The following is a 142,376-nucleotide window of genomic DNA, read 5'->3' on the forward strand; positions in this document are numbered from 1 at the left end:
CATCCTGGCCTGGACCCCCACCACGTCTCGAGTTCGACTTCACTGTAACACGATATTGTCCGCTTTGGGCCCCAACCATGCCCTCACGGTTTTGTTCTGGAAACTCACACAAGAACTTCTCAGTAGGTCACCCATCATGGAAGTGCTCTCACGCGCTACTCGCTTAACTTTGGAGTTTCAATGAACTCTGAAACCAGTGAGCTCCCAAAAGGACTCGTGCTAGGTAGAGATAAGAATATACATATAAGGCTTACAAGATTCACACCCATGGGCGATGTGGGATCTTACAATCCACCCCCCTTAGGGGCCCGACGTCCTCGTCGGCACACATCCAACTAGGGATTAACTTTATAATACCAAATTGTCACATCCTAGCCTAGGCTCCCATCACATCCCAGGCTCGACTCTACTATAGCACGATATTGTCCGCTTTGGGCCTCAACCACGCCATCACGATTTTGTTTTTGAGAACTCACACGAGAACTTCCCAGTGGGTCACCCATCATGGGAGTGCTCTCGTGCGCTACTCACTTAACTTCGGAGTTCCGATGAACTCCGAAGCCAGTGAGTTCCCAAAAGGCCTCGTGCTAGGTAGAAATGAGAATATACATATAAGGCTTACATGATCCACACCCCAAAACGATATGGGATATTACAATATCAAAACAATTGTCCTTTCTTCAGGATCTTACATGAGCTGGCTAACCAAACCTAAAACCCCAAAATTAATTGGAGCCCAATTTTTTTGTTGTCCTTTTAAATAATATCTTCACCCTCTTACAAATTTCATCTTCAGAATCCAACCATGATATGGTGTGATATTAGGAAACATAACCATCTTCTTAATAAAAACAAAGGATTTGCATCCACATCTCTAAATAGTGGGCATCTTCACACCCTAATTTGTCTCCAATTCCATCCTATAGATATACTTGTATATTTGATATAGATTGATGGTAGTATATATAGATAAAGACATTGTATATTTATGTTAGGGAATATAATCTTGCGTCGAAAACTTCACTAGATAAATGATATTTATATTGAATGATTTCATTTCTAATTTTACGGAGATCATTTGTGATAAAAACTTAACATTTCCCAAACTATATAGGTGGTCAAGTATAACAATATTAATATAATTAGTAGTGAGTCACGGGTTTGACTCTGAAATTTTGTAATACACGCACACGCATGGTAGGGTTTTATAAATTGGAAAAGCAAACAAAACCATTCTTTTTGTCCTTAATTTGTATAGCAGTCACCATTTGTGAGCTTAAATCCAATAAGCCAGTTGGACCATTCCATATCAGAACGTACATCTTTGGTTTAGGTGTAACTTTCCCTTCCCTTCCGTTCTCATTCAAGAAATAATGCAGCTCTATCTTTCAATTCCCCTTCCATTATTTTGTTTTCCGCTAGCTTAATTATTATTTTACTGCTAAGCAAGTCACTTTATTCCATGAAAAGTTTATCAATATTCTCGTTAAATTGTTATGTGAATAACCACGTGATCACTTTTTTAAGGATATTTTTGTTTAATCAATCCCTTCACTTAACGATGATATTGACAGATTTTTTATGGAATGATTAAAATAATTTATGATGAACAAACTCATACACCAATTCTATCGATTTTCATTATCTTATATCAATCTTATATATTATCTTAACTAAAAAAATCATATTTTATTAGTTTGATAGATCATTACGGCGAAATTTAAAGTACAGACAAGTCATTCACCAGCACGCGAGGCCCTATACTATTAAGTATAGGGTACCCTTTCTATCATCGAACTGACCTTTAAATTACAGAACTGCATTTTGCCGTACAAGCTATGTTGGCATGGTTCCACTTTCAAAGGACAGAATAATTAAAGATTTGGTTCCACATACGGGCATATGGGTAATTCAAGTCTGGATCTTTAGAGCTATGTTTGTGGGAAAGGAATCTCTCGAATCCTTTCCCCTTAATTCTAAGGGTCCATCAATCTGGACAATTAAAATTTGATTCAACGGCTACAAACAGAAGTTTATTTTAAAAGTTATAATAACTTTATCCATTAGATTAAATTTCAATGATCCGAATTAGTGAATTCCTAGAATTAGGAGGAAAGAATATGAAGAGGATCCCCTTCCATGTTTGTAATCAATATTAGTCTAATCAAGCAATCGCATATTTATAGATATAAAAAATGTTAGAATCAATCGTGCACGTGAAAATGAGTTGATTCAACAATTCATGTTGATAGAATTTACAAAATATTAACGACCATAATCAATTAACGTGTGCCAATATAAGTTAATTTCATCATTCATATACTTATGAGACTAACAAAAACTGCCAGAAACAACCGACGAGACTATCGTGGCCCTCCTATTATGGACAAATGTTCAAGTGAGAGTTGTAGGGCAGTCAAAACAAGTTGAAGGAGACCTGTCTTTTATGAAGAGTAGTACTTGGGAAGCCATGTGCATCTGCTTTCACATAGATGGAAGGTAGGGTCCTATGATTTTAGAAGTGCTACTTCTCATGTGATGTTAGAATACACCAGTAAACAGTTGACCTTCCCCACCTCCGTTGAATGAGGATCCTCTCCAGATCCTTTTCGTGAGGATCCTCAAATTGTGTTCGTTCATCGTACATTGTACGACCATAAATTATTTTAAATTAAATATGAATAGTACCTGATAAAAACTGATCGCACGATATACAATGAACATACGCGATTTGGGGATCCCTAGTATCCTCATAAAGAGGATCCGAAGAGGATCCTCCTGGAACTTCATTTTCCCTAAAACTCGGGGCAGGGTGTCCAATCACGTCATATGTGTGACACTTCTTATAAAAGCATGAGACTATATTTTGATTTTATCCGACCCACTATAATCCGTGCAATATGAGATCTGTCCTAGTCCACACCCTACCGAAGTTTCTCTCATATATTTGATATCTATTGCCATTTTCAAATCGTCAATTCCGGATTCTGACTGAGAAACTGTAAACCAAAACTTCTTTCCATTGCACAAACTTGCAGATGACTGTTAAAAATCACATACAAATTGCTACAATTGAATGTTGCTATTTCCTGGTTCATTTAACCATCCACTAATTGTAGCCTCCGAAGATCTGTTTGTACAAACTATCCCCCGCCAACTATAACGACTGTTCTTCTCAGCAGAGCTCCAACCATTTTGTTAATTGTTTCAGAGATCCGGGCAGCGTTAGGAAGTCGGTATATCCACTGCAGCATACTGCAAGCAAGCACTTAATGGCATTACAAATTTCACATATTCCGACGGAGCAGCTTCTGCAGAAGTTTGGGTGGGGCACCGGGGAAGGCATAACCCAAAAGCACAGAAGAAAAGGCAAATACTTTCTTTCAGCAATTACGCAGACCAGTAAATCTCTAACATCTAAATGTGAATCATATGTGACATGATACTTGAAGCAATAATGCGTCCAAATAAAAATAGAACTAAAAACTATATGCGGTCTTTAACAAGGCACCTGAACCTGAAGGATTCCTCTGCATGCAATTGCACAATCACTGAAGTTGTCGCCGGCACTCCCTTGCAAGCTCATATTATTGGGGTTCTGATAAAACATATACAGAAACAGCTCAAATTTTGGCAACACCAAGCAGTTTGGGGTTCATGTGTTTCGTGGATTCTTCCCTTTTCACTGAAGCCACTGTGTGAAAAATACAACCCAGGTCACAACTTTCTCCCCAAAAACGAACTCTATATCGCAATCACAGTTACAATCTAATTATCAACCAGAAAGAAACTTAGTTTTGGAATTGAAAGATTCCAATGACTAAACAGTGGCAAGAGTGTACTAAGCTACTACGAGTTGGGATATGAGGTTGAAGTTCTGGGTTTTGCACGTAATTAACAAAACACAATATCCATCAAATTACAAAAGTTTAAGCTAGGATGTTCAAGATAATAAGAAAAAGATATTCAAAGAAGAATAACTTGTATTTACCAGTTGATTACCTCGAGGCTAGCAACTTCACCGCAAAGACCTTTTAATGGCTTCCACATTTGCTGGAGCTTTGACAATCTCATAGAGTAACTCCGGTTTGGAACATTGTTAGTTAACGAATCAAGATTTTGGATCATCAACTTCTGATTTCAAGAGACACAACCGATTTCAAGCCACAAGGAAAAAAGCACAAGAGCCAAGAAAATAGAAAATGTTTGAAGCTCAGATGGGGTTCTCAATCAATAGTGGCAAGATTGGATTCACATGACCAATATCCGAGACCAAATACGTTGGAATTAATCATTGCTGACTCATTGTATTTTCATTGATCATCACCATACAACACAAATACATAGATATCTAAATCCATGCTGCAAATACAAAGATGATGGTAACAGAATGCTCTCTCACTCCACTCCAGTCATCATACATATGATTCTCCATATTATCAAATCATTTTATCACTCCATCAGCTCCTCACTATCAGGCCTCAACATTAATTTGGTCAAGAAGCAAGAGGGAAGAATAGGGGAGATAGCCGAAATGAATGGTCTCCCAGGACCCAAGCTAAGATGGGAAGGTAACAAGAGAAAAGCTATAGGTATAAGATACTACCTTTCATCCCTTCGCTCCTATATCGCCTCCCCAACAATATCATTCTAACCGACTAAATGGAGTTCTAATGTTCTTGTTAAAGCCCTGTCCGCAAAATCGATGTTAAAATACACTAAGCTATAGATTATGTCATTGCCATTCCATCTACATTACTAAAACACTGGAATTGAATACAAGGAAAACCGAGCGTAATTTCATGCGCTCACAACATTAACTCCGAACATCGTTGTTGTATCTAAGTTACACCAGTGCAAGAATTGTTCTTTAAGCATTGAGCATTCCTAATACAAGTAAATAGCACACATTGTGCACAGATAGCCATAAAATTCAAGATCATTGCTTGCTAAAACTTCAATTGTACATAAATCTACAGCTCGAATATAAACCGCAATCATGCTACAACATCAGAAAAACACCAAAAATCGACAGTTGGGTCTTTCAAGATACACTTACACAGGCTCAAAATCCTCTCCTTTTACCACACCACTATTGCCCCCCGCCGCCGCCTTCCTCCTCCAATTTCTGCACATATGCCTTCAAAAGCATGACCAACTCCCTCGCCGGCGCCTGAATCGTCCCCACCAAGCTCGACGCGGGACTATTCAACGTCCCAAGCAACTTAGCGTAAATCTCCGCCCTCGTCGGCATTGTCTCTAGCTGCTTAAAGTCTCCAGGCCCGTAAAACTTCCCTTCGAAAACCGCCCCGGTGAAGTCGTTGCTGTCGAGCTTCTTCTCCTTCTGGAAATCCCTGTAGGGCTTAATGGCCGGCGGGATTTCCTCGCTGTGGACGAACATCCAGGCGTTCATCCCCGTCATGCACGGCTTCAGCGCCTCCCACGGCGTCCCCTCGATTGCCTTGTAGACCAGGGTGTTCTTCGCCACAATGAGCTTGGTGGTTTCCGGCAGGACTTTCCGGAGGTCTTGGAATTGCTTGACGGTGAGGCCCTTGTAGCGGATGCCGGCCATGAGGTGGCAGTTCTCGAGGTTTTCTTTGATGGTCTCGACGGTCTGTTCCTTTTTGGTGCGGGAGATGGCGGAGCGGATTGTGGGGAGGCGGTGGTGGTGGCGGGCGGGGCGGGGAGCGAGGGAGAGAAATGGGTTTGTGGCGGGTCGGGTCAGGAGGGATTTGGGTTGGGTTTGGGTTAGGGGGGTTGATGGGAGTTTGGAGGAATGGAAGCTGAAGAGAGTGGCTTCCATGGTTGTCGAAGAACAGAGAGTAGGGAGGGAGAGTGTGCTCGCCTTATCTTATCCATGTGCAATTTTTGAGAAGGGGTAGGGTGGGAAATTTGCGTGAATACTGTGGAAATTTGGGAAAGTTCCCCTTAAGTTTTAGGTAATTTTACTTGTATCCCAATTCCTAATTGGCATGAACTAAATTGAATCAGGCCAAAAAAGGGAATCGGACCGGCTCAGATCGGTTCGGATTTTGAAACACTTTAACCCCAATTCCCCATTGGTGTGGAAAACTAGTTTCAAATTCCAACAACTTCTGAGATGGAAAATACTCAGCTCCTTCTTGTGAAAAAAAATTATAATTTGACGTATATGTATAAACTTTGTTGTTGATTAATGAATTATTTTAGCATAGGCAGTACCATATAATGAGGAACGAGTGATGCTAGAGATGTCGTCTGCTTAAATCATATTTTGTAGATCACATGATGTGACAGTTGATAGTTTGATTCTTTCTTTTATTTAAATAAGAAATTTAATCTCTTAAGGTTTACAAAATTTGGTCAACAATGTTTCTCTCTAGCATTTTTCAATGAGGACTTACATTTGCACAATAGTGCTCTTTAGAGAAACTCAGTTTGTCCCAAAAAGCTTAAGAACTCGTTTGGAAGTGTTTTTGGTAAAAATATTTTTGAAACCAATGAATTCTTGAAAAGCACCTGAAGTACGTTCTATAAGAAATACTTTTTGAAACCCAAAAGTAGTTTATCTAAAAGAACTTCAGTCGTCTTAAAAGCCCTTCCATACGAGCCTCAAAGTCTATTTTTTGCTTGTTTTCATCTTTGGTGATTGCTTTGTATGATTAGGCCTTCCACAGGTCGATTTTTTTTCAAGTTTGAGTTCTATAAATTAGAATCAAACTCACACAGTGCTCCGAAAAAATTGAAGCCAACGTGAGTGTGTCCAATTGTTCAGTACAATATATGCATCTCGTGCATTTGATTCTTATTATATAAGCGGCATTCAACTATTAAACTCACACCACCGCAATACAACTGTATAAGAAGTCCTTAAGATTGTTTGGGACAATAAATCATGGACTCCAACGGTCTGTAAAAACAGAATATGCAGGTAGTTTGTGAAGGAAACTACAACGAATTTTATCACCAATTTTACAGAGAGCAACATTTAAGCTACAATAAACCAGAATCTGACATATTTTCCACAGGATGAAAACCCTCTACGAAAACAGATACAAAAAAAGGACCAATCCCATCGCGGCGAGACCATCCTGTGCTTGAAAAAGACCCTCCAAAACTGGAAAAGCTAAACACACTCTCAATTCTCAACAACGATTCAGAGGCCCGAATATAAAATGGTGAAAAATTATCTGAAACTATATTAAGATGTCAGCGGTATACCATGCATCACGAATCAAACTGTGTTCCCGCTTAGCAACTCCAAAAGCTCAGCCTTCTTCATCTTCGAATACCCTTTTACACCTCGAGACTTTGCTAGTACCCTCAATTCTGGCAGCTTCAATGTACTCAAATCCCTACTTTCAACACGTTCTCCTTTGTTCTCATCGTCTTCAATTAGAGGTTCTTCAGGACCCAAAATCTCATCTTCTGAAGTCTCGTCCTCTAACAACTGAACAATCTCAGGCTCCGGCTCAGGTTCAGGCTCAAATTCAAACTCAGTATCATGCTCGGGCATAGGGTCAAGTTCTGCCTCCAACTCAAGCTCTGGCTCAGGCTCAGGCTCAGGCTCTGGTTTAGGAACTCTCTCAACATGATTCTTCTTTATTTTCCCAGTTGAATTCACATGTGGCACCGAGTTGCCTGTGTGATCATCCTCAGAATAAATGGCCTGGTATGTTAACCGAGGAATGGGAGACTTGCGTTGGAAATTCGAAGCAGGCCTGCTGAAGGAGGCAGTAGGTTCTTCAACATCATCCTTCAAAAGGTTATTTGAATCAAAAGGAGCTTTGTTATTTGAATCAAAAGATGCTGTGTTTTTTCTTTCACCATATCGGGCATTCTTTTCTGGTTGGTCCAACGTGAAGTCCTTGTTGCTGCTGCCACTGTTGCTGTTTCTCTTTGATTGCTCAACCGAGTGCTTTCTTAACAGGTTGAGGAGGGAATCCACAGTCGCATTCTCTTTACCATGCCCTTGTGAAGCTTCAACCTTCCTTTCTTCTTTAACTGCACTTCTCTCCCGAAGTTGAGCCTGGACCTTCCGGAACAGCTCAACAATCTCTTTTTCTCTAGGTCCAGGGGATGCAGTGGCCCCAAACTTTGTGTTACTTGAAAGGGAGACCGATGGCCCATTTTTAGAAGACAGCATATCAGATTCATCAAAGTTATCAAAGCCATCTCTTTCTTCACTTTTCCTATTCCTGCTCCGGGAGTACCCATGTCTGTTTTGCCTTGGAAACTCTGGATTTCTATTACGACCACCAGAACTCGCTCTGCACGTAAAGGATACCCCCTTGTAAGCACCTTTTGGTGATCCATAACTGACCTGTGACTTGGACTTATGGTTGAAACGAGAAGAGCAGGGATATAAAGGGGCTACCCTTCCGGAAATTCCAGAACACGGAAGACATTTGGCATCTGATGGTCCATGACCTGGAATAAAACCACCATCACCAAAAATCACAACGCAATAAACCTAATCATAAAAATGAAAGCTCCGAGCAATATCCACAACCCCAATTCACCTTCTCGTGCTTGAAAATATTTTTCATAAGAGACCACTCTTATTCTATCCCTCATGTGCAAACAATACCCCCCACGCACCGAAAAAGGTACAGATTTTGCGTTCCTCATAACTGAACTCTTCCTTAGAATTCAAATGCAGCTAGCAGTAATCACTATAACTCCAAAGGAAATACAAGACTGAAATCAAGTAGCAGATTAAAATAAAAATTCGAGCGAACAACAGGAGAGCTAACTCTCTCTATAAACCATCTGTTACATGCAAGCGCTATACATACAAAATCATTTCAACAAACACCTGCTGGGAACTCTAACCAAAATGTTAAATTTTCAAAAATAAACAAACAAACAAACACGAATACTCCAATTTCTAAGAAAAATACGAACGAAACCAATCAATATTACGACAACCCATATCTTAAAAATAATAAATGGAAATGGAAATAGCTTCGAAATTCCAGCCAATTGTGGAAACCCAGCAGAGTTTTGTTTGGGTTTATGAGAAGCTCACCGATGATATGAACGCCCTGTAACATTTCTAGGGAGGTGAGGGACTGAGAAGGAGAGTTTTCAGGTCAGTCGTCAATGGCGGATTTGCATTTTCTGGCGTGCTTGCTGGTGGTGTAGCTCCCTCCAAGTGTTTGTCACTTCGGCTTTGCTAAACCCTATAGCGCCATTGATAAGGGACTCGTTCGGTATTATGGCTCTGAGGTTTTGAGGCGGTTCAGTCGTGGGTCGAATCGGGTCATTTGACCCGATTGTCTAGCTTTTCCATAGGCCCAGTGTTGCCTGGCCCAGTTTTATTTTCTGACTAATTTGATAAAAAGTCAATTACATATAAGGTTGCAAGTGGCCCTTTACTACAGTGGTGGAAAGAAGTCAAGTCATTACATGACGTCATGGGTCTAAACCCCGTTGGTGGGGCTAATCTAAAAAAATCTATCATTTGACGAAAAAAAAAATACGTATAAAATTAGGTCAGTTGACCAAGTCAGTGCGGGTCACTTTTTAACTCAAGTTTGAACCTATCTTTTCAGAGATTAAATAGGTTAGGATAAAATATTGTCTCGCTACATCCTGAACTAACGCGCTTATGTAACAGTTCAGTTATTTTTAAGTGATTTCCATTAATGCCTCCGTTAGTTTAACCGTCAAGTTAACTTCTTTTTTTCCCTTACGTTTGCGCATATACCGGGTCTATGTGAGGCAAGCTTATTAAGTGCCCAGTGAAAATAATAGCAGTTGACTTGATAATTCGACGAGGCAAAGCTCAATTTCATAACACGTTTAACAAGTTTTATGCTCGTCGCAGTGAAAATAAAGCAAAAATGGAACTTGTAGAAACACACGAAAGTATATTCCGCCGGAAGGACCAACCAACCTCATGATGCATGAAACTAAAGACATGCCAAGGATTTAAATATAGGTCCAAAAACTTGACAAAACCTTGATTTTCTTCTTTCTCTCAGGTAGTTTTTCAGAGTACAGCGCTGTTCTAAACTTCGTCAAAAGACAAATACCGTTCTAAACTCAGAGTCGTTACAGGCCGCTTCTGTATTCTTCAGCAAAAACAAAACGCGACGTCACTGAAGTAGGAGAACCTGAACAACCACCATAAACTTACAACCATCGCACGACTCAAGAACAACTAGAAATTCCATCTTTATTTTTCTTCTTGGTACTCGAAACAAGGGGAAGAACAGAGAAAGACGAAAAATGATCCAATAAGCAATTGGGAGGAAAATAGATACAAACCAAACGAGTAGTCATTGCTTTATGAGGACATACTTCAGGCTTTGTGGTTTTTTGCCATCTCATCGACATCCAATTCAACTTCCAGAACCGGTGTATCCTTTCGCATGCTAGAACGGCTGGACAAAGAATATAACAAACACAAATATTAATCCCTACAGAACTTCTTGTCGTATAAAAGAAAGATGAGTTAAGCAGATTTAGATTTAGTTTTGAGTAACTCGCCTGTTCTGCACGGGGCCATGATCCACAGCTGTTCGTAAACAATATATGACTCTGCCAACTATGTCTGTCATGGAAACTGGCCCAAACTTTCGACTGTCATTGGCTTCCTGCCAGATATAAGAATGAATATTTATCCATCTGTGCCCATTCAATTCAAGTAATGCCATATGGATAATGTCATAATTCACCCTAATTGCATGCATATGTCCAAGCTAAAACACGTCAAAATGCTGAATTGTCAATTTAGTCCAAAATCTAAACACGAGGAGGGAGGGGAGAGATAATCCTGAATATCTCCTTAAATAAAGGGATGTTGCTCGAGTTACGCTTAAATATTTGATAGATGTTACAACAAATAGATGGCAATCAACACATTCTACTAAGCGTTACATGTTGATGTAACGATGACAATATACTCAGCCCCTGTGCTATAGCTATTTCCAAATACTAAAACATAAAAGAAAACTGTGGATGGACTCATACAAGAATTGTGCAGACTGTGCAGTAACCGAGCAAATATACTTATCAAAATTCTGAATGTGGCATGTACCTTGGGCTTCAAACTTTCATTATCAGCCAACACCCAGCATTCATCCTTATCAAGGACAAAAGGCTCATCTTTTTCATCGGTGGACAGCATTTCATACCCTTCAATTGCAGCCAATCTTCTCACCAGGTAATTATCGGGTTTCTCAGGGTCCTTCAAGACAACTACATCCCCAACAAAAACACGCCTGTCAGATATACACAAGGATGTCAATTGAGCTGTAAGGGAACCATAAATTCACATACATCAATATGAAAAAGAAAATGAAATTGCTACACATAGAGGTATTAATATCTGAATTAACAGGTAATGATCAAAGCAGGACTCAGCTTGGGAACGTCTTTAGAAGAATGACAGGCAGTACACAGTGTCACAGCATGATTAAGCACCAGAAAGTTTATCATTAAAACCATGTGAGAATTTAGAGCGCAAGTTGAATAAAAGTTTACCTTACAGGCTAAGGGTCTGCTTTAACAGTATAGAGAGACTCAATACGACCGACTGAGCCAAGAGCTCATATGCAAAAACTTCAACTTGCTATCTATCCATGCACAGAGATAACACAGGCAACCAAAGTGGGTCGCAGTCAATTTATGACTAATTGAAGCCTTTCCAAAACTGCACCTAAGTCCTAAACTGAAAAAGTATAAATCTTAAAGAAAAGTGCCCTAACTGCTCATCATCACAAGAGTAAACTAGATTTAATTTACTATCCACAAGGTGCTGAAGGCATTTATGACATCACAGTTCCTCACATGAAACACAAGTCTCTCATAAGAAGTTGATCTGGGGCCAACAACATAACAACAACTGGTTTGTTCTTTTAGATGCACGATCTTAGATTATTAGATAAAATGGTTAAACTGGTCCTGAGAGCATCTTTCGGAAGAATGATATTTATATTCAAGCACAAAAAATAATAGAAAAAGGGAATCAAACTTGCAAAAAGAAGAGAGGACGAATTTAAATTGGTAATTACTTTGGATCTGCAGCTGGTATCTTCCGGACAAGAAGAGTTCCACTTTGCGCGCCTATACTAGGGGCCATCTCCTCTCCCTTATTCCAATGCAAGTACGTCAGCCTTCCCTGAAATAGATTTTTCCAAACGGCATCACCTAGCTCCTTGTCTGTGATTTGACCTCTTTGATAGCTCTGCAATACATGAAAACTTTTGTCATAAAAACGTACAAGAAAAATATAAAACAAAAGGCATTTATAAAGCTTTCAGACTTAACTATAACCATGTGCGAAATGGAAGTAAGAAAACTGTCCTTAAAATTACAGAAGACCAGAAGTAAATTAAGCGTTATTTGACCATCTAAACCATCTGACAAGACAAATACTAATAACAACTATGAAAGGATCACCCACATTACATATCTTGCTCACCCCAAGTTACATGTGAAAAACTATGAGGGAGATAACTGGCTCCACGGTTTCACAATTGATCTTGAACATTTAAGAAATGCGCATCAAAAGCTTGTTCTTTTGACAATGCGATATTCTAATAAACTACTCTAATCTACAGGGAGGGGGCAGGGACACTGCCATGGCCAACTGGCCTAACCCAAAACAACTATAAATCTAACTTCACCAAAAGTAGTGAACATTACTGAATATTTCTCCATAGTATTTGTCAATCTTTTCAAATACCTTCGGATAGGCCAAAAGTAACAGTTTTGAAGCTAAACTAAGCATCTAAATGCACCTTCAACATACACACAATATTTCTCTGTTAACACCCGAAATCATACACAATATCTATTCCAAAAAAAACATCACTGTAATTGAGAACACAAAACATTGAGAAAACCCACGAATACCCTTATTCAGAACACCATTTTCACACAAAATCACAAAACTACCAAAACAATATCGTTCTCAAAAAACCCAATACAACCCATCCACCTAAACCCAAAATCTAAAAACCCCAATATTTGCTTTAACCTTCCATGGCAACAATCTTACAACGGGCAATCTTGAAACGGTCTACAAACAAAACCCAGAAGGGTAAACATCGAAAATTGGAAGAGAGAGAGAGAGAGAGAGAGAGAGAGAGAGAGAGAGAGAGAGAGAGAGGAGAGAAGGACCTTCCAGCTGAGCGTGGCAGAGTACTCAAGCTTGTGGGCTATGTACCGGAACCAGGTGGAGAGGGAAACCATCGCAGAGAGACGACCGCCAGCAGCTTCGAGTTGTTGTTGTTGCACGAGATATATGCGTCGTCAAGCCGCTGTAGCTTTGGGCATTTCCTCCTTCGCCTTTCCCTTTTTCTTAAACCCCCAGAATTAAAAATAAAATAAAAACTTGATCTTTTTTGGTATTGGGAAATTTTGGTTTCGTGGGCTCTCGCTAATCGCAAGTTCGCAGCTCTTAACGATGATGGATTGGCATTGGCGTTCAATCCAATGATAATCAAATGAACGCTCTACTCAGATTTGTTGGAAATCAGTATATTAAACGACATGCCGTTTCAACTCATATGGCAGTATATTAAACGACATGCCGTTTCAACTCATATGGTGGTTACCTCTTCATTTAGGGTTTCTTGACTCTTTTACAAAATTAAGATTGCAACCAATGCATTGTCTTCAAAGGAGGTGTTGAGAGGGAGCGAAGGTGCAGTCGCACAGAGCCTTAAATTTGAAGGGGTCTCTAAAATTTTTGTCATTTAATATTATGTAATAATGTTTTATATTTAAAAAAATTGTTTTTGTTAGCACTTTAAAATCTCTCTGTGCACCTCTTATAAGAGTAATTGTTTTCCTTTCTATATATAAAAATTTGGAGTACAATGAGGTATTTTGTGTGCCAATAACAACACTCTAAAAACAATATTTTTTTTTTCAATTTAATAATGTTATATGTTTAAGTGAAACTTCAAAGTTAAGAGTTTTGAAGTTTTTCGTTTCATGTTTGGTTGTTTAAGAATTAACTGCTTTTGATTACTTAGTGAAGGTTATGTTTGTAACTCTTTTTACTGATGATTAATGACATTTGTAAACTTTCAATTGCTAAAATTTGTTTTGATTTAAGTGATTGTTTTCTAGCATCAATCCTCTTTTTTCTTTTTCTGTTTTCAAAAAAAAAAATACTATCTTAAGGAGGTTGCCACTTAGTACTATGGTATAATAGTATTCATCTTTAATTGTAAGTGAGAGGTCTTATATTTGATTCTCACTAAAGGCGAATTTGAACCATATTATTGCTAGCCCATGGTGAGACTAAGGCCACCTCCTTCCCGTTAATACAAATAATATCGTTTGCTAAAAAAAATCTTAAGGAGGGGCCCCTTTACAAATTTCGCACAGGGTCTCCGAAATCTCAAAGACAGCCCTGATTTGTCTTAATGATTTTATCGATTTGATGAATGTTTATTATGTGTCAAAACAGGGAATCAATTAATCAATATATGCTTGTTATATGGCGTGCTTAGTTAAATAATATTCTAGTATAATGAGAATTTAAGTTAAAATACGTAACAAAGAACAATACCACTGCATTATAACACTATTAGTTAAAGATTTTTACTTCTTACATACCTTTTTAATTTTTGATTATCAAATCAAATAAATTAAAGAAAACTGATGATAAAAAATTAATAAAAATGCGTAAGAGGTAAAAATTAGTACGTTAATAACATTTTCCCTTAGTAAAATTAGGCAAGAAAGCTAGAAAGGGACCAAAACACAAATAATCTTACCTTTGATTTACAAAATACCAAAAACCAACCAAAAAATTGGACCTACTAAAAATCCAAAACGGCAACGTCGATTAGCGTTTTAAAAAATCCAAAACGGCAACGTCGATTAGCGTTTTAAAAAATCCAAAACGGCAACGTCGTTTAGCGTTTTAATGCAGCGAAGTGGAAAATGTCAATACGCCCTTCGATCATGGTCGGGTCCCTGGTTAGTTCCACCACTTCAGCAAAACTCCCCTTCTCCCGCCAATTCCCCTCCTCCTCCGACTTTCAATTTCCCTCCATTTTCCCAGGAAAATCGCACTTCGTTTTCCCGGAAAATATCAAGCTTCTGTAAATTTTCTCCCTCTGCTACTAATCACTGAAGCCCTAGCTTCAATTTTCAGAATCGCCCTAAATCTCCACTTTTTCCCAAACCCTAGTTTTGCTTCGACCGGCCATGCCGTCCCTGGTCTCTCAGGGCAAAATCCTCCGCCTGGAGCTTGAAAACTTCAAGTCCTATAAGGGCTTCCAGACCATCGGCCCCTTCTACGACTTCACGGCGATTATTGGGCCCAATGGCGCTGGAAAGTCCAACCTCATGGACGCCATAAGCTTCGTCCTCGGCGTGCGGACGGGCCACCTCCGTGGGGCCCAGCTGAAGGACCTGATCTATGCCTTCGACGACAAGGAGAAGGACCAGAAGGGCCGCAGGGCCTTTGTCCGCTTGGTTTACCAGCTGGACAATGGGTCGGAGCTCCAGTTCACCCGAGCCATTACCGGCGGAGCGGGCAGCGAGTACCGCATCGATGGGGCGTCTGTGACGTGGGAAGAGTACAATGCGAAGCTCAGGTCTCTTGGGATTCTTGTCAAGGCGCGGAATTTCCTCGTCTTTCAGGTTAATTTAAAAGACCAAATGCTTTCGAATTTCACAGTTCCTGATATGTAATGTGAGCTTAGGGTACTTCATTTCTCTGTTCGATTTAATTTTTTTATCAATCATCTTGTCAGAGGTCTTGCTGATGTTTGGCAACTGAAAATTTGGAGTTGAACAAGGGAGAGATTTTTAGTATTGGGTATACAAGCCGGTAGTCCACATGTCATAATACAAGCAGAGAAAATGATATATTTTTACGTGTCCCTCCGCTTATTTTGTGACACGTGGAGTGCCCACTTAAATACCGGGCACTTGAAAAAATTTCTTTGAATAAGGAGGGAAAGGAAATGGAAATATATCTATTTATTTTCAAATGCATATGACTTCTCAGAAACTATTGAAATGTATGCGACTCCATGTAGACTTCAATTTTGAAATTGCAATTAGGATTTCATTTCCCTGTATAGTTTCCAACTTTCCGTCACTGTACATTTATCGTTGAGTCGTATGTAGTGGCGGAGTTAGTACCGTGGGTTTCATCTTATTTGCATTGGAGAGTATATTCATTCTAGGCCAAAGGGGGAAAATGAGTAGTCATAGTCATAAAAGGGAAAAAAATGAGTGGTCATTGGAGTGTCGAGCCATTACCTAACGGGTATCTAACTGTTATAGGAAGTTTATAAGCATGCTAAACAGTGCCTTGTTCACTAGTTTTCAAATACTGTTAAGATATATTGGAGCTCTTACGGTGGTTCTGATATGTGCATAGGAAGTTAGGGGTGACTTCTAACTACCTTTTATCTTTTTATTTTAGGGCGATGTGGAGTCCATTGCCTCGAAAAATCCCAAGGAACTCACTGCACTTCTTGAGCAGATATCTGGGTCTGATGAACTCAAGAGAGACTATGAAAAATATGAAGAAGAAAAATCCGAAGCTGAACAAAAAGCAAGTCTTGTTTATCAGAGAAAGAGAACAATAGTATTGGAGAGGAGGCAAAAGAAAGAACAAAAAGAAGAAGCTGAGAAACACCTCCGCCTGCAAGATCAACTGGTGCGCATCTCAAAGTTTCTTTGCTGGTTTCATGCATGTGCACATGTGCTGCGGCTGCTTTTGCATATACATGCATGAATACATGGGTTACATTTACATATGTCTGCATTCACGGATGTATATGCATGTTTTGCCTTAATACCTTATCTGTTTTAGCTGCAGAATTGCAGTTAGTTGTCCTTGAAAATGTTTAAGTTTTATAATTATTTGGATTCTCACAAACTGAATGCTTAATATTTCTAGCTTGCCATCCCTTAACCAAACACACACACACACACACACACACAAGGGAAGAATAGTACAAAGACAAATTGAATGCTTAATATTTCTACCTTGCCATCCCTTAAACAAACACACACACACACAAAGGGAAGAATAGTACAAAGACAAACTGAACACAGAGGTAGGCTGAAATTTCATGCCCTTAGGGGATTATGTAATTCAGGAAAGAGCATATCAAATGGGCCTTGCAAGGACTTGGTTCTTCCTTTCTCTCTCGCTCAAACACACATACACAATCACTCACTTGCCCACTCACTCACACACACAGACTATCCGTCTTGTGTCCACATGGTAGTATTGTGTGTGGGCATACACAAGACTTGAGTGTAGGCTAGGTGGGGAATTCCTTAATATGTCAAACTTTTCTCCATGCTAAATTTTGGTTTTGAAGTTTGTTATTTATACAAGTTTAATAGCTTTAAGTGTTTTCCATTGAATGTTCTGCCTCATAGTTTCTAACAGTTGTAATATGCTGATTGTATGATTATCTATTTGACGTGCAGAAATCTTTGAAGAAAGAACATTCTTTATGGCAATTGTTCAACATAGAAAATGATATTGCAAAAATGACTGAGGAGCTTGAAGCTGAAAAGAAAAGCCGTGAACAAGTTATGCAAGAAATTGATGAGTTTCAGCTAGAAGCAAACAATAAGAAGAAAGAACAAGCAAAATATCTGAAAGAGATTGCACAATGTGAAAAGAAGATTTCAGATAGAAATAATAAACTTGACAAAAGTGTGAGTTTCCTTGGCTTCAACAGGACATAGAAAATTCACTTGAGATCCATGTTAATGAAAATGAGTTTATTTTGAGCTGAAGAGGAAAAAATTATTGGTCATCTAATATTGTTTTTTCTGTTTGCAGCAACCAGACCTTCTGAAACTGAAAGAGGAAATGTCTCGTATAAATGCAAAAATCAAGAAAAGTGAGAAGGAGCTAGCTAAGAAGGAACAAGAAAGGAAAAGACATAAAGAGGATATAAAGCAGCTCCAGAAGGGCATACATGATCTGACTGCAAAACTAGAAGATTTACATGAAAAAGGCCGAGATAGTGGCGACAAACTGAAGTTAGATGATACTGAATTAAGGGAATATTTTCGAATGTAAGTGTTTGTCAATCCTGCTTTATATGGCTAGTATATCTGATTCTGATGGTAGTCTGGCTCTTTACTCTTATTCAACTAAAATATAGTTTCCTGGGGCCAAATACAATGTTTTATTTATTTATTTTTTTTTTCAAGTTTAAGCTGAGGAATGAACTTGTTGCCCTGCGTACCCTTTTCTTTTTGGACTTGTTTAGTTACATTCATTTAACCATTGTGCTTTCTCAGTTCTCTAGAGTTTCTCTTCATGATATGGTTTTCTAAATTGTCATGGAAATGCTGATGACAGCAAGGAAGATGCTGGGATGAAAACTGCAAAGCTAAGAGATGAGAAAGAGGTTCTGGATAGGCAACAACATGCTGATCTTGAAGCTCAAAAGAATTTGGAAGAAAATCTTCAACAGTTGAGAAGTCGCGAGGCTGAATTAGAGGAACAAGAGGAACAAATGCAAACAAGGCAGAAAAAAATTAAAGAAAATTCTGCGAAACATAGGGATGAAGCTAAAAATCTGGATAATGAACTGCGTGCCATGCAATCTAAAAATTCACAGGCCAGGTTATTCAGCTTGCCTGTATGCTTCTCTATTTTATGTATATATGTGTATGTAGGCTCTGGCAGGTGTATCTTGCTGCCACCCTATTCTCTTATGTGTTGATTTGGTTGTGTTTTATATTTTGTCGTTTTGTTTGGTTGTTTTACCAGAAATTAAGACAAGAAAGCGTTGAATTCATGTTTCCATTGTCTTTTTTGGTGCATACAGAACAAAATATGAAAATCTGAAGTCAAAAATTGATGAAATAGAAAAGCAACTGCGGGAATTGAAGGCTGACAGATATGAGAATGAGAGAGATTCCAGGTTGTCTCAAGCAGTCGAGACTCTCAAACGCCTGTTTCACGGTGTCCATGGTCGTATGACTGAACTCTGTAGGCCAACACAAAAAAAGTATAACCTTGCTGTTACTGTTGCCATGGGTAAATTTATGGATGCCGTTGTAGTTGAGGATGAACAAACGGGAAAGGAATGCATCAAGGTGATTTATGATCTTATAAGCTTAACCTTTCATAGTGTGTTTATCTAAATTATACTGTTGACATCAAGAATCAATACATTGCTTTTGTATTTTATCGGTTATTTTAACATTTTTTTGCTTCATATTCACTGAGAATTGTTGAACCATAAAATGTGATTGGCCCCTGAGCATGGATGAGGCATCCTGTAGCTGTTAACTAGCCTACTGTTTGCATACTGAATACTTGAGGGCATTTCATCTTCTTGCTTTGAATGCGGTCCTCTCCTTCTAGGAAAAGCAGATGCTTATTTTCCTTTTCAATTTCCATGTACGTAGTTGCTAGTTGTGTTTGTGTTGAATACAAATATCTGGGTTGTTTATTGGTTTATTGACTAGTCATCACTGGATTCATGGGTTGACAAAACTTTTGAAGTATGTAAATGCAATTCTGGTACTGATCCTTTTACATCCCTGCAGTATTTGAAAGAACAAAGGCTTCCTCCTCAGACATTCATACCTCTTCAGTCTGTTCGTGTGAAGCCCGTAATGGAGAGATTGCGCAATTTAGGTGGTACTGCAAAGCTGATCTTTGATGTAGTCCAATATCCTTTAGCAATGCAATACTTCTATAATCCTGTCTTCTGGTAATGATCTTACAGTACAGTAGCCTGGGTATTTTGTTTGCGTCAGTGTCCATGGCTGCTTGAATCAGTTTATGGGCATTTTGATTGCAAAAGTTCTCGAGTCCTGTCTTTTTCAGGTGCTCCATTCTGGTCAGCTGACAATTCTCCCTACTCGTGATTTCATGTGCATGTTTTTCTTCTTTCATCTTCAGTAATGTTTCCATCATGTGACTCCCTTACTCTTGTCGCCCAAAAGGAATTTGAGTTACTTAACTGATGATAAAACCTTTTGGCACTTCTCCACATTTTCGGCACATCTGCATGTTTTCTGGTGACTGTTGTCAACTTGTTGCTGTTGGTTATGTCATGATTATGCCATGCTATATTTTATGTGTGTTGGCCTCTATTCTTTTTGTTTTGGTTTCATTGTGAGATAAAACTGTGATTATTCATGAAAATCTGAAAAAGCTTCTATGGTTTGTGGACTTAACAAATCACACATTTGATCCTGCCTTGGAGAAGGCAATTCTTTTTGCTGTTGGCAATACTCTTGTCTGTGATGAACTTGATGAGGCTAAGCGTCTCAGCTGGACTGGCGAGAGGTTCAAAGGTAATTAGCTTCTGTTTGTAAAAAATTTCACATTGTGTATTAAATCATGTTCCTATTGAATTAGATCTTTACCTTTTTATGTTTCCTATATAAATTAGTTGTAACTGTTGATGGAATTCTGCTTGCGAAATCCGGCACAATGACTGGCGGTACCAGTGGTGGAATGGAAGCAAGGTCAAAACAGTGGGATGATAAAAAAGTTGAAGGTTGTTTTTGCATTTTCATATTGTTTTAATTTGATTTTTTTTGGGATTATTTTGGATGTGGCTTTAACGTTTTTGTTCTGTAGGATTGAAGAAGAAGAAAGAACAGTTTGAGTCAGAGTTGGAAGAGCTGGGGTCAATTAGAGAGATGCAGATAAAAGAGTCTGAGACAACTGGTAGAATTAGTGGACTTCAAAAAAAGATCCAGTATGCAGAGATTGAGAAGGTAAATCCATCGAATTCTCTTCCATTCTACAGATGAAGGCTTGTCTGAATGGTTTTAATTGTTAGTTTTTCATGCTTTGAAGCTTTAAGTATGTTGGCAATAGGTATTTACTTTTGCATCCATACCCACTTTTCATCTTGTTTTGGTCCCTCGGCTAGGTTATTGCTGCTCGGGTCCTTGAACTTTTGTTTAGCGGTTAGCATATAATTGTTTTATATAACATTCTGAAAATGGCTTGAGAATCTGGCATAACTTGGGTGGGATATAAATTCTTTTGAAATCTTGACATTTGATTTTGTTGGTATCAAGTAATGTGACCCATACTCCATATCCAGAAGGGAAGATGGACGTTGAAAAATTAGAGCTGTTGCTACGTGTTATTGTATGTGAGTTGAAAAATAAAATATGATCTTTAGATATGGAATTGTGGAAAGGTGTGGCCAGTTTCAAATATTTGAAATAAGTAGGTTTTATTTTGAATTCAGTTAGATAATTTTATATTTTGGCATAGGTCAATGGGCATTCCACTTTCTAGCATAGGTCAATTGAATCATTTATCCTCTTCAATTAAGGTCAATACAAACATTTTTTCTCTCCATCTAAGATGAGAGAAAATCGGTCAAGGTGGTTTGGACATGTGAAACAAAGACCTACAGACGCTCCGATTAGAAGATGTGATTACAAGACAAAGACTCAGGGCCAAAGGGGTAGAGGAAGACCTAGGAAGACTTGGAAAGAGACTCTAAGAAAAGACTTGGACCACTTGGATCTAACGGAAGACATGGCACAAAATTGAGCGCAGTGGCATTCTAGGATTCATTAGCCGACCCATCTTAGTGTGATGAGGCTTTGTTGTTGTATTGACCTCTCACTCAATCCTAATTTTTCTCCCCATCTAAGGTCAAATTACCCCTTTATTTTATTTGTTTTAGGTGGGTTGGGGTGGAGGTGTACTGTATGCACTGCAAAATGACATTGCTATTTCTGGATTTTATCTTATACAATGATTATTTTTGGCGGATGACAAATAAGACAATTTTTGTTGCAGAAAAGCATTAAGGACAAACTTGCAACCTTGGCACGGGAAAAGCAGAATATAAAAGAAGAGATTGATCGCAGCAGTCCTGAACTTCTCAAGGTTTTTTGTTTTGATTTTTCTAAGACAAGGCTTGTCATCTAGTTTATTGCAATATTTGAATTCAAGCCTGTAGTACCAGCAGTTTTCAATTTTTCTTGCAGTTAAAGCAAGCTGTAGATAAGCGAAGCAAGGAAATCAATAAGCTTGAGAAGAGGATAAATGAAATTGTTGACAGAATCTACAAAGATTTTAGTAGATCTGTTGGGGTGGCAAACATCCGTGAGTACGAGGAAAATCAACTCAAGGCTTCCCAATATATGGCTGAAGAGAGGCTTAGTTTGAGTAGTCAGCTGTCAAAGTTGAAGTACCAGTACGTCCTTGCCTCCCCCTCCATTTATCCCTCAATTCAATACATGCAAAAATCAACTTAGATGTCAGTTTAAACCTGTTAAGAGTTTCATTTCCTTCATTTCGTAATATCTTTTTGGAATCAACAGGTTCCTCATTTTTTATTTACTAGTTGTATGGCAGCCGTGGCACTCACTCAGATTATATGATGCAATACTTTTATTTTTCTTTCTTACAGGTTAGAGTATGAGCAAAACCGGGACATGGAATCACGAATTAACGAACTCCAAGATTCTATTAGTAAATTTAAAAAAGCTTTAGAACGGGTTCAGAAGGAAGAGGCTGCAGCCAAGTCAGCAGCAGAAAAAGCTTCTGGTGAGATCGATCGTTGGAAGGAAGAAATACAAGGTATGAAATGGGACCATATTGTTTTCCAAGAAATTAAATTTTGAAGCTTCTATTCAATCAGCCCGAGATTTAGTTCTTAATATGTCTCTTCCTATTCGTTAGAATGGAAATCCAAGTCAGAAGGGTGTGAAAAGGAAATCCAAGAATGGAACAAGAGGGGTTCTACAGCTACAACAAGTTTATCCAAACTTAATCGACAGATACACGCTAAGGTTGGAGTTCAGTTCTGTTTTTACCAGTTGTGTACCTTGTTCTAGGTAAATTTAAAAGGCTTACGTATGTTTTTCTCACCTTACAGGAGTCACAGATTGAGCAGCTGATGTCACAGAAGCAGGAAATAGTAGAGAAATGTGAATTGGAACAAATAAACCTCCCCATCATCTCAGACCCAATGGAGACTGATTCCTCCACAATGGGCCCATTTTTTGATTTTAGTCAGTTAAACAAGTCTCATGTGCGGGACAGAAGGCCATCTGAACGGGAGAAGCTTGAGGTGGATTTCAAGCAAAAAATGGATGCCGTAATTTCAGAAATTGAAAAAACAGCTCCAAATTTGAAGGCCCTGGACCAATATGAGGCTATAAAAGAAAAGGAAAGAGCTGTAACTGAAGAGTTTGAAGTGGCTAGAATAGAAGAGAAGGAAAAAGCTGATCTGTTTAACTCAGTTAAGCAGAAGAGGTACTAATTGCTTCTACGCTATTACCAGATAAAACACAACTCAGTGGATGAAAGATGATTGACAATTTGACATGCAATTCTGCTCTGTTAAATAGATGTTTTCTATAGGATAAGAACGAGAAAGAGAAATTTTTAATTTTCCACTTCTGAAAAGTAGCAGTATTTTATTGTTTTATGGTGATTTCCTGCAACACCTACCATCTGTTCTGTGGCCTTGGATTGTAATGCAACTAGCATGCTTGTTTTCTTGTTTTGGTCAATGCAGGTACGAGTTGTTTATGGATGCCTTCCAACATATTTCCAATAGTATTGATAAGATATACAAACAACTCACAAAGAGCAACACACATCCACTGGGTGGGACGGCATATTTAAATTTGGAAAATGAAGATGATCCATTTTTACATGGCATCAAGTACACTGCTATGCCCCCAACAAAGCGCTTTCGTGATATGGAACAATTATCTGGCGGTGAGAAAACTGTTGCAGCATTGGCATTACTCTTTTCCATACACAGGTGCATCTCTTAACTCTTTACGAATGGAAAAGTTTTTACCTTTTAAGTGTTTCAGACTTTTGCACATGAAAGTTTTGGGATGGAACTTACTATGTATATGGAGATCGCCACAATACTAATGTATATTAATAGTTCTCTTTCCTCTTATACACGGGTTCAGTTTTAGGCCTTCACCGTTTTTCATACTGGATGAAGTCGATGCTGCACTAGATAACTTGAATGTTGCTAAGGTTGCTGGATTCATCCGTTCAAAGTCACGTGAAGGAGCCAGGGCTAACCAAGATGATGAGGGAGGCGGTGGTTTTCAGAGCATTGTAATCTCTCTAAAAGATAGTTTCTACGACAAGGCTGATGCTTTAGTTGGGGTTTACAGGGACTGCGAAAGGAGGTGAGCTTCACATGATACTATGAACATCATTAAATTTTCACAATTCACTTTATACGGTTTAGTAATGCACTAACTGTGTTTTATTTATTGCAGCTGTTCGGAAACTCTGACATTTGACCTGACCAAGTATCGGGAGTCGTGATACAGCTACTCCAGGCTTCAGATAGATAACCATGCTTATGATGTAGATACAGATCGTTTCGTTGACATTTGATGTAATCGCTGTACATAAAGATTCTAAGATTTGTGTGACTGTTGTGATTGTTCTTTTATAATTAGGTATGGAATTCGGCAGATAGATTCTTATGTGTTAGGCATGTAAAAATGACTCCTTTTGGTTATGTTTGATTTCGAGCCGCGTAATGTTTTATTTTTCCGCAAAGCAATAATCCTTACATTATTTACTGTTCTTTTATGTTTTTCTTTTGGGGAGAGGTTCTGCAATTTTCATTTTACCTCTTGCACTCTTCTCTTAATTACGTCCCTTGATTGTCTTTTAATATGTTCCGCTGTATGTCCCGAAAGAAAGAGGAGAGTATATAAGACCAAATGAATGTCCCAACGTGTGGTCGTCTTGAGGCCCAAACCACCGTTAGGCATGCTTAGGCAAATGCTCATGCCTAATGAGATTGACTGTACTAGGGGTTGCTTGGGGATGTTTATGTAGAAATTAAGTCTCCTCATAAGGGCTTTTGTTGAAAGTTTTGTCATAATCACACAAAACATTTTGTTTGTTTGTTTTTTTTTTTTTTTTTTTTTTTTTTAAATTTTAATAAATGGTATTTACACTAAGGGGAAGAGGGTAGGCTTAGCCTTACAATGTATTAGTACTAATGTGGTTCAAATACAATGGGTCAGTAATAATGTAGTTCAAATTCGTTTTTGGTGAAAATCGAATCTAAGGTCATTTACTTATAAGTGAAGGAATACCATTAGACTGTAATATCAAGTGGCTACAAAACATTTTATTAAAATACCATTTGAAAGTGTCTTTAGGAAAATCATTGAACCGTATTTCTAAAGCACTAAAAAGTGTGTAATCCAGTCATTTTTAGATTCTGCATAACACATAAGGTCCTTTTATTCATCCGAAAGCGTTTTTAACCTCTTCTAAAAGCTTAGCACTGTGGCCACTTAGTTCTACGGTCTAGTGGTATTTCTCGAACCAAATTATATGACTAGCACATTGTGAGATTTAGTGTAGATAATATCAAATGTATTAAGAAAAAACCTGGCATTGGTACAAATAATTTTAGTAGTATTCTTCTTCAGTTGTAGGTAGGAGGTCTCAAATTTGATTGCTACAAATGGTGAGGTTTATACTTAATTATAAGAGTATTTCTATTTAAACGTCACTTCCCATCTAAATTCACTTCACCAGTTAAGTTTTTAACTTTCTTAAAATTTTAATTGTGTGATAAGACAAAAAAAGAACATTTTTTTTTTTTTTTTGTGAACAAACAATATTATCTACGCTAACAGGAAAAAAGAGGAGCAGACTAAGCCTCATAATAGACTAGAAATAATGTGGTTCAAATTCTGGTTTTGAACCTAACATAATATTTCTATCCACACACACTCACTCGAACCCTAATATTTTCTGAGAACATTGTTCATTTTCTCCACACAAACGCACGCAAATTTTTGAGGCGCATCGAAAAACAGTTTTTGAACACTTGAAATTGCTAGTCCATATACGATTTTCGTTTTTCATATTATAATTCATTAGTTCAGATTTGTTGCCCTTCTTTTCTCGTTGTCTTAATTAATGCTTGCTTGCTTGAATATGATTGGCATACCAAAAGTAGTTGAATATGATTTGAAGGTGATCTCTATGTATATAGTAATTCTGGTTCTGAAAAACAATGTTAAGAGAATCAGAAAAACAACTCCGAATTGCAACTCTAGGATTTTTGTCAAGATCCATATGAAATTAAAGAAAGCATGAGAATCGAGATTGAAGACAACCCAAAGATTCAATTTTGGATTGGTGGTGCAGAAATTTGAAGCTACAAGGTCTGTTTAACAAGGACGTCGATGTAGGAGGAGGAAAAGCATGTGTAGAGATAGGGGAGAGGGAAAGAAATTGGTGTTTGATACAATCATTATTTGATTGTCAGATATATTCATGTGAATATTTATATTTAATATGATCACTATCTGGTTGTCGAGATGATGATTGACTGAAACGGTGGTGTTCTTATGAAAAGTTAAAATATAAAATTTTAATTGAGGGTAGACTGAAATTGGGGTAAACTTAAATAGAAAGTGGTACGTAAATGGAAAAACTCGATCGTGTGTTTTAGACAAGGAAGGGCACCCTTTGTGTTCCACATTTTATGGGCCATTTAGAGATAGGGCATTGTACAGTAGGACTTTTGGTTCTGCGGAGAAAAGGCAGAATTTTTGAGGTGGAGGGTTTAGTTCATGGAAAAGGGAATTCAAAAACATAACTTCAATGATGGAGGAGTGGATTCTATGGTTCGCGTTACGGATTTGAAGAACTCGCCGGGCCGGACATGAATGAGTTTCGTTCTCGTAGCAACAAAACCCTAGTTTTTCTCCAAGAAAACTAATATATTACGATGTGATGGTCACACTGAAATATATGCGCAAGCTTTGAAATAAGATTTGTTGATTAATTTGCAGATTGTGATAAATGCTCCTCCTTGGTATTATTTGCTGCGTGTGCTCAGATCAAGGCTCCTAAGTCAAAGAACCAAAATGAAGTTTGTGTTTGCCAGGCCTTAAGACGTTACAAAAACCCTTCTCAAGTAAGTTTTACATATAACCTATATAATATCATAATTTTATTAATTAATCTTTGAATGCTTAGTTTATGTTCCTTTCTCTCACAAATTTGCTTGGAAATTTACCAAAAAGATTTGTAGAACCGGAAGAACTCCCAGCTTAGTGTGGTGGCCTCAAAAGAGAGGAAGATGGTGATTTCACACCAGATGCTGAGGTACTATTACTTTAAACATCAAATATGACTTCCTCATAAATTTAATTTCAACTTTTAAATCGAAGAAACTTTTTAAGTGTGATAGTCAAAACAGTCATTTGATGCTACTAATTCACGTATTATAATGTAATTGGACGACATGAATGACGTTTCAAACCTAGAGTATAATATTGATAAATATATAGCATGATCATGCTGGTGCCTTGTAGATAGTTCTGCTTATTTTGAAAGCTTAATTCGTGCTATTTCTTCCTTATAACTGGTCTCAAAACTAGGTCATGAAAAGTAAAAAATGGTTAACAGTTAATCAGTGGTTTGGTACGTACTTTAATTTCTGTAGAAAACATAACATAACAGTGCAGAGGAATACAAGAGACTAGTTTGCAAAAGAGCAAAGACTCTACCTGACTACCATATTTAATGGTCGCACTCACAAAACATCACCATATTTTGGAGAACAATGATCCTCAAATTTATTTAGCTCTTGAAATTTTTGAAATAAAAACATTCCACTAATCAAATAAAACGAATAACATCATCATGATGGAGTGCAATTCCATGATTATAAATGGATCAAAAAAAGAGTACAAAACTTCAACCACATAATCACATCCAACCATGTGGAAAGATAACACTCGCAAGGCCAAAACCACAAACAAAAAAACACAACCTAGCAGTTTTGAACCCTTCAAGGCACTGCAACGTGCACCATAGAAAAGACTACACCACCCTTTAATGATTTTGTACATTGTTGGCAAAAAGATTCTATTATGAGTCACCTCCAACAAACGTTGAGCTTCCTCTTCACATCATTTTCCAAAAGCTTAAACCACAAAACCACTCAAATATGAACAACTATTAATGGTCCTACTCCTAGATTCGAGATTGAGCAAGTCATAACCGCTACAAAAAGCTCTCATTGACCGAAGGGAGAGCGACTAGCTAGGAGCAAGAAGGCTTTCCCCAACCTGTTTTATTTACAAATGAGTCCGGTCTGGTTTCTTTTATTTTGAGCTGGATCGGGCCTGACCATGCCCACGCATGGTTTCCTTTGTTTTTTTTTTTTTTTTTTTGGTGAATTGGAAATTCTCATAACTAAGGCAAAAATGTCAAAAGCACATAATGAAGCCTACAACGAGACAAGCAACATAATAACAAACCAGGTAGTGCAAGGGGGTGAAAGGAAACTAGACGCTGCAAGCATAGCTAAAAACGTCATCCTTTACACCGCCAGTACAAATTTAAGGAGGGCAAGGCAACCCATCATTGTTTAGGACATGACCAAGTGAAGATGGGGCCTATCGACCCAAGTAATGTCACACATATCCAAACATCTTCGCGACGCCAAGTGGTTTGCCGCCACATTGACTGATCTTAGTATCCAAGACCAGCAACAATCTTGAAAGAATTCTCCAAACTTCTTGCTCTTTGCCAGATTATAAAAAACCTCCCAACTGCCATTTGTTATCTTACCCCTAAGGTAAGAGATTGATTCCAAGGAATCAGATTCAACAATAACAAAAAAATTCAATCCCAAGGCGATACCCATAGTTCCCCTTTTGTTGTAAGCAACGCATAGTTCCCCTTGTGCTGTAGTGTTTCAATGAAAAGCACAACCAAAGTTCCAACACTCTCATTTGAACAAAAAAAAGGGAAAGGTTCCAACACTCTCAAGTCCAAAGCTCTTCAGCACGTGCACCAAAAGACAATCACCCCTCCCATTTGAACCAAATCTCCATAAAACAGAGAGATTTTTCAGTGTGTTCGGAATACGGGATGATACATTACGTGTCATTATGCAAATGATGTAATATATATGATAAAAAGTTAATAACTTAAAAGTAAAATTTTTCATCACTTGTATAAAAACAAATGATATATTATCCGTGTTTCAGTCATAATAAAAAATTTCTCAATAAAACATAGAACCATGAGCACATCAACATGTATTGAGAACCGAACCAGTTGTATTTAAAAAACAAGTAGCAGTCTGCCAGTGTTGGTAAAGCAAGGGGGTGAAAGGAAACTAGACGCTGCAAGCATAGCTAAAAACGTCATCCTTTACACCGCCAATACAAATTTAAGGAGGGCAAAGCAACCCATCATTGTTTAGGACATGACCAAGTGAAGATGGGGCCTATCGACCCAAATAATGTCACACATATCCAAACATCTTCGCGACGCCAAGTGGTTTGCCGCCACATTGACTGATCTTAGTATCCAAGACCAGCAACAATCTTGAAAGAATTCTCCAAACTTCTTGCTCTTTGCCAGATTATAAAAAACCTCCCAACTGCCATTTGTTATCTTACCCCTAAGGTAAGAGATTGATTCCAGGGAATCAGATTCAACAATAACAAAAAAATTCAATCCCAAGGCGATACCCATAGTTCCCCTTTTGTTGTAAGCAACGCATAGTTCCCCTTGTGCTGTAGTGTTTCAATGAAAAGCACAACCAAAGTTCCAACACTCTCATTTGAACAAAAAAAAGGGAAAAGTTCCAACACTCTCTAGTCCAAAGCTCTTCAGCACGTGCACCAAAAGACAATCACCCCTCCCATTTGAACCAAATCTCCATAAAACAGAGAGATTTTTCAGTGTGTTCGGAATACGGGATGATACATTACGTATCATTATGCAAATGATGTAATATATATGATAAAAAGTTAATAACTTAAAAGTAAAATTTTTCATCACTTGTATAAAAACAACTAATATATTATCCGTGTTTCAGTCATAATAAAAAATTTCTCAATAAAACATAGAACCATGAGCACATCAACATGTATTGAGAACCGAACCAGTTGTATTTAAAAAACAAGTAGCAGTCTGCCAGTGTTGGTAAAGACAGACTAAGTTTGAAACCAAGTCAAGCTCCAGATATAAACTCAGATCCCAAACAGAAGATAGACAGAAACCCCACCACCAAAAATGAAGCAAATCTCAGTTCAACTGAGTCAACTCCTTCTTCTTCTTCTGCTACTTGTTGCCTGCTCTGTTCCCGCAACAACAGCCAGAAACCAACGGCCAGGATTTCTCTTCACAAGAACAACAGGAAGATGCACTCCTCAGTAAGCAAACCTCTCTGGATTCCTATCTCTCTTTTCTCTTTCTTCAGTTGGGATCGATGTGTTGGGGATTAGATTGCAATTACTCTCCGTAGTTAACTAGATTTTCACTGTTTTTGTAGATTTTTTTAATACATATTTGTCCTTGCAGTTTCATTTTGTTTTCGGTTTAGTCCAATCCTTCTTATTTGAAAAATAGTAAATAGGAGAATAGTAGCCTTGGTCTCTAAATTAGAAATTAATTAAAATTATTGCTGGAATTTGACAAAAACTAAGCACGTGTATGAACGATACATCTGTTTGGTTTAGATTTACTTTATCAAAAGATTTCACGTGCTTAGTTTTGAAGCAAATTTTTAAAGAGTTGGCGTGAAGGAACAATGTTTCACATTTTGTCAAATTTAGATACTAATTTTTTAGAAAAGTGTTATTAGCACTTCAATACTTTCATTCTACATTCCTCGTAAGTGTATTTTTCTTTCATAATATAGAAAGTTTGGAACGTAAAATGAAATTTTTGGAGTGTTAATAACAATTCCCAATTTTTTTAAAGTTCTCAATTTAGCGACCAAAGCTACAATTTGATTATAACTCAAGACGGATGATGCAATTTTTTTGTTTAAAAAATTCCAACTTGAAAGGAACCATGCCGAGTCCAACGGATTGGACGGACAGTAACAACTCAATGGATGAAAATGTAAGTAAAAAAACTATGAGAACAAAAGTGAAAATTCAAAAAAATTACTGGCCTATTAGTTCAATTTATCCCTCTGTTGAGTGGTGGTGAAGTTCTGAGTTATAATCTGTTGTTTGCACAGGTACTGGGGGAGCAGGAGGGAGGCGTGGCCGAAGATGGTCCCACAGACGTCGACGGTGTCCAAGGTGTTTGGATCAAGAGCGTACGAACGGTACAGATCCGATCTTACGTTGCTTGAAGCGACGGCGGTGAATGACGAGGAGAACGTGTACCCTAGGCTGCTGAAGCAGGCGAGTGCAGCACTGCTGAACTCTTATGCAAGAAAAGGGTATCCTTACACAGCTTGGGAGGTCAAGACTTTGTTGATCCAAGCTTTGGTGTCTAAGAAGGCAGCTGCCCTTCAAGCCCAGCACTTCTCTATTGCCAATGAGGCATGTCATTAGCATTAGCAAGCAACCCTTGTCATCCTCTTTGTTATTTGAGCGATGTTCTATTTTAGTCTAAATTAAGGTGATGAAAATTTGAATTCAAGTGTAGAGTTAGAGCATGCTGCTCTAACCAACTTGGTTACGTTATGTTTTTTGTTTGTATGGACCTTAGGTCCTTAATACTAGTAGAATACTTCATTCTTAATGGTGGGTTTGAAAGAATGTATTTTCTTCCATCTTACGCTGCATAACCAGACCACAACTCTCTTTTCACTCTTCCTCATTGCCCTCAAAACTTTCCCAAACGTTTGCTCTCCACCATTCCGATGTGTCAAATCAAAATGTGAGAGCTGACTAACAAGTACCCAAGTATTATTCCTTAAGTAAAACCCAAAATTTTGATTGTGACTCCTCATAAGGTTGTTTTTCTTTTTAAATATCGAAAATTTCTAGTGCACAGTTAAATCTTCGGAGTGCTACAAATCATTATTGAGAAAATTGTAGAAATAGTCCTTCAATTTTAATCCAATTGAAGCAATGGTCCCTCAACTAAAAATCTATGACCAGTGGTCTCTTAACTCATCAAAACGTGCAGCTCTGATCCTTTTCGTCAACTCTGTTAGAACTTCAGTCAAATGAGTCACGTGTCACGTACGTGAGGCTAAATCAAGAGACAAATATGGAAAACCAAAATGAGAAAAATTGTAGCAATGATCCTTCCAACACAACTATTTTTACGGAATTCTGATGGAGCTACGAAAATGACTATAATTGCACGTTTTGATGAGTTAAGGGACCAATAGTTACAGATTTTTAGTTGAGAGATCATTATTTTAATTGAATTAAAGTTGAGAGACCATTTCTACGACAAGAAAGAAAGTAGTGGGCCGCCCCAACAGTATTGGGCCTATATTTTACTATTGGGCTCATTCATCTCCCAAATCCGCCGGGAAACAGAAACCCTAGGCCGTGTTTGGTTTGGGAAGTGTAACATCCACGTTATCTCCTTCTTTGTTCGTCCCTATCTTCCTTCCCACGCAGGAGCACCGTCTCTACGAATTCAGACACCCACATTGCAAAAAAACCAAAAAAAAAAAAAATCAAAACGCCATTGGGTTTTTGTTTGTTTTTCTCTGCTCGAAAATTGTTAACTCGCCTGCAATTTAATGGCGGGCAGAAAGCTAGTGCGAGATTTGCACCTCTACAGACGACCCCTCTTTCTTCATCTGACCTCCCAACAGCAGGTTCGTTCCAAATTCTAATGGAAGAAGTTATGAATCAAAGACTGAAACTTTCGGTGCTTTTTGGGTTGATTTTGATGATTTTTTTTTGTGGGTTGGGGATTTGATAGGTTTCGAGCGCGAGAGTTGGATTGATTTCGGCAAATGGGTATTTGGGGAATCGTCGATTCAGTGTTTTCAATGAGTTTTCGAAGCAATTCAAAGGCGAAGCTACTAAGTACCTCTCTCTCTCTCTCTCTCTCTCTCTCTCTAATTTGCCCGTGTAATATCTGCTGTTTTAATTGGTTTTTCTTGTTTAGTGTTGGCTCAAATTTGTTTTACTTCCAACAAATTGTTATTCCTTTGTTTATAACCAACAAAAAATTGAACTTTGTATTTGAAGTTTGTTTCTTGAACTTAAAAACCAGTAAGAGCCAGATATTTGAAAGTGGAAGGTAATGCAGTCCTTCGGCTTAGTTTCGGCTCTTTTACTCAGAGAAGCTGTTATTCAAACCGCAATTGTTAACATTTACTTTTATCGAGTTCTCGTAAGAAATTTCTGGGACATCTGGCTCACCATCATTGCCCTGCTTGCAGGAATCCTCAATTTCAACAGTCAGTGAAGGAGCTGAAAGAGAAAGCGGAAGAGCTCAAAGGGGTTAAAGAAGATTTGAAAGTGAGGTAATTGTTTTATATAGTCACTTTATGCTCTGATTTGTATTTGTAGTTCATAGGCTGAGACATACCCTTGTATGTCAAGGGCACTTCCAAGTGGAGGCTCTGAGATGGTGAAATGGCGAATGCAGAACGAAGCAGACAAGTGAGCAGCTATACAAGCGGGTGGATGGTGCGTGGACAGAGGCGGAAGCAACGGCAAAGAAGGTATCATTTCAAATATATTAAAATCTTTAGCGCTTCAATATCTAGTGTACTCGATGGTGCTGAATTTGTGCAAGATATCTACCCCCTCCCATTATGTTGTTTGTGGTGTATATCAAGTTTTTGTTGATTATTACTTTAAGAAACTTGCATTTGTTTTGACAAACATGTTGTCAACTTTTCATTGAATTTATGTTTGCAGGTTTCTGTCAATGTAAAGGAGAAGATCTCAGCTGCCACAGAGGAGGTCTGCTTGCTGCTATAATTTTCGTCTCTTGGATCTGTACTTGTACATGCTTTGATCTGCTGAACTTTATTGTTTTTCTACTTCTCTGTTGTTCTATGTAGGTCAAAGGAACTTTTGGAATTGGGAAAGAAGAGGCCTCAGGACCTTCTGGTACTAAATCTGAGCATGTTGCTGATGATGGAACAAAGGGCTCATCTGGGGAACATAATAATCAGCAATCTGGGGAATATAAAAACCCGCAGTCAGGGTCTAGTAACACTGAACAAACATTTTTTGGAAAATTTAGGTCTAGTGTTTCTTCCTCGTATATTTCCTCTGCCTTCTCTCGAGTTAAGGAAGCAAAGATTACGGACTTGGCTAGAAAGGGATATGACATTGTAAGGGATGAGTTAAGTGGTACTACAACTAGGAGAAAGCACCTGGAGTTTGATCCATCTTCCACCCCAAAAGTTGAAACTAGTTCAAGAACGGACATTGTTGCTGTACCCCGATCTCGCTGGAGTAAAAAGTGGGAGGCTTTCAGAATGAAGGTCAACTTTTTATCCGCTCGTTAAATATTACCACAAAGTAATATCTAGTTGCCTTTCCTCTATAAATTATTTGATTTTTTGTTTTTACTCTCTTACCTAGATGCAAGGTTATCCTATATTCAAGCGTCTTGATGAAATACGTAAACCAGTTACAAACAAAACCCAGGAGGTATGTTACAATTCAATTGTTGTCTCTGTTATGTTAAAATTCTAGTTTATACTTAATGTTTATGGACGTAGAACATTTCTGCTGTCTTTTGTTTTGCTTCTTTTTTAAATGTTACAACGTTGCAAAGGATGTTGTCATTTGTATAAAAATCTACTGAGTAAATTTCTGTTGTGCTTATGTTTGACAGCCTTTTTATTTGTACTAAATCTCTTAGTGTTGCTGTATGTCTTTGTTGAAATTGGCAGATTGCTGAGGACATACGGGAACATTGGGATACAAGCGATAGCCCAATTGTTCACAAAATTCAGGAGTATGCTGCTAAACTTTCTTTACTTCTTGTTTGTTCATTATTGTTCATTATCCTTTTTTTCTTTTTTTCTTTTTTGTAACAGACTTTGCTTTGCCGTTTATCCCCACAGAATGAGAGTTTTTCCCTAAAACAGTTACTTGTAAATATATGAGTGGTGGAGTCAATTGTAAAATATTTGAGTCCTGAATTGACCCTTCTTCCTTTGCCAGTTTAAACGAAACTATTTTTCAAGAAACAGACACTGCCGCATCAATCAAGGAGATACGTCGCAGAGATCCGTATGATCATATTTTTCGTTTGCCGCTGCTTCTTGTCATACTTATTTTGTATTTGGATGACTATTAATTTCTTTTTTCTAATTGTAAACTCTGGATGGTAGATCCTTCTCTTTACCAGACTTTTTGGCAGAAGTTCAGGATGCTGTTAAACCCGTGCTTAATGCTTACATCAAGGTTAGTGCTGGAACCGTGTTACCTATTCGTCTCTTTTTCTCCCTCCTTCTCCCTCCTCGTCTCTCATCTTTGTTTTTCTTGTTCATGCTTTGCTGTCAACTTATCATCATTCCAAGATGCCTGAGTACCATTAGAGTTTCTCATCTTTTTGGAATAACAAGGGCATTTGATATGTAGGGGGATCTTGAGACATTGAAGAAGTATTGTAGTAGGGAGGTGATTGAGCGGTGTAAAGCTGAGCATGATGGTTTTAAAAGCCATGGCATCTTTTTCGATCACAAGGTAGACAGTGTGCCTCTTCCTAAAATATGTTAGTGTTACCATGCTAATATTCTATACTGAAGAAATGCTAATTAAAAACACGTGCTTCTTTTTGTCTACTACTTTTGATCATACAGTATCGATCTTTGAGTCTAAGACTACTTTGAGAATTTAGGTTAACGAACAGAGGCTTTTGTATGCTGCAGTGTAATTACCGGTATTTGGGTGACAAAGTCATTTGTAGCCTAAATTTTACTCATATACCGAGTGATGGAAACTTCTTCAGGGCTTGTGCTGTGTATGCGGCATGGATATACTAGTTGCCACGTAACTAATTCATGATTTTCTGGTGGTGCAGATTCTACATATTTCGGAGGCGGAAATAAAAGAGACCAAAATGATGGGACATTCTCCCATTATTATTGTAATGGTAGGCATTTTCGATTATGTTTTCTATGTTTGATTTGTTTAGCAGAAGTTGATAGTGACATCCATATTTGGTGAATTTAACAGTTCCAAACGCAGCAAGTGTACTGTGTACGAGATAGAAATGGTGATGTAACAGAAGGTGGCAAGGTAAAACACACACACACACACCCCTCTGCACGTTATATCAAATGTGTTATTCCCCGTTTGAACCACAATTCTCTACGAAAACATGTACGATACTTCATTATATTGCTAATCAGAGTTTTTATAAGTTTTGTCAAATCCTATTGATTCATCAGGACACAATCCACACGGTGTATTATGCATGGGCGATGCAACAGGTAGATTTAGAAGAACTGAGTGAAGGTGCTATTTATCCAATTTGGAAAGTTAGAGAGATGCAGCAGTTCGGAGTTCAAGCCCTCATTTAGTTCTCTGTATAAATCGCGAGTCTTGATGGATGTTGTAGCATTTTTATTGCTCGAAATAGAAATGGTGTTTCGTTTTTCCCGCGTCCGAACTTGCCTGGGTTTTGTTATTCACTTCCAGGGAGTTTTGTAGTAGATAAATATAGTTGCGTAATTAAGCACAATTATATATTATCTGAAGGAAGTTGTTTCCCCTTTGTTTTTTTGGTACCATCTTTTTATTCTACGCGACCTTGGAAATTCGAATGTTTTCGCAAGTTGCAGAAAAGAAAGAAAAGTAGATGCATATATTGTAATACTGCACTTGCTTTATGTGATTGCAATTACCCAAGCTGAGAACATGAAGGCATCCACATCAATCATGTAATGATATTTCATGTGAGGACATAATTATAAAACTTAGATGAGGCCTAGGTTGGTTTAAGAAATCCATCAAAGTTCACAACGCACTAGCACTAAAAAAATTAGAATAACGAGTTTGATATTTAATTGTTATGGCTGACTCAGTATGGTTTAGTGAAAAATTACCCTTTAAAGTAGAATAGGGAGTATTTTTGCTCACCATCATTTAGTATGATGTATGCTTACCATCTTATTTATCACCGTTAGATGAGTTTGAATTTCGAGATTCGTGTAATGGATAAGCACAAATGTCAAAATTCAAACTCATCTAATAGTGATAAATAGGGTGTTGAACATACACAACACTAACTGGTTATGCACTCAAGTAGAATATCTTCTTTTTTTTTCGTACAGAGGAGGGCAAAGCCCAGCAAGCAAACAAAAAAGCTTGGAAAGAACAACCCTAGGAAGGGCCCTGCCAATAATATCAGAAACTAGAAAATTAGTAGCAGTGGTAGGTGTTGAAGCAGAAAAGGAAGACCAAGGGATAAGTCATGACCCAAGTCAGTCATGTGATCAGCTGATGCATTATTTTCTCTATAAATATAAGTGACTTTGGCATCTTCAATTTCTTACGATAACTTTTTTTGCAATCTTTAATGAGATTATAGAGCGGGTGCTAAACCAAAATAGATTGTTGGATTAAAATAACAACACAAGAATCACATCTCTGCATCCCTTAACCCAAGCTATAGAAGGGCCCATGTATATACCCCAATTTCATGATGGTTCCTCTGCCTAGTTAGCAGCAAATTCCTTTATCTATTCCCCTTCGAAGTTACGAAGCAAACTCGAGCACTTATGTGGCTAAATAAATCTTTAAAGCTGAATATCATTGTATAAAAGAAAACTGAAAACAGAAAAACTCAACTTGATAGTATATTTACTTGGAATAATGAATTGATTATCCCAAAAACAATGAATCGGGAACTTAAGAAAGTTTTTATTCCGTGCGTGCTAGAGCATGCTGTGAATGTATGACCTAAATATGTCCTTAAGGAAATCTAGAATGAATGCGGAAAATTATTGTCCAAATAGTCAGTAACGCATGCAATGTCGAGTAATTGTAGTTCTCATTCCTGATAAGTAAACATACTATAAATTGAAATTGATTGCGATTCAACTCATAAAGTTCACTTATAAGTTTAGGTTAAGCTCATTCCAATCCTTGTAGATTGATCTTGGGTTTTAAGTAATTAAGCTTTTCAACGTCCAACATGGATAAGTTGAAGCGTCAAAACTGCTTTTTCCCCCAAAGACTACCCATATACTTGGATTTTTACAAGGTTCTAAAAGACGTTAGGCACTAGTCGGACGGTGGGTTGGGGCCTAGCGCCTAGGCGGTTAGGTGGGGTCTAGGCAGACGCCTAGGCGGACTTGGCGGATTTAATTAAATCTATTATATTTCGTGTAAATAAGTGTTTGTTTATACTTAAAATATATATGATTTCATCATAAACTACAAAATGGAATGACATATATATTATGACCTATTGAAACATAATGAAAACATGGAGAACAAGTATATAATGTGTGTTCCCTTAAGTATTTAACAAGTCTCTTACAATTTATTGAAAAAATAAAATACAAAATGAAAGTTATCTATTTTCTGTCTAATTGAGTCGCAATTTAGGTGAGTGTCTAGGAGGGTCTGGGCTGGCTAGGCGGGTGCCTAAGCGGTCTAGGCGGGCGCCTCAGTAGGTCTATGCGCCCTTTCTTAATTTTCAAACGTCTAGGTATTAATCGGAGCGATGGCTAACCATTTAGTGCCTAGGCAGGGCCTAGACGGCGCTAGGCGAGGATTTTTAGAGCAATGGATTTTTCTTTCATGCCAAACGCGTAGAGTAAGAAGTAAGCTACCTTTAATTAGTCCAAATCCCATAGTATAAAACTGCACAAAAACGAATCCACAATCCAAAAGCTGAAAGAATCTCTGTAGCAGCTTATAAAAAAGCCATCATCCACTCACTCTTCGCAAACCCTAGTCATCCATGTCTTGCTTGAGATTGAGGCTTCCACCAGCCAGAAGGGCCTGGAAGAGCTTCATCTCCAAACTACAGAGAAAACTCCACAAGCCTAAAGGCATCGCGAAACCCGGAAAAAATCGTGTCAAGGCCATTACTGCTGCCGCTTCATCTTCTGCTTCTGCTTTTGCTTTTTCTTCTGTTGGACTGAAACCCTACAAGTCTCTCCAGCTGCGTTTTAAACGCAAAGGGCGTCTCGCCCTAGATTTTCGCTACAAGTGCCGCCGGCTTCTTCAGAACCGTGGTAGCGTTGCGCATGTCTACGTTGACAAGCTTTTTAAAGAGCCAGCTGTGACTGCGCTGGTGAGGAGTTTTGAGCCTCCGGTAGCGAAGTGCAAGCAAGCTACCACTGCCGCCGCGGGTGCTGAAAGTGGGGCTGAGAGAGGATGTTCTGCGACGGCGGATGATATGTGGGAGTCATTGGGATTTGCTTCCCCAATGATGCATGGGATTGATGAAAGAGCTGAGGAGTTCATAGCCAAGTTTAGAAAGGAAATGGAGGTTCAGGAGAAGTTGGCACGTGATCATTTGTAGCATAAGCTTTTCTTATTTAATTAGATTAAGAAATATATACATGATGTAAATTAAGTGTCATTAATTATTCTGAAAAATAATTTGTTTCGCATGAATTTCTGTTATATTTATTGGCTTCCATGAGAAGAAAAAAAAAAAAAAAAAACACGAGTGTGTAGAAGAGGAAGAACAGGATGAAGCTTTTGCAGCTTTTCCATAAGCATGACTTGGATGGGGGAAGTTATTGGCCGTGCTGAGACAAATAAGGGATAGGTTTCCATCTTGCTTGTGGAAGAGCAGAGTTTATATATGATTGTATGCAAGAATTTAATCGTGTGATGAAAAATATAGAAAGACATATTTATTTGTATGCAACAATCTTAGTATTTGTATGAAGATGACATTTTATCGTAATGGCGGAAAATAATTATGCCTATGCGCTATATGTGCAGGTCCAATTTCCATTGATTTTCCTCCCTTTGAACAACTAGCTATTAACCCGCTAAAACTATCGTTCGTCCCCAAAAAAAATGAACTTAATATTTTAAATTTTATTATAATATTCTATAGAAGATATAGGATGGTCACCATAAATTCCCATACAACCGATTGTCTATTCTAAATTAATCTAAACTAAGGAGATAAGATTTGAATTTTGGGTACCAATGATGGAATTGGAACTTAATAATCTAGCCAACTTGATTGAACTCTAAACATTTTAAGTTTTTTTTTTTTTTTTTTTTTTTTAAATGCCTGATCATTTGAAGTTGGAAACATGTAATTTTTCCAAGTTGATACATTAATGTGGAACTAACACAATAAATCAGTGCATTTTTTCTTTGAACAATTTATTAATGGCTTGTTTGGAGTTGGCGTGCATTTTTTTATCTTTCTAATGTGCTATAAGAATAAACATTTGTAAAAAAAAAAATGTTTAGTAAACAATAATGATAAAAGTGCTTCTAGCCAAAAAAAAAAAAAAAAAAAAAAAGAGAAAAAAAAAAAAAAGAAAAAAAAAGAGGTGTTAGAAATGGGATGAGATGGTCAATATCAAAGTTTCCATCAATAGGTACTGTTCACATGCCTCCAATAAAAAAATAACATGTCTTTTTTATATTTTAGAGGAATGTGTATAACTGCTTCTGCTAAAAGAACACTTTTTTTCATTTACTAAAGACAATCAAGGCTCCAATTTTCTTAAGAAGGTGATTTTAAAACAATTTGAACCACCCCAAACCAGCCTTAATTGATGGGCATCAGAACAAGAATAACAACATAATAGGTAAATTCTACATGACACTCGAGTATAAGGTAAACAACAATTTAAATGGGTAACCGCTTATCGGCATTCCGGCCCCGTTCAACCTCATGGCTCAACCACAGGGTAGCTCATGTAATAGCTTACAGTAATCACACTCGATAGGTCAGAAATTAAAGACGGAGGGTCAAACTCAGCTGTGTTGTGCCACAACTGAACAAATTCAAGAAATAGGCTTGCAGAACTGCGGTATAACAGCCACGCCAGTGCATCGCGTTGACAGCCTCGAAAGTGTTTTGAGGAAAGGGCTCCATCAGAATTACGTGCCATGTCTCAACTTAGTTGAGAAAGTCCTTCATTGGATCATCATGGTGGACTTTCTTCATCCTATAAGCCTCCATGTCCTCTGCAGTAACATCATCATTCCATTTAACATTGTATTTACGCTTCCTCTCATCTCTCTCTTCTCTCTTTCTTCCATCCTCCTGTTGAAGTCAAAATTGTATGAGATTTAGTTAACTAGTCAAACAACAAACACAATATACGTCATTTTTCAACTCAAGAATTCAATTCGCATAAGTTGACAAACTCTCACCTTTTTAAGAGCTTCAGCAAGTAATTTCTCATCTAAAACCAAATCATCTGGTATATCAGTTCCCCAAGTAGCGGGTCTTTTCTCCTCCACTGGTGCAGGCATATCTGTTTCCAGGTTGGGAACACAACATGTCAATAAAACAACCAAATCAAAGGGCTAATGGAGAATGGTTTAAGCATGACATATTTACATAAAAGATTATATCTATCTAAAACAAAGAAGGGGGAAAAAGACGGTAGACTAACCACCATTGGCCTCTTTGCGAGCAATGTTAGCCTTCATAAGATCAGTTGCAGCCTCAGCAGCCTCACTTCCAGCAGTGCCTGTGCAATAGCTATTACGAGTAACCTGCTTACAACACCTGTAGCCCCATTGATGATCCTTCCACCACGAACCCCATACAGTGGTGTGGTTATTGACATAGACATCTTCTTCATACTTGCTTCTGGGAAGTGCTATATCCTGTATTTGTGCAAAGTATAATCATCAGCTGTCTATATAATTGAGACTTTGACATGCTGATTAAGGCCTTATGTTCCATACTGAGGCAAATAAAAAGTTTTGAGTTCTGAAATAAAAAGACGAAGAGACATGGTAGATGCAAATAGTTTACCTGGCCCTTTATGATTCTCCCAGCGCGATCATATTCAACTTCTCTTTCACTTTGTCCCAGTAGAAGCTCCCTAGGAAATTCTTCTTCATTAGCTGCATTGCCATACTTCTCCAGAACAGTGTCCTTTGTTTTTGACTTCAAATTATCCTTGATCACCTGATAATTCTTATACAGCAACTCAGCTTGGGATGGCGCCGCTTGCATGTGGATATCTTGTCCCTTCTCAAATGCTTCCCAAGCATGGATATTGAGCTCCTTGAATTCCATGGCTTGACCACTATTTCTATATCGATTATCACCCCCGTAAAACTTCTCATTCGGATCAGCATCTGGAAGAGGGTCTTCACGCATGGATCGGGTTTTGGGGTCATAATGTGCAGAGTTGACATCAAGGTTTAAGAGATATTTTGCAGTATCCTCACGAATACGCAAATTCCTGAAAACAAAAAGATCTCAGTAAGGACTCATATATAGAGACCAAATAAAAACAAATAAAAAAAAATAAAAAATCGGTATTGAGACAATAACGCCCCTTCAAGACAAGATGAAAATTTAAAAAAATCGGTTTAAAACCCTTACCTGACAGTTCCTGTGCTTCCACCACCAGTTGTACGTACACGCTTCTCAACCTTTGCAAAGTCCATTTGTTTGCTTTCATCAACCTTGGCTTCATCTACCCTCAAATCATCCTCATCCTCATCCTCATCTTCATCCACATCACTAACCTTATCCTCACCATTTGGGTTATTATTTTTCTCCTCTAACTTCTTTAGTTGCTGTTCCTTTAAGAATTTCTTTCGAGCTTCATCTCTTGATTCATATCTTTCAACAACCAAAGAATAGCTCGTTGCATCATATCCATTCCAGCGGTCCCGTTTTCCATCATAGTCAAGCTCAAAAGTCTCTATCTTTTCATCAGGAGCAATGTGCGTGTTTGTCCACTTTGCTCCCACTTTCCTGGGCCTATCCATGCATGACTTTGAGTCGTGTGTACTGGCACCACAGCTGTAAGAATAGACATTCATTAATCTCTAGGCCTTGAGATATAATAAAAGGGGAAAGAAAGCCTTACTTTTGACAGGTAAGGGAAAGACCCAACACGACTTACCACAAAGTGCAATTAATCAAGTACATATGCATTGAAAATTTAAAATTGAATGACATTTATGAATTTCTAAGCCTGTCAAGATGGACCAAAAAGGTTCGGTAAGGGCCTTAAATCCATGAAGTTGTTTACAATTCGGTTTGCAAGAAACAGAGAGAGAGAGAGAGAGAGAGAGAGATAGAGAGACTTACTTCTCACATGCACCCTTCCTATATTTATCAGCCTGGAATATCTTTGCACCTCTGTCATACCATGATGTTGTGTAATTTGGATCTGATTTCCATTTCCTTTGATGTTTCAAGCTCTGATTTGGGGAAAAAAATGTATCAATATTCAGAACTTATACCACAAGGGTGCGTTTATGAAAACTATTAACTTATTAGAAAGAAAACGAACAACTTACAGGCCTCTCGTGTTTGAGATACCAAGGCGCAGATGACATATATTGGGGAATATGAGGATTAATCTCCTTTCCATCCTCGTCCAGTTCAGCTGGTGCAAGCCCAGCTTTACGCGCTTCTTCCAATTCCATTTGCTTACGATGGTCTTCCCTAGATTTGAATGACCCTACAAGACCACCACATGAGATAAATTAATATACAGAGTAGCAAAGGAGAACCCGGAAAACTCTGAAATCTACCAGTTTTGCCAAAAACCAGACAGCACCATAGTAACTTAAACACAGGAAAAATCAACCTTCCACAAAAAAAGGTATAAAATTTAGTAGCACAGCATTCATCTACGATGTAATTCCTACTTTCGAATATATATGTTTGTTTCACCAATTCATATATTCAACCGAATCGAACGTCATGACTGGTAAAACCCAATAAATTTCAACTTTTTACAGCGTAATTCCAACCCAGGTATCTATATACGAATCTAATTTGGACCAACCGAGCTCAAAACCCTAAATCGCCGATTGAAATTACGTAATGATACGATTCGTAAATCTTAAACCGATCAATTTCAACAAAAACAGCACCAAAGAATGTCACATTCAAACAATGGATTAAATTTGAAGTAAAAAAGTGTAAAATTGACGATAGATTGGGGACAAACAATGGAGAAGATGAACGAACCTGCAGCAGTCGCCATGTTCGCTGGTCTGGAAGCTCAAACTTCAAAAAAATTGATTCGAATTTGTACCGTCGAAGATGAAGAATCAAAACCCTAGCCCCAACCGGAAAAATTGAATTGAGAGGTCAGATTTTGGGGGAGGTGTTTGCGGTTATGTTCCTTCCCGCCAAAACGGCAACGTTTCACCTTCTTAGCAAACCATAAGGCAGCAGGGCTTTAGTTTTCCTGCTGATCTCGGCCCAAATTTACCCAAACAGGGTTTACAGATTGGGCCTTTCTTTTGGGCCCAAAGTTTAGGTACGAGGTTTCCTTCTATCCTGGATTTTGCTATAGAATTCTTTTGACAAACAGTATGATCATTTACGTTAAACTCATCTAAATTATGGAGAGTGAGATCTCGAGTGCAAGAGCAAATACTCTAACCAATTGAGCTACAAGCAATTTAAAAAAAAAAAAAAATTTGATCCCCACTTCTTGTATATTAGAGTAGTTTAGAGAGCGTTCGATAAACATTTAGCTTTTAGTTTTCACTTGTTTTTGAAAATTAAAAACATGTTTAATTTCATATTACAATTTGCAGCTTCTATGTCACAAAACATCGCACTCCGGTCTCGAAATCTGATAGATGAGACCCTTCAACTCACCCAAAGTCGCTTGAATCTTGTTGCAGGACGTGACTCAAACAAATCGCTGGGACCTTCGAATCAGCCTCTTGTTGCATTCTACCAAACTATCTTAACTCCGAAAAATTGACCGAAAATGGTACAAACACTTCGTCCCATCGCCATCTTAAATTTGCAATTTTACCCCCAAGAAAACTTTCGTTTTCCAAGTCGCACATAATATAAAAAAGTGAAAACCGAGAACACACTAAAAATAAGGGCCCGTTCGGTAATATTTCGTAAAATGATTTTTGAAGAACTGTTAATTAGGGCATTTTAAATTATGAATCATGTCGTACATGTTGTAATCATCTTTTGTTATCAAATACCTAACCTGTTAACTGATCAAACCGTGAACATGATTTTCTTGATACATGTTAAACATTCAATAAATCATACCATGTAGATCTGCAGTAATGTTCCTTTTTCTTTTTCTTTTTTTAAGCAACGGCATGATTTTTCATAGACAAAAATAACCAATACAGAGTAAGCCGGCAGAGTAATGCCACCATTAGTTACATTCAGTCTGGGGGCTCCTCAAACGAGGAGCAAGTAACCAAATCCATACGAAGAGCATGGCGAGCAAGGCGATGTGCAATACTATTTCCTTGACAACGGGTGTGGGAAATAGAAACTCCAGTCATGTCGAGGAGGAGCAGCCTTGGAATCCTCCACAATATGTCAAACTACAGTAATGTTCCTCCTTTATCAGATGATACATGTACATATTTCCAACTCACACCAAAAACAAAAAAATTGATCAAATCTCCAACTCATTCCGCATATTTCATCCATCGAGTGCATCTTCACACTTATATTGATTATTGCTAGATTAGTTATTTAGTTAATTGATCCAAGACACAAATTTAAAAATTTAAAATAATGTAACAGCTATTAGCTCACCTTACTTGCATTACGTGATACAAAAATGCCGTTCGAATACTTGATGCTTAGAAAAATCTCTCCACTTTAAAAGATGAAGAAAAGTATTCCCATCAATTAACAAGGCCAAATGTACGTTTCTCATGTTATAATAATCATATTCTCTCTCTCTCTCTCTCTCTATCTCTCTCTCTCAGCATAGCTCTGCTTAAGAGCATGATTATCAAAAGAATAATGTTAAAGAGACTAAATTTGCAAATTACATGATATATCACCAATAGAAATGAGCACATTTATCAACGCTTAAGCAATAAACCAATCATCAGCTCGGCTAAAGAGCATGATTATCAAAAGAGTAATGCTAGAGAGATTAAATTTGCAAATTAAATGATGTGTCACTAATAGAAATGAGTACATTTATCAACGCTTAAACAATAAACCAATCATCAGTTCCGCTTAAGAGCATGATTATCAAAAGAGTAATGTTAGAGAGATTAAATTTGCAAATTAAATGATGTGTCATCAATAGAAATGAGCACGTTTATCAACACTTAAGCAATAAACCAATCATCAACTTTCATTTTCTTTAGTTTTCAAAATTTAGTCTACAAATTGAGTCTCCTTAACATTATCCTTACCAAAAAGTAGATTTTTACACGAAATTTGGAGTTTATCTCCAAACCAACTTGTGTGATGACGTGTAAAATCTCAATTTGAATATCTAATGCTTAGAAAAATCCGTCCACTTTAAAGTTGAGCAAAAGTATTCCCATCAATTAATCTTTTCATGTTATAAAAATCATATATGACTCTCTCCCTCTCTCTGAATATGAAGAGGTGTTTCATTGTGATTGAAACACGAGGTAATATATCACGTGTTATTATACAAATGGTAAGATATATGTGTTAAAAAGTTAATAACTTAAAACATAAAATTTTTTATCACTTATATAAAAATACGTGATATACCACTTATGTTCCGATCATAATGAAAATTTTCTCCACAATATGGGCTCCACTTAAGAACATGATTACCAAATAGTATATTTTCACATGAAATTTAGAGTTATCGCCTTACCTGTTGTATATTCCTTCCTTTGCAGGCGTGCATGAACTAAGAACATAAAATAACAAATATCCGGCGAACACGTGCGCTTTGCGTAGACGAGAAAAAACAGTTTTTTGTGCATATAATAGTCGGGTCTAACACGAGCATAGAGAAATATTTAATGGGTTGTGATATCTACACATCCTATTTCACTTCTCACACTACTTTTTAATTTTCAACCGACGGATCGGATGAACTGAAGAAGATCAATGGACAGAAATTATCAAAAGGTGTATGAGAAGTAAAATAGGGTATGTGGATATCACACTCCTATTTAATCCAGAATTTCTGGACAAAATATTAATCCTAAATAATCCCCAAAGGATTTGTATGCAAGTTTGCCACTCTCTCAAGTCATGAACTACTAATAACTTTGAACATTGCTATTCCACTTGAAAAGTACACTGACTCTGATACTAGTCATCTAAGATCATCTCCAACCGAAGAGTCCAGAGGACCGAAAATAGTTTGAAAACCATCTTCAACCGAAGGCCAGGCCAAAGGGCTCATGGGCCCCATTGAAAAAAAAAGAGCCAAAGGGCCAACCGGGCCGGGCCACTTGCTGATATCATATTTGATTTTTTTTTTTTACATTAAATAACATGGAACAACATTAAACAATATTAAACAATATTAAACAACATAAAAAAAATTTGACAATGTGAAACTTAAACAACATTTTTAAAAACATTTAACAACATGAAAATTATTGACAATCTATAACATAAAATTATTGAGGTAATTTAATTTAAGTAACCATAGTAATTCAATTAAAATAATAAATTATGTTTGGCCCTATGGCCCTTTGGCTCTCGATTGGATATGTTTTTTTGTGACAATGCTATGTTTGGCCTAACCTTCGGTTGGAGACGGTAAAAAATATGTGTCACATCCCGGCCCAGGCGGGACCACTTCCCGTGCCTAACTCCACTGTAGCACGATATTGTCCGCTTTGGGCCCCCAGCACACCCTCACAGTTTTGTTTCTGGGAACTCACACGAGAACTTCCTAGTGAGTCACCTATCATGGGAGTGCTCTCGTGCGTTACTTGCTTAACTTCGGAGTTCCAACGGAACCCAAAGCTAGTGAGCTCCCAAAAGGCCTCGTGTTAGGTAGAGATGGAAATATACATATAAGGATCACTTCCCTAGGCGATGTGGGATGTCACAATCCACCCCCCTTACACGAGAACTTCCTAGTGGGTCACCTATCATGGGAGTGCTCTCATGCGTTACTTGCTTAACTTCGGAGTTCCAACGGAACCCAAAGCTAGTGAGCTCCCAAAAGGCCTCGTGTTAGGTAGAGATGGAAATATACATATAAGGATCACTTCCCTAGGCGATGTGGGATGTCACAATCCACCCCCCTTAGGGGCTCGACGTCCTCGTCGGCACACCACGACCAAGGTTAGACTCTGATACCAAATTGTCACATTCCGGCCCGGGCAGGACCACTTCCCGAGCCCGACTCCACCGTAGCACGATATTGTCCGCTTTGGGCCCCCCAGCACACCCTCACGGTTTTGTTTCTGGGAACTCACACGAGAACTTCCCAGTGGGTCACCCATCATGAGAGTGCTTTCGTGCGTTACTCGCTTAACTTCGGAGTTCCAACGGAACCCGAAGCCAGTGTGCTCCCAAAAGACCTCGTGCTAGGTAGAGATGGAAATATACATATAAAGATCACTCCCCTGGGCGATGTGAATGTCACAATATGGCCCTGCACTGTTCATTAAAATATTAATTTCTTGGAGGACCAGATGACTAAAACGAGCCCTCTAGTCCTCATTCAGTTGGAGATGGTCTAACACAACTAAGCTTTAAAATGCTCAAGCTTGGTTAAGGGGACCGTATTAAAGGAGAACACACAATGGCCACCCAATATGTGTCCTAAGTTTTGAACATAAAATTTTAGGATGATCTCGTCCTTAGTTGTCGAATTTATAGGAGGTTTTGATCCAATAAGTCAATTTTATTTGATGATAAAATGAGGAATATGATGGATGGAAACATCAGGACCTAAAATTTGGGCAAACAAAGTCACATGCTAAAGCTTTGTTGTTGTTGGTTTTTATTTTTTATTTTTATTTTTTATGTATTTCACTTGAGGTATAATTGTATTTCGATATTAGGATTAAATATGATTAAATATATAGTTTAACATTTTAGGGCTCGTTTGGATGTGCTTTTAAAATAACTGAAAATACTTTTAGAGAAAATGTTTTTGGGTTCCAAAATCACTTAAAGTGCTTTCTGCAAGAAGCATCACTTTTGTGCTTCTTTCAAGAAGCACTTTAAGATTTTTTTTTTTTTTTCAGGATTTACTTGCATTTATATTTACTAAGGATTTGTTCTAAAAACATTTTTACTAAAAGCGCTTTCAATCATTTTAAAATTACATCCAAACGAGCTCTTATTCAAAGGGAAGAGGCAAACGAAACATTAACTTTTAGCAAGTATTATTGACCTATAAAAATAAAAAGTGCTGATAAACTCATCCCATTGTCTTATTTTCCCAACCACATTTTAATATAAATTTTAATGTCAATTTTACCCTCTTATAAAATGACATGTAAGGACCAAAACAAAAATGTGATGCAGATTGCCAATTTCCTTATGCCCACTACACATTGCCGGATTGCCCATTTCCTTATGCCCATTCACCATCTCTATAATAGAAAAAAAATTTCTTATCTCTTTCAATTTAATTATTGTGCATTTCTACAACGAAATCCCATCTCTTGTAAACAAGTATTTCTACTTCCATTTTTTCTTTCTCCAAAACCCTAATTACAGGGATCTAATCAAATACGAATCAACCGATCATATATCACCATCACTGCTTCATAACATCCATAGCTTAAAACTCTCTGTCCTTCCAGCCCCTTCTTTGGTTCTAATCCCAACCTAAACCTCAGCTCCCATCTCTCTCATTTCCCTTCTTTCTAAAACTTTAAATACATAACCCACCCATTGAATTCCATTGCAATCTGCAATACTTGAAATTCATAGGAAAAATATAATATCTAGACTATGCAAGGAACAAGAAGATGGGTGGTAAGGCGGTTTTGCTGTCATGGTGGCGTTCCGATGGTTGGGGGACCTAGGTTGGGTGTTGGGAGTTGGTGCGGCACTCCAGTGGAGTAGGGGTGTCGAGGGTTGAAATCACATTATGGTATTTTAGGAATGATGGTGGATGACAAAAGAGTGTTTTCTTCTTTTAACAGTTTTGGTGGGTGAAAAAATAAAATGGGATGGGAAAATAAGACAATGGGGTAGGCGTGATACCACTCAAAATAAAATATTCATTGACATATGACGAAATGTGAAGTTACTTAAAACCCCTAAACAAATTTCCTATTCTCTATCTAATTCACTTTTTTATTTCAAACAAATGATGTTATGTACACTAAAGAAGATGGGTGAGTTTAGCCTCATAATGGTTAACTATAATATGGTTCAAATTCGCCTTTGACGAGAACCGAACTTGAAACTTCTCATGTACAAGTAAAAAGAAATACCACTAAATTGTAGTACTAAGTGACCTCTCTTTAATTCAGTTGTATTTAACACACACACACACACATACAAAAACAAAAACAAAAAAAAAAAAAAAAAAAATTACTTAGACTAGCTGTGAGAAAATGAAAGCCCAGTTGGTAGTCCTCTTAAGTTTTAAGAAATCCTCCTTAGGAAAGTTAAGCACTAAACACCAAAGGGTGTTTTCAAAACTTACACCATCACCTGTCTTAATTCTCTATTTCATACTTTTGCGTAACAAATTAGTTTCATACAAAATTATTTGTAAGTGTAGGATCAGTCAAACCTCATGTAGTTTTGGTATTCAAAATAGAACTTCCTTACAAGTATTTTGCCTAGTAGATTTTTGCACAAAGACATGTATCCTTAACATGAATTATCCATCCAACTTTAACCAATAAAGCTTGATTTATCTCTGTGTTTCTTCAATCACACACCTCCACCGCACATAGGTCTTAATAAAAAATAAAATCATATATGCCATCACTACCTCATTGCTACACCACTACCACAACATTCTCCACTGTCTCACCATCATCACCACCACATCCAACATCTTTGACACCACCACCATTGCAACCACTGCCATATCCTCTATCGTCATCACTCTCGCCACCATGTCCACCACTAACGTCTCACCATCGCTACAACCCAAATCACTGCCGCTATGTCACCATGACCATCACCACCTGCACCTTCGCCGCCATTACTGCTACCACCACCACCACCATATTATCCACCTCATCACCCCTATCACCATGGTCATCACCACCTCCACCATCGCACCGTTGCCACTACCACCACCTCCACTATCTCCACCCATTACCCTCAGTACTACCAACACTCCAACCACCATTGCTACCAACACCATCTCTACCCACCACAACCATAACCACCACCACCATCTCCACCACCATAACTACCAAACATGAACTTATACTAATTTTTTTAACATGTTACATATTGGTACCAGACGCGCACATTTTCAATGTTTTATCATTCTCATATTAAACGACCAAACTCATTTTCAAATCATAAAAACGCAAAATCATATTTGTTTTCGTTCAAAACTTTATTATGTGCTATGATCTATTCTTGCAGAAGACTAGATACATTTAGGTAAGTAGTTTCTTTTCCTTGTTTCCACTAATTATCGATTCATGGGTATGAGATATAGCGCATCTCATATATCAGAAAATAAAAAAGTCAAATGATGATATAGAGAGCAACTCAACTTCTTATAAAAACATATTGGGTCTCTTATATTTTTTGATGTGGGTTTTATACTATTCACACGTTTTCTCACGCATGAGGTCATTTAAGTTTAATATGTAGACAACACATATTAGGATGTAGGCAGTGGCGAAGTCAAGATTTCTCGGGGGAAGGGGCGAACTTAAAAGAGTGCAAGGTTAATGAAAAATGACAACAACTAAATCTTTTTATACAGTAATGTCTTCCATAATTAATTAATTCAAACAAATTACAATTGTTGCCAGCGAGGTTTCATGTCATGAAAACATCGCATAATAGGCTCATTATCAATAAAAGCAAATACATCTCTCTCAATGTAAACAACCATGCTATCACTCAACCATTGATCTCTCATTTTGTTACGCAATGATGTTTTCACAATCTTCATAGCAGAAAAAGCTCTCTCCACCGAAGCCATTGCAACCGGTAACACCAAAGCCAATGCAAAAAGCTTATACACTAACATATAGCTTTCACACCTCCAGGTCATCACTAACTCTTTTGCAAGATCACTAATTCCTCTCAATGATGAAAACTCACTATGCATCTTCATATCATGAATGTAATTGTCAAGTTGAATTGGAAGATTCATGAGGTCCATACGATCAAAATCTTGAGAATAAAGTTGGGCTAAACGAACAATTTTTGCTTTGTCAAAAGATGCAAAATTATTCACCGGACTCAAACATGACATACAAAGAAGCAACTTGATGTTTACCTCATTGAAACGCTCATTCAATTCCTTTAGTTGCATATCAAGGACTTGAAAATAGAGGTCCACACGATATCATATAATCAAATCAATAATCAATAACCAATAACCATATTAGTGCATTACCATATGATTCTATACTAATTAAACGAAATTCGTATTAAATAATTAATTAGGGTTAGGGATTATAAATTTAGGAAATAAAAAATTTACCTTTGATTGAAGGCTGGAAGCTAGTGGCTCAGACTTCAGTGGCTGAAGAGTGGCTGGTGATGGCTACAAAAAGCCAACGGGAATCAACCTTCCTAACTTTTCCGTTCTATTGGGTGTTGGCTGCTTGGATTTAGAGGGCAAAGTTGCTCTCTCTCTCTCTCTCTGATTGGTGAATGGGAAGGTTGAAACAATAAAGGGGGCACGGGTCTGAAAGGACTGAGGGAAGGGGACACACGGTCCCCCATATAGATATATATATATATATATATATATATATATATATATATATTTTTATTCAAACACCCAAAACGGCACCGTTTTATTTTTAATTTTTAATTTTTTTACCAGGACTAAAACGACGTCGTTTTGGCTTGGATGTTTAAAAAAAAAAAATTCAAATTTGCAGCTGCTGCACGCAGTAGAAATAGAACACCGGATACAGAGGGGCTGCACTAGTCGGTTTTTCGACGAGGGGAGGGGCTGAACCCAGCTCTCCAGTGGTGTTTTCCGCCAAGGGGAGTGGCGGCCGCCATTCCTCACTCTCACATGGCTTCGCCACTGGATATAGGAGCACGTATCTCGTTGGGCTAACATGGATGAACCATGCATGCACACGTATTGGGCAACAGAAGTGAATATGACTTTGATATCAGGAAGGAATCGACATTTCACTTTATAGTATAGAATGAAGGAATTGGATCCACTTCAAACCTTAGTTTCCAGAGCCTAAGGATCAATTCATTTGAGCCGCACAAATTGAATCCAACAGTCCCCATTAACTCATTTTCCTAGCCCATTACACAAAACCAATGACTCTGATTTTTTTTACACACTAATCAGCGGCCCAGATGAATTGATCTTTAGGCTCCGGACACTAAAGTCCGGAGCGGATCCAATTCCTAGAATGAATTAACAGTATGAAGAATTAACAGTATGAAGAATAACATAACTTCTTATAATCAGACACTAAATCTCTTAGTTATTCGATGTGAGATTTAGATGGTTGACCATAAATCCTCATCCTATCTGAAATTCATTTATGCTGTAAATTAACAAATGATTGCGTTACCAATCAAATACTAATCTGAATTGTCCAAGTAAATTCATTCCGGCAAAATTGACAATTTATTCCGGCAAAATTGAACAAGAAATATATATAATTTTTGCCGCCATGAATACGATGGGGCCTCATCTCAAAAGGTCAAAGAATTGGACAGCAACAACACAAAATTCTATTTCCCAACTCATAATTTCATAAACAAAATTATAAAACAGCCTTCCTTATTGACCTTTCAAAATCCTAACAATTCTGGAATTTCCTCAGCCCCTGAGAATATATTAAACCAAAAGTCCATGTTGTTGTCATTGTACATGTCTAAACTAAAACCACCATCAGTAGGCCCCATATTCACTTGTGGGTCACCACCAAATGCCTGAAACTCATTCACCGTCTCTTCATAATACTCAGTTGACAAAACTTCCGACCAAAAACTATCATCCGGTTCTGGTAAATTTGCTTGGTAATCGTCAAATGTCACGCATACATTGTTACTAATGTTGTTGTTGTTGTCCTCGTTGGTCGTGACAAATGACGTGTTACTTGAAGTACATCGAGCCGGCGAAACAGGCACACAATCCAAGCTATCAGATTTTGCACAATGTGAAGAATCATCAATGGGCTCTAGCTCTTGCTCCGTTTTTCTAGGGTAGAAATGTGCCCTAGAATCTGATTCGGTTTGGTTCGATTTCAGCCTTTTTTTTAAATGGGTGTGCCATACATTTTTTATTTCATTGTCTGTGCGACCAGGCAATCTCGCTGCGATTTGTGACCATCTGAGAAAAAAACAATAAGGAAATCAGATTTAGGGATATCAAATCTGTTCTGTTGTGTCACATGAATCATTGTGAGCACTACGCAAGAGTGCAAAAAATGTTGCGTAGTACTTTAAATGCTTGAAAATCGTGTTTTTCATTTTTATTTCTTGGGTTTTAGGTAGTGCATGAAAAAGTAATGTAAGGAATCTTTTTTCAGTCCCCACATGTTTCACTAGTCGACTAGCTAGATTGTCATCTAGTCCCCACATGCAACAATGTTCTTCATTGGTATGATGTGATCTTCCATTTAGAAATTAAGAAGAAAAAAAAAGAGTTTGTCGATAGTATGAATTCGTATTCAATACAAACACGTTTTAATGATTTATAATTCACGAGAAAGGTGAAGTTATCGACCTAACAATTATAATTGCGTAAACATGCAATACTTAGGAAAATGAATACCTCTCAATAACTTAATATGGTCTTTTACTCTAGCGGAGAATGATGAAATTAAAGATCTAACTGTTAGTACTGCGTTAACCTGCAGTTCAAATTTGCAGAAAAATCGAAAAGGAAATGGAACTACGTACTACATACCTATTTCCTAACATTTGATGTAAGTTGAGGATGGCGTCTTCTTCTTCCCTGCTAAAATTCCCTCTTTTGATATCTGGCCTCAAATAGTTTGTCCATCTGAGTCTACAACTCTTTCCACACCGTAACAAACCTAGAAAAAAGAAACACTCAAGGTCAATCAAAAGCTCAAAACTTTCTAGTTTCTAGTATGTATGTACGTGTGTGTGTGTGTGTATATATATAAATTTCTTCTCCAAAATGTCCTTTAAGAACTTAATTTGGAAGAACCCAAGAAGCCATTTTTTGTTTGCATTAGTAGATTAGCAGTTGATAAAGCAAGGTCTAATCAGTAATTACCAGCTAGTTTTGGGAGAGCTCTCCAGTTTCCATGGCCATGCTGCTGAATGTAAGTGACGAGTATGTGATCTTCTTCTGCAGTCCAAGGCCCTTTCTTCAACCCCATCTTCTGGCAGCAAGGAGCTCTAACCATTTTTCTCTTTCGAATTTGATCAGAAAGTGATTAAAAACTCTCTGTTCGGGCCTAAATTAGTGGCACACTCACGAAACCAATCACTTGGCCTAGGTCCGAGGCTGAGGCGATATCGTAAGAGTGTTACTTTGAGCTGGTTCTTCTTCTCCTTCTCCTTCTGCTTAGGCTGCTGCTATAAACTTATAAACAATGGCAAGGTCTAAGATTGTGAAGACTCCCAAGTCTATTTATATACATGCATGTGCGTGCTGGCTAGCTTTGGCCTTGTACGAAATAGTCCAAAGTATACAGACATGCATAATTTGAAATCTCTTTTTCTCTCATGTATTTGTGGGGTGCAGTGACGTATATGACTTTTTGTTTTTTATTAGTCGAACTAAAACGTGGGGATTTATACATGCTTCTCTCATATTTGCTCTTGAATATTCAACACCATTTTTTTTTTTAACATTTGCACAGTAACTAAGCATCTAAAACATCTCACATAGGGGTGGGCATAAAAACCACAAAACCGCATCAAATCGTATGAAAATAAACAAAAAAGAACCGTGTTGACCAGAAAAGTCAACTTTGAGTTAAAAACTGAACCAGACCGTTCAAACCGGTTCCGGTTCCGATTTCGAATGAACAAGAACCGGCCGAACCAAACCGAATCGTTTATTAATAATAAATAAATAAATATTATATATACACACATGTCATGGTATATAATAGGTTGAAAAATTAGTTTCACCAAGTTGCAAAGCAATGGATCCCATCCCAATGAGAGCTCACTCACCCCACCCTCTCACCTCACTCACGGCCTCACATCCCCATTTCCCCATTTCAATTTCACATAGCCAACCCCATTTGGTTGCACTTTTTTAGTTGTCACTGCCATTTGGAAAAAAGGAAAGTCTGCATTCTATTCTACATAAACCAATATCAGTGGCTACCTCATATTGAGAATTCTCCCAAGACGAGTCTCATTGCTTTGGTTTAGTGTTCTATGAGTAGAGGAAAGGGGTGGTGCGGTGCATCTATTGCTATGCTGTCCTGTTGCTAGGATATGTGATCTCATGTCAGTTGAAGAACATTTTGTTTCATCGCTTTTCCTAGGTTTTTTACATAAACTTTATGCCAATTTCTTGACAAAAGAACAATAAAAAAAATTTATGTGGATGCTGCTTGTGGATCAGTTTGAGGGACAGTCCAAATGGAAATTAGGTAGTTATTCTTCCATTTGGCCGAATCCCTTTGTGAAAACGTACTGTACAATTCTTGAGGATTTGTGCCATAAATAATTTGAATGCATGATGATTTGGTGTTCAAATAATTTAGTATTCGGAACCGTAAATCGGCAAGAACCAAATTGGAATCAGTGTAAACCAAACCGTACGGTTCTAGTAATAAATTTAAACGAAACTGCACCGAATCGAACCATTGATATTTTCCAGTTTCGGTTCCGATTTAGAGGTGGAACCGCACCGTGCCCACCCCTCTCACTTGGAGATTCTAAGATATTAATTCACATTCTACAACAAAAAACACAAATACTGGCGAATCCAATTCATGATCCAATATATTTATTGAGACAAATTCTTATTATCTTAATTTCAATACATTTTTAGGGAAATATACATGTCAACATATGCTTTTGCAAACTTAGAACATAATAAGTCAAATCTTTGGTATTGGAATTTTTCTTAAGGAAGTCATAGTTAACATTAGTTTGGATTTAAATTTTTTTGTGTTGTAGAAAAATCGTAATAAACATCTAAAATACCGTTTTGAAGGGGAAAAAACCTTGACCTCAATTGGTATATTGCACCTAAGTCATCTCTATCGACCCTAACACTTGATTGGTGATGAGTATCTTTCTGTAATTTAATTCTGATGTGTTATACATTCATTAATATTTACATGCAGCCCGGGAGATTAGACTACTATGCCTTAGTGGGTTTACCGTTTAGTTTTGCTTCTGGCTTTTTTGTACATGACAAATATGTATGAATAGGGACAAAAAAAAAAGAGGCAAGGCCAGCCTTTTTCTGGCGTTGTTTCAAGTTACAGCATCAATGCTTTGGTGGTCAAGAAAGAGGACTAGTTTTCTTGAACTTGTACGGACAAACTTCAAAACTATATATTCTTTTAAAGTTTAAGCTCACCAGATACAATTTATTTGAGAAAATAAATTGTTATATTTAGAGCATGATAATACTTATTTTTTTTAATCAATTCTTTCACGCAATGAAGCTCAGTATGCATATTAAATCCCGTGAATTAGTAAATCACAAACAAAAAATGATAGGCATTCAGACATAAATGTAACATCTTGAAATCTATACGAGTCATGACAGTAAAACGTGCTCAATACGGCATTCACATTAGAAACAAGCCTCCGACAAAATGTTCTGTTCTCTATATTGTTGTAAGCATGCACCCAAGTTCAACCCAGACAAACGTCAAACGTGTGTGGTTTGGACTCCCGAGTTAAAACCAAGTTCTGTTCAGATCCAAGTTCACAGTTTATGAGAATATTAAGAAAATCACATCAAATACTTGTACAACCAATTAAACATAGAAAACTCTCAAACCAATTACAAGTGAAACTATAAATTAACTAGTAGGGCATGGAAATGCCACTGAGTTCACCACCTTCTTCATCAGTCGTATATCACCCTATTTTTCTATGTCGATCATTATCTGGTGTGTAAAATGTTCAAACACAAAGGATTAAAATATTTTTGCCGACTTTGAACTGGGGACCCCTAAGTTCCACCGATGATATCACTAATTGAACTGAAGAAAAGTAGGAGAGTTAGTGGCGAATCCGGTCATCATGTGGATAAAGAAGTGCTGATTAAGTCTAAAGGAACACAATTAAAAAAAAAGAACTTTCATGAAAAAAATTTGGGCTAAATTTATTTTAACAAAAAAAATCATACTATAACTTTATTTAATGAAAAAGAATTAAATTTTAATGAAAACCCATAAATTTTAATGAAAGGGACAAAAGAACTAAATTTTAGTGAAAATGACAAAATTAAAAAAATAAACTGACGTGCGGGCCCCGTGCATCTATTACGGATACTATTTATGAAACTGAACATTATTTATGAAATTGGACACACTATTTATGAAAATAAACAGGACTATACTATTTATTGGTCTAATTTCATAAATAATGTCTAGTTCTTGATCCACTTTCATAAATAATGCCTAGTCCTTGGTCATGTTTCATACATAGTGCTTAGTTATTGGTCATGTTTCATACATAGTGCCTAGTTATTGGGTCCTGTTTCATAAATAATGTATAGTAATTGGTATAGTTTCATAAATAGTATCTCTGTCTTGGTCAGGTTTCATAAATAGTGTCTAGTTATTAGTCCACTTTCATAAATAGTGTCTAGTCCTTAGTCATATTTCATAAATATTGTCTAGTTCCTAGTCTAGTTTCATAAATAATTTCCACCTATTGGTTTAGTTTTGAAAATAGTGTCTAATTCTCGGTTTCTCTTCATAAATAGTGTCTACTTATTAGTCCAGTTTCATAAATAGTGTCTACTTATTAGTTTAGTTTCATGAATAGTGCCTACTTATTGATCAAGTTTTGTAAATAGTGTTTAATTCTTGGTTTATTTTCATAAGGTTTGAAACTTATACCCTTTTTGGTCCTGTAAAAGCACCAATTGTGCCAAAAATAATGAACCCAGAAATGATCCTTTAGATCAAAACCTTGAGAAGATTATGTTCTTAATAATTATATATAAAAAGCTGTTTTTAATTACCAAATTAAAATTTTCTCACATTTTTTACATATCTACAATAGTAAATGTAGCTCTCCATCCAAATTCTTGAACTAGGGTGTCAACCCGGAGAAAATTTTCATTGTGCCCGTGACACAAATGGTACACCACGTGTTATTATGTAAGTGGTGGAAGATTTTCTTTTTTATGTTATTAATTTTTTAACAAAAGAATCTTACAACTTGTATAGAGACATATGTTTATCATACCGTGTTCTAGGCACATTAAAAAATCTCTCTTCATCTTGACTACTATTGCAAAACCACACCTCAAAAATAAAACTAAGGAACGTAATTCAATTTGAAATCTTTTTCTTATTCTAAGAAATAAAAAATAAAAAAAAATAAAAATAATTCTATTAATGTAGCTGGCAATGGGAGAAAAAACTGGAGTATGGAAAAGGGCAGGGGTGGGGGGACGACGCCCCGCGCAAGTTGAGTTTTTTATGGTTTCCCGATTAGTAATGGACCATGGATTAAGTTGTGCGCCTATTTGTAATAGACTATTACTTTTCCGATTAGTAATTGAATGATGTCAATACAGTCAAAGTTACACTAACTATTTCTTTTTTTCCTGCATGAGACAAAAACTTTAAAAATCAGTTAATGCATACGTAATTCGAAATACAAAGTAAAAAGATACTTTTCAAACTTGTTTCAACGTATCGTGTTACTGACCATAGACTGTGCATGTAGGACTATTCTTCTTAGGATTTTGAGGGTGACATTTTGCGTTCTTCTCAGATGTTTTAATATAGCTAATCTTCAATTTTACTTATTAAAAGAAAAATTCTCACAATTGACATTTTTAGGCTTAATATATTCAGAGTCAATATCATCGATATTGTTTTTAATTTAATCACTTATTGTTAGATGTGATGTTTTAGCACAAAAGCCTTGGTAATATTAAAAAGTTATACCCCACATATAATTAAGATGTATGTTATTTAGTTATATTTTTCCGATATGAAACTATTTTACATTAACCATATAACTGGACATCTGAAAATCATGCCAATTGTAATTACCATCCCTACTCCAAAAGCAAATAAAAAAGTCCATGCTTTGATATGCTTACGGTTGAAGTGCCATAAAATTGGATAAGCAAAAGATGAATATTTAATTTATTTTTATTTTTATGATAAGTTAGGTGGGAATATGATTCAATCAACTCGTGCACATATATATGATCGGTCCTACACTACACAAAAATTACTTCAACTTTACTCCCAAAGAAAAAGCGGCAAGGCAGCCAGTTTCAATCTCTCATCTTCTCGCTTTATTTATCACATTATTATATATGTGTTAAACGTTGGAAACTGTTTCATGGTTAATTGTATTGAGACCTAAGATATATGTTTGAGTTACCGAGTAATAAAATATTGAGACTTGACTTCTGATGTGTCGTAAAATTTCTTCATACATATAATACATATCCAGCTTTTGAATTGAGGAGGATGCCCTAGAAGCCCCTAAAGTAGTTTCAACCTACAGGCTCGAAAACGTAAAGTTCGTCAATCACTTTACCGATCGGCAATTGGATATAGTAATTCTATGTAACAGAGCGATCGAGTAGCTGAACATACTTTTCGGTTGAGGATCCTCTTTAGATTCTTTTTGTGAGGATTTCGGAAATCTTTCAATTACATTCATTCATCATACATTATGCGATCAATTTTCGTCAGGTACTATTTATATTTAATTTTAAATAAAAAGATTTACAATGATTTCTAGTTGCACGATATATGATGAGCTAATATAATTGAAAGATTCTCACAATGCTTACAAAGAGGATCCTCATTCATACTTTTCAATATATATGTATGCTATTTTTTTATTTTTTATTTGAGCACTCAAATGCTAATTAATTAGTAACTAAAAACCGCAAGCTGATTACATATTTGAGTTCACAGTATTTTTCTAAGATTTAAACCGTTTATATTTGTAAATCTTGTTTAAAGATCATCCTTTACAACTATTCATTCAATCAGAAGATGTTCAATATTTAATTGTTAAAGAAAAAAATTGACAAAACAAAGTCGCTAAAACCATAATGATATGTGAAGAGATTTTTAATCTACAATTGAATATATAAATGTTCATATATTCGTAGTCCAACCGTGCAAGGAAGATGGTGGAGCTGGTCCGAGTCCGGTGGAGCTAGCGATGCTCGATTGTTGATTAGAACATACAGAAAACAAATTGTACTTCTCAAACATTTAGATAGGATCATACTGTAGTGGGGATATATTGTAAATGTATATATTCCTCTGAGAGAGAGATTCCCAGAATTTCAAAGTTCAAACCTGCTCTCTGACAGAAAAGTATGTGAATTCAAATTTATTTATATATAATTCAAGGAATTTGTATATCTGATGAGGCGGGGACTGCAACTTCAAACAAGCACAAATATGAGATAATAAATTGTGACACATGCACGTGTAATTAAACATTAGGGTTAAATTTCTAATGCCGTGATTAACTGGGATATCAGGAAATGCAAAGCAAATCGCTAACGCATGCATTTGAAACAATCGATGTTGGTGTTGGTTAATAACGTGTAGACAGATGCACCAAATATGATATCGATCGGAATGTAAGAAAATTAGATTGAGATAATAATTGATGCATCGTTTCGACAAAGCTGCACTTCAACTTTTCATCTCTTCTATAAAGTGAGTAGAACCTCATCTTTTGACCTTTGTCATGTAGGTGTAGCTAACTTAATTATATGGAAAATGCTAGATAGATTAAAATTTTAAATTAAATTTACAAATCAAATTATATGTCATCAAGAGAAAATAAATACGTTAATCAATACTTAATTAATAATTCAATCATCAACAATCACATCATTTGATTTACAAAATTTGATTTAAAAATCTAGTTTATCTAACATTACCTTAATTATATACCTCCAAGTTTTATTATAAAATTAAATCATATATATATATATATATATATTATGAATCTATTTAAGTAGTTTGGCTAAGTCACATAATGGGTAGCTTAATTTTTTTTTTAGTATAATTTTTTTTTGAGTACATTGATATTTTTATACTAGAGAGAGGAGGAGTTTGGCTAAGCCACATAATGGGTAGCTTAATTTTTTTTTTTTTTTAGTGCAATTTTTTTTTGAGTACATTGATATTTTTATACTATAGAGAGGAGGAGTTTGGCTAAGCCACATAATGGGTAGCTCAATTTGATATTATATTCGCCATTCACGAGATTCGAACCTAAAACCTCTTTTTTCTAAGCGAAAAAGAATACCCACTAAACCCTAATACTGAGTGACTTTTTAAGTACAATTTAATCCTTATATAAAATATAAGAGAAGGGTGTGTAACCACACTTGTTTAGAATGTCCATAAACAGTTCTCATGATTTATCATATCATATCATACTATTATAACTGAAAAACTAATTAAGATAATGTAGTATAAACTGTATAATATGTGAAGTATGGGACCTGCAAGGAGGAGGAGTGCACGTATCATATCAGTCGACATGCATGTCCAGTCCACTGAATGAAGAATTTGAAGATGTCCAACTTCCTTATAGGCTGGTTCGCCCTCACATATAGAATGGAAATAGGAATGCAGCGAGTTTGTCTTTGTCTGTCTGTCCAACTGAAAATCGGCAGCCATCACAAAGATGGTAAGGCTGCATCAATTAAAGAGTAATGCAAAATTTATATATTAAAATTTGCAAACTAAATCATATGAATGTTGATGATTGCAGGATTATTATTTAAGTGTTGATTAACGTGCTTATTTTAATTAGTATTGTATTATTTGGTTTGTAAATTTGATTTAAAATTTTGATATTCATAACATTACCTCAATATATATACGTCAGCTTTGTCCAGTTGTGAAAGATAAAAATCGAAAACACCAAAGAAAGAAAGATGCTTTTTAATTTAATTTCTAAATAGCCACTTACGGCTAGTTAGGTATTGTGGTGCTTTTTAAAAACATTGTTTTTATTGTGCTATGAGAATAAATAGCTGTAAAATAAAGTTGTTGAGTGTTTGATAAGTTTTTTTTTCTTTTTTTTAGTGCTTATAACAAAAAAAAAAAAAAAAAAATTGTGTTTGAGTGTTTGATAAAATTTAATATAAATTGCTGTGAATATAAAAATATGTTTAATGCATAAAAATAATATGTTATTTAATGCGATACAACAATTGTAAAAAAAATGATTATAATTTTATAAAATATGTGAGGGTATGCTTTCTATTTGAAAATTTCATTAAATATACACTAATTACTATGTTTTGAAAAAAAAAAAGAATTTTTTTTAGAAGTATGGTAGGCATTGTTTTTGCTTTTCTATTGTCCTTGACAACAGTTTTAAGAAAATAAACTTTTTTTTACCAAAAAAAAACATTTGATGTTCCAAAATTTTTAATAAATTCTTTTTATTATTATTATTATTTTTTTTTTTTTAAGACACCACAATTCCAAATCAGTACCAACTCACGTGGCTAGTCTACTTCCCATGCTATCATCAATGGCGTGCTATCATCATCACCTTTTCTTTTCTACTCTTGGATTGAAAGAGTTTTATTGTCGCTAATTTCTTCCTGTGAACTATCACAAATGGTCGGTTTTACATTCAAATGTGATTCCTCATATTTATTCAACTTGTCGGTGATAAATGTCAAATTTCAAAACCAAAAGGGGTTTTATTGGTCCCTAAAATTGACTCACCGTCAAGATAATATTTGAAATTAAAAATAAATCAATGTAGTTCCTGAAAATAAGTGTCGCAAATCAATGTGGTCCTTCCATCACAATTCTGTTAAAAATTTCGTTAAGTGCTAATGTGGCACATAAATGGGCCCCACAAGATTTACGAGTTTTTATCACAAATGGTCCCTGAAATTGACCAACACCGTCAAGATGGTCCTTGAAATTGACCAACACCGTCAAGATGGTCCCTGAAATTGACCAACACCGTCAAGATGGTTCCTGAAATTGGCCCACACTATCAAGATGGTCTCTAAAATTGAAAATCGGTCAATGTAGTCCTTAAAAATAGATGTCACAAATTAATATGATCATTTCGCGACAATCTATTAAAATTTTGTCATATGCTAATGTGGGTTTAATAATGAATTAAAATAGTTGTCTAAATACCTTTTTGTACAATGAAATGTTTTTCTTATAGTAGGGCATACTCCGAAGAGAGTTCCCTCTTATAAATTCTCAAAGGCACAAAGCTTAACCAAGGCCTAAGAGGGGGTGTGGAAATAGTTTTTAACCAACAATAGACGCACCTCGGGTATAACCTCATTATCTCAAGGTAGAACTTGCTGTTATTTGCATCACCAGACCGCCAGTGAAGCGCCGAACAAGCTCTCCAAGATTAAAGTTGTGAGGAAGTTGATCGCCTAAATGTTAACGGTGATGTCCCAGAAGTCATTACCAATCGGCCAAGCCTTCACCAAAGGTGATATTGATCCATGTTCAATTCGATCAAGGGTGTCGAAGTGTGTAAAGATGGGTATATAGAGTTTTTTTTTTATATATTTTATTTTATTATTTTATTATTTTAGAGAATAGAAAGCGAATGAGGTAGAGAAATGTACACTGGGATTGGAGGTAATTGCAGGACTAGGTTTTTGGGTTGACAACTTTTTTTATTAACTATTAAATTACTAAGCCTATTTGTAATTTTTTAAATTTAATTAGACTTGTATGACCCATTTATGTGTCCCATTAAGCACATACAGAATTTTTGACAAAAGTGTGACGGAATGACTACATTGATCAATTTTCAATTTTAAGAACTATTTTGATGTCGTGGGTCAATTTCATGAACCATTTTGATGTCTCGGGTCAATTTTAGGAATTATTTGTAAGAAAAAATGACTTGTGGGGCCCATTTATGTGCCACATCAGTACTTAACAGAGTTTTCAACAAAATTGTGACGGAATGATCACATTAATTTGCGACATCTATTTTCAGGAACTACATTGATTGATTTTCAATTTTAAGGACCATTTGTGATAAAAACCCAAAAAAAAAAAAAAAAATAAAAAAATACAGAGGGAAATAGAAATGTCAAAAAATGTAAAAAGATTAGGAAAGTTAAATAAAAATGAAGAGTCTTTTTGATAACCAATTTGTTTTTCGTTTTTATTTTTGTATCTGTGATATGAGAAAAGTGTCAAGAAGGGTGACGAGAATGTGTTTAAACAAGAGATAAGAGGCCAGAAAAAAAGTTAAGGGAGCAAATCGACAGTAGCAAGGTACAGAGGGAAATAGGCAAAAAACTATTACAATGATCCTAAATACTACTGAAAGTTACGGTGCGCGAGTGCAATTCCCTAGTAACAGTATTTCCCTACTTCTATAAACGTTTTGTATCACAAAGTCCCTGCTTTGTCCAATCCTACCCGTACCAAAGAACTTCAATATCTTTGAGAAGAATTATCTGTACCTAGATTCGACCCCCACGCAAAACGGCTTCCTGTTCCATCGAGAAATCGATCGGTATGCCACCCCTTGGCCTGCAGTTCCAATACAAATGGACCAAATACGTCATTCATCTTCTCGTAAGCCTCTTCCAGTGCGCTCGGACTCGGCACATGAAAAGACTTCTCTATACCTGCAGTGTATCCAGCAACAAGCCACCCTCTCAATGCGTCTTCGCCGGTAGCATTTTGCTCCAATATCATGTCAACCCCTTTGTTTCCACGATTTAAAAGAAACTTCTCTTCAGGGAACATTTCTTTCAATTCACTAAGTTTTGAAGGCTTAATGACCTTGTGGAATGACCTTCCCACTCTTACATTTCCGGCATCCTTTATGACTCGCCCAGGGAATAGGAGGTCTTCCCGATACCTCAGGTCAGCCGGGCTTGATACTTTTCCTGTCTTCAGAAAATCAGCCACAATCATTGCAGTCCTCTGTGGGTTCAATGTGTTGATAGGAGTTGCCCGCATTTCTTCAATGACACAGTATACATGTACCATTGAAAGAAGAGGCCCAACAACCATCTGCAACAAGTTAAAGATCATTCGAATCTATTTCCTTCAAAAGGAATATTAGAAATTCACAACCACCGTACGAAATGAATTCAGAATAACAAACTATGCAATATTCACTGCAGTCATAGCACACGAGTGATGCAAACCTGTTTTTAACTCAGTTTGAAAATGGACGTTTCGTGCAATTACGAACACAATAGAAATAATAGTTGAGGCTGAATGGTAAAATTGAGAGTTAGACAGTGAATCATATCCACTACCTTTCCTTGCATAGACGAACAGACAGTAGATGCTAATTGGATCCCTGCTCCCATTCCAATGACATTGAACACAGTTGATATTGCCTCCCCTTTGGCAAACAGATCACTAAGATTGCCCTCTTTTGCAAAGGCCGAATAAATTGGTAATCTTGTTGCTCTCGCAGCAACAACTGCCATCCCCTGTTAACTTCAAAGGTAAAAATCTTAAGGAACAATCAACAAAATTATATTTTAGGATTGGAGAAGGGACTCAAAACTTTACACGGACATGGTATTAAATACAAAGAAAATAAAATAAATTTCAACGACAAGTTTACCTATTACTTTAAATAAAAAATTAAATCAGAAAAAGGAAAAAAAAAACCTAATGTTTACCAGCAATAAATAAATTATAATAAAAATGAAAAAAAACCTAATGTTTACCAGCAATAAATAAATTATAATAAAAATGAAAAAAGTGAGGACTTGAGAAGAAATTAATATGCACATGTATGCATCTCTATGGAAACTATACCTTTGCAAAATTGCCTAAACCTGCAACTTGAAGAAAAAGCTGTGGACACAAAGGAGAAAGAACTTCCAAGCCAGTGCCAAAGTCATAGAGCACATCAGCTGCAAGGCGAAAAGCTTAATCTAATTAAAAATATTCTAAAAGCATTAAAGTCACTTCCTACCAAAAACATATAGTTAGATAAGAATTAAAGCTCCCAAACAGACCCAAAATTCTCCAACATTTAGGCTCGGAATCCATTCTTGCGCCCAGATTGCTACATATAAGCTTTCCCATGTGCTGCATCCCATCCTTTAGAACCTGAATGTCAACAATATGGAATTGATAATATTTGAAATGAAAGTGATCAGAGTCGTGATTTGGTCGCAAGTGATCTTATACTCTTCAAAAATTGAGAACTTACCCAACTTACAACAGTTGCTTGTGCAGGGGTTGGCCGCAAGCCTGCAGCAAATAGGAGTGACTGTAAAGGAGTAAGAATGCAGCCAATGACCCAAATCATAGTTGTCTTGAAGATTTCTTATTTTAGGGTGGGGGTGTGGGGAAGAGAGAGAATAAGAGAATCTGTAGCTTATATGATGAATTGTCACTCAAGAATTGTAGCAAATAAATAGATAGTATATACTAAATAAGCATACGTATAAATGTGAGCACAAAAAGCAACATATAAAAGGTCCAAGGTGCAATATCGACCAGAATTCATAGGGTTAAATTTCCACGCAAGAAATATAAATGACGATTTTAAATGCATTGAAGGTATCGGAAAAAAGACCTGAGTTGAAAGCACTGACAGGGCTGCACTGGTTAAGTGCTGCAGTGCCCGGAATTGTGTGTATCTGAGATATCCTTCATTTACACTGCACAAGTAAAAGGTACATGAGTAATTGAACCAGTCTATGGGTTCTCAAAAGGAATAAACCAATACTTTACCTATATGGATATCCCGAGGGGAAAAATTTATTGACGAATGAGTCAGCGACCTTAAGGAACACTGGCCTCGAGTCATCAAGAATCTTCACCTGCAGAAAACTCAATGCAGTTAAAGTAGTTCAACAAAAGCAAGAACAAAATCAACCTGGCACGCAAAAAACACACTGGACCGCAGCCACTTCAACTAATCCTCTTTCCATTCCCCAAAACCCGAATTCCCACGGGTCCCCAGTTCCCATTTTTGCAATGGCTATGTATTTTCTTTTGCCGAAAATTCTAAGACATTGTTGAACCAAAAGCATCCTCATTTCATTTCCCACAAAAAACCTACACCTTCGAGTACAATTAACCATTTCAAATCCCCTTCTTTCATTTCCACACCATGTTTATTTCAAAACAACTCTCTCTCTCTCTCTGCCCATACATTAAAATCAAACCCAGCAACCCGACACTCAGTGACCGACTTGCATTGCCATTTGACCACAAAGTCCCCAACTTTTCACCAAATCAACAAGAACCCATAGCTCAAATCAGACCCAAATTGGGAATTTCAGTCAAGGGTGCATCAGCAGCTAAAACTACCGCTTACCCAGCAGAACCCAGAAGTGAATACGCAATTTAAACATGGGGAAGTAGATGAAGAACTTACAGAGAGTTGACCGCTGGGGTCAAACTCGCAGCGGTAGGAGACCGACTCGGAGGTTTCGATCCAGTACGCCGGCACCTCAGGAGGGGCTGGAGCTTTATCTGGCTCCTTCTTCTGCATCATTATCTTCTCCTATTGAATCACGAATGAAAACAAATGTATGATAAAATATATACATGTATATGTGTATGTACAGGTGTAGGTGTAGGGACATACCAACAATTTCATGGGAGGGGGAAGGAGGTGGAGTGAAATGGGCGACACTACAAAGGGGATAAGAATTTCGGCGGCAGAATAGGGTGGGCCAAACCGCCCGGAAATAAATTCAAGGATAATGCGGCACTAGCTTAACGGTTTTGGTATTTGGATTCCGAGTCCAAGAAACAAGTGAAACGACATCGTGCTATGCAATGACAATTTGAGTCCCACAAGCAAAAGGACGTCATTCAATTACTCAACTCTAAGTCTATCGTGTGGCACCACGTGTTTTAACTTGAAAATATATCAGCATTAATTGTGTGTTATTACATGTTTTAACTCGAAAATACAACAACATTAATCACAAGTTAACGATACCATACTTGACTTTCATTTGCATGTACGTTCGTTTGCTCAGCTGCATTTAATTATTTTGTCAAATCACTTCACTGAGATGTTAGTTCGTACTGAGAAAATGACGCATTAAGGTAAGAAGCCAAATTTTATGTGGAAACGAGAATTTACAAATGCACTTAGCCGACTCTGTGCTTAATGAATCACAATCCTCTCGTATCTTTAACCGCTTGAGCTACAAGCCTTTTATTATCGCTTTCTCGAGTCCAATATTTATTTTAACGAATTTGATAGCAACCCAATTTCACAAGTAAATACTTGATGGCACAATGCAACCTTGTGAGATGGAAAACAAATCAAACAACGCTGCAAGATTGACAACTATATTTCTCATGACAGTTGTTTCCCAATTGAAGTTTCACATTTGGTCGAGTAACAAGATCTATGCAGAAATAACCAAATCTTAAATACTATCAGGACTCGGGAGTAATACTTACAGCCTGAGATAAGATTAATTACACAAGTGAAAAAGGGGGCTTTGCACGCCTGAGGGGCATGCGGCTTTTGACAGTCGAAAGATTTCTTAAACGAAAGCTCTCGGTCCCAGCTCTTGCTTGCGCAGACCTCATATGGAAACGTAAAACCATAATTTCCCCATTTCACTATGACATCTCGGCATCATCTTCATAGTCGTAATCTTGTTCGCTTGGCCTGATTCTCTTCACGTCCCTCGGTGCAGGTCTTCCCTTCTTCGGTTTTCCTCTGTGACATAAATTACATATTTCAGACAGTGATGCCAGGAGATAGAGCCTCAAAGATAAATGGCGGCAATTGATAGAAACTGTTTTCCATCAAAGATAAATAGTGGAGTGCTTACTGCCCATTTGCATATATACCGCCTTTGGACCGACCTGGACCAAAGTCTGATCTCCCATCTACAATAAACAAAGGGGACAAAACAATGAATAAGAATTGCGCAGGCTGTTGTTGTATATTTGGCAACATAAGCTTTACCATCTCGTGCAGCCGCAAGTTCCTCAGCCTGAGAAAAGAGAAGAGAACCCATGAACATCGGTTTCATGTTTCAAACAATTATTTATCAATGTAAAACTATACATGCAAATAAAAGTGGTTTGAAATTTTAAGTCCACATTCACTTGCATGAATGTACTGATAATGCGAAAATGACATTAAATTAGAACAATAAAAGATGAGGACAACCGGTACAGCCACCATAACGGGACTTTTAATGTTTACAATACTTACTGCTGGTGATGTAACAGAAGATAATGAAAACATTCTATCTTCAGGCTGAAATTTCCTAGATCGCTTCAAGCTGCAGTCAAAAGGTATGAAGAATTCCTTTCCATTAATCCGTATACAGCAGACTCCAAAATCCAAACATGAAAGTTTTGTGCATATAATGCAGAAAATATCAGCGCTGCGTGTTTGATTTAATATAATTTGCATGTGCCATGTGGAATCTTTTGTATGGAAAAATAGATTATTCAGGGGAAATGTGCTGTAAGAACATTCAATTCAGATGCCATCAGAGCAATGAGTAACGGCCAATCATCTCCCAGCTAAAGCACGTCTCCGACATAAAAAAGGCTTGCCCGAGTAATAATTCAAGAATATAATTTATTCAAAACTGCCAAATATCATATATAGAGATAATCATTCCATGAATATAGACTCAACCTGCGAAACCAAAGGTCATTTCGTGAGTTTTTGTCTATAGTTAATGGGGATCACTAGATGAGCTAATACTACCAGTTTTAGTTAGCTGCAAAAGTGGTCAGTGAAAGAACCCTGCTAGCAAAGAAAAAGACTGCTTGGAGAAATAACACAACAGGTTAGATCAGAAAGGAAGAGAACCAGAGGGAAAATTGAATAATCAGAGCATTCAATCTAACTAGCCAGAATACTAAAGAACCAGTTCTTCATGGGAAAAAGAGTAGTTTGTTTAAGACTATCGCGCAAACACAGAAGCCTCATGGGCAAGAGTTAACTAAGGAGGATAACCCTACATAGGAGTACAAAGAAAAAAAGTGAAGCCAAAGGATATCTTAGCTAGTTCTCACAGGTTAGTGTTCTTGGATGACGATAGAAACCCTTCAAAACCTTTTAGTACATTTCCACATTGAGTTGGATCCTGTAGATAACTAGTCTCCAAATCATAGACCTGCATTATAAGAAGACATTAGTTCCAGTAAAGAGGCGTATCAAATACGCAGCTCAGCTGCAACTACAACAAGACATAAAAAAACTTTTCCATCCCATAGCTTGTGCTGCATTTCAATTCTAAACGGTGGACCAAACCAAAACAACAAAGAAAACAATTACAACCAAATATCCGTGGCAACATAACCAAGAAAAACTTACCTATCACGATTCACGGGCGTATACACTCTCTCTCTATCTCTCTCATTGAGTGCTTATATACTCATTTCATGTAAGTTTGCCTCCATTAAGACACGAAAAAAAAAAGCTTTATTCTTTAAACATACTATACAAAACCAAGTAATTTTTTCTCCACTAATTTGCATACATTTCTATTCATATCTTCTGCTGCATTTCGGTTCTAAACTGTGGACCAAACCAAAACGAGAAGGAACAAATTTCCATAGAAACATCATTAAGACGAGAAACGCTTACCTATCGCGGGCTAACTTACATGTTATGTGATAAGGGAGATGGACACAAAAAAGGGTTAACACCCATTTCATGGAAGTTTAGAACATGTAAGTTTAGAACAAAAAAGGGTTAACACCCATTTCATGTAACGTTAATAACACGACAAAGAAAAAAACTCAATTTTTTTTACATACATTTCTGATTTTCTATACATGACCAATTAAAATCATTTGTGTAACCAAAAAAAAGAAAAAAAGGTCTTCCATTTCAGCTATATCCCCAGAAATGAACTCTAACTAATAAACCCAGTAGCCAAAAAAACTCATTCTCCAACCCTAAGTGAAAGAACAACGAAAAATGTAATTAAATTATTTAAGAAATAAATAAAAATTGAACCTGTTTTTCAATGCCTCGGAGTTCATCTTGAAGCTTGGCTCTCCTACTCAGAAGAGAAGCGAGCATTACCGACGGATTATTGCTCGACGCCTTTTGCGCTGCTAAATATTTAACACAAATAAAAAATAATCAATTTTTCATTGATAATAAAATTAAGATCGATTTTTTTCAATTATTTTGTGAAAGAACACAATCCCGACGCGTACCTTCTGAATCCATTTTCATCAGGGAATCGTTTAGCAGCTGCCCAGGAGGAACCAAATTTCGAAAAACCCAAAAACCCCAAATTTTAGGGCACAAAATTTCGATCCAGGAAAGCAGTCGATGTTTCGGGTTTGGGTTGCGGATGCTCCGGCTCTTTGTTGGTGGAGAGCTCGTGACAATCACGTGACCTTTTCACTTTTTTAATTTTTATTATTTTATAACAAAAATTGTTATCTACATAGAAAGAGGGGTGAAAGAGTAGGTTAAGCCTCATAATAGATTAGCAATAATGTGGTTCAAATTCGTCTTTTATGAAAATTAAACTTAAGGCCTCACACTTACAAATGAAGAAAAATACTACTAGACCGTAATACTAAGTGGCGTAACGTTTTCACATTTGAGTGCAATAGAAACATAGTCAAAATAGGGTTTTTTTCTTTTTTTTGTTTTCTTTAACCATTTTTCATCATTAAATTGGATCAACAAGGAAATGAATAAGAATACTAGCTGAAACAAAATTTCATCTGTCAAAACATCTCTAATTGTAAGTAAGCACTCATAGTTTTTCTAGGAAACACAATCAGAAATGTATTAGTGCGTCAAAAAATGATTTTTGCCATTCAAGAAACACTTGGAAGTATTTCATACATACTCTACGTTTAAATGGTTTTTTGGATCAGATCATTGTTTGAATTACTCTTATTTTTTTTGGACAGGGTAATTATCTAAGTTGCTTGAATATGTGACCCCGATTGCAAACAGTTATATGAAATTAATTTTTATTAACGTAAGTTTGGTTTCTCCTATAAAACGAAACATTACTATAATTAATTGACCCAACTTACATCTTCTTACTTTAATCAAAAGATTGATAGTTAGTTGCATGATAACACCCAACAGGATCATCTCCAGATATTTTTGATGAAGATCCTGAAAATTCGTGAATTATGTTCGTTTATCGTATATTGTGTGGTTAGTTTTTATTAACTGTTTGTGTTTAATTTTAAATAAAAACATTTAAGATAATTTATAGCCATATAACATACGATGAACAAATAAGATTGGTTGATCTTTAGAATTCCCATAAAGATAATCCGGCAAGGATCTGCATTCTGAAAACATATTTGTCTTGGCAGTAGCAAAAGTAGAGTCTGTCTTCTGTACGTGGCGAGTGGATAAAAATTAATATATAGCGCGTCAGCGCGGACGGTGGTGGAGAGTGGTCCCTCCCCGAAACTCTGGTCCCCAAAGTCAACGTCGGCCATTACAATTTGCTTGCAAGCAAAGCGTTAGTCCCACGCAGCATCATCGCCATGTGTACGTATCTTTCATCACCAGAGAGCCTCACAGCAAAAGGGTATACCAGAAAGCATAGGCGCACTGCAGACTGCACCGCTCTCCTTTAGAATCCGAATCTTTCCACCTTTCTATTTTTCTTTCCATTTCCTTATCTTTTTCTAAGCCTTTTAGTTTGATAAGTTGATTTTCTTTTTTGTGGTTTTGATTGGTATAGTTCGATTCGTTTCAGATTTTCCATTTCTTTATCTTTCTTCTGCATGCCTCATTTGTTCAAATCTCTCTTTAGCTGCTAGCCTTCGCTGAAAAATCTGTTCTTTCTCGTTCTTGATCAAGCTTTCTCTTGGGATATTTGGGATTTTCACGGCTGCAATGTCTTTCAGAGGGCTCGGTCGGGTACTCTCTCTCTCTCTCTCTCTATATGTATATATATGTGTGTGTGTGTGTGTGTGTGTGGGTTTTTGAAGCTTCTATATGGTTTGGTTCAACTGTGGGTTTTGTTTAGTGACTTAATTTTATTTAAGTGCTCATGATTTTGTATTAAATCCCATGTTTCCGCAAAGATAATTCAGTCTGATGTAGCTTTGGAAGAACCCAATAAATTGTATTTAGTATCCACTCGGTTCTCGAGGAATTTTTTGCATACGTGAGTTGAGCTAGTTAATCTGTGCGGTGTTTCCCGCACCGTATTCGGAATCCTTCCTTATATATTAGAGTAGTTTGAAATATTGCTGTGTGTTCGTTGTATTAGACTTCCAAACTTTTCGTGGTCCTGATGGCCAGACAGAGGATAGATGTCTAGGCAAGGTAGTTACTAAGTTTTTCTTAGTATTGGGTTAAAATATATAACAGCATTGGATGTTTTTGTTGATTTTCCAGCCAAATGCTTCATGTGCCATGGGGGTTTCTGATGAGAGCAAGAACACTTTCAAGGAGCTGCAGAGGAAGAAGGTTCACCGCTATGTGATATTCAAGGTTGATGAGAAGAAGAGGGAGGTTGTAGTTGAAAAGATTGGTGGTCCGGCGGAGAGCTATGATGATTTTGTGGCAGCTTTGCCTGATAATGATTGTCGATATGCCGTATATGACTTTGATTTCGTAACTTCTGAGAACTGTCAAAAGAGCAAGATCTTCTTCATCGCATGGTTAGTTTTTCCCTTTAATCTCTTCACCATATGATTTATCACTATGGACTCACTATTAGTCCTGTTAAACTATCATTATCAAATCCAGACGCAGATTAGGCTAGTTGGCCAGATCATTACGTCTCCTCCTTGCACTCAAGTTCGGAATCCCGCTCCCCATAGATTAGTCGCATTGTCGAAAAAAAAAAACCATCACTACCAGGCTGTTTTCTTTTGGTGATCCACACATGTATGAATTGAAAGGTCTGAATGATCAACTCTACAATCAGTTGTTAGAATCAAGAGGTCTTCAAATCGTTCATTTGAACAAATTGAAACTCTTCTTTGTTAGATGATCATTATACTTATCAAAAATATAAATTCTTGATCAAAGAAGGAACAATCACAAATTTTGATCCCAATTCCGAAGTCGCAATATTTCAATCCCGTGCAGTTATTTGCAAATACAATCATTTTTTTTCACAATAAATCATCCATAAAGTTGCACTTGCACCCTTGATTTGGTATCCAGTGTTATGATCCTTTCATATAAACTCAGTGGTGCAGAATACTATTGATGCAAGTTTTGGTCTTAATAAACCAGAACATTGTGTGCGTTTGCAAATTCAAATACTTGTTCTATCTTGTGCTAATTCATGATTATTTACATAATAATGCTCAGGTCCCCTTCGACCTCTCGAATCCGTGCGAAGATGCTCTACGCCACATCTAAAGACAGGTTTAGGAGGGAGCTGGACGGTATCCACTACGAGATTCAGGCTACTGACCCGACAGAAATGGATCTTGAGGTGCTCAGAGACCGTGCCCATTGAACTCTCTGCAGTACTAAAACACATCTTCCTTGGTCAATCAAAATCTCTAGGGTTCTGTAAGTTTGTTCTGCTGGCTTCACTATGTTAGAACCCATCACCGGCACAAAACTGCATTACTGTTGCTTGAATAAACTGGCAGATCAGTTAGCTGGTACAAAAAGTATGGTTTGATGTTATCTTCTTGTTTCAGGATTTAATTACCTTTAGGTGATTAAAACCCGAAAATTGTTGCTATATACATTTGCTCACTTATGGATTTATGTTTGCGGAGCAAGAAATGCACCACGTCATTGATCTTCTGTTCTTGAGCAAATTCATAACCCGAAATATATGCTGAATGGGCAATGCAGACGGAAAGATCACCGAAGATCAACCAGGTACTTTAATACAAGGATAAACAACATAAAAATACAGAGATGAGTATCCGGTTTCTACTTTAATGTATTAAATAGTTATATAAAGACCGAAACAGAGAAAAATGAAAACACATCCTAAAATATTGCTCCACTTGATGAACAGAATGCACCCACCATTGCCTCTAACTTTCCGGCTGCAGCAGATATGCCATGGCAAGTAGACCGCAGTCTAGCTGGGAAAATTCCAGGCGGCACCAGAAATGTAGTAGGCATTAGGTCCGAAATTTGCAAAGAAGAAAGTGAGTAGAATACCACAAACCCTATCAAGTGATCCTGGTGTGTCCAATAATTGTAGAGAAATGCCAATATAAACATGAACACTGTCATGAAGAAGAATCCCATCACTTGAATCTTCCGATTTTTTCGATTAAGGCTGCAGTGAACAAGTATCCGGGTACCATACTGCATAGGGCGATAAGCGTTTGTGCCCCAGCAATCCTACAAACCTCTGAAACGGCATTCAAAATTTTCGCATTAGGAATCCATCCGATGGTGCTGACAATGTCTTTCTGAAACAGATTTTGGCTATAAAATGCAATGTCAAGCAAGAACCATGTGCTTGCGGTTCCAAGCAAGTGGAGTCCATGACGGTGTGTATAAACTCCTTAGAGAATAAACCAAAAGATTGCATGGTTTCCTTAGGCAGCCTGACGGGTTCAGCTTCGATGTCAACCTGCAAAACTTTTGCCATATCAGCATTAGCCTGGTTGACATTTTTCGCAACAAGCGCCGTGTAACAAACAGTTTCTGGCATCTTCGAGCGTCAGTAGTAAGTTAGAGCGGCCGGAAATGCTCCAACCATTAGAATGATTCTCCAAGGGTTGTCTGCTTCTGGGACAGTTGAACCAACTGGATCAACTTCATAAGCTGGAGCGTTGAACTTGGCCTCGAAAATCGCAGAGATGAGCATTGCAAACTAACCCCCTGCTAGAATTCCAAACCCCTGCATGGCAAACACCGCGGCAACAAAGGCACCACGAGTCTTTTTATTTGCGTATTCAGACATTATGGTGGCGGAAAGAGGGTAGTCATCACCAATGCCAAACCCTAGCCAGAAATGGAAGAAACAAACCCTGGTCATTGCAGCCTTCGCGTTGTGCCCAAAGGAGAGCGCAGAACCAATGGAGCATATGATCATGAGCATAAGAGTCATGCCATACACTTTTTTTCTCCCATTTTGTCACCAAGCCAGCCGAAGACCACTTGCCCTGCCAATTTGCCAACAAGCGCCACGCCATTGACAGCCGCTGTCACATTTGGAGGCAATGTGCCCGGTTTTGGTGAGCCTTCAACGTGGTAGTATGTGCTGCCAAGCAATTTGGTGATGAAGGATATGCAGAAGAGGTCGTATGCGTCGGTGAAGAATCCCATTCCGGCGATTACAATTGCGGTGAAATGGTTCCATTGTGTTTTTTGCAGTGTCAAGTGCATTGAGCACATGCAGTTGTTCTTTGGCCATGGATTTGCTTTGCTTGGTTTGATCTCTCTCTTGCAAACTCTATTTCTCTGGTTCTCAATATGCAAGAACACAAACAGTAAGATTACATTTACATAACAATGTATGAATAAAAAATGATTTAAATGTGAAGTTGATTGATATAAACACCGAAAATTAAAGCACAAGAGTTTCACATTTGAAGAAACTTATAAGAAGTCGGCAAAATTCACAGAGGATATAACTAATAGTTCCCTGAAACTATATGTGCAATACGTTGGTTCTTATTAAACAACGGATGTGCATCGATAATGTTGAAAATACATGCTAATAACACATTTGTACATTTTATTACGGACAATGATATTGACATATTATCGATGACATAACGATATTTTGTTGATTAATAAAGAACGGGCATCAGCTCCATAGCCGGAAAAATCATGTTTCATATATAATTTGAAAGATCGCATGTTGTAATATATAGGATGGGATTAAAATAATGCCTAGAATTAATTTATAAAAATTAAAAAATGGTAAATAAAATATGAAAAACATGCAGCTTCATCAAGAAGAAACAAGAACATGCATGCATAGAGCTGTAGCTTTTTTTCTAACCTGGATCTTCTCTCTCAACCTACAGAGCCTCCCACTCCGCGAGAGATCTAGAGGGAAGAGGGGGGGGGGGGGGGGGGGGGGGGCGGGGATAGGTAATGGTGTAGGGCAAGCCGGGCATGAGAATTTATAAGGGAGGGGCGTTTCGCCGAGCAACCGGAATATTACAGTGGTGCATTCTTCCCCTCCATTTTAGCTAGCTGTTGTTTCTCTGTAGACCCTTCTGTTCAACGAACTTAAGACATCCTTCAGTGGTATGTTCCAAATGTCGGGGAGTTTCTAGTAGTAAATAGAAAGTAGCCAAAACCGAAAACAGAAGCAGGTGAAGAGAGTTTCAGTGGTATATTCCCCTCCATTTATGCAGTTCAAATTTACGTCTTTAAATTGGATCGGTCCATTGGGGTAGTGAAGAGGTGAGAAATACTGAACGAGGTAGGGAGCCTTGAGGAGATGGTACCATGGTTGAAGAGGCTAGGCTTGCAGGGGTTTCAGAAGTAGCAGAAGCAGATGAAGAGAGGGAAGAAGATTGGGTGTTTGCCATTGGGTTGTGTTCGGGCGAAGATTTCTCCGGAGAGGACTCCTCGGCTCTCAGCACAGCTCCCCAAGGGATTGGCACTTTGGATGTATAGTCGGCCTCTTGCTTGCTGATGTGCTACAAGAAGATGACATAGTTAGTTCTGAAAGGTGCCTTTGTGAGGCCTTAGGTGTAGGTCTTGAGGCTCGCAATCAAACTAACTAAGTGCTAGGTGTGCCACTGCTATCTCAGTATGGCAGATATAGAACAAGATTGCGTTTAGTTGATTACTTGCACCCCACGATACTCAGACTTCTTGTTATCAAAGGATTGTCGTGGATGGGGTAAGTCCACATTAAGTTCTTTTTCTTACCTTGTGACCAAGGACTTTCAGTTCATAGTCTTGTATATAGCAGCTGTAGAACAAGATTGTGTTTAGTCGATTACTTGCACCCCAAGTTACTCGGACTTCTTGTTATCAAAGGATTGTCATGAATGGGTTAAATCCATATTAAGTTCTTTTTCTTGCCTTGTGACCAAAGGACTTTCAGCTTTTTACTTGTATTGCCACTGAAATGTGCTTTTTGGCTGATTGTGAGTTAGTTCTCATCACTTGACATTTAAATCATAGGCACATGGCCTATGCATTAAAGAAAGGCGCCAATTTGCCTCTGGGCTTGATGCTTGGGCTTTGGCTAAGTCTCCTTTTAGTTGGTATTTCTAGGCTTCCACACACTTGCAGCCCAATGTTCAAATATTAACCCAAACAGATTGAATTTAGGGCATTAGCTGTTTAAGCTCTCGATCGTCGATACCATATAAGAAAAATAGACAGAAGAAGAATATGACTGAAGGACAAGATTACTCGATGGTCTTGCCTGTTGATATTGATACGTACATGTTGTTAAACATGAAAAACGTACCCTTTGTCTGGCTTTGTAAAAGCCAGGACCTAGACTCAGGTGAATACAACAAAGTAGGAAATCGAAAAGTAGGCTTTTTCCCTCCCCAAAATTAACAACAGGCTTACATTACCACATTATTTCCTGCACACTGCTAACAGATCCAACCTACACAACTGGAACTGTCCTGTTGTTATAGCCTGAGTGCTCCAACTCCACTGCCACGCTTTCGCTTTCTTCTTCGTTCTCACCCGACATCTCCTCCAACGACCTCCCATTCGATTCGGGCACCAAGAAAGTGAACAATATCCCCAAGAAGTTGACCACACCCAACGCGATGAGCGAGTTTTTAACCCCGATGCCTGCAGGGTACCCTGCATCTGCCTTGGCCTTATCTTGGTTCTGAGCCAAGTACAAGAAACCGAATGCACCAACTATGGCGCCAAGCTTCCCGGATGCAGCTGAGATTCCATGACAAGTAGACCGGAACCTAGCTGGGAAGATCTCAGCCGGCACAACAAATGTTGTTGCATTAGGACCAAAGTTTGCAAAAAAGAAGGTCAATGAGTAGATCGCCACGAACCCAATTCGGTTGTCCTTGTGAGTCCAGTGATCATAGGGAATAGCCAGTGCAAACATGAACACTGTCATGAAGAAGAATCCCATCAACTGAATTGCAAATCTTCCAATCCTGTCAATAAGAGCTACCGTAAACCAGTAGCCGGGGACGGTACTGCACAATGCAATAAGAGTTTGCGCCCTTGCGATTCTGTAAACTTCTTCAATAGCATTCATAGTCTTTGCAGGAGGAATCCATCCGATCGCACTGAAAATATCCTTTTGGAACAGATTTTGGCTGTAGAATGCAATGTCAAGCAAGAACCAAGTGGTTGTTGTTCCAAGCAAGTGAAGTCCATGGCGGTGCATAAACTCCTTGGAGAACAAAGCAAATGTATTAGCAGTCGGCTCAGCCTTCTGCGGCTCTGCTTCAATTTCAACCTGCAGAACCTTTGACATGTCGGATGCAGCCTGTTGCGCATTCTTTGCAACCAGGGCGGTGTAACGGGCAGTTTCAGGCATCTTCATGCGCCAGTAGTAAGTCATTGCGGCTGGAATTGCTCCTACCATCACAATAATCCTCCACAGATAGTCCGCTTGTGGAACGGTTGAGGCAAGTGCATTGACCTCATATGTTGGAGCATCAAACAACGCTTTAAATGCGGTCGCAGAGATGATAGCAAATATTCCACCAGCTAAAATTCCAAACCCCTGCATGGCAAAGACAGCGGCAATGAAAGCGCCTCGAGTCTTCTTGTTAGCATACTCAGACATGATTGTGGCAGAGAGAGGGTAGTCACCGCCAATACCAAACCCTAGCCAGAACCGGAAGAAACAAAGCGTTGACATAACGGATTTTGGGGTATGCCCAAATGAGAGACCTGAAGCAACAGAACATATGACCATAAGCATAAGAGTCATTCCATAAACTTTCTTCCTTCCCATCTTGTCACCAAGCCAGCCAAAGAAGAGCTGGCCTGCCAGGGTTCCACAAAATGCCACACCATTTACGGCAGCTGACACATTCGGAGGCAATATCCCAGGCTTCGCTGCGCCTTCAACGTGGTAGTATATGCGGCCGAGCAACTTGGTCACCAAAGATATGCAGAAGAGATCATATGCATCTGTGAAGAATCCCATTCCAGCAATGATAATTGCAGTGAAATGGTACCATTGTGTTTTTGCTACATCAAGCGCATTAAGCACCTGTAATTGCTCTCTAGCCATGGTTAAGCTAGCTTTTACAAATTCTCCTTCTCTTCTCTGTCTTTCTCACCAGCTTTTTTTATCTGCACAAATTGAATAAGAGTGAGAAAATGAAAAAATAAAAATAAATCTTCTGCGGAAACGGCAAGTATAATGTAAAATATTCGAACAATAATTTGAAGAGAATAATACAACAATTTATACTGGTTTGACTTTCGCTACGTCTAGTTTGAAGACAGAAAAAAGTTTTACTAATAACAAAATTAGTATTTAGACTCTCACAAACCTCAAATCGCAAATACATCTAAATCATGATTAACACAGATTTGCTATGAGTGATAATTAATCTGTCAATCTTCAACAAAGGGGGAAAATCTAACAACTGTTCAACATCAACAAGGGAGTATGAAAAATGGACTCTCAACTCTGACAGGTCACAAGTAAGACTACAAGACCCGTTGGTTTTGGTCGTATGTTGAAAATATATTCAACCACTTCACTTTATGATTTTTGACTTTCAAATATTCTTATTGTTGCTAATTTATGTCACTAATTCATCACGTGTCAAGATGCTAGTGAAAATTAACAAAAGAATAATAAAAGATATTATAATAACTAATCACACACACTAAAGAAATTTTATTTGCCACCCAAAACAAAAAGTGGACCTTTTTATTTGAGCATGAAAAGTGAAATGATCTTCTGGAAACTAAAAAGGCAAAAACCTCTATGACTACCGGGAAAGTAGAAGAAAAGGCAAAAACAACAATGAACTCTGCCTCATTCTGTCGCTGAAGAAATATTTGTCTTTTATTCAGATTTTTCTCAAGTTAAAAAAAACTCTTGTAGGGGAAAACCCTCTCAAAACACGGGATCCGTGATATTTTGTTTCACACGATGCCATACTAATTTTTCTTTTGTTTTGTTTTTATTTTTGGGAGAACGATGCCAAACTAATTTAAAAGGAAAGCTAATAAAAAGGTCTTGAAGAATTTAAGTTTTAACGATAAAGACAAAATAAAGGGTAAAGTGAATAGTATCAAGATTAACATTTTAATGTAAAAATATGATTTTTGTTAAAGTGATCAACAGTACCGTGAACTTTTCGTTAAAACTTCCTATTTTAAATCGAAGTAAGAGTTGTCAAACACAAATCCTTGAGGAACTACCCCACACAAGCAGACAAACAGATGCCAATTTTTTATCTCTAAAAATAATTCAAAAACATAAATTATATTAAAATTTTCAACCTTTGTCTCTCTAACAATATCGAACCACAGAATTAAATTAAGTTTTTGAATCTTTGCTCTCCAAAGACACTGACTCGTTGACCTGTAACCTTAAGCACTTTACATTACCCTTCAAACAGAGTGGCCACTATTTTTCCAGGAATGTTGAACCAGATTTCTTGGGATTAAAATTATCAAAATAGTAATTTAATTGGCTTAAACTAATATTTGCAGCTATTTACAGATGTAGATTATGAATGTGATTAATTAGTTTGGACGGCTACAAATCTTTGATAGTCTAAATTCAGAAGAAGATAATGGTAAATCCAAAACTCAGATTTAATACTACTTTTAACTTATTTTTCTAACTTAGTTGCATCTGATGCACAATGGGTTTGTAAAAATTCTATCTTTCCTACATCTCTGCTAAGACCCCAAAAAAGAAAGAAAAATACAATGAAAGGGGGGGAGTTTTTAGAGTGAAACACAGAAAACTAAACTCTGATCTGGTACCTGGCAAGGCTGTAAAAAAGAGGGGATTTTGAACTTAGACACAAGGGGCGGGCAAACCGTCCTGATTAACTAACTGACCAAACTCACGTTTCTAAGGTTTTTAAATCAGAAGTGGGACAACCCATGTGGAAATTACAGAAGGGAAGAGAACCCATGAATGATATGTATGAAAAAGCTATAAATTGTATTTATTCCCAATGACAGAGAAAACCGTACTTTGCACTCTGCACTTTGCACTAAGCTTGCAATTTGCATGCGTAATACAGAATTATGCATGGAGAGATTAATGGGCTAATTACAAGAGCAACAACAATGGAAGAAAATATTAAGCATAAACGAAGAAGTTTAATCTCTAATTAGCTAAATTACTTAATTTAATTTGCACACTAACCTGTTGGGAATTTTGTTTGTCGAGAGAGAGACAGAGAGACAGAGAGACAGAGAGAGATGAAGAAATTTGGTGGTGACAAAAGGAAAAGGTAGAATGTGAATATTTATAGGCAACGGCAGCAGCCAATGCGTTCACACAAAGAGTAAAGTATGAACTTCTACAGGCATATTGGTGGTATTATTCACACAGTCATTTCTACATCTCATACACTTATATAAATTTTTAATCATCGAATTAAATAAATTAAATAAAACCAAACGACAAAAATTAACCAGAAATAAAAAAAATAAAAAAAATAGATGTTTAGATAGCTATCTTTCTTTCAAGATTCTCCCCCCGTCCAGTTTTATTTTTTAAGTCAACCGTCTCACCCTGTCTAAAGTCTCACCTTCTACGTTGTTCTTACGACTATTTGGTTTGGCACTTGTCATTTGGCTTCACACAGACCCATTGTTTTGCTTGTTCTTTTTTTTATTTTATTTTTATTTTTTATAGTAATGCTTGCGAATTGGAAAATGCTAGAATCACCCGCCAAAAGTTTAATAATATCTAGCCATTAATGCAAGTAAATTCTGTTAATAATTTTTAGCCGTTGATGCATTTTGTCTCATAAAAACGATGGGTCATATTCGGACTTTTCATTTATATTGGTTCGTGTTCGGTAATTAATTGTAGTGAGTCCTATTGTTTGATTATGTAGCATATGGACCTAAGCCAAGGGAATGTTTTGGTTGTGTTGTATCTTATGCGAAATTGTAAACTAGTCGAGTCAGAATAAATATCACTCAACTTAAGTTTGGATTGTTTAACTATTTTTAAGTTGGGGTTATGCTTGGTTTGCTTCTAATACAAATCGAGCTTGAGCCAGCTTAAAATTTTCAAGCTTGATACCGAACACAAATTGTTTCAAGCTATTTACTACAAAAAATTGATCTGTTTTTATAACAAAAATTTGCAATTTACAATTTCAAACATGATCTTCCATTGCAAGCCAATTAACTTCTTGAACATAATCTAGTTTGAATTCTCCCTAAAAAGTATGAGTTACTCAAGTTTTACGGGTAGAACATATCAATGTATAAGCTTGACCTTTTTTTTTTATCGAATCAAAGATAAATTTGACTAATCTCTTTCACGAGCAGAACACAAATCTCTATATGTGTACAAGTTCAAGTTGTTTTTAAATCGATTTACAGTCTTACATGAAGGTATCATAACATATCTCAATTGCATGCTAATTGCTCCTCAGAAAATTGTTTCTTATTATATATATCCAACAACGAGTCACATTCCGTGGATTATAATAAAGCAGTCGACGACTCAACGCGTATGGAATGAATCAGTTGTTAATTAAGACTTCTGAACACCATGTCATTTTCATGAGTCCCGCCGTAATAGGGAATAGATTGGAAAGCTCTCTTTTTAATACTTTTTCCACACTTTTACTATTATAGTATCTATTCCACCAAAAATAAAAAATATTCATAGTATTTGTTTTATTTGTCTATATAATCTGGCATAGCGTGTATTTGAGGTTGAAAGAATAGAGATAAATATTATAAAGGTCAGTGATATTTTGTTAGTGGTAGATTGTCATGATGGTTAATGTTATTATTTTTCATTTGCTATATCACAATTCATATTTTTTCCGTTTTTCAACTCACAGTTTGATAGTATTCATTGCGTGTTTGATTTGAATATCATGAATAATTGTTAGATACCAATTTATTCTCTTGTTAATTAATGAAAATATATCAGTGTACAAAAATAAAATGGTAAAACTATTTGTAATAAATAAAAATAAAAATACAAATGAATTAGTGAGAGGGGAAGTTTCTGATCACATGCTGGGAGTCAAATATTGGTTCCAATTATTGTGAAATCTTTGTATTTTCTAAAGATATTCAACTTCTAGATTAGTGTAAAAACCACTAGCATTTGTCTCTTTCCAATACTTCAGTCCAAATTTCAACTTCTCCTTGTTGGATAGAAAACGGCAAATTTCAACATCTCCAATCGTCAATCATAGTCCTCATCCTAGATATTAACAACAAGATATTTGTGTTCATGGAAACCCTCAAGTATAGTTTTCTTTAATTTGTTTTTCGTTCCGTAGATTGTTGAAAACTGATTGCAATAAACAAACCATATATAATCAATATTTTACTTAGGTGTTCTTTTATTTTTGGTACTTTGTTTTTGTACTTTGTAATAGATTGAATTCTAAGAAGTAAATCTATTATTCGGTCAAATCATTTTGGAGTTTAATAATTTAAGGATCCAATCTATTCTGTTAAATTATCAAAATCAATGAGAATTGGACTTCATTTGTCTTCTTAGATGCACTAGATTAAATTTTAAACAGAATTTTTTTTAAACAAATGATATCATCTACATTAAGAATTGAATTTCTATTTAATTTTTTAATGAATATGGTTCATTATTTTCTCTACCATAACCATAGTTGTTGAAAAGTGTGAGCTGCCTAAATTGTTGCTTGTTTATATCACATGGAAAATAGAGTGAATCATTTTTGCAAACTACAACTTCTTGGTTGCCCATTGTGTAATATGTCATGCTTTGAAAATTGCCTTTAGACTTTTGAGTCCCTTATTGTGGCTGTCCTCTATTGCCGAAAATGAGTAGCTTAATTCGCTAAAGTTTATTTTTGCGATCAATGCGATTCATTGCGTTTGATGTTGTCCATTGACTTCCCAAGTCTCCAATATCCTGCTGGTCCTTGTTAGTGTTAGCTGGCTTTACTGCATTGACTTCAACGCTTATCCGCAAACATAATGCTCTCGTGGTCGCACCATCATGCATGATGGAACAATTATTTTTTTTCTTTTCGTTTCTTATAGGGCCGCTCAAGGAACTATATAAACCCAAGGTTCTAAAAAATGTTAAGAGTTAGTCGAGCGGCGGGCTGGCACCTATGTGGATTTAGGTAAAATTTTTGTATATTTTGTAAATAAGTGTATAATGACACTTACAAAAAATTATACTTGTATGAAATCCACAGATAAGATAATAAAAAAATGATAAAATGCAAAAAGAGTATCCAACAAGTCTATAATTTAAAAACACATTAAGCATATATGCCATATAATCATGATGATGAGTATTGTAGGATGACATATGTATAACAAGTTCACAATTTTAAACCACTTAGACTTAGATAGGATTTTTTTTTTTAATTTCATTAAATAAAAAAAATGGGCCTAGCTCCGCCTAGCACCATAAAACCAATTAGCAATATAAAAAATAACCCAACTTACTTATAAGACTATGCAAAATCTCTTTTCCCACCAATGTGAGATTCAACACTTTTCCTCTTCTACTCTTACACTTCTTCTCGGAAGCGCACAACACCCTTTGTGCAAGAGTGTAGGAATGGTTACAGAGCATAAACAACTCACACTCCTAGTATTCTTTTTTCTTTTCCTATATTTTTTTGGTTTGAACCATAAATAATTCCTCACTCGATTACCTGACTCCAAAGTTATATTATATGTGTATTTTTAACCGTTGATTATTCTTTTGCTCCAAATAAATTAAAAAGAGGTTGGCCTTCTTTTGTGAGTATTTTTCTCCCTTCGATAGCGGGTGAGTGACTATTTTATCGAAATTCCGAGCACATAGCTGTGGAGGAAACACGTTTGATCCTAGGAAGTAGTTTTTGCTTTTGAAGGTTCAAAGGTCAAGGGATTTAGGGTTTTTTAGCCAGATTATTGAGATTAGCAAAACTGTTCACTTTGATCATCATTGACGATGAAAATTAATAAAAGTGATCTCTGAGTTTGTCTATCGTAAATTATTTTGATTCTTCCATGAAAAATCTGTCGGTATCCTCATTAAATTGTTTTGTGAATGGCAACGTGACCACTTTTAAAGGGTATTTTTGTCAAACCAACTCCTTCACTTAATGAGTATATTGACAGATTTGTCACGAAATGATCAAAATGATTTATAGTGAACAAACTCATGAACCATTTCTATAGATTTTCATTGTTAGAAACCAAAATAAAGAGTAATTATGTTAATTTCAGGAATCATTTTGACTAAAAAGTCAAAAATTTGACAGTAGATTGCTCTAATCAATTTAGCTAAGTTAATGTTTGCTTAAGAGTTTGCTTACTTAGAAACTTTGTGCAGGAAGAACATGGTGAATTCATAACGCTTTCTGAGTTGACGTGAGCACTAATGTGTGCGTAACTCTCATTGTGATACATGCTCGATCTACGTGATTGAAGACCTCTAGGGTTGTGATCAGTTTGGCAATTCGCATTTTACTAATTAGTGAGGTAGGTAGGTCAACCCAAAAGAAAAAAACCGAAAAACACCTGCCAACCCCAAGTGACCACTCTAATCGGAGACGAAATCTTCTGGCTCAAAGTTTTTTGTGTCCTCTGTGTTATCTATCTCATTTATTGATATTTGGCTATTTATTTAAATTTCACTTAATAATGTTAACTCTTCAATTTATATTTTCAATTAAAAAAAATAAAAACTAAAGATAAATTAAGTTAAAAAGACAAGTGTCACTCAAGTACATGGGTCACAAAAAAGCCACAACGGGTTTTAGCCTTTAGGTGCATAAGATTTGAACTCCTCTGGAGCTAGTCTTAAAAGCCAACCGGCTAGTTCATCCTTATTGGTTGTTAATGGTTAGATTTATTAATTGTTTGATGATTTGAAAAAAAAAAAAAACCATTAAACACACAAAATATGTTTCAAATAAATAATCTCATGTCATCTTTTATGTTAAATCTATGTATTTGAATCAACCCTAATCCGTGGGGCTTTGTTCGTCACTTTCAAATCTTGTATTTGTCCACTAATCCTCAAAAAAAAAAAAAAAAAAAAAAAAAAAGAAAAGTAGGAAAATAGACCCTAACAGTCACTAATCACGCAACCAAACATACATGTTTTCACATGCACTACATGATATGAGTGGAGAATACACATTAAATAAAGAGTCATAAACTTTAGAGGGCAATAATAGAGGAGGTTTTCGTCACAAAAATTAATACAAAAAGATAAGTCAGGGTTAGGCTAGTCTTTTATGTACATAACTATATATTACAGGATATGACGCTTTAATCTAAAGTCAAAGCACATATTAAATTGCTCATCTAAAGATAACACTTGATTATATATAAGGCGGTAATATAAAGTCAAAGCATATATTAAATTGCTCATCTAAAGATAACACTTAATTATCACATGGGCTCAGTGTTTATTTACGGACGAAACATGAAATCAAATAAATCTTAAAAAAAAAATAAAAAGATAATATTTCAAGAGGCATGTAAAGTTTGGAGCAAATCTGCCAACGCAAAGCGTGCATAAAACTGTTATCAACTTATCTCATAACATGAGAGAGTCAATGAACTCATTTGCCCTTTCATTAAACCTAAGAGTCTAACAATAAAATAGAATAGAATTGAAGTCTAACAATCAGCCTACAAAGTCTACACATGATAACTTTGGTTTTGAAAGTGAAAACAAATTTAAAATAATTTTTCAGTTTTGAGGTCTAATTTTTATTGTATGTTTCTTTATATATTTTTTTCGTAATCTGTTTTCCACGTATCTCTCTTTTTTCTTATAAATTTAATATCTATCTAACACAAACATGATTTTTTTTTTTTAAACAAACAAAATATATATATATATATATATATATATATATATATATATATATATATATATGCATGTATGAGCATTGGAGCCCTCAATTTTGAGACTTAATTTACAAACTAATAATTATAAGCCAATAAGAAATGTATACATCGACATAATGGACCTATTCATTACGCAAAGTGTGCAAATTGCATAGTGACAAGCAGCTTCAAAGAATGAGAATATTTCTTTTGCTCTTGCTTTCTTCTGTTCATGAACCACTAGTTTTGATTCTTTTGATGATCGAATTACAACGTCTCTTAAAATGAAAATTAAAAGATCTTTACTCTTTATGAAAAGAAGACTTTATTTTAACGATTCATTTAAGTTACTTGAACATAATCTTTATTTTTGTTCTCCTTTTGCTCATAAAAAGATAAATTTGCGATTGCAAATTGTTTGGGATGTCTAGAGACTTAAAATGGATTACGCAGTGGCAAGGTTCCATCCTGCTTCGCAATCAGTAGCATCTAAACCTAATTTTGACCTTGCTGGTAAGTTGTGATCATGATGATAAAAAAAGTTGTTGATCATGATGATCGTACTCCCAACTTTGGACACTACTTGGTACTTGATGTGGTCATATACAATAACAGATTTATAAAATTTTCCTTCGCATATTTAGTTAATAACTGACAAGTGGAAAGTTTGAATGACAATTTGACGAAATATTCTTTTAACCTATTATGTCCGAACCACTTTCAGGCATTTGTCAAACATCTTGTCTCCCCAATAACTATGCTTAAGAAGAGGATATCCAAAAAGCATTGCAAAATCTTAATTAGCAAAATGGGTAATCATAGAAAAATTAAATTTGTAAATAAAATTTTAAAAATTAAATAATATGAAAGTTGATAATTAAATTTTTACTTAAGTTTTGAGAAATGTACGTATTTTTATTAATGATACATTATTTAGTTTGTAAACTTTGTTTTCTCAGCATTAACATTTGAAAAATAATTGGAGGCGGGGCCATGGGCAGCGGCATCATATGTCTATTAGTGTCCTTCACTTAACTCCTTATGTGATGGAAAATTGATCTAATTATAAATAAAAACTCTCCATTTTTTCTATCATCTCACAATTTCTAGTCATGTAACTTTTTTCATTAGCTAATGGTTTACAATTTTAACGTTCTAAATATCAATTACTAAAAATTATGTTGTTGGACAATAAATTGATAACATTGTATATTATACTAGACGAGTTATTAATTGTATTTTTTTTTAAAACATGGGAATATCTTTTATATATAAAGCCAAATGCCAATTTTGGTGTCACTGGTTTCGACAAATTTTTTTGAACACAAATGCCCTCAAGACTAAAAACTTAGTAAGAAGTTCAAAATAATACATCACATAATTCAGACATATTTTGGTCATATAAACAGTATTTTTAAATAATTATTATTTTGTCACAGAAAAATACCAAACAAGTCACTTTCCTTCCTGCGTGCAGATCAGCAGCTGCACTGCTGTTCTTATCCTCCTCCCTCCTGCATTCTTCCACTCCAAAACTTAATTTCATCGTAACTTTTTCATACGGTAACGAAATCACGCAAGGTTGGAGCCTATAGATTCGTATCAGAACTCTCTTCCATCTGATGTGATACCCACACCTCATAATCAACTGTGTTCAAAGATTGGAGCCTAGAACAGTGACTGGCGGAGTTTTGCTGATTCCGGCCAATCCCACCGAAATTTGGACTCGGCCCAAGAGAGAAAGTTGATCCTCTCCTGACAATCTTTCTACCTATCTCTTCAATTTTCTCTCCAGTTTTCTCTGTCATTAATCAAACATTCAAACCGCGTAAAGATTTCCGAAAAATAAAAGTTATTTCCCACCAAGAATAAAAAATCCAGAAAAACTGGGAACAATCACTGATTTGATGAAATCCCAATGAAACAAATGAAGAATCCACCTCGATCTGGCCGTTAGCGGCGGCGATATGAAGAGCAGAGTGGCGGTCGTAGACGGTGGAGTGGCCGAGGAGAGTTGTGTCACTCTCTAACACAGCTTCCACAGTGTCCAGCTCCCCAAATTGTACGGCTCGGAACAGCTTCGTCACTCTCACTGCAACTCAACCCCTGACCAATCTCTCTCCCTCTCCCCTCCTCCTCTCTGTTTCTCTCTTATCAATGGAGTCAATGGGAACACTTCATTCAGCAATATCTTTGAGCCACCTTCACTTGAAGGCAGAAGGTGGCGGCCTCCATTGCTCGCCGAATGAAAGGTTTCACATTTATGTATTTCCAAGTGTAGGGAGAGAAAGAGAAAGGGGAGGAGAGAGAGAGCTTTGGAGTTTGGAGCTGCCCGGAGCGAGACTGGGTGCTGACGAGTCAGTGTTCGGGCAGTCACTGGGACCGACTACGGGCAGCAGTCAGATATTTCTGGGGAAGTTGGATTAGATTCCGAAACAGTACGATGGGCCAACCAGCCACACCCCAGTTGACTAAATCAATCGCAGCCGTTGGGATTTTAACTCGATTCTTTGGCCGTTGGATTGGTAATAATTAGGCTGCTAATTTTGAAATTATGGATGGTAATTTGATGTTAATTGTGTTTTACTAGGACAATGATTTGCCGTGTTTGAAGTTTGACTGTAGGCTTCGACAAAAATATTAGGAAAAATTGCCCCTCAATCAAAAAAATCCAAAACCAGTCAAATATAATATATCAAATAATATAAGGGTAATTTGGTAATTTAATCATCATAAAATATAATATAAATATAAGTGGGAAGAGAGAAAATGATAAAAAATAGAAGGATGAGTGAAAGTTGATGATGCCCACGTGAAGGGAAAAGAAAAATATAATAAAGAATAAGAAAAATTATGAATATTGTGTTTAAAACATCTTAAGAGGCGTGTAATGCTGTTTTTAATAAATGTCTTTCATACTTAAATAATAATGTAATTAAATAAGTTGTCAGATAATTGTTTTTTTTTTTTTTAACAAACGATATTATCTATACTAAGGGAAAATGATGGGCTTAGCCTCACAATGTGCTAACAATAATGTGATTCAATCAGTTGTTTATTAAATATTATTTTCTTTATAAAAAATGCCTTAGATATGCGAATAATAATGTGATTAAATTAATTGTCAAATGACTTTTTTTTTTTTTTTTTTTTTTTTTTTTAAATAAACGATGTTATCTACACTAAGGAAGAGGGGGATATGCTTAGTCCCACAATGAGCTAACAATAATGTGATTCAATCAATTGTTTATTAAATATTATTTTCTCTATTCTTAATGTAAATTCAATAGAAACCGATTTTATTATATAAATTTAGCTGCTTTAATTGGTTTATGAGGAGTTTCTTCTAGCGTGATCTAAAATTATTCATTTACTTCAAATATTTGACTTTTCTTTTGTCAATTTACGCATATAAATATATTTAAAACGTGCAAATCGTGCGTATTACGTTGTAATTTAAAAAAATGTTTTCTGCACGCGCATGAGCACGTGCATGAAAGCTAGTGGGATATTAAGGGAAGAGTGCATGAAGGCTAGTGAGATATTAAGGGAAGAAAAATCAAGGCTAAGACTTTAGGTGTGGAGATAAATATCTTAACCACTATACCTGAATTACAAATGGTTACTAGTACAAAAAGAAAATCAAGGGAAGGCTGCAATAAAGCAGATGAATTATGTGATAGTTGTGAGTGCCACATTCATTTCATATGATCCTCACCTTCCCCACTAACATATTTTTCATCCTTGTGCTGTAGACTTCTTAAACAAATTTGGTATCCATGCATAGAAGTCATCATTGAGGGCTATAGTTTAAAGTAGAGCCTCATTCCTAAATCTTTCTTATCATCATTCTTCACCTTGAATCAAAACCCTGCACGGTGAAAAAGTTTCCCACTTTCACCTTAAAAATTCTATTTCTCCAATTTGGAGTTGCCATTTCTTCTTTGAAAGTCTAATTTCTTTCAGTGTGTTGAGTGCCCACGCCCAGAGGATTTAGTGGGGAACATAATGAAAAGTGGTGAACCCAACACTGTCACGCCCAACACTGCCAATATTGCTATGATGCTTAGATCCATTCATCCTTATCGTTCGTTAATTTTGCCTTTTTAATCAACCCTAGCCAGTCGGCACTTGATATCGCTTGTGGTTCCTGGAAAGTGCCAGACCTGACTTATGTTTGGTAATATTAGGAATTTATATCAGTGATGCAATGAATTTTGCTCCTTGATTTATGTTTATTCCACCTGGGTTGGCTGATGCACATTCTTCTGGCTTGAGAAAGGCAAATGCACTGAATTATGATCTTAAAAGAGATGAAATTGAGGTTCCACCATAAAACCAATTGGCAATATGAGGAGTAGCCCAAGACCATATAAGCACATAGCAAACCTTGTGTGAACACGAAAGATTCCTTGAAACAAGAAACCAGAATAACGTGTACAAAATAATATTTTTGTGTTTATGATTTTGGGGTTACGATCTCTCTCTAATTTGGTCCTCTGATTCTATCTTCGTAGGGTGTAGGTTTGTGGATGAGTTGTTGATCCAAAGGGCCGTCGGGGCTTGATCTAAGGATGAACAATTGATGAACGGTTGAACACTTTCTTCAAGGGCCGTCGGGGCTTGATCTTGAATAATGGTTGTGTGGATTTCTTCAAGGGCTTTTGGGCTTGATCTTGAAGGTTGATGGATGAGCGGATCTTCAAGGGCTTTTGGGCTTAGTCTTGAAGAACGATTGGATGTGTGGATTTGTTTGTGCTGTTGATCCAAGGGGCCGTTGGGGCTTGATCTTAGGATGAACGATGAACACTTTCTTCAAGGGCCGTCGGGGCTTGATCTTGAATAATGGTTGTGTGGATTTCTTCAAGGGCTTTTGGGCTTGATCTTGAAGAACGATTGGATGTGTGGATTTGTTGAGGTTGTTGATCCAAAGGGCCGTTGGGGCTTGATCTTAGGATGAACAGTTGATGAACAATGAACACTTTCTTCAAGGGCCGTCGGGGCTTGATCTTGAGTTGGTGGAAGTTCTTCAAGGGCCGTTGGGGCTTGATCTTGAAGGAGGATTTGACGAAGAAACGAAGAGTGCTTTCTTGATCCTTCGGGATTTTCTTGAGAGCTTTAGGACTTTAAGGCTTCAAGGTTTTGGTGTGTAGAGAAATGTATTTGTGAATTGGTTTTGGTGTGTGTTGGCTTTTCTTGGGAATTTGGATGGTTGGAAGCTTTGGAGTTTCAAGGCTTCAAGGATTTGGGGAATTCTCTTCCAATTTGGGAGTAGAGAAATGTATTTGTGAATTCCTTGATGCTTGATACCTTGATGGAGAAGCCTATTTATAGGCTTTGAGAATGAATCACCACCACAAAATATTTTTTTCCTTTCCAAGCACCATTGCCTAATTTTCCCACTTAATGCAATATTGAAATTGAAGTGGTGTAACTTATGGCCTAATTTCCCACTTAATACCATTTTAAACTTGAAGTGGTCTAACTTATGGCCTAATTTCCCACTTAATGCAATATTGAAATTGAAGTGGTGTAACTTATGGCCTAATTTCCCACTTAATACCATTTTAAACTTGAAGTGGTCTAACTTATGGCCTAATTTCCCACTTAACACCATTTTAAACTTGAAATGTGTATGCTTTGTCATTGCCCAAAATGAGAAGAACTTGCTTTGATCCGTAATGGATTGAAGTGTGCTTGCCTTGTCATTGCCCAACATGAGAAGAAAAACTTGTTTTGATCCTCAATGGATTGAAATGTACTTGCCTTGTCATTGCCCAAAATGAGAAGAAAAACTTGTTTAGTCCTTCAAGGGTATTTCTTCCTATTTTGTTGAGTCACACGCCATGTGTACAATTTGTACAACACGTGGCGTATGCCATGTATGCCTTGACACGTCAAAACTTTAATGCATTGGTGAACATTTGTTTTACTGAAATTTCGATGTCTACAAATGCCCCCACTTCAAGGCGCGTCGTAGACATGTGTTTGTCACGTGTAGAAGATGCGTTTTGAAGTCCCTTAATGTAGATGTCAACCCAAGAGCCGTCGAGGCTTGATCTTGAATTGGGCTGGAAATTTCTTCAAGGGCCATTGAGGCTTGATCTTGAGTTCGACTGGAAGATTTTCTGGTTTCCTCCAATCGTTGATTTTCCACAGGCTTAGTCTTGAACTGGGCTGGAGGATTTCTTCAAGGGCCATTGAGGCTTGATCTTGAGTTCGACTGGAAGATTTTCTGGTTTCCTCCAATCGTTGATTTTCCATAGGCTTAGTCTTGAACTGGGCTGGAAATTTCTTCAAGGGCCATCGAGGCTTGATCTTGAGTTCGACTGGAAGATTTTCTGGTTTCCTCCAATCGTTGATTTTCCTTTGTGCTACTCTTGAACTGGGCAGCAGGAAATTTCTTCAAGGGCCATCGAGGCTTGATCTTGAGTTCAACTGGAAGATTTTCTGGTTTCCTCCAATCGTTGATTTTCCTTTGTGCTACTCTTGAACTGGGCAGCAGGAAATTTCTTCAAGGGCCATCGAGGCTTGATCTTGAGTTCAACTGGAAGATTTTCTGGTTTCCTCCAATCGTTGATTTTCCTTTGTGCTACTCTTGAACTGGGCAGCAGGAAATTTCTTCAAGGGCCATCGAGGCTTGATCTTGAGTTCGACTGGAAGATTTTCTGGTTTCCTCCAATAGTTGATTTTCCTTTGTGCTACTCTTGAACTGGGCAGCAAGATTCTTTTGGTCTCCCCCGAAGGTCTGAGCTTTACTCCTTTTTTCTGTTTCTTTGTTCAATCTCTCCAATTCGTATTGAAGAGGGTTAGAGGATAGCTCAGCATATGCAGTTGTTGCTTGTCTCCACATGCTTCAATGTATCATTTTCACTTGCCTTACTTGCTCCTCTTTGCATAAGTGGTCCCTTCTCTGGAAGTGTATCAACCGTTGAAGATGACTACTCGAGAGCAATGCTAGGTAAGCAACCAGGGAATAGATTCCAGGCAGTTGGTTCCAGATCGGAAGACTGACTCCAAGTGCCGGCTGATTGCTTCTTCACTTTGCCATGCGAGTAAGAACAAGGACAAAGGAAAGGACATGGAGAAGGCATGATATGAGATACCTTTGCTTTCGCCCTTGATGATATGAGATACCTTTGCTTTTGAAGAAGCGGCGAATGGATCAGCACATGTATTTGTTGTGCTTGTCTCCACATACTTCAATCTACCGTTTCCTCCTGGGTCATCTGTACTCCAGGCATCTGGTATCTTCTTTGGGGAAGAAGAAAAAATTGAGTATTTCGAAAGGCTTTGCTGGGAGTGCGCCCTCAGAGGTGAGGAAGAGTTGGGCATTTTTTTTTTCAGGTATGCCTTGCCATAAAAGATGAAGGTCGACATATATAGGGATTTCCCAATAGCAAGTGGTGGTTATGTTCTTTTACCCTTGTCGACAAACGTCTCTTCGATTTTTTAACAAGCGTCTCTTCGATTTCTGAGCGAGCGCCTCTTCGAAAAAATAGTCACGGGTGCGGCTCTGTCACCACGCTTGTTGGCAAAGGCGCGTAGTTGGGATGATAAACTTCACGTGTTTTCAACTTTGTCAGAGATCTTTTGACAAAGTTGAACGCGTTATCTGAAAAGCCGCGAAAGCGTCGCCGAACTTCACGCAGGAAAATCCAATTTTTTGAATCGGTGGTCGTGTCGCCTTGGCTTTTTATAGAGGTATCGATTACCTCCAACATGCACACTTTGAAGATCGCCCGTTTGTGAAAATCGTCTTCGGCCCTTTCTGATTTTACTCCATCCACCTTTCTCTTTTAACCTTTTGACAATGGCTAACCCGTCTAACATTTGCTTAGATTTGAGTCTCAGCAGTGATCCGAGTGCGCCGCGTCAGGTAAATGTATGGTGCCCTTCTTTCTTATCTTCTAATGGCCCTTTGACAGGTGAAGATTCTGTGATGAAGGACGCAACAACAGCTACGATAGTAGCTAGGAACTTCCTCACTCCAAAAGATAGTAGGCTGCTTTCAGAACGGTCCGATGAGTTGGCCGTTCAAGAGTCCCTAACTCTCAGTGTTCAGTGCGCAGGCTCTGTATCCAACATGGGCCAACGCCTACTTGCTCGATCCCGCCAAGTGGAATCATTGATGGCGGAGGTGGAAACTCTTAAGCAAGAGATCAAACAGCTTAAGCACGAGAATAGAAGTTTGCATGTGCTTGCAAATAACTATTCGACGGGCATGAAGATGAAGCTTGATGAGCTGCAAGAATCCAGTGGTCGAATTCAAAGTGACCGTCAAAGTGATCGTCAAAGGCTTGCTGCTTTTTTCCAGAGGCACCTTTTTCCTGGCTCATCTAGCGTTCCACCAAGTATTGAGGCCTCTTCTTTGATGCCTCCCGCTTCTGTAGTTTTCCCAAGTAGTGGGGCTTCACGTGAACAACCTTTATGAAAGCTCCATCTCTTTTTTTTTTTTTTTTTTTTTTTTTTTTCTGTACGCACTTGTAATTTCTCGGAGATCAATGAACATGCTTTACTTATTTAGTGTATTGTGCTAAATACAGATAAAACATATACATCACCAAGATGTGTTATTTCCTCTTTTTTTTTTTTTTTTTTTTTTTTTTTTTTTTTTTTTTGATGATGTGACTGTACTTGAAGTTTTGAAGTTTCAAGTTGCCTACGTACCCTTGGTTGAGGAGGGATCAAGTCATGACGTAGTTCAAAATGAGTGATGATTTTTTTTTTTTTTTTTTTTTTTTGATGATTTTGCCGTACACAGTTTATGCTCTTGCGGGCCAGGAGAGTTTGGTGCCGTTTGCAGTTTCAGCTCGTGCAGGCAATGAGCGTTTTGGTGCCGTTTGCAGTTTCAGCTCGTGCAGGCAATGAGCGTTTTGGTGCCGTTTGCAGTTTCAGCTCGTGCAGGCAAGGAGCGTTTGGTGTCACCTTTTAGGCTCGTGCGAACGAGGAGCTTGTGGTGTCGTTTGCAGTTTCAACTCGTGCAGACAAGGAGCTTTTGGTTGTCGCCTTTTAGGCTCGTGCGAACGAGGAGCATTGGTTGTCGCCTTTTATGCTCGTGCGAACGAGGAGCGTTGGTTGTCGCCTTTTATGCTCGTGCGAACGAGGAGCTTTGGTTGTCGCCTTTTATGCTCGTGCGAACGAGGAGCGTGTTTGAATTTGTCAAACGATCTTAGAGAGGCATTCCTTGCAATCTTCATAGCAAGGAGTCTTGACCGAGTGATTGAAGAAGTCTTTGGGGAAGAAATCGCGCATTGTGATGGCAACGGACGATCTTTGTGTCATAACTTCCTCATCCTCAACACTTTCATGTAGCTTTGAAGGTTGACGGTAGCTGCTTTGCCCCCTTTCCGATTGGTGAACTTGTGGAGGAGACCTATGTTTCTTGTGCATTTTCTTTGGAGTGACATAAGTCCATCCTTCAACTTCACTTGACGTGACTGACATGGTTTTGGAGCATGCCCCCAGCGGTTGAGGTGAAGATTTTGAGTTCAAAGAGCCAGAAGTGACGGTGGTATAGTTTGACTTCACCACATCATTAAGATCTAGCTCGATGATCCCTTTCTGAGCTAACTTCATGATGAGATCTTTTAGCACAAAGCACTTTTCCGTCGGATGACCAATGAAGCGGTGGAATTTACAGTACCTTGGACTGTCAGTACGGTTCATCTCTTCCGGCCGTTTGCACTCAGGTAGGTCGATCACCTTTTTGTCAAGCAAGTCTTTCAACATGGCAACCACGTCAGAGTCGGGGAATGGATAAGTCTTCTCCTCAAGCTCCTTCAAAGTGTGTCTACGTATCTCTTGATCACGAAAAGGTTCGGTTTGAATCGCCTTGCCTCGTGTATGGGTTTTGACTGGAGTTGTGTTGACCGTCATTGCTTCCTTGGTGGGTTTCCACGCAGCCTTATCCACCTTTGGCCCCAAAACTTTGTCATTCTTGTAGTCAGCGATCTGTTCTTTCTTCCCATGACGGGTGATGCTTAACTCCATATCATGGGCGCGGGTGGCTAACTCCTCAAATGTTCGTGGTTTGATGCCTTGAAGGATGTAGTGTAGTCCCCACTGCATGCCTTGAACGCACATCTCAATGGCAGAGGTTTCAGAAAGCCGATCTTTACAATCCAGACTTAAGGAGCGCCATCTATTTATGTAGTTGATGACAGGTTCATCTCTCCACTGTTTCGTACTGGTCAGCTCTAGCATGCTTACAGTACGACGAGTGCTGTAGAAACGGTTGAGGAATTCCCTTTCTAGCTGGTCCCAACTGTTGATAGACTCGGGTTCGAGGTCGGTGTACCAGTCAAAAGCGTTACTTTTCAGCGAACGTACGAACTGTTTGACAAGGTAGTCTCCCTCTGTCCCAGCATTGTTGCAAGTTTCAATGAAATGGGCGACATGTTGCTTCGGGTTGCCTTTTCCATCGAACTGCATGAATTTTGGGGGCTGATAACCCCTTGGCATCTTCAAAGCATCAATCTTCTTGGAGTAAGGCTTTGAGTACAGTACAGAGTCATGCGAGCTTCCTTCGTACTGTGTCTTGACAGTGCTTGCGATCATCTCCTGTAGCTGCTGGATAGAGAGAGATTCCATGAACGCCGTTGCTTGGTCTAGCTTCAGCTTCTCTTCGACTTTCTCCACTGGAGGCTCCTCTTCTTCGTCGACTTCTTTCTTTAATGGACCAACATTTGGGTCGACTTTCATGTCGAGCTGCGCATCTAGTTGGTTGATGAGTGCGGCGATCTGCAAATCCTTCTCTTCCACAGTCTGTGTAAGCTTTGCAATTGCTTCGCTCATTTGAGCCAGTTGTTCTTCAACAGAGGTGACGCCGATGGTCATGACTTGTGCAACCAATAGACACGACTTTCCTTCAGACATCCATAGTGCTGATGAAGAACCCCATTGGCCGTTTTCGGGTGTCATCTTGTGCGCCTCAATAGCATGTTTTGGTGCCGCCAGCATGGTTAGGTTGATGACCAACTCGCGCCTTTGGTGCTGCTCTTGCTTGCTTGGCGGTATCAACTTTGCAGCAGCATGTTGAGGAGTGGTTGTGGCACCAATGGATGCTCCATTTGTGGCGGAAGTGTTTATGCTTCTTCCCTTGGTGGTTGCAAGAACGGCTTGTCCCTTGCTTGATGCCATTGATTTTGGAGGTGTGCTTTGGTTGTTGTCAACTCCGTAACCCTGCTCCTTCAACTTCTTTTGAGTTTTGGTGAGGTCACGATCTTTGTCGTTGACGGTGTTTGAAACCTTCTTTCCAAGATTTGAAGAGGAAGCAAAGTCATGCCTAGCCTTTGACATGAGTTCGTAGGCATTTGGGTTAAAGCCTTCTTCGGTCTTCTTAGTTGGAAGAGAGCTTGGTTTCACTTTGACGCCATGCTGTGCCTCCAGACGGTTGATGAGTCCGGCGGTTTGCAAGTTTTTCTCCTCTGCAGTCTTTATCAGCCTTGCAATTGTTTCCTTCATCTGAACCAGCTGTCTTTCAATGGAGGTAGTGCCGATAGTCATGACTTGTTCTTTGTTTGAAGCCATGGACTGTGCTTGAATATCTTGAACGGAGACAGAGATGAGAGGTAGAGATGGTCCCACCGGGCGTGCCAAATTTGTGAACACGAAAGATTCCTTGAAACAAGAAACCAGAATAACGTGTACAAAATAATATTTTTGTGTTTATGATTTTGGGGTTACGATCTCTCTCTAATTTGGTCCTCTGATTCTATCTTCGTAGGGTGTAGGTTTGTGGATGAGTTGTTGATCTAAAGGGCCGTCGGGGCTTGATCTAAGGATGAACAATTGATGAACGGTTGAACACTTTCTTCAAGGGCCGTCGGGGCTTGATCTTGAATAATGGTTGTGTGGATTTCTTCAAGGGCTTTTGGGCTTGATCTTGAAGGTTGATGGATGAGCGGATCTTCAAGGGCTTTTGGGCTTAGTCTTGAAGAACGATTGGATGTGTGGATTTGTTTGTGCTGTTGATCCAAGGGGCCGTTGGGGCTTGATCTTAGGATGAACGATGAACACTTTCTTCAAGGGCCGTCGGGGCTTGATCTTGAATAATGGTTGTGTGGATTTCTTCAAGGGCTTTTGGGCTTGATCTTGAAGAACGATTGGATGTGTGGATTTGTTGAGGTTGTTGATCCAAAGGGCCGTTGGGGCTTGATCTTAGGATGAACAATTGATGAACAATGAACACTTTCTTCAAGGGCCGTCGGGGCTTGATCTTGAGTTGGTGGAAGTTCTTCAAGGGCCGTTGGGGCTTGATCTTGAAGGAGGATTTGACGAAGAAACGAAGAGTGCTTTCTTGATCCTTCGGGATTTTCTTGAGAGCTTTAGGACTTTAAGGCTTCAAGGTTTTGGTGTGTAGAGAAATGTATTTGTGAATTGGTTTTGGTGTGTGTTGGCTTTTCTTGGGAATTTGGATGGTTGGAAGCTTTGGAGTTTCAAGGCTTCAAGGATTTGGGGAATTCTCTTCCAATTTGGGAGTAGAGAAATGTATTTGTGAATTCCTTGATGCTTGATACCTTGATGGAGAAGCCTATTTATAGGCTTTGAGAATGAATCACCACCACAAAATATTTTTTTCCTTTCCAAGCACCATTGCCTAATTTTCCCACTTAATGCAATATTGAAATTGAAGTGGTGTAACTTATGGCCTAATTTCCCACTTAATACCATTTTAAACTTGAAGTGGTCTAACTTATGGCCTAATTTCCCACTTAATGCAATATTGAAATTGAAGTGGTGTAACTTATGGCCTAATTTCCCACTTAATACCATTGTAAACTTGAAGTGGTCTAACTTATGGCCTAATTTCCCACTTAACACCATTTTAAACTTGAAATGTGTATGCTTTGTCATTGCCCAAAATGAGAAGAACTTGCTTTGATCCGTAATGGATTGAAGTGTGCTTGCCTTGTCATTGCCCAACATGAGAAGAAAAACTTGTTTTGATCCTCAATGGATTGAAATGTACTTGCCTTGTCATTGCCCAAAATGAGAAGAAAAACTTGTTTAGTCCTTCAAGGGTATTTCTTCCTATTTTGTTGAGTCACACGCCATGTGTACAATTTGTACAACACGTGGCGTATGCCATGTATGCCTTGACACGTCAAAACTTTAATGCATTGGTGAACATTTGTTTTACTGAAATTTCGATGTCTACACCTTGTCCCTCGCCAATGTGGGACAATTCTCAACACACCCCTGCACGTATGACGGATTTTCAAGCTTACACGTGGACAACAACTGGGTGACACGGCGCGCGTGTGGCCGTTGGGCTTCACACGTGGACAACCTTACTCTGATACCATGATGAAATTGAGGTTCCACCATAAAACCAATTGGTAATATGAGGAGTAGCCCAAGACCATATAAGCACATAGCAAACCTTGTCCCTCACCGATGTGGGACAACACTCAACATGCCCCTGCACGTGTGGTGGATTTTCAAGCCTACACATGGACAACAATTGAGTGACGTGGTGTGCATGTGGCCGTTGGACTTCACACGTGGACAATCTTGCTTTGATACCATGATGAAATTGCGGTTCCACTATAAAACCAACTGGCAATATGGGGAGTAGCCCAAGATCATATAAGCACATAGCAAACATTGTCTCTCATCGATGTGGGACAACTTTGAACAAAAAGTAGTAAAGTGCATCCACTACTTAATATATGTTCAGCCGTCTAATGATAATTTTGTCTAAGAAATAGATTATGCCAGAGATTTGTGCAGAAAATTATATTTGGCTAGAGTAATCCTTTCATTAATACCTAAATACAATATATACAATTACATTCTTTGTACACCAAAAATTTCTTCTCCAAGTCAAGAGTGCAATTGCAATTATAATTTAATTTTAACTAATTTATCATATTTGTTTAACACTCCCTTTCAAGTTGGAGAATGGATGCAACTTGTGTAGCATAGTTGAAAACTTCTCATTTCCAAGCGACTTCATAAACAAGTCTACTAGTAGCTATGTTGTACCAACATGTCTAGTAGCCATCGTGCCACCAACCCTATCACGTATAAAATGACAATCAATCTCAATATGGTGAGTTCGCTCATGGAAATTAGGATGGCCACTAAACAATGCCGCTTGATTATCACAAAATAAAAGAGATGAATCAGTTAAAGGAATGCGCAAATCCTCCAATAGAAAATGTAACCAAATTACCTCACAACTAGCACCAACCATAACCCTATATTCTACTTCAGCATAAGAGAGAGAGAGAGAGAGAGAGAGAGAGAGAGAGGTTTTATGTCTTTTTATTCACCATGTAATCAAGGAATTCCACCCAAAACACACAGTAGCCAATAGTCGAGCGATGAGTAATAAGACAACCTGCTTAATCAGAATCACAATAAGTTGTTAACTAGATTTGATTGTTAGAACGAAATAATAAGCCTTGACCTGGAGTGGACTTTAAGTAACAAACAACATGAAGTGCAACATCCATATGAGGGATCCGTAACTCATGCATGAAACGACTTAGAACATGTAAATGGTAGGTAATATCTGGACAGATTGTTGTGAGATAAACTAACCTTCCTACTAGACGTCGATACTTTTCTAGATCTTGAGAAGTTCTCCTTTATTGCATAGTTTTGTATCTTCCATAGGAAGCAACATGTTGTGCTCCTAGAAAACCATAATCTTGACAATCTCTAATGCATATATACACTGAGAAATATGAATGCCACTTTTGAATCAAGAGACCTCAATACTAAAAAAACACTTCAAATCACCTAGATCCTTAATTTGAAAACGGTTACAGAGAAAAGATTTTAAGGAATCAATAGCAGCCATATCATTGCCTGTAATCACAATATATCCATATAAATGAGCAAGGCCTTGAAGGAAAAATGAAAATGTTACTTCTGGATGAAGGTTAATAAATAAAATCGAAACAAGATAAGATCGTAAGAATAGTCAACTTTGAATTGTTTAAATCCAACAAAAAGAATGGCATCGTAAAATCTAGCAAACCATTGCCGAGAAGCTTGCTTGAGACCATAAAGTGATTTGTTGAGGTGACACATAAGGTTCTTCCTTGTCTCCGTAGACCAGGAGGAGACATAGAGAAGGCAAGTAGGTAAGCGATTGATGCTATATGCAACGGTGGGAACACATTCACCCCAAATTTGAGAAGATGAAATTGAAAACGAAGGGCTCGAGCGGTTTTGAGAAGGTGCCTATGTTTGCGCTCAACAACGCCATTTTGTTGGGGTGTGTAAACACAAGAAGTTTGGAAAAGAACTCCATGTTAAAAAAATCTCAAAGAGAATTAAATTTTCGTTCATTATCAATGCTTTGAATTTTAGTATTAAATTGGGTAGTACTAGGTAAATTTTCTTTTAAGGATTTTTGTATCATATTTATTTCCCTCATGTAAAATTTCTCCACAATAGTTAAAAAGTAATGAGCTTCGGTAAGAGAAGGGTTAAGATTTGGACCCTAAATATCACAATGAAATAAAGAAAAGGGAAAAGTTCTTGAGGTAGAACTTAAACCAAAAGGTTGATGAGTTTGTTTCGCCAATGGACAAATATCACAAACATGACGAAAATCCAAAGAACAATTAAGAAACTTAGGAGCTAAGACTTGCAAGCAAGCAGAAGAAGGGTGTCTTAGACGGCTGTGCCAAAGAGAGGATGAAATCTTGATAATGTTGCAGAGAGATTAACAGGTTCGTATGGAAGATGCAAGGGCCACAAGGTAGTAAAGGTCACCACATCACTTTTTCACACCAATCATTGCCTTCGAAACTAAGTCCTGCAAAACATACTAAGAAGAAGAAAAAAAAAACAAAAGGTCACGAAACAGTAGAGCCCGTCTGTAAGCTTACCAACCAATCAAAGATCAACTTTAAAATTAGGAACACACAAAATCATTTTTCAAATCAATGGAGTAATTGAAATGAAAAGTACCTGTTGTTGTGATTGGAGCCTTAGCTCCACTCAGCAAAGACACAGACGGTAATTAAAGGTTGATGTATTCATCAAACAAGAAGGAGATGAGGTGGCGTGGTTCGTGGCTTTGCTGTCAATGATCTATTGACTATGAGATGAATCAATCGTTAACAGCAAAATCATCGGTGGAAATGACATGGGCTTGAGCAGAAGAGGATGAAGCAGTTGGTTCATATATGATAGCTAGAATGTGACCGTATTGAGCATCAAAAAGATTCCACATAGCGACATAAATCCTAAAGGCTGAGAGAGCCCTGCAGGTTGTGTGCATATGGAGAAGAACTAGTGTGAACACACTGGTTGATGTTAGGCCATGAGTTAGCAGAGGGGTTGTGAGCAAAACCGGTGAAGGAAGGTGAACAATGAAGATGCCTTCGCGGTTGGCCATGAAAAGGGTGACCAATGGGATAACCATGAAGCTTGTGGTAGGTCTTACGAGTGTGGAAATCATAGTAACAATAGGTGCATTGAAGAAGAGGTTGATCCAAAGAAGACCAAGAGGAACTATGAATAACCATGGTAGCATGAGGGTTAGCATGATGCATGGCGCTGATAGTACACTATTTCTCGGACTGAAAAATGAGGAACACGTTTGCTAGATAGTGGGAAAAGGATTCATTGAAGGATTTGGTCTTGAACGGCAGCAAACAACTCGTTAAGGCCCATAAGAAATTGCATGAGCTATTGGCGATCATTTTAAGTGCCAGAAGAGCAGGAACATGCATTGCTATAAAAGGTGAATTCATTCTAGAGCCCTTTGAGGCGAGTAAAGTAGGCAGAGACGGGGGAAGAGCCTTGGAAAATAGTGGCAAGGTGATAATTAAGTTGGAAAATATGGGATGCGTTGCTTTGTGAAAATCTCTCGCGAAGATTGTCCCATATGGCTTTAGCACAGGTGAAAAAAAGACGGATTCCTTAAAATCAAGCTCTATCGAATGAAGGATCCAAGAAAGGATCATGTCGTTGTAGCGCTGCCAGGTAGCTTGGGCATTGGGATCCTCGGAGGAAAACGGTTCCTTGGCATTGCCTTCGATAAATCCAAGCTTATTCTTGGCACTTAAAGAGATCTGCATACCATGTGCACATGCCATGTAGTTGTTGATAAACCTACTAATCTTACATGTCCTTCAGGTTAGTAATCCGCGTCAACTCATCAACCAACGTTCAAATTATATGGTTCTCGCTCATCTACTCCAAATCACAGTTTGGATAACACACGAAGCCTTCAACAGATTGAGAAGAACCAGAGTTCTCATTCAACATGACTTTATCATCATCGTGCACCTTAGCTTTCGGTTTATGTATTTTGTAATTTGAATCCCGTTGTAATCTTGATAATAGATACACTGTAACTACCTAATCTTGAAAACCTATATAATGAAGTACATAACTCACTCATAATTAATTGAGTTGAGCTTATGCAATCAATCTTTACAATCCTTCCTTAAGTTCTTTCATGGTATCGCAGAGCTAAAGTTAAATGACATTCCCCTACCAAATGTCTCAAATTTCCTCACAATCAAACTTGATCGTACCAACTATCTATTTTGGCAAGCCTAGATGCTTCCTCTCATTCGTAGTCGAAACCTTGTTTCATTTGTAGATGGAACTAGTCAGTGTTCTCCAGCGTTTCTGAAAGATGCGAATGGTAACATCACTGATATAGTCAACCTCGACCTTGACACCTGTATACAACAGGATGCTACTGAGATGTCCTGGATCAACTTTTTAGTTCATCCCACCGTCCTTGCTGCTTTAATTGGGAAAACTAGCCCTCATTTTGCCTGGACAACACTATGTGACCGATATGCTTCTCAATTAACCGGTCGTCGTCTTCAACTTCAAAGTATGTTGATGAATACTCACAGAGGTGATTTGTCTATTTTTGTATTCTTGGATAAAATTAATTGTCTAGCCAATATGCTCTCTTTATGGTGCTCCTATTTCAAACTTCGACATTGTCACCATTATCCTTAATAATGTTAGCCTTGCTTATGAAAGCACGGTTGGCTCCACCCAAGCCCATGACGAGGCCATCACCTATAGTGTTTTGAAAATACTTCTTCTTGGCGTTGAACGACGATAGAAATCAATTTTGCATCACTGCTGACATCGGACCTACTGCCTTTGTTGCAGTTCACAATGGCAGTCGTTCATATGCTATTTTTCGAGGACACAGATCCTCTTCTGGGTTTTGAGGTCTTGGCAGTCCAAATGGTGGTCATAGTTCTTCATCTCGACCATGCAACTCACCAGGTTCTCATCATGGGCCTCATCAAGGATCTTACTCTCGCCAACCTGATGGTATCCTCGGTAATGCTCATTCTCTGAGTCCCTTTCCTACTGGTATGATTTAATGCCAAATCTGTAGTAGATATGGTCACTCAGAAATCGACTGTTTAAACCGTCTCAACATGTCCTATGAAGGCCATGTTCCAATGCCAAAACTTCAAGCCTATGCTGATGGTGTTCCACCTGTATCTACCAGTGCTCCAGCTATCTAGAATTGGCTTTTCGATTCTGGTGCCAATGCTCACATAACAAATGATGCAACCCAGGTGTCTAACCCGCGTCCTTACCATGGTACTGACCAAGTGAATGGTGTAGTAGGTGGAACAGGTTTGCACATCTCTCATATTGGAAACTTTTGCTTTCGCACACCCAAAGCCACTTTTAAATTAACCAACACACTATTTTGCCCCAACGCATCCACCAATGTTATATCCATTCATAAGTTTACCACTGATAACAATTGTTCCCTAACCTTATATCCAAATTCCTATGGTTTTCAGGACCTTCACACCGGGAAGACGCTTTCCAAGGCCTAAGTAAGGATGGTTTCTACCCTTTTTCCAGTGTCCCATCATGCAATAAAGGAGTATCTGCATTCCTAGGTGCTAGGGTGTCCAATTCTGTTTGGCACTCTGGATTAAGTCATCCATCACCTTATGGTTTGAATTCTTTAATTTCTAGGAATAAATTACCAGTCAATGGTGTTGTAACTAGTGACTTTTGTCACTCATGTCCACTCGGCAAGAGTCATAAGTTAACCTTCAGTTTGTATAGTTCTAGGTCAAGTTTTCCTTTACAATTGATTCATTCGGATGTATGGACTTCTCCTTCTATTTCTATCAATGGATTTAAGTATTATGTAGTGTTTATTGATGATTTTTCTAGATACTCATGGTTGTATCCATTAAAACTAAAATCTGATGTTTTTTTTTTCCACCTTTGTAAATTTTAAAAAATTAGTTGAAAACATATTTAGCACCACAATCAAATCCTTTCAATTAGATGGTGGAGGAGAATATATTAATAACACTTTCAAAACCTTATTGACTCATCATGGTATACATCATCATTTCACATGTCTTCACCATCTCGAACAAAATGGTGTTTCAGAGCGTAAACACCGTCATATTGTTGAAACTAGTCTTACTCTTCTCACTCACTCATCCCTACCCACTTCTTTTTTGGGACAAGGCTTTTCATACTGCCATTTATTTAATCAATCGTTTGCCCACTAAGATCTTGAATGATGAGTCCTTATTTCAAAAACTCTTTCTCAAAACTCCTCAGTATGATATTCTTAAAGTATTTGGTTGTGCATGTTTCCCATATCTTAAGCCATACAACTCTAATAAATTACAGTTTTAATCCAAACATTGTGCTTTTCTTGGCTACTCATTAAATCAACAAGGTTATATGTGTCCAGATTTGTCTACAGGTCGAGTCTTTTTGTCCTGTCATGTTGTCTTTGATGAAACTACATTTCCCTACAAAGAAATCAACTCTACTCAGTCTTATTCTTCTAATTTCTCACCTAACACCATAATAAATATTGAACCCCACATGCCACATTTCCGGCCAATTTCTGCTACACCCACTCCCTCCATCCCTTCTGCTACCCTACATCCTATAAGTACCAACCTTTCTACCAACCTCACTCCCTAATCTTTATCTCTTCTAGTCAATAATCTACCCTTAGATCCCATAGTTTCTCCCCACCCTGAGAATGCAAGTATATGCACTGTCACCTCTTCATCTCAGAGGTCTACTCTACCTACACATCCCATGATTACTCATGCCAAGGAAGGGATTCACAAACCTAATCCCAAATATGCATTTATTTCCTATACAACTAATGATGTAGTTGAGCCTACTTGTTTTACACAGGCAAACAAATATGCAGAATGGAGACAGGCTATAGTAGAAGAGTTTAATGCCCTCCAACGAACCGGTATGTGGTCATTGGTTCCATTTCAATCATCCGTGAACGTTTTCCTTAATAAATAAGTGTACAAAATTAAGAGGCATTATGATGGTTCCATACAACGATTCAAAACACGTCTTGTGGCAAATGGTTTTCATCAACAAGCCGGAATTAACTACAGTGAAACCTTTAGCCCTGTTGTCACTCATGCCACGATCAGACTTCTTCTTTCCATTGCCCCGCACTATAACTGGCCCATTCGCTAACTCAACGTCCAAAATGCATTTTTACATGGCTTTTTGACAGAGGAAATGTATATGCACCAACCTTCCGGCTTTGTTGATCTTCAGTACCCCTCACATGTTTGTTGTTTGCATAAATCTTTATATGGTTTGAAACATGCTCCTCGCACCTGGTTTCACTGTTTTTCTTAACATCTTGAGCAATTGGGTTTTCAGGCATCTATGGTAGATTCATTACTCTTTACTTTCTTCAATGGCACCACTATTACGATATCCTTGTTATGGGCAACAATGCAAGTCACATATCCCAGCTTATTGCCCAACTCGATCAAATGTTTTCCATGAAAGACCTCGACCCTTTACATTACTTTCTGGGCATGGAAATCAAAAGGATTCCCATTGCAATGTATCTCTCTCAGTCAAAGTATATCATGGACCTCCTCAACAAGACAAAAATGGTTTATGCTAAAACACTCACCACTCATGCTGCCACTGGCCGAAAATTGAGTTTATATGAGGGCGAACCATTGTTGGATTACATTGATTTTCGAAGTGTAGATGGGGCACTTCAATATCTCTTTTTTACATGACCTGACATTACCTTTACTGTCAACCAGGTCTGCCAATATATACATTCACCCACCACTGCTCACTGGGTTGCTGTCAAACGTATATTATGTTATTTAAAAGCAACACATGATCATGGAATTGTATACAAACCCAGTCATCTTATCCTCTTTGCGTTTGTTGATGCCGACTATGCCGGTGACCCCGATGACCGTTACTCGACAAGGGGCTACTGTATCTTTCTTGGGGATAACGTAGTATCTTGAGGCTCCAAGAAACGACAAGGTGTTTCCCGTTTCAGCAATAAGGCTGAATATCAACAGTTGGCATATATTGCAGCTACCTTGTCTTGGTTCCGTCACATTTTTCATGACTTTCATCTTCCTTTTACATCACCACGGTTATGGTGTGACAATATCAGCGTTTTGCCATTGCTTCTAATCCTATTTATCAAGCTCGCATAAGACACGTTAAAGTTGACTACCACTATGTTAGAGAGAAAGTGGTACGCAAAGAGTTAGTTACTGACTATGTTGCTACTACTGACCAACTTACTGATTTTCTCACAAAAAGATTGTTTCCCACTCATTTTCATTATCTTCTTTCCAAGCTTCCCGTTCGACAACGATCGTTTAACTTGCGCCGGGGGGGGGGGGGGGGGGAGTGATAAACCTACTAATCCTACATGTCCTCCAGGTTAGTAATCCGTGTCAACTTATTAACCAAAGTTCAAATTATATGGTTCCCGCTCATCTACTCTAAATCACAGTTTGGATAACACACGAAATCTTCAACAGATTGAGAAGAACCAGAGTCCTCATTCAACATGACTTTATCCTCACCGTGTACCTTAGCTTTTGGTTTATGTATTTTGTAATTTGAATCCCATTGTAATCTTGATAATAGATACACTGTAACTACCTAATCCTGAAAAGCCTATATAATGAAGTACAGAACTTACTCATAATTAATTGAGCTGAGCTTATGCAATCAGTCTTTACAATCCTTGCTTAAGTTCTTTCAGTTGTCTCCTCTCAACTTCTTGGAGACATAGTGGAGACAAAAATTAGATTTGGGTGATCAGAATGGTGCAGATAAAAAGGATTGGTGCGGTCAGAAGAAGAATTACCCATGTGAGAAGAAAACAACGGCAAGGATGACTGCCAAAATAAAAAAGAAGAGCTAGGTTTGAAACCTGTTGTGATACTATGTAGAAAAATATATTTGGCTGAAATAAACTTTTCATTGATACGGGAATACAATATATACAATTACATTTCTTGTACACTAAAAATTCTTTCTACCAATCAGAAGTACAATTATAATTCAATTTCAACAAATTCACTACATTTGTCTAACAATGTGTGATTCAAGTTTTTAAGGCTATTCAATTATGCGATCGAGTTATATGTTTGAATTCATTCTCATTAGAAACTGACATTTGGTACTTAATAATCAGTCCACACATGTATTGGGGGTTGGGGGGTCGAAATCTCAGGTCTTCTATGTAGTTTTATGGACCTGTATATGGTTCTATTTCTTGGTCAAAACACATGTGAAAATTGGTGGCCAACTGTAAACTTTAGATATTTTTGTCTGGAGATAAAAGGCCGAACTTTTCACAATAGGTGACCATAACACCTATGGATGTGCATAAAAACCGCCGAACCGGTAAATCGAATCGAACCGTGACAAATAAAAAGAAACTCGTAAAAATCCGCGGTGACCAAAAAATTTTAAACCGGAAAAAAACCAAATCGGACCATCTCAAAATGGTTTTGATTCCGATTTGGAAATATTAAGAACCAAAAGAATCGGACCAAATTGCTTTTAATATACATTATTGTTTTATTATTATTATTTTTATATAAATAAGATATTTTTCCAAGAAAGTTATATGCTTAAACCTAATATTTCTTTTTAGTTCTCTCGCCCTCCTTCATTGTTTTATCACTTTTCTTCCCTACTCTATTTTTCTTCATTCTTTTTTAGTACATTATGCATTATGTACACTTTAGTTTTAGTTTAGGGTGGACACTTTGGTCTTGATCTGAGGCTTTCTATCTCTTGATTTATATTTATATGTACACTTTTTATCTTCCGATCACAAATCTTGTAGATCTAGTAGTGGGAACTCAAAATTGCTTGAATTTGTGGTTGAAGTATGTGTTTGGCATTGAAAATAGAAAATTCGAAAAAATATACAAATAATTTTGGTTAAAACCATAAATTGGCATGAACTGAACTGGAACCAACATGAACCGAACCATAAGATTTTAGTAATAAATTTAAGCAAAACTGCACCGAACAGAACCGTTAAAATTTTTCAATTTGAAAGTGGAACTGAGCCGAATCGGACCGTGCCTATCCCTAATAGCACCAAAGTTGAGGTGAAGATCGAATAGTATTGTACTGTTGCGACCATATCATCAAAGAGGGAGGCAAGATGATATATAATGATGTAGAATTGTTGACGTAGTAGATCAAAGAACAATATGACATGTGCAAAATGGTAGCAAGTGTTGTAAACATTCCTAGTTTAAGTATGATTGTGTAAATCCTAGATTAGATTTAATTCTAGTTATCCTTTCCTATTGTATCTTGTATTCCTTGGGGAATATCTTTTCTTCTTTTACTACTATAAATAAAGGCACAATGTAGGAGTGATAACAACACACATTCCCCTATAATTCTACAAACACATCTCTCTCTCTCTTCTCCTTGCCGCCGACCCTTTTTAACCTTGTCAGATAAAATAAACCACAACACATTATCATCACGCTCTTACCGCTGCGCTTAGGAATATGACGTTAGAGAATTTTTCTGCATCAAACCAGTTCATCCATATCATCACGCAATCAAGTTCTTTCAAAACAACAGTTTTTATCTCGATATTTTTGCAGCCCTGATAGCATAAGCATTCACCATGATGCATGACCCAACTTTACGTTTTACGAATTTTAGATTCCACATAAATTGTGTTTGCCTTATAATCATAATTATTGAATTATGTGAATTTAATATTTGCCATGAATTGCATCAAATATATTTGTACATACATCAAATTGAATTAAATTAACATATTATTGCTTTGAATTGAATTATATATGAATTGAATTTAAAAAAAAAAAACGAAATTGGGAATCACGGTTTGGGTTCTTCGAACCCATGACCTTGCGCCTTCAACCAAGCCTAAAGCTTGGATGGCCACATCGAGTCCCAAAGCTGGAGCCGAGGGCTCCAGGATTGAAAACCCAGCGACCCCGACGTTTTTCATAGCGTTTTCCCCCATCGTAGGATGGCTTGCAGCCCATCTTCACACCTCGGGTCACCATGTTTAATGGCCTGAAGCTCGTCATCGACACCAATTTATCGAGATTCTCGAATTTTGTCGGAATTTATTTAAAAATCCGATTCGATTTTCTTAGGTTTTACAAAGAGTGTCGAGATTTTTTTCAAATCTCCGTTCATATTTGAGGTCTTTGACGACCCACGAGCTTGCCCCAAGCATCTTTGTCCCAACGCTGACCACCTGACGCGGCACCATCGACCAAACCCGACGTTCTTCCCCGGCAATGCACACCCAACACGCGTTGGGCTGCTCTTTTGGGTCAACAACATAGCCCTATAGACTTTGATTGGTCTCAGACCAATCTAAACCCCTTTGTCCCGGCTTCTGTTTTTCCGAGGGAGCCCATTCACCCCTTTGGACTTAATAGCCCAATTTTCCCCGGCCTATAAAAAGAAAAACAAAAAAAACAAAATAAATTTTTGTTTTGGGCTTGCCTGAAATGGCCCGTATGAATATTTTCTTGGGCTTGCTTGCAGCAACCCACCTCTATGCTCCTATCCCTCCCTGTAGGCCTGCAGCCTACACTCGAGACCCCTAGTCCAATTTTTGGGTCTAGGAAGCACGGCACCAATTTTCTTAAGCCACCAGTGGGCTTATTTTTTCTTGTGGGCCCCGAGTTTTATTCACCTCATTATTTTAGGCCCAATGAGTTTTATATTTTTCCACCCACACTTCAATTTGGCCAGAAGTCCAAATAATTAAATTCAATTATAATTATAGACCTAAAGTTCTATTCTTGCATATTTTTGTTGGATTTTTTTTGTGTCTATATTTGTGTTGGCTTGCAGGAATATATGAACCTGAAGTTCGTAATTATTTCGAAACCTGAAGTTTCTTACAAACATGCCTTGTTTGAAAACCTGAAGTTTTCACTTAAAAACATCACCCATGAAAATCTGAAGTTTTTTATGCAAAATTAAACCAATACATGTCTATTAGAACTTGTATGTTCTACTCTTATGTGAATGGATTGATTTTTCTCCATTACACTAACCACATCTTATTCATCTATTTTGTGATAGAAATATGTCGAATTTGAACAAACTCGACTTCACCGCTTTGGAGGTTTCTGGAAGGAACTACCTCAAATGGGTCCAAGATGTGAAACTCCACCTCACTGTCAAGAACTTACGTCCCGCTATTGAAAAAGAGATGGACAACCTTGTTAGTGAAGATGAAAAAGCCACTGCTATGATCTTCATTCGAAGACATATCCATGACGCTCTGCAAACTGAGTATCTTGCTAAGGAGGATCCATGTGCATTATGGGTCACTTTGGCTGATCGTTTTGATCATCAAAATGACATAGTCTTGCTTGAAGCATGATGCGACTGGCAGCATTTGCGCTTCCAAGACTTTAAGTCTATGAATGAATATGATTATGAAGTTTGTAGAATCCGATCACTTCTCAAGTTTTTCAACGAAACTTTGACCAAAGAGGATCTCTTGAAGAAGACCTATTCGACCTTCTCTACTTCTAATATTGTCCTACAACAACAATATAGAGCTACGAAGTTCACTAAGTTCTCAGATTTGATCTCTGTTTTACTTCTCGTTGAAAAACAGAACCAGCTGTTGATGAAGAATTATCAAGCTCGACCTACTGGGGTGACTGTTATGCCTGAAGCACATTATAGCACTAACTAAAGCCCAAAACGCCAAAAAAGGAGTGGCAGGGGTGTCCAGAAGCCATCTTACCAAGGTCAACAGAGTCAAGGCCCATCTAAGGAAGGAAACAAAGCCCTGAAGTGCCCAAACCTCGCTCCTAAGGCCTCGAATATGTGCAATCGCTGTGGCTCAAAGGACCATTGGTCTCGTGTTTGGCGAGTGCCCAAGAAGATTGTAGATGAATATCATTCTCGTCGTAAGAAATTTGAATCAAATTTTGTGCAAGTGGATGAACCGGAGACTACAAAGATGTAGGTTTCTGACTTTCAAGTTTTAATTAATTACCATCCTTGAATAAATGAAATTATTTTGAATTGATATTTTTTTTTAAAACTTTTATGCATGTGACCGATTCAAATTAATTTTTCATTCTAGGTATGACTAGTGGGAAAGTAAGTTGTCTGGCAGATAGTGCAACCACGCATATAGTTTTGCATGAACGCATCTATTTCACTAACTTCATACCTAAGAATACACCTTTGACAACCCTTTCAGGCCCATCCAACCTGATAGAAGGATACGGTACGACACGTATAATGTTGTCTAATGGTACAATCTTGACCATTTCTGAGGAACTCTATTCTCCATGTTCCGGAAGAACATTGTTGAGTTTCAAGGACATTAGAGATAACAATTACCACACTGAAACCCACGTAGAAAATGGAGTTGAATTTTTGTGCATAACTTCCTACGAATATGGCCAGAAGAGTATTCTAGAGAAGATGGAGCGTATCCTGAGTGGTTTGTATACTACGGCCATACGCCCCATAGAATGGCACTATGTGGTCAGCCCTACTACTAGGACCGCGCACAAAATTACACTTTGGCATGATTGTTTGGGACATCCTAGACGAATAATGATATGCCATATCCTCAAATCATCACATGAGCATCTACTAACCTGAAACTTAGGTTTGATCCAAGGAATCACATATCAAACATGTTCAATGGGAAAGCTTATTACTAAGCCTTCTTATGAAAAGATTCATTCGAATCCTCCCATTTTTCTACAATGGATTCAAGGGGACATTTGTAGACCGATTCACCCTCCTTGCGGACCATTTAGATACTTTATGGTTTTGGTTGACGCTTCCACACGTTGGTCACACGTGTGCTTATTATCCATTAGGAACACTGCATTCTCCAAACTGTTGGCTCAGGTTATCAAGCTAAGGGCTCACCACCCTGATTATCCGATCAAATCTATTCGATTGGATAATGTTAGAGAATTCACATCTAAACTTTTGATGACTATTGTATGTCGGTTAGGGTTGACGTTGAACATCTTGTACCCCATATTCACACCTAGAACGGCCTGGCAGAGGCTTTCATTAAGTGCTTACAAATGATTGCTCGATCGTTGGTTATACGCACCAAGCTCCCAATCGCTACTTGGGGCCATGGAATATTGCATGCAGCAAAGTTGGTCCACCTGAGGCTTGTTGCGACACAACCATTTAGTGCCCTTCAGTTGGTTACCAGATATGAACCTGACATATTGCATCTGCGCGTTTTTGGTTGTGCGGTATATGTCGGATATGATTATTTTTTTATTATTCGTTACTTAGAACCTTTAACAATCGATCTGTTTACCGCTCATTTCGCGGATTGTCATTTTTGTGAGATAGTCTTCCCGTCGTTCAGGGGAAATAAGAACGTTAACATTCTTGAAGAACAACACGAATTATCATGGACGACTCCCACTTTGTCTCATTTAGATCCTTGCATCACTCAGTCTAAAACTGAGGTGCATCGTATATTAGATTTCCAAAGCGTAGCTCAGAGCATGCAAAATACTTTCATTGATCTAGCGCGCATGACAAGATCACATATTCCAGCTGCGAATATGCCTGCAAAGATGGATGTACCAAATGTACGACTAACTTCCCTCCTGGAGGCCTGGACACCAATTCTAGTGATCCACGTACATTGGTGGCTAGTCAATCATTTTCCCCTACATAAAAGTATGGCAGACCTCTTGGTTCAAAAGATTCACATCCCCGGAAGAGGAAACCCACAACACAAAGCCTTGAAGAGCCTACCATGAATCCGACTATCGCTTACTCATTCTATCCAACTCATGTGGAAATTCTAGATTATGGAAGCGTCTTTGAAGAGACGAATCATCCTCTCGAGAATCGTGAGATTTTGGTCTATTATGCTAGCTTAGATTATGTGTGGTGTAGAAATGAGATGATTGTCGATGATGCATTAGCATATGTAGTAGCTACTGAGATCATGTTGAGCGATGACATTGAATCGCGTTCCGTTGATGAATGTTGACGTAGAACTGATTGGTCAAACTGGAAACAAGCAATCCAAGTCAAACTCGATTCACTTGCAAAACCTAAGGTGTTTGGATCTGTGGCTCCTACTCCTCCACATGTGAAACCCATTAGCTACAAGTGGGTTTTTCGTTCAAAAACGTAATGAGAAGATTGAAATTATGCGTTACAAAGCTTGTCTTGTTGCACAATGCTTCTCACAATGCCCCAGGATTGACTATGACGAAACTTACTCACTCGTTATGGATTTGATTACTTTTCTACCTTATCAGTTTGGTAGTTTCCGAAAAACTGGATATGCAGCTGATAGACGTAGTAACCGTGTATCTCTATGGGGATCTTGATACAGAAATCTATATGAAAGTTCCTGAAGGACTTTATTGATTGGTTCAAATATTTCCAAACCCCGGAACACGCTTTCAATTCAGCTGAGGCGTTCACTCTACGGTTTGAAACAATCTGGAAGAATGTGGTATAGCTACATGAGTGAATATTTGACTCGTTAGGGATATGTGAACAACAAGATAGAGCATTGTTGAAAGATCTAGGTAAAACTCGATACTGTCTCGGTCTCGAGATAGAGCATTGTTCGGATAGAATCCTAGTACATTAATCAAATTACACCCAAAAGGTGTTGCGCCGTTTTAATGAGGATAAAGCGAAGCCTTCGAGTACTCCTATGGTTGTTCGATAGCTAGATGCAAAACAAGATCCCTTCCGTCCGAAAGAAGATGATGAAGAGATTTTGGAGCCTGAAGTTCCTTATGTAAGTGCGATAGGTGCTTTATTGTACTTAGCTCAATGCACTGGACCTGATATCTCATTCGTTGTTAATCTTTTGGCAAGATATAGTAATGCACCTACACGCAAACACTTGACTGGCATGAAAGACATCTTCCGTTATCTTAAGGATACAACAGATTTGGGCTTGTTTTATCCTTCCTCGAGTTAATTCTCGCCTTGTTGGTTATGCCGATGCAGGATACTTGTCTGATCCGCACAAGGCAAGTTCTCAAACGAGTTATATCTTTACCGTTGGAGGCACCACAATCTCATGGAGGTCAACTAAACAAACCTTAGTTGCTACTTCGTTTAACCATGCTGAAATTCTCGCCTTACATGAAGCAACTCGAGAATGCTTTTGGTTGAGAGCAGTAGTGGGCCATATTCGAAGCTCCTACAATCTTTATCCCACCGTTGATGTCCCGACGACAATCTTTGAAGACAACGCAACATGCATTGAACAGCTCAAGAAGGGTTGCATCAAAGGAGACAACACCAAGCACATTACGCCGAAGTTCTTCTTTTCACATTAATAACAAGAGCATCAGAAGATTGAAGTCACGCAAATTCATTCACAAGACAATTTGGCTGACCTTTTCACCAAATCACTGCCAAAAACTACGTTTCAGAAGCTTGTTCATGGAATTGGTATGCATAAACTTTTTGAGTTGTAACTTTGCTATTTCACTTTGGAATGATGTCAAACTCAAGGGGAGTATCTTGTAGATACTTGCTTGATTTTAATGTACTCTTTTTCCCTACGATTAGGAGCGTTTTTCCCACTGGTTGGTCATATCCCTGATAACGTCCCGTAGACGTTTCTTTTGACTTTGCATATCTCACACATTTTTCTTTAGACTATGGATTTGGTCCCTCCTCGGGCTTTTGTCATAGCCATAGGGTTTTTTAGTGAGACATACTACTTATGCAAGTTCCTATCTTATTGAGAATAAGCGTTGTTCCTTAGAATTAGTGCCAACGAGTCGACTTCCTCAACTTATGCATGATGTTAAATCTACCTTGAGTATTTACACATTCAAGGGGGAGTGCTGTAAACATTCCTAGTTCAAGTATGATTGTGTAAATCCTAGATTAGATTTGATTCTAGTTATCATTTCCTATTGTATCTTGTATTCCTTGGGGATGAAGGAATATCTTCTCTCATTTTACTACTATAAATAAAGGCATAATGTAGGAGGGATAACAACACACATTTCCCTACAATTCTACAAACACATCTCTCTCTCTCTCTCTTCTCCTTGCCGCTGGTCCTCTTTAACTTTGTCAGATAAAATAGACTACAACAAGAAGTTCATAGCATTGTAAATTTTGGCTCTATGAGCCTTTTAAGCAAAATTCCTTCGTTTACTAGGTTAAGGATAACACGGGATTTTAAGTTTTAAAGATATTTCGAAACTTAATTATTATAAGGTTGTTAAATTTTATATTTGTTTAGAAACTTTGAGATTTTCTCATGCTTCAGAAGTAGATTCTAATATTTAAGGTTATCATTTAATTTATTTACTTTGTTTATGACACTACGTCATATAAAACATATGAGGAACTCTAGTGAAATCCAGATTAACATCGATTTTTGTTAGTTTTGCTACAACAAACTTTGATGCTTATGAATGGAGGCTATTGGCGGGACTCTTGAGGCTATTGGCGGGACTCTTGAGGCTATTGGTGATGATTTTGCACGGTTAATATAAAGAAGATTTTGCCACTTAGTATTACGGTCTAATGATATTTCTCTTTACTTGAGACGTTTTATATTCGATTTTCGCCAAAACTGAATTTGAACCATATTATTGTTAACTTATTATGAGGCTAAACCTACCCCATTTCCCTTAATGTAGATAATATTGTTTGTTTAAAAATTAAAAAATAAAGAAGATTTTCCACCTGATCTGGAGAAGTGGTTCTAGTGGGTTGTATAACAATGTAAGGAAATCAGGATGGGCCTTAACTGCATGAGTTTCATAGTCCAAACAAAACATCCTAATTAATTATGCACTAAGCTAGGGCATCGTCCTGGCTGACTTTATTAAGTTGTTTGCTTCATAGTTGGAACTGGGCTTTCTTTTTATTGATTGGGATTTTGGTCATGCGCACCTTCCCACACAGAGCATTAGATAGTCAAGAGCGTACCCAAAAATCCCAAAAATTGATAACCCAATTAGCACATAAGATGAAGATGAAAGAAAGTTCATCGGCCCATAACATGGACTACGTGTATAAACAATCTTGATGTGTGTTTAAAGATCATTTTGCATACAAAATTTGTCTATGTACACAAATTCTCCATATCATGGAGAAAAACTTAGTTATCCCATCGCATACAAAATCTCTTTTTAACATGTTATGATCAAGATAAACACAAAAATAAGCTGTATTGCAATGATTTCAAGTAAGCTTTTCTCCTACCATTTGTGAAAGGAAGAAATAACAGTTAGTTTTGGACGGATAGCCTCTCTTTCTTTTTTAATTAGAATGATGGAGGGAATGCTAGTCTCTTTACTAATTTGGTTTGTGATATGTACTTGGGAAATGACAAACACGCCCTTTAAGTCTTCCATACACTTTTGTTTAATCATATCGATTGTTTTCGTTTGATTTTTTCAATTCGATGGTCAAAAATAAAAGGAATTTGTAAGTTTTGATATTGGCTGAATGGTTGCATTTGATGGTTACAAAGGGGTTTTACAGAATACAAAGAGTAAATACGATCTTAAATTAAAGCATATACAAATTGTTTTCTGGTTTACATATTTGTACAGAATTGAAGATGAGTCGATATGGTAGGCTCTCCATGATATAAGGATAACACCATAATAGAGAATCAACTGATTTTATTTTCCTTAACACTCCTCCTTAAGTTGGAAGTATGTCAATGATTCCCAACTTTCCAAGTAAAGTCGTGAATTGCCTAGAGCTCAATGATTTTGTGAAAATGTTGGTTGACTGTTGTGATGTGGATATGTGATTCGTCATGATCATTTTGTTTTGAATCTTGTCTCCTACAAAATAATAGTCAATCTCTATATGCTTTGTTCGCTCATGAAAGACTGAATTTGAGGTAATGTGTAGAGCTGCTTAATTATCACAATATAACTTGTAAGGATGAGAATGTTTGACGCCCATAAATAACTTGTTATCAAAATATATTCCAACCAAGTAATTTCACTAGTACTGTAAACATTAGTATATCTTTTGCAGGTATACCCTCGCATTGATGACAAGTGCAAATTACATCTTTCATTGGTGGCAAGCAAATATAACATCTATAACTTTTTGACATGATTATATAGATTACATGTTGAATTAGGGACCTCAACCTTTTTTTCATTTTATAGAAACATTTCGAACTAAAAGACAGCATGTGTCCGAATTTTATGAATTTTTTACCTTCTTGTACATACTATTTCTTTACCATGTACCAATAGCCGTTCACTACAGAGCTTTCCCCTTGGATTGGGACGTTGTCTTTCCTATTTGCTGCTTGGCCCATTATGTGTTCGAGTTCGAAAAGAAATAGTGGGGATTGGGACATGGTCACGTATTCCGAATGCAAAGCATCAAAACTAGAAAACACAAATTGTCGAGTGTTGAGGATAACGGTCAACACCCAAAAGTAGGGTGCTTTTAAAATTCTTTACTTCTTTGGTTTGGTGGTGTCACCATGAAGTTTTAATATTGAAGGCAGAACCAAATTCATATACAAATACGATGGAGAACAATACATCACTCAGGTGTCACATGCTAATTATAACTACTAAATTTATGAAAAATATCAAGATAAGCTGTCAGCTGTGATCTCTAAAACCAATGATGAAGTGACTTTTTGGATTTTGGAGGCCAGTAGATATGATCATTCACACCCTTGCTTCCTAATCCATTAACTTAGAAAAGGGACAAAATTAATATATTTTTGGGGCCACTATGTATATGTTTGTAATTTTAAAGAATATATAGGTTTTCATGTAATTTTATAGACTGCAATAATTGAGACAGAAAAATAATTTTGATCCACATGTATACATTCCATCTCTTTCAACATTACAAAGAAGTGGGAATTAATTAACAGAATTCACAAAGGCCCTAGATCCAAGCTGCACCATGACCCCTCAACTCTCAACTAGAACCTTTGATCCATTGGTCAACTGACGAGGTAAAAAAAAGAAGGTTAAAGGTGAAGGAAAGAAAAGTTAACTTAATATTTAATTAAACAAAACATAAAAATAGATATCTGAAAGATGAACATTATGATTTATCTTTTACTGCGGACTCCAATGATTACTTCCACACGAGCTGATGTCCAAAAGTTCTTCCAAATACTCAACGCCCAAATCCTCTAATACCATCACATTTTGTGGCAAAACCTCCTGTACTTTTCTTTGATCCGTACATTGGCTTGGTTTATTACCCTTTTTGTGCATCGACTTTCTTTTCATGGAGTGCCTCCTCTTGAGTGCGATAACAGGTGAGCACGCTTCATCGTGTCTGTACTTGATTTCTTGAAGAGACTCTTGGACAACTTGTGCTGGAAAATTAAGCACAGCCAAAGAACCTCTCAGTGCAAATGCAGCTTGGTCATAAGCTAAAGCAGCTGCCTCAGCACTATCGAATGTGCCGAGCCAAACCCTAATCCCATGCCTTGTGGAGTCTCTTATTTCTGCTGCATATTTTCCCCAAGGCCTTCTCCTCACCCCTCTATAAGCCTTTTCTTTTGTGAATTTTTCTTCTAGGGTTTGGTTGTTGGCTGAAGTCACCTCCTGTTCTTTAACCCCATTGAAGCTATTCGCCTCGTTCTGTGCAACTAATGTCTGTTTTGCGCCTCTGGCCACCACATCGTAGAGCAACATGTCTTGGGAGTCGTTAATGTTAAATGGTGGAAAATTCATTAACTCATGGCTATTGAAAGGAAGTAGTAGTGATTCATCACCCCATGAAAAGGAGTGTAGTGAACCAAAGGACGAATCTGATGAGAACTCTGGACTTGAAAAATGGAAGAAAGCAGACTCCATTTCCATGTGGGTTGGTATTGAAAGGGTGTTTAAATTTGTGATTTTTTTTCTTCTTCTTTTCCTTGAGGTGTGGTTGTTTGTTTGTTATGGTACCAAAAAGGCCCTATATATACTAGAAGAAAAACAAGAAGGTTTTTTGAATTTTGGACTAAAAGACAAGGCAGATATTAGAATAATATAAATGATTAGATTAAGCAATGAAAGGTACTAGTTACGGTCAAGGAGGATGTTTTAGGATTGTCCACCAAAATCCAGCGAAGCTTAATGTTCCTTGTTTATAACAAGGACTGTGCTTTTAGGCACGTGGGTCAAATAAGGCCCGGCGGCGGGGTTTGACCTAAGTTAACAAATTACAGATAATTTATATAATATAAGATTGTATGTTGCCGTGGCATCATGGTAATCCGCAATTGTTTGTAATTGGTTCGGTTTTGCATAACGAATTGAATAAACAGTTTGTCTCAGATCTAAGGAATTTAGGCTATCTCCAACTAAAGTATGGTGAGAGGGCTCGTTTTAGCCATCTGGTCATCCAAAAAATTAATATTTTAATGAACAATATAAGACCTTTCTTACCATCTCCAACCGAGGGCCAAAGGGCCATATGACTCGTTTTAGCCTTTTCACAAAAAAACGTTTCCAACCGAGGGCCAAAGGGTTATAGTATGGAATGTGAAGAATTGAAATAAAATAAGGTAAGATAGTATGAAATGGTGAAAAATATGTGAGAAATGGTGTAGGAAAAAAATTAAAATTAAAAAAAAAAGTCCAAAAAAAAAAAAAACAAGATTGCTGGGCATAAAAACAAAAAGTGAGCTGGGACAAAAAAAAAAAAAACCTAATCCCTAAAGTGGGCTAGGCAAATGGAAAAGAACAAAAAAAAAAAAAGAAAAAAGAAAAAAAGAAATTGGGTTGGCTGGCTGGCTGAAAATGGTCAGCCGATTGGCCCTTCGACCCTTTTTTTTCCAGTGGAGCTCACGAGCCCTTTGGCTGGGCCCTCGATTGGAGACGGTTTTCAAGCTATTTTCGGCTCTCTGACCCTATGGACCCTTCAATTGGAGATAACCTTAGTGTGGAGTGCTGCAGCTGATCGGTGGGGGTCAGTTACTGCCTAGCTGGCTAAACAAACAACAAACATTATCAAGGTTAAGGAAAGAGAAATGCTAAAAGACACTCTCACAAAGAGAGTCTTCGTCATCTTATATTTTTGGCATACTGTTTTATAATGTTGACATAAAAACTTTGTTAAAAACATGAGGTGACGGAGAGTTTATAGAGACTTTCACTTTTAAGAGAGTCTTCTTAATTAGCATTTCTCGTAAAGAAATTATTAATCATCTATCACCTAACAACATAAGAAAATGATATTTATGATGTTTTCTACTTGCATAACTCAAATAATTAAAAGCGTCCTCGTAAAAAAAACATTAATCATCTATTACCCAAAAAATAAGGAAATGATATTTATGATTTCTTCTACTTACATAACTCAAATAATTTAGTGTTTTCTCTGTACTTAGAAGCGTTCTCGTAAAAAAATCATTAATCATCTATTACCCAAAAAATAAGGAAATGATATTTATGATTTCTTCTACTTACATAACTCAAATAATTAAGTGTTTTCTCTGCATTTAGAATCTTGAATACTTGTTGCCCCCCTATCATTTGAATCTAAGCCATATTGCGCTCCTCCTGTCGGCTCTAAAACCGTTGTTGTAGATTGTTTTGGTGGACAAAGTATTGCTTGAAGCCACATATAAAAAGAGAATTGTTTTATAGATGAACTAAATAAATTATCTAACTACTCTCCGAAAAAAAAATTATATAACTACTAGATTGGGGTTTTGTGTGAACAAGAAATCAAAATATGCATACATATAAGATCCTTTGACATCATTTACAATTTAAAAAGCTTCATGAGGAAACAACGATGGTATTTTTTATTATCAGATTTTGTCTTTTCTCAACACTTAAGTTTAAATACGAAGTTTATAAAAAATTGTTGTTTTATGGCAATGACAGAAAATAATTATGTATATGCATTCTTGTGCTGCTTGACCTCCAGTGTACTTCTCTCTCTTAACAACTAACAATTTAACTTATTAACGCTATCATTTGTTAAAAAATAATAAATAAGTTTGTAACTATTTTCTCCAAATATGCATATAAGGTGAGGAAACATTTGTGTATTGTTTTATCTGTTATGTGGTTTGGTAACACTTGTTATAATATTATCAGGGTAGTGTTGTACATACATCATTTTTAACTTCTCACACACCCTTATTAATTATAGTTTATTGATCTTCTTCAATTCATTCAATGACCGAAATCAAAAGCATGTAAGAAGTAAAAACATGTGAGTGGGTAGCGCCACCCTATTATTAACTCTCTCTCTCTCTCTCTAAAAAAATTTCATGATTCACAATATGGTTTTTGAGTTACAAGTAAGTCCCTCCAAGTTATTAAGTTGACTTATTTTATTCAGTTTTTGATACAAATAAAGCTTCAAATTTTATCAAAATAGAGAAGAAATCAAGTGTTGAGGGATTTTTCAGACGTACAATACATGAAACATCAACCGATCCAGGCTATTCACAGAAAACTTCTTCCCTTAAGAGTGCCTCTAAACAAAATATATATATATATATATATATATGTATGTATATAGTAAACCTTTAAGGGAAAGGATCCTTATTTTTATTTTTTTATTTATAAAAATAAGGATTAGTTATGGGGTCCACACCACATTGAACTTTAATGATCCAAATCATCTATTTTTCAAGTTTCACCTAATAGATCATCAACCTACCCACTCGCCTCAGTGACTTACCTCTCCGAGAATGGGAGGTACTCGATCATTTTGGGAACGTGAGTGGGGAGGACACTTTAGGAGAAGTGATTCGATGTACGTGGGGGAACGGCTCTATCTACCTGAAGCTAAACATAGAGCTTCCTCTATTAACCAAATCGGAAATGTTTAGAACATCTAATTGAGTTCAAAGAAATTAACGAATACTTTGTTATATAAGAAACAATGAAATGAATTTTCACAAGGATGATCTATGAATCGAGATTTACAAAATAGATGGTTTAGATCGTTGAGATTCGTTGTGGAGTGGACCCCACACTTAATCCTCATTTTTTGAAAAATATGGAAATCCCTTTGCATAAAGGGTTTGTGTGTGTGTATATATAAATGGATTTTTTAACTAAGAGTGTCGCCTAACCAATATTGAAATTTGCACATAAAAAAAAAAAAATATTAAGTTAGCCACCATGAGGAAAGGACGGGGAAACTGCATGTTTCAAATTTCATCTATAACTCAAAATTTTAACTACGCTTGTTGGAATTCGATTCATTTTGCCTCCTATAATTCAAAAGTCATTATTTTACTTTCTAAAACTCAAAATTCATTTTACTTTACCATGTTTCCTTTCCTTCATTGTCAAATTCGCTTCATTTTAATCTCACTTTGTCCCCTATAATTCATTTTTTATCTCATTTGGCCCCATAAAGCTCAAAAATCGTCAATTTAATCCATGAAACTCAAAATTTGCTCTACATTACTTTAATTATGTTCATTCCATTCAAAAGCCATCAAACATCTTGACATGGATTAAAAAATGCATGTGTGAAAAAAAGCAAGATTCAAAGCATACTTAGGTTGTTTTGAACTTCTCCCTCTCTCTTTCTCTAAGATTAATTTTGCCATAAACAAATTTCATTATGTGAATCTGCTTTGAGTGCAACAGGCTAATCAATTTCTTCTTTACTTTTCCTTTCAGATCTTTGTAACTCAAGCACAGCAACCCACAAAAATTTCAATCCTTAACTTTTTCTTTTAAACTTAATATTTTCTTACTGTTAAATGTTAACGTATAGAGGAGATTTATAATCAAACACATCTACATTATGCATTAACTTTCAACAATTCATTGTGGAGGTTTATAAAATGATGATTTGGAGTTTCAGGGTGTAAAGTGGAATTTCAGAGGCAAATTGAGATCATAATCGAGTTCCAAGGGTAGTAGCTAAAAATAAGCTTATGATATTACATTTTTACTCATCCACGTTGGCAACTTTAACGACTATTTGACAGAAGAAATAAAAGAATAAAATAAAATGAAACGAATTTAAAATTTCAATAATGATTTTTAAATTACAGAAAATAAAATAAAAATAAAATTGAATTTTAAATAGCGTAACTAAAATAAGCCCATATTGTATTATTGAACAGAAAAACAAGATATCTGAATGAAAATGTGAAACCTCTTGCGCATGAAATTATCATTTCAATAGTGCTGGTAATTAAAGTTTTTGATCAATAATGCCTAAATATTACCGACACTTTAAAATTCTATTCTTTAATTTCTTACAGAACTTGGAACGCTGTACATGCCATATTTGTGGGCCTGTGGTTTTGTACTTTGTGCACTCAAGTAACTTTTGGTGAACTGGAACATGGCAGCCTAGTATAAATATTTTACTTAAATCATAAGACGTGAATTTATTTTTATGTTAAACAAAATTTACAATGAGGCATTATTTTTTTCATTCACTTTTATTATAGCGTCTAAAGTAATATTCTAGGTAATTTATGTTTCGTGTATAGATAAAAATTCCTCATCATGTGCATGATCTTTTTCTCTATAATAGCTAAAAATAGATAGTTGTTGTAAACTTTCTTAGTTTAAGTGTGATTGTGTAAATCTTAGATTATATTTGATTCTAGTTATCATTTCCTATTACAACTTGTATTCCTTGGGGACGAAGGAATTTATTCTCTCCTTTTTACTCCTATAAATAAAGGTACTATGTAGGAGGGATGACACACACATTCTCCTACAATTCTACAAACATATCTCTCTCAATCTCCCTACCATTGCCGCCGGCCCCCTTAACCTTGTCAGATAAAATAGGCTACAACACATTATTAGCACGCTCTTACCACTGTGCTTAGGAATTTGATGAGGAGATTTTCTGCATTAAACTAGTTCATCCATATCATCAAGCAATCAGGTTCTTTCAAAACAATGGTTTTTATCTCGATATTTTTTCAGCCCTGATAGCATGAACATTCACCATAATGCATGACATAACTTTACGTTTTTCAAATTTTAGATTCTACATAAATTGTGTATGCATTATATTCATAATTGTTGAATTATGTGAATTTGATATTTGCCATGAATTGCATCAAATATATGTACATGCATTAAAAATTATTGAATTGCATATGCATCAAATTGAATTATATATGAATTGAATTGAAAAAAAAAAGAAAAAAAAATTGAAATCAGGAAATAATGGGGTTCTTCGAACCCTCGACCTTGCACCGTGCAAGTCGTTAGCACCAGGTCAGCAGCTTGTGATAGCCTGGCAAGCCAAGCCCAATATTGAAACCTAGGTTGCAAGCCTGAATCGAAATCAGTGTGTTTGAAGCACCTTGTCCCGACCCATGGCTTGAAGCCCAGGTCATCCCCGTTGATTCTTCCAACAAAACACGACAGGCAGTCATGTAAATTGAACAAAACCCATCACTTTCACCAACGATTTCTCGAAATTCCAGAAGAATTTCATGGGTTTTTCATTCAAATTCAATTGAATTCCTTGGGTTCCCCTTCCCCTGATGTTGAGATTTCATCTCTGCTGACAAATAGTTGGTTCTCTAACGGACCATAACTTACACCCACCATGGAAACGTCACCTGAAGTGACGCTGTCGACTGAATCCAGTGGATCTAGCCCAATTACCTTATGAGGCAAGGGCCTGCATGCTTGCTTGACCCGAGACCAAACCCAGCCTATTCTTGGGCATGGGATGCACAACACCATTTTTATTAAGCCACCCATGGGCTTAAACCTTCTTTTGGGCCCTGAGTTTATTCGCCTAATTTTTCGGTCCAATGGGTTTTATATTTTTCACCCACACTTTAAAATTTGGCCTGAAGTCCAAATAATTAATTTAATTATAACTGTAGACCTGAAGTCCTATTTGCATATATTCTTGTCGCATATTTCTGTGTATATATTTGTGTTTTATAGGAACATATGAACCTGAAATTCACAATTATTTCGAAACCTGAAGTTTCTTAAAAACATGCCTTGTTCGAAAACCTAAAGTTGTCATTTAAAAACATCACCCATGAAAATTCGAAGTTTTTCATGCAAAATTGAACCAATACATGTCTATTAGAACCTGTATGTTTTACTTCTATGTGAATGGATTGATTTTTCTCCATTACACTAACCACATCTTGTTCATCTATTTTGTGATAGGAACATGTCGAATTTGAACAAACTCGACTTCACTGCTTTGGAGGTCTCTGGAAGGACCCACCTAAAGTGGGTCCAAGATGTGAAGCTCCACCTTACTGTAAAAAACTTGCATCCCGCCATTGAAGAAGAGACAAACAACCTTGTTAGTGAAGCTGAAAAAGTCACTGCTATGATCTTCATCCAAAGACATATCCATGATGCCTTGCAAACTGAATATCTTGCTGAGGAGGATCCACGTGCACTATGGGTCACTTTGGCTGACCGTTTTGACCACCAAAAGGACATATTCTTGCCTAAAGCAAAACATGACTAGTAGGATTTGCGCTTTCAAGACTTTAAGTCTGTGAATGAATATAATTTTGAAGTTTGTCGAATCCGATCACTTCTCAAGTTTTGTAACGAAACTTTGACCGAAGAGGATCTCTTGGAGAAGACCTATTTGACCTTCTCTGCTATTAGTTTTGCAGCAATAATATAGAGCTCAGAAGTATACTAAATTCTTGGATTTGAACTCTACTTTATTTCTCGCTGAAAAGCATAACTAGTTGTTAATGAAGAATCATCAAGCTTGACCTACTGGGGTAACTGTTGTGCCTGAAGCACATTATAGCACAAATCAACGCCCAAAACGCTAAAAGAGGTGTGGTAGGGGCGGCCAAAAGCCAGCAAAGGTCAATAGAGTCAAGGCCCATCTAAGGGAGGAAACAAAGCCCAAAAGCGCTCAAACCTCACTCCCAAGGCCCCGAACTTCAAGAATAAGAGCAAAGCACTTGAAACCATGGATGCGGATATGCGCTATCGCTGTGGTTCAAAGGACCATTGGTCCAGTGTTTATTGAGCTCTCTAGAAGATTGTAGCTGAATATCATTCTCGTTGTAAAAAATTTGAATCAAACTTCGTGAAAGTGGACGAACTAGAGACAATAAGGATGGAGGTTTCTTACTTTCAAGAGGATACCACCCTATGGAAGATTATAATTTTAGGCATAAACAATTTTAGTTAGTTAAAATTGCACCATGGGGTCGAATTCCACCTAGTGGCCAAACCATCCCTTTTGTTTTTGGTTGATTTTTGAATAATTTTCCCTTATGTTTGGATTATTTGTTGGTGATTTGTTTTTGGATATTAAGTTTTAATTAATTACCATCCTTAAATAAATGAAATTATTTTGAATTGCTATTTGTTTTTAGAACTTTTATGCATGTGACCAATTCAAATTAATTTTTCATTCTAGGTATAACTAGTGGGGAAGTTAGTTGTCTGGTAGATAGTGCAACCACGCACACCGTTTTACGTGAATGCATTTATTTCACTAACTTCATACTTAAGAATGCACCTCTGACAACCCTCTTAGGCCCATCCAACCTGATAGAAGGATACAGTAAGGCATGTATAATGTTGTCTAATGGTACAATCTTAATCATTGCAGAGGCACTATATTCTCCGCATTCTGGAAGAATATTGTTAAGTTTCAAGGACATTAGAGATAATAATTACCACGCTGAAATAGAAAACGAAGTTAAATTTGTATGCATAGCTTCCTATGAATAATGCTAGAACCATATTCTAGAGAAGATGGAACGTATCCCGAGTGGTATGTATACTACGACCATACACCCCATAGAATGCCACTATATGGCCGACCTTACTACTGGGATTGCACATGAAATTACACTTTGGCATGATTATTTGGGACATCCTGGACAAATAGCGATGCGTCGAATCCTCAAATCATCACACGGTCATCCATTAACCTGAAGCTTAAGTTCAATCCATGGAATCGTTTGTCAAACATGTTCTATGGGAAAACTTATTACTAAGCCTTCTTATGACAAGATTCGTTCAAATCCTCCCATTTTTCTACAATGGATTCAAGGGGACATTTATGGACCGATTCACCCTCCCTGCGAACCATTTAAATACTTTATGGTTTTGGTTGACACTTCCACACGTTGGTCACACGTGTGCTTGTTGTCCACAAGGAACGATGCATTCTCCAAATTGTTGGCTTAGGTTATCAAGCTTAGGGCTCACCACCCTGATTATGCGATCAAATCTATTTGATTGAATAATGTTGGAGAATTCACATCTAAAACTTTTGATGACTATTGCATGTTAATTGGGGTTGAAGTTGAACATCTTGTACTCTATGTTTACACTTAGAATCGCCTGGCAGAGGCTTTCATTAAGCGCTTACAAATAATGCTCAATCATTGGTCATACGTACCAAGCTCCCGATCGCTATTTGGGGCCATGCAATATTGCACATAGTAAAGTTGGTCACCTGAGGCCTGTTGCGACATAACCATTTAGTGCCCTTCAGTTGGTTACCGGATACGAACCCAACATATCGCATGTACACTTTTTTGGTTGTGTGATATATGTGTCGATTTTGCCGCCCTTATGTACAAAGATGGGGCCTCATCGAAGGATGGGAATCTATGTTAAATATGATTCTCCTTCGATTATTTGTTACTTAGAACCTTTGACAGACGATCTCTTTATCGTTCGTTTCACGAATTATCACTTTCATGAGATAGTTTTCTTATCGTTAGGGGGAGATAAGAATGTCAACGTTCTTGAAGAACGACGTGAATTATTTGGACGACTCCCACTTTGTCTCATTTAGATCCCCGCACCGCTTAGTCTGAAACTAAAGTGCAACGTATATTAGATCTCCAGAGCATAGCTCAGAGCATGCCAAATGCTTTCACCAATCTAGCGCGAGTGACAAGATCACATATTCCAGCTGCGAATACACCTACAAAGATGGATGTACCAAATGTACGATGGACTTCCTTCTTGAAGGCCTGGGGCATCAATCTTGGTGATCCACGTACATTAGTGGTGATGAAATCCACAACACAAAGTCCCGAAGAACCTACCATGAATTCAAGTATCGCTTACTCATTCTATCTAACTCATAAGGAAATTCTAGATTATGGAAGCGTCATTGAAAAGACGAATCCTCTTCCCGAGAATTGTGAGATTTAGGTTTATTATGCTAGCTTAGATGATGTGTGGCGTAGAAATGAGATGATTGTCGATGATGCATTAGTATATGCAGTAGCTACTGAGATCATTTTGAGCGATGACATTGAACCACGTTCCGTTGATGAATGTCGATGTAGAACTAATTGGTCAAATTGGAAACAAGCAATCCAAGTTGAGCTCGATTCACTTGCGAAACGTAAGGTGTTAGGACCTATAGCTTTTACTCCTCCACATGTGAAGCCCGTTAGCTTTGTGTGTGACAAAGCTCGTCTTATTACACAAGGTTTCTCACAACGCCTTAAGAGTGACTATGATGATACTTATTCACCTGTTATGGATGTGATTACTTTACACTACCTTATCAGTTTGGTAGTTTCCAAAAAACTGAGTATGCATCTGATGGATGTAGTAATTGCTTATCTTTATGGGGATCTTGATAGGGAAATTTATATGAAAGTTCCCGAAGAACTTACATTGACCGGTTCAAATATTTCCAAACTCTGGAACACACTCTCAATTCAACTGAGGCGTTTACTCTATGGTTTGAAACAATCCGAAAGAATATGGTATAACCGTCTGAGTGAGTATTTAACTAGTCAGGGATATGTGAACAATGAACTATGCCCTTATGTGTTTATTAAGAAGTCACATTCCGGATTTGTGATTGTTGCAATATATATCGATGACATGAATCTCATCGAAAATCCTGAAGAGCTCACTAGAACTGCCACGCACCTGAAGTCAGAATTTGTGATGAAAGTTCTAGGTAAGACTCAATACTGTCTCAGTCTAGAGATAGAGCACTGTTCGGATGGAATCCTAGTATATCAATCGAATTACACCCAGAAGGTGTTGCGCCGCTTTAATGAGGATAAAGCAAAGCTTTTGAGTATTCTTATGGTCGTTCGATTGCTAGATGTAAAACGAGACCCCTTCCGTCCAAATGAGGATGATAAAGAGATTTTGGAGCTTGAAGTTCCTTATCTAAGTGCGATATGCACTTTATTGTACTTAGCTCATGCACTAGACCTAACATCTCCTTCGTTGTTAATCTTTTGGCAAGATACAATAATGCACCAACACACAGACACTGGACTGGCATGAAAGACATCTTTCGTTACCTTAAAGGTACTACGAATTTGGGCTTGTTCTATCCCTACAAATCCTTGAGTAATGCCGCACCCTCTACTTCTCGAGTCGATTCTCGCCTTGTTGGTTATGTCGACGTAGGATACTTATTTGATCCGCACAAGCCGCGTTCTCAAACGGGTTATGTCTTTACTGTTGGAGCACTGCAATCTCTTAGAGGTTAACTAAACTGACCTTAATTGCCACTTCGTCTAACCATGTTGAAATTCTCACCTTACATGAAGCAACTCGGGAATGCTTTTGGTTGAGAGTACTAGTGGTTCATATTTGAAGTTCTTGCTATCTTTATCCCACAGTAGATGTCCTTACGACGATCTTTGAAGACAACGTAACATGCATCGAACATCTCAAGAAGCTTATATCAAAGGAGACAACATCAAGCACATTATGCCGAAGTTCTTCTTTTCACATCAACAACAAGGGCATCAAAAGATTAAAGTCATGCAAATCTGTTCACAAGACAATATGGCCTACATTTTCACCAAATCACTGCCAAAGACGACGTTTCAGAAGCTTGTTCATGGAATTGGTATGCATAAACTTTCTGAGTTATAACATTGCTATTTCTCTTTAGAATTGTGTCAAACTCATGGGGAGTATCCTGAAGAATACTTGCTTGATCTTAATGTACTCTTTTTCCCTATGATTAGGAGCATTTTTCCCACTGGATTTTTGCTACCTAACTAGGTTTTAACGAGGCACCCACCTTAGGCTGGTCATATCCCTAATGACGTCTCGTAGACGTTTCTTTTGACCCTGCATTTCTCACGCATTTTTCCTTAGACTACGGATTTTGTCCCTACTCGGGTTTTGCCATAGCCTTAGGATTTTTTAGTGAGACTTACTTACTTATGCAAGTTCGTACCTTATTGAGAATAAGCGTTGTTCCTTATAATCAATGTCGACGAGTCGAGTTCCTCAACTTCTGCATGATGCTAAATCTACCTTGAGTATTGATAGGAGCATATCCATGCGACTTAAATGGCTTGTTCTCGTGCATTTACGTTATGTTTCTTTAGTTATTTTAGTACTTTAAGCTATTTTCGTGTGTTTGTAGGTCCAAAGGGCTAAAGGAGCAAAAAGATGCATTTTGGAGACTTTTGGAGCACTTTTGGGCTAAGGATGGATAGCTTATGCTTGGAGCCAAAGTGTTGGACGAAATTGAAGACCTAATTGGAGCCAAAGTGTTGGAACCTTGTTCTCTTTAGTTTTAGGACATTTAAACCTTTCCTAATCCCAATCATGCCATGCATAACACTCATCCATTGCAGAAATGTAGACCATAAACCACCCTTGCCGTGACTCTCCCTTACAATCCAAACACCATCCTTCCATCTCCACAACTCCTCTTCCATTCCTCCACCACTCCCCAAACCATTCACACCATCAAACTATCCCTAGACCTTGTGCTACAACGAAGAGGAAGAGAAAAGTGCCTAAACGTTCATACAATTCAAGTTTGAGTTGTTGGAATGTTTAGGTGCTTCTTTGATTTCAATGTTTAAATTCAATACTCTTTGTTTTGTACGAATGAGGAATGGAAGAGAAGAGTGCCTAAACGTTCATACAATTCAAGTTTGAGTTGTTGGAATGTTTAGGTGTTTCTTTGATTCTCTTTATTTTGTATGTATGAGGTACTAAACCCCCCTTGGCTAGGGGGGGATTTGAAATAAATGTTTATGCTTGCATTTTGATTTGATTACTTCTAATTGCGTTTCATAAGTTGTTGATTCAATTTGTTTAACCGTTTGATTGATAACTTATTTATGTATGTTTATTAAGAATGCGCGCTTAATTTTCATGCATGAATATGACGCTAGAATATAAGTGAGTTTCACCTAATCGTTATGAACTTATATTCACAAGTAGTGGAGGTTGCTTATAAACAATCGCGTTAAATGAATTCTTGGCACGAGTTTCATGCTCATCATAGTAACGAATGCCTCGTCAACACTTATAGTTTTCATAATGCTTAATGATCTTTGATTGTATCTTTATTGTGCTGTTCACGTAAAGGACTTTTGGAGAATGTAGTGAATTGCGTTGCGCTAACCCATCCAATTCATTAACTTAAGGAAAACTTGACGGTTAATTTAAGCGGACCTAATTAACCCGGGGTGATGAGTTTCATAATTTATTGAAATGCAATTGGAAATCTTTTTATTATGTAAGTGTAACATGTGTGGAGAAGAACCCCTTAGCTATTCTATCATCCATTCATTCCATTTCGTCAATTTCGTTTTTATAATCTGTTTTAATTAGAATCTGTCCATTTAGTTTATTTTCGTCCAAACCTCAATCCCCATTTATTTTAAAGTGTTAGATTAGTTAGAAATACTTTTAGTTTGTGTTTATAAGTGTTTTGATTCAATTTGTTAAACAAATTCGTCCAAATTTGTGTTTGTGCTCAAATCTGCCCAGAAAGTGGTTTTTAGGCAGATTTAAGTGTGTTTGTGTTGTTTTGAGTCTTTTGGTTTGTTTTAGTGTTTTAAAGTTTAGTTTTACATTCTTTGAGTCTAGTTTAGTGTTTTATATTGTGTTTTTATGTCTTTGAGTCAAATCCAAGTGATTAACAATCCCTCCTAATCCCCGGTCTAGAACGATCCCTACTTATACATATACTACAATTTGACGAAAAGAGGGTTTAATTTGTGTGCGTATAAATTACGCATCAAGTATTTACACACTCCAGGGGGAGTGTTGTAAACTTTCCTAGTTTAAGTGTGATTGTGTAAATCATAGATTAAATTTGATTCTAGTTATCCTTTCCTATTACAACTTGTATTACTTGGGGATGAAGGAATTTCTTCTCTCATTTTTACTACTATAAATAAAAGCACTATGTAGGAGGGATAACACACACATTCTCTTACAATTCTACAAACACATATCTCTCATCTCTCTACCCTTGCCGCCGGCCCCCCTTAATCTTATTAGATAAAATAGACTACAACAATAGTTTATCTTTTGCATATTTGTTCAAATAATACATGTGGAGAATTTTATTTGATGTTCCAAATATTATTGCGTTGGTTACATGGAGGTCCGGCACATATGGACTCGGGCAATTGAATTTTGACTTGCTGCTTTGAGCACAGATGGTCTTGACTAGGATTCACGAGCAATGCTTCGTTGTGCATGTTGACATTTTTCTTCGATTTGTACTTTAATATTTTAAGTCAAACAGCTTCTTGAGTAGTTAAAAGGTTGTTAATTCTAACTTCTGTTTTAGCTTTTATAAAGTAGTGCCGGTCCTTTATATCTAGGCCAATAAAAAAAGGTAAGGATTCCTTACTGATAGACCATTGTAATTCTTGTTTTCTAAACTTAAACTCATCTATATTTAAACATTGAAATAAAACTGTCATTCAGTACTACGGTTTGATAGTATTTCTCTTCACATTTAAGTGAGAGGTCTTTAGTTCGAATCTCATGGATGACGAATTCAATGCTAAATTAGGTGGCTTAGCCGAACTCTCCCTCCCCTTAATGTAGAATATATCGTTGTAATACAAAAAATCAAAATAAAATTTAAAATTCGAACTTCTTGACCCATGAAAAAAATAAGTAACTATTAACTTATGCCGCAATACCTTAATTATGTTAATGAATTTTATTATTACGTACAATAATGATGAATTTCGTTGAGTATTAATAGACATGATTTCAGAGTTTGTGGGAGTGAAAAAGAGTATTCTTTCAAGAGTTGCTACACAATTATGAATTTATGATATGCTAGTAATTTACATACACTTTGTATGTAAAACATAAGTAAATTAGTTTTAATTTTTAAATCAATATCATGTATTTTTATATTAATTAATTTACATATTAATGTAAATTTATTTATTATTATCACGCTACATTGACCAATAAATGGTGCGACTTGATTGATTTTCATTTATTTTCTATTTTTACTGCTTTCAGTCGTAAGAGAAAGACAAGATTATGTAGGTTATTATTTTATGTGTAAGTAATTGACCTATATTTTATGTAAAATACAGGTAAAATCATTTTGAATCCAATAACATTTCTTTATTTATAAGTCAATTATTTTGCATGGATTTTTACATATACTAGGCATTATTTATTTATTTTTACTATATATGTGTATGGGTAAAATAATAACCTACGTTTATATGTGAAATATATTTTTTATGACATTAATTAAGCATGTATTATTAGATACATCATCATCATCAACATCATATCAAGCAATGAATTTATAATATTAATGTTTTATTTCCTTTTTTTTTTTTGTAAAATTATTAATTCTCCCTTACAATATGCATGGAATTAGTTATGTACATCAAACATTCAAATAGGGTTACTTTAGGCATCCAAAAAAATTTAAGATCTGTAAGGTCAAGCATACTTAATGAATTTGGTTACGTGCAATTTAGTCAATTGGTTTTATTCAAGTTAAAAAACTTATGTCGGATTTTATGTGGAAAAAAATTAAATTTCAAAAATTAAAATTAAATTTTCAATAAAAATAATAAAAATAAATATGCATGAAATATCGACCGTATTGATCATAATTTATGTCACCTACGGTAAACTAATTCCTCAAAAAATTTAATTTATTTTTGGTACATTATAGATATTTCAATTTATATTTCTTCAACGTCTGAACCAACTTTCTCATTGTCACATAATTATATAATTCATAACATTAATTATTTTTATTTTTTATTTTTAAAAAGAATAACAATATTTAATTAGTTTAAAGTTATATTTTAAATGAGGCTGTCATTGACTTTATTTTTTATTTTTTATTTTTTAAGAAAGCACGATATTCATTAAAAACTAAAGTTAAAGTTATGGCTCGAATGAAGCTATGATGACTACATTTCTTTATAACATATTATGATTATTGTAACATATACAATTTTTGTTAAAATTAAACCCTTGCATGGTAGGCACCCCATCCAAGTTGTTAATAGAATAACATCCTTTTGCTCACCGCATAATCATACCGAATCAAACGTTATGCGTCACATCCCCAAACATAATTTTTTTTTTTTCTATTAAAGTTTCACGGAATATTCTAGATAAATTAGGAGTTGCTGCATCTAAATATAAGAGAGAAAATAAAGTAAGATGATTTGAACACGTAAATTGAAGGCCTATAAATGCTCTGGTTGATAGATTTGACTATGAGACGGAAGCTTAGGACAAAAAAATTATGGGAAGCTTATGACAAAAGAAGTAGAGAAAGACCTAGAAAAACTAAAGGACTATAAGAAAATATATGGAGTACTTTGAGCTAACGGAAGACTTGACACAAAATCAAACGCAGTAGCGTTATAACAATTGACCCTACTTAGTTGAATAAAACTTAGTTGTTGTACAGTTTCACAGGGGACACATTATTTTTTCTTAAATATTATTTAGTTAAAAAGCCATATTACTATTCATTTTAACAAAAAATCACAATTTTACACGAAAAAGTCAATCATGGTACTATTCATTTTACCATTTATTTTGTCCTTATCGTTAAAACTCAAAGTTTTTAAACCCTTTTCATTAGTTTTCCTTTTGTTTTATGAATGAGTTTCTAATCAAGAATGTTAGGCTAAGAAACTTTCTAAGCAAAATTTCAAAGCATTCGGATTAAGAAAATCCTAATTTCATTTTATAATGGTTTTATATGCTATAAGCCTATTTGATTGAACTTAGGACAAAGATGGAGAAGGGCAAGCGGCAACAGAGAAATAAAAGAGCTATGTAATTCTGATGTGTGTTATATTCCACCTCATTGTGCCTTTATTTATAGTATAGGGAAGGTAAATTCCTTACCCTAATAGGATTACAACTCTAATAAGATAATATCTAGTCTAAGAGATATGGTAGAATCCCATAAGGATATCCTAAATATGTTAGGATTTACACAATCACATTCCTAATCTAACAGGACTGCAACACTCCCCCTTGAGTGTGTAAATACTCAACTAAATGGCGTATTAGGTCTTCAGCGATGAAGTAATTTCAGTTGATGAAATGGTTGGCATAATGAGCAAATGCGAGTCTCAAAACAATGGAAAAGTTGAGCAACCCGATTAAAACTTTGCATGAACCCGATTAAAACTTGAAAAAGTTGAGCAACCCGAACCTGCCCAAGTTCAACCCAAATGAACCCTATTAAAATCCAACCCAAACCTGAACCTGAATTGTAAAAGTTGGGTTAGGATTGGTTGACCTTCTAACCCGCCCGATTTGCACCCCTAATGAGCATTTTGGGTTGCTTTGGCTGATCACTTAGATCACCAAAAGGAAATCTTCTTGCCTGAAGCAAGACATAATTGGCAGCATCTGCGCTTCCAAGACTTTAAGTCTGTAAATGAATATAATTATGAAGTTTGTCGAATCTGATCATTTCTTAAGTTTTGTAACGAGAACTTGACCGAAGAAGATCTCCTGGAGAATACCTATTCAACCTTCTCTGCCATTAATATTGCCTTACAGCAAAAATATAGGGCTCAGAAGTTCACCAAGTTTTCAAATTTGTTCTTTGTTTTACTTCTCGCTGAAAAGCAGAATCATCTATTAATGAAGAACCATCAAGCTCGACCTACTAGGGCAACTACTATGTCTGAAGCACATTATAGCACGAACCAATGCCCAAAATGCCAACATATGCGTGGCAGGGATGGCTAGAAGCCACCCCATCAAGGTTAACAGAGCCAAGGCCCACATAAGGGAGGAAACTAAGCCCAGAAATGCCCTAACCTCATTCCTAAGGCCCCAAACTTCAAAAATAAAGGCAAAGCACCTAAAACCATGGATACGCTGTGGTTCAAAGGATCATTGGTCTCGTGTTTGCCATGCTCCCCGAATAGTACCAAGATGGAGGTTTCTAACTTTCAGAAGGATGCCACCCTTATGGAAGATTAGAATCTTAGACATGAACTATTTTTAGTTGAATTTTGGAACAATGGGGCCGAATTCCATTTTGTAGCTGAACCCCCCTTATTTTTAGTTTAATTTTGCACAATTTTCCTTTATACTTAGATTATTTGTTGGTGATTTGTTTTGGGATATTAAGTTTTTAATTAATTACCATCCTTGAATACTTGAATTATTTTGAATAGATATTTTTTTTATAGAACTTTTATGCATATGACCGATTCAAATTCATTTTTATTTCCAATTATGACTAGTGGAAAAGTTAGTTGTCTAGCAGATAGTACAACCACACATACCTTTTGCGTGAATGCACCTAAGAATGCACATCTGACAGCCCTCTCAGGACCATCTAACCTGATCTAAGGATACGGTGAGGCACGTATAATGTTGTCTAATGGTACAATTTTGACCATTGATGAGGCACTATATTCTCCATGTTTCAGAAGAACATTGTTGAGATTCAAGGACATTAGAGACAATAATTACCACGCTGAAACCTATATAGAAAATGGAGTTGAATTTATGTGTGTCACTTCCTGCGAATATGGCCAAAAATGTATTCTAAAGAATATAGAGCGTATCCCCAGTGGTTTGTATATTACGACCATACGCTCCATAGAGAACCACTATGTGGCCGGCCCTACCTCAAGGACCGCGCACAAAATTACACTTTGGCATGATCGTTTAGAACATCTTCGACGAACAACGATTCACCGTATCCTCAAATCATCACACGGGCATCCACCAACCCGAAGTTTAAGTTCGGTTCAAGGAATCGCATGTTAAACCTGCTTAATGAAAAAACTTATTATTAAGCCTTCTTTTGACAAGATTCGCTCGAATCCTCCTATTTTTCTACAAAGGATTCAGGTGGACATTTGTGGACCGATTTACCCCTTTATGCGGACCATTTAGATATTTTATGATTTTGGTTGACACTTCCACACGCGGGTCACACGTGTGCTTGTTATCTATAAGGAACACTACATTCTCCAAATTGTTGGCTTAGGATATCAACTCAGGGCTCATTACCTTGATTATCCAATCAAATTTATTCGATTGGATAATGATGGAGAATTCATATCTAAAACTTTTGATGACTATTGCATGTCGATTAGGGTTGAAGTTGAACATCCAGTACCCCATGTTCACACTCAGAATGGCCTGGCAGAAGCATTTATTAAGCGCTTACAAATGATTGCTCGATTGTTGGTCATACGTACCAAGCTCCCAATCGCTGCTTAGGGCCATGCAATATTGCACACAACTATGTTAGTCCGCCTGAGGCCTGTTGTGACCCAACCATATAGCGCCATTCAATTGGTTACCGGATACGAACCTGACATATCGCATCCATGTGTTTTTGGTTGTGCAGTCTATGTGCTGATTTCGCAGCCCTTACATACATAAATGAAGCCTCAGTGAAGGATGAGAATCTATATTGGATATAATTCTCATTCGATCATTCGTTACTTAAAACCTTTGACAGTTGATCTTTTTATCGCTCGTTTCGCGGATTGTCACTTCTATGTGACAATCTTCATGTCGTTAGGGGGAGATAAAAACGTCACCATTACTAAAGAATGATGCAAATTATCGTGGACGATTCCCACTTTCTCTCATTTAGATCCCTGCACCAGTCAATCTGAAATTGAAGTGTAGCACATATTATATATCCATAACATAGCTTTGAGCATGCCATATGCTTTCATCAATCTAGCACAAGTGACAAGATCACATATTCTAGTTGCAAATGTGCCTGCAAAAATGGATGTACCAAATGTACGACAACCTTCCCTCCTGGAGGCTGGAGACGCCACTTTGGTCGATCCACGTACGTTAACAGCTAGCCAATCATCTGCCCTTACATATAAGCATGGCATACCACTTGGTTCAAATGATTCATACCCCGAGAAGAGAAAACCCACAACACAGGCCCTTGAAAAGCCTATTGTGAATCTGATTGTCATCTACTCATTTTATCCTACTCATGAGAAAATTTTAGATTACGGAAGCGTCTTTAAAGAGACAAATCCACCTCCCGAGAATCGTGAGATTTCAGTCGATTATGCTAGCTTGGCTAATGTTTGGTGTAGAAATGAGATGATCGTCGATGATGCATTAGCATACGTAGTAGCTACTGAGATCATGTTAAGCGATGACATTGAACCCCGTTCCGTTGATGAATGTTGACGTAGAATTGATTGGTCAAATTAGAAACAAGCAAGCCAAGTCAAACTTGATTTTCTTGCGAAACGTAAGGTGTTTGGACCTATAGCTCC

At 37.2% G+C, this 142,376-nt stretch overlaps 14 protein-coding genes, 1 long non-coding RNA gene and 1 pseudogene across 17 annotated transcripts; 5 read left to right on the forward strand and 11 right to left on the reverse strand.

Moving 5' to 3' along the window:
* Positions 1-4,927: 4,927 nt before the first annotated feature.
* Positions 4,928-5,837, reverse strand: LOC137729317 (large ribosomal subunit protein uL10c-like). Its single transcript, XM_068468233.1, has one exon. The coding sequence runs from the start codon at positions 5,801-5,803 to the stop codon at positions 5,093-5,095; it is 711 nt and encodes a 236-aa protein (XP_068324334.1). The 5' UTR covers positions 5,804-5,837; the 3' UTR covers positions 4,928-5,092.
* A 939-nt stretch (positions 5,838-6,776) lies between these two features.
* Positions 6,777-9,169, reverse strand: LOC137729316 (rho-N domain-containing protein 1, chloroplastic-like). 2 transcript variants are annotated; one of them, XM_068468231.1, is made up of 2 exons: positions 9,011-9,169; positions 6,777-8,409 (listed from the first exon to the last, which is right to left on the reverse strand). In XM_068468231.1, the coding sequence occupies exons 1-2, from the start codon at positions 9,033-9,035 to the stop codon at positions 7,214-7,216; spliced, it is 1,221 nt and encodes a 406-aa protein (XP_068324332.1). In that variant the 5' UTR covers positions 9,036-9,169; the 3' UTR covers positions 6,777-7,213. The 2 variants fall into 2 exon arrangements, with proteins under 2 accessions (XP_068324332.1, XP_068324331.1); XM_068468230.1 differs by lacking the exon at positions 9,011-9,169 and adding an exon at positions 8,502-8,971.
* Positions 9,170-9,920: 751 nt separating this feature from the next.
* On the reverse strand, positions 9,921-13,428 carry LOC137729318 (mitochondrial ATP-independent inner membrane protease subunit 2-like). The gene is made up of 5 exons (XM_068468234.1): positions 13,114-13,428; positions 12,003-12,175; positions 11,027-11,210; positions 10,477-10,583; positions 9,921-10,370 (listed from the first exon to the last, which is right to left on the reverse strand). The coding sequence occupies exons 1-5, from the start codon at positions 13,183-13,185 to the stop codon at positions 10,289-10,291; spliced, it is 618 nt and encodes a 205-aa protein (XP_068324335.1). The 5' UTR covers positions 13,186-13,428; the 3' UTR covers positions 9,921-10,288.
* Positions 13,429-14,916: 1,488 nt separating this feature from the next.
* On the forward strand, positions 14,917-24,502 carry LOC137729315 (structural maintenance of chromosomes protein 1-like). Its single transcript, XM_068468229.1, has 18 exons — positions 14,917-15,597; positions 16,391-16,627; positions 17,413-17,646; positions 17,774-18,012; positions 18,302-18,568; positions 18,774-19,044; positions 19,501-19,625; positions 20,147-20,256; positions 20,355-20,462; positions 20,546-20,685; positions 21,734-21,823; positions 21,925-22,133; positions 22,350-22,519; positions 22,622-22,731; positions 22,818-23,197; positions 23,463-23,714; positions 23,875-24,102; positions 24,196-24,502. Exons 1-18 carry the CDS (start codon positions 15,160-15,162, stop codon positions 24,242-24,244), a joined length of 3,657 nt encoding a protein of 1,218 aa, XP_068324330.1. The 5' UTR covers positions 14,917-15,159; the 3' UTR covers positions 24,245-24,502.
* Positions 24,503-29,877: 5,375 nt separating this feature from the next.
* On the forward strand, positions 29,878-31,505 carry LOC137730126 (uncharacterized). The gene is made up of 2 exons (XM_068469189.1): positions 29,878-30,138; positions 30,954-31,505. The coding sequence occupies exons 1-2, from the start codon at positions 29,999-30,001 to the stop codon at positions 31,273-31,275; spliced, it is 462 nt and encodes a 153-aa protein (XP_068325290.1). The 5' UTR covers positions 29,878-29,998; the 3' UTR covers positions 31,276-31,505.
* A 795-nt stretch (positions 31,506-32,300) lies between these two features.
* Positions 32,301-36,386, forward strand: LOC137729268 (mitochondrial import inner membrane translocase subunit TIM44-2-like). The gene is made up of 14 exons (XM_068468140.1): positions 32,301-32,504; positions 32,612-32,718; positions 33,078-33,161; positions 33,287-33,362; positions 33,562-33,606; positions 33,708-34,136; positions 34,237-34,305; positions 34,551-34,615; positions 34,825-34,893; positions 34,995-35,067; positions 35,245-35,349; positions 35,687-35,758; positions 35,842-35,904; positions 36,057-36,386. The coding sequence occupies exons 1-14, from the start codon at positions 32,427-32,429 to the stop codon at positions 36,186-36,188; spliced, it is 1,467 nt and encodes a 488-aa protein (XP_068324241.1). The 5' UTR covers positions 32,301-32,426; the 3' UTR covers positions 36,189-36,386.
* A 2,143-nt stretch (positions 36,387-38,529) lies between these two features.
* On the forward strand, positions 38,530-39,363 carry LOC137727478 (uncharacterized). The gene has a single exon (XM_068466333.1). It carries the CDS (start codon positions 38,579-38,581, stop codon positions 39,143-39,145), a length of 567 nt encoding a protein of 188 aa, XP_068322434.1. The 5' UTR covers positions 38,530-38,578; the 3' UTR covers positions 39,146-39,363.
* A 923-nt stretch (positions 39,364-40,286) lies between these two features.
* Positions 40,287-43,920, reverse strand: LOC137729113 (pre-mRNA-splicing factor SLU7-A-like). Its single transcript, XM_068467943.1, has 8 exons — positions 43,778-43,920; positions 43,099-43,262; positions 42,887-42,999; positions 42,170-42,595; positions 41,591-42,026; positions 41,223-41,439; positions 40,978-41,081; positions 40,287-40,867 (listed from the first exon to the last, which is right to left on the reverse strand). The coding sequence occupies exons 1-8, from the start codon at positions 43,791-43,793 to the stop codon at positions 40,721-40,723; spliced, it is 1,623 nt and encodes a 540-aa protein (XP_068324044.1). The 5' UTR covers positions 43,794-43,920; the 3' UTR covers positions 40,287-40,720.
* Positions 43,921-53,371: 9,451 nt separating this feature from the next.
* LOC137730138 (transcription factor MYB30-like) lies at positions 53,372-55,202 on the reverse strand. The gene is made up of 3 exons (XM_068469201.1): positions 54,894-55,202; positions 54,558-54,687; positions 53,372-53,978 (listed from the first exon to the last, which is right to left on the reverse strand). The coding sequence occupies exons 1-3, from the start codon at positions 55,024-55,026 to the stop codon at positions 53,438-53,440; spliced, it is 804 nt and encodes a 267-aa protein (XP_068325302.1). The 5' UTR covers positions 55,027-55,202; the 3' UTR covers positions 53,372-53,437.
* A 9,876-nt stretch (positions 55,203-65,078) lies between these two features.
* On the reverse strand, positions 65,079-68,623 carry LOC137727537 (protein root UVB sensitive 2, chloroplastic-like). The gene is made up of 9 exons (XM_068466385.1): positions 68,378-68,623; positions 68,165-68,293; positions 67,516-67,604; positions 67,358-67,442; positions 66,989-67,048; positions 66,792-66,885; positions 66,589-66,686; positions 66,075-66,254; positions 65,079-65,823 (listed from the first exon to the last, which is right to left on the reverse strand). The coding sequence occupies exons 1-9, from the start codon at positions 68,387-68,389 to the stop codon at positions 65,236-65,238; spliced, it is 1,335 nt and encodes a 444-aa protein (XP_068322486.1). The 5' UTR covers positions 68,390-68,623; the 3' UTR covers positions 65,079-65,235.
* A 453-nt stretch (positions 68,624-69,076) lies between these two features.
* Positions 69,077-72,061, reverse strand: LOC137727538 (uncharacterized). 2 transcript variants are annotated; one of them, XM_068466386.1, is made up of 7 exons: positions 71,953-72,061; positions 71,747-71,847; positions 70,798-70,898; positions 69,980-70,049; positions 69,728-69,755; positions 69,591-69,648; positions 69,077-69,475 (listed from the first exon to the last, which is right to left on the reverse strand). In XM_068466386.1, exons 1-7 carry the CDS (start codon positions 71,969-71,971, stop codon positions 69,376-69,378), a joined length of 477 nt encoding a protein of 158 aa, XP_068322487.1. In that variant the 5' UTR covers positions 71,972-72,061; the 3' UTR covers positions 69,077-69,375. The 2 variants fall into 2 exon arrangements, with proteins under 2 accessions (XP_068322487.1, XP_068322488.1); XM_068466387.1 differs by having other exon boundaries at positions 71,747-71,844; positions 71,953-72,058.
* A 1,045-nt stretch (positions 72,062-73,106) lies between these two features.
* On the forward strand, positions 73,107-75,508 carry LOC137727539 (actin-depolymerizing factor). Its single transcript, XM_068466388.1, has 3 exons — positions 73,107-73,642; positions 74,126-74,391; positions 75,053-75,508. Exons 1-3 carry the CDS (start codon positions 73,619-73,621, stop codon positions 75,201-75,203), a joined length of 441 nt encoding a protein of 146 aa, XP_068322489.1. The 5' UTR covers positions 73,107-73,618; the 3' UTR covers positions 75,204-75,508.
* A 121-nt stretch (positions 75,509-75,629) lies between these two features.
* LOC137727536 (inorganic phosphate transporter 1-4-like) lies at positions 75,630-77,078 on the reverse strand (annotated as a pseudogene).
* Positions 77,079-79,026: 1,948 nt separating this feature from the next.
* On the reverse strand, positions 79,027-80,934 carry LOC137727887 (inorganic phosphate transporter 1-4-like). Its single transcript, XM_068466748.1, has one exon. It carries the CDS (start codon positions 80,868-80,870, stop codon positions 79,254-79,256), a length of 1,617 nt encoding a protein of 538 aa, XP_068322849.1. The 5' UTR covers positions 80,871-80,934; the 3' UTR covers positions 79,027-79,253.
* Positions 80,935-89,982: 9,048 nt separating this feature from the next.
* On the reverse strand, positions 89,983-91,310 carry LOC137729985 (uncharacterized). Its single transcript, XR_011068069.1, has 2 exons — positions 90,589-91,310; positions 89,983-90,449 (listed from the first exon to the last, which is right to left on the reverse strand). It is a non-coding gene; the product is annotated as an uncharacterized lncRNA (long non-coding RNA).
* A 30,703-nt stretch (positions 91,311-122,013) lies between these two features.
* Positions 122,014-122,769, reverse strand: LOC137727352 (ethylene-response factor C3-like). The gene has a single exon (XM_068466217.1). The coding sequence runs from the start codon at positions 122,767-122,769 to the stop codon at positions 122,014-122,016; it is 756 nt and encodes a 251-aa protein (XP_068322318.1).
* Positions 122,770-142,376: the final 19,607 nt, after the last annotated feature.

The sequence above is a fragment of the Pyrus communis genome, chromosome 3 (assembly GCF_963583255.1).
Source record: "Pyrus communis chromosome 3, drPyrComm1.1, whole genome shotgun sequence".
Classification (NCBI taxonomy): Eukaryota; Viridiplantae; Streptophyta; class Magnoliopsida; order Rosales; family Rosaceae; genus Pyrus; species Pyrus communis.

Coding starts and splice junctions, on each gene's coding strand:
- LOC137730138 (XM_068469201.1), bottom strand. CDS start 55,026: ATGGTTAGAGCTCCTTGCTGCCAGAAGATGGGGTTGAAGAAAGGGCCT. Junction 54,688..54,893: donor AGCTCTCCCAAAACTAGCTG/GTAATTACTGAT, acceptor TCTTTTTTCTAG/GTTTGTTACGGTGTGGAAAG. Junction 53,979..54,557: donor CATCAAATGTTAGGAAATAG/GTATGTAGTACG, acceptor TTTTTTTCTCAG/ATGGTCACAAATCGCAGCGA.
- LOC137727887 (XM_068466748.1), bottom strand. CDS start 80,870: ATGGCTAGAGAGCAATTACAGGTGCTTAATGCGCTTGATGTAGCAAAA.
- LOC137729318 (XM_068468234.1), bottom strand. CDS start 13,185: ATGGTTTCCCTCTCCACCTGGTTCCGGTACATAGCCCACAAGCTTGAG. Junction 11,211..12,002: donor ATACCAGCTGCAGATCCAAA/GTAATTACCAAT, acceptor TATATCTGACAG/GCGTGTTTTTGTTGGGGATG. Junction 10,584..11,026: donor ATGAAAGTTTGAAGCCCAAG/GTACATGCCACA, acceptor TATATCTGGCAG/GAAGCCAATGACAGTCGAAA.
- LOC137729317 (XM_068468233.1), bottom strand. CDS start 5,803: ATGGAAGCCACTCTCTTCAGCTTCCATTCCTCCAAACTCCCATCAACC.
- LOC137730126 (XM_068469189.1), top strand. CDS start 29,999: ATGAAGCAAATCTCAGTTCAACTGAGTCAACTCCTTCTTCTTCTTCTG. Junction 30,139..30,953: donor ACAGGAAGATGCACTCCTCA/GTAAGCAAACCT, acceptor TTGTTTGCACAG/GTACTGGGGGAGCAGGAGGG.
- LOC137729113 (XM_068467943.1), bottom strand. Junction 43,000..43,098: donor ATCTCAAACACGAGAGGCCT/GTAAGTTGTTCG, acceptor TCCCCAAATCAG/AGCTTGAAACATCAAAGGAA. Junction 41,440..41,590: donor GGAGAATCATAAAGGGCCAG/GTAAACTATTTG, acceptor GCACAAATACAG/GATATAGCACTTCCCAGAAG.
- LOC137727478 (XM_068466333.1), top strand. CDS start 38,579: ATGTCTTGCTTGAGATTGAGGCTTCCACCAGCCAGAAGGGCCTGGAAG.
- LOC137727538 (XM_068466386.1), bottom strand. Junction 70,899..71,746: donor TCCGAGGCATTGAAAAACAG/GTTCAATTTTTA, acceptor CTTATAATGCAG/GTCTATGATTTGGAGACTAG. Junction 70,050..70,797: donor TCATCCAAGAACACTAACCT/GTGAGAACTAGC, acceptor TTTTGACTGCAG/CTTGAAGCGATCTAGGAAAT.
- LOC137727539 (XM_068466388.1), top strand. CDS start 73,619: ATGTCTTTCAGAGGGCTCGGTCGG. Junction 73,643..74,125: donor CTTTCAGAGGGCTCGGTCGG/GTACTCTCTCTC, acceptor TTGATTTTCCAG/CCAAATGCTTCATGTGCCAT. Junction 74,392..75,052: donor AAGATCTTCTTCATCGCATG/GTTAGTTTTTCC, acceptor AATAATGCTCAG/GTCCCCTTCGACCTCTCGAA.
- LOC137729316 (XM_068468230.1), bottom strand. CDS start 8,610: ATGAGGAACGCAAAATCTGTACCTTTTTCGGTGCGTGGGGGGTATTGT. Junction 8,410..8,501: donor ATATTTTCAAGCACGAGAAG/GTGAATTGGGGT, acceptor GTTTTATTCCAG/GTCATGGACCATCAGATGCC.
- LOC137727537 (XM_068466385.1), bottom strand. Junction 66,255..66,588: donor GTTTAGGCAATTTTGCAAAG/GTATAGTTTCCA, acceptor TGAAGTTAACAG/GGGATGGCAGTTGTTGCTGC. Junction 65,824..66,074: donor GTTCGTCTATGCAAGGAAAG/GTAGTGGATATG, acceptor AACTTGTTGCAG/ATGGTTGTTGGGCCTCTTCT.
- LOC137727352 (XM_068466217.1), bottom strand. CDS start 122,769: ATGGAAATGGAGTCTGCTTTCTTCCATTTTTCAAGTCCAGAGTTCTCA.
- LOC137729315 (XM_068468229.1), top strand. CDS start 15,160: ATGCCGTCCCTGGTCTCTCAGGGCAAAATCCTCCGCCTGGAGCTTGAA. Junction 17,647..17,773: donor ATAATAAACTTGACAAAAGT/GTGAGTTTCCTT, acceptor TTCTGTTTGCAG/CAACCAGACCTTCTGAAACT. Junction 22,732..22,817: donor ATCGACAGATACACGCTAAG/GTTGGAGTTCAG, acceptor CTCACCTTACAG/GAGTCACAGATTGAGCAGCT.
- LOC137729268 (XM_068468140.1), top strand. CDS start 32,427: ATGGCGGGCAGAAAGCTAGTGCGAGATTTGCACCTCTACAGACGACCC. Junction 33,162..33,286: donor AAAGAAGATTTGAAAGTGAG/GTAATTGTTTTA, acceptor TGGCGAATGCAG/AACGAAGCAGACAAGTGAGC. Junction 34,306..34,550: donor TTACAAACAAAACCCAGGAG/GTATGTTACAAT, acceptor TGAAATTGGCAG/ATTGCTGAGGACATACGGGA.